Genomic DNA, 143,241 nt, shown 5'->3' on the forward strand with positions numbered 1-143,241 from the left:
CTTTCTCTAGTTGCGGAGAGTGGGGGCTACTCTTCATTGCAGTGTGTGGGCTTCTCATTGCTGTGGCTTGTATTTGTGCAGGCTTCAGTAGTTGTGGCACGTGGGCTCAGTAGTTGCGGCTCACCGGCGCTAGAGCTCAGGCTCAGGAGTTGTGGCGCACGGACTCAGTTTCTTTGTGGCATGTGGGATCTTCCCGGACCAGGGCTCGAACCCGTGTCCCCTGTATTGGCAGGCCGATTCTTAACCAGTGTGCCACCAGAGAAGCCCTCTAGCTCTTTTTGACAGTGACTTTTAAAGGTCTTTATAGATACAATATATTTTATCTGTCAAACATTTGGAACTACATTTATAAATTCAACATATTTGATTCCCTTCTTAAGTATCTCAGTTATCTGACAAACCTTCCAAGTATTTAAATATATCTCATAAATCTAACAATTTAAACCTGCAATATGTGGAATCTCAAGTTGTCTTAAATGTCCCAATACTATTTATAAATTTAGTAAGATTTCAACTTAAAATCACTAGTTTAACTTAATTCAATTTTACCTTTTAGAGTCATAAAGTTCCCCTGTTAGACACTAGTATGCCAAGTTCTCTTAAACTATCAAGTATGTAACAATGATGTGCTAGTGCTACAGAAAAATACTAATGCAAAATTCTCATTTACTTCATCACGTCTGTACTTCTGAAACTCCCTGGGATTATTCATTCATTGGAAACAAAGTGCCAATGTCTGCCAAGCACCACTGGAGGCACTGGTAACAGCAGCGACTGAGATGGAGAGAAATCCTTGCCATCACTAAACATTCTAATGGGGGAAGGGGGTTGCACATACAATACATACATAATACCTATTTATCAGCTAGAGTTAGGTTATAGAGAAAAAAGAAAAGCAGGGTAGGGAGGAAAAAAATTGGTGGGAGGAGGGGGGCAGGGAAGCCTTGGTGAGTAGATGACACAGAGCAGAGACCAGAAGGAACCAAGGAAGCAAGTGGACATTGGAGGCAATAGCAAGTGCAAAGGTCCTGAGGTGGATGTGCTTGGCCCTTTTCATCAAGAACTAGGTGGCAAGGGCTTCCCTGGTGGCGCAGTGGTTGAGAGTCCGCCTGCTGATGCAGGGGACACGGGTTCGTGCCCTGGTCCGGGAAGATCCCACATGCCGCGGAGCGGCTGGGCCTGTGAGCCATGGCTGCTGAGCCTGCGCATCCAGAGCCTGTGCTCCGCAACGGGAGAGGCCACAGTAGTGAGAGGCCCGTGTACCGCAAAAAAAAAAAAAAAAAAAAAAAGAACTAGGAGGCCCATGTGTCTGGAATTGAGTATATGAGGGAAGAGTGGTAGAAAGGGAAGTCAGAGAAATGGCTGCATGGAGGTAAGACATATGGGGCCCTACAGGGCTTGGGTTTTTTCTCTAAATATTCTGTGAGGTTTTATCTGGAGACCTTCTCCAGAAAGTCATTCTAATGACTCTTGTTAAATTGAAGATGCCCTTACCCGGGACCCAGTAGTTCCATTTCTAGGTATCCACCCTAGAGAAACTGTCTCAGAATGGAATACTCTGTGGCAGAAAACAAATTAATTCATTCAGCAAGTTTTCCTGAGCACCTACTCTGTTGCAGGCAGTGAAAAAAAAAGAGACAACAATTCCACTCTCAGGGAGTTTACATCCTAGAAGAGGAAACATCTGTCTAGATAAAGCTCAGAAACATAACGCTAAGTGAGAAAAACAAATTGCAAAGTTATACACAGCATGATACGATTTATGGAATATTTTAAACCCCCCCAAACAATAGTACATCATGTTAACAGAGAATCTATGCCTTAACCAAGTTTAAAAGCTTATAAAACATCCAGGCCCTGGGCTCAGACCACCTAGTCTATAGTCTAGATCCAGACTCGACCCCCTCCTCATGGAGAGACCTTGGGAACCACAGCTTGACCTCTCCGTGCCTCAGTTTCCTCTTCTGTAAAGTGAAGGTGGAAAAGGGAAGAGGAGAGAACAGGATGGAGTGCTTTGGCTGTATCCATAAAATTTTCTTTCTTTTTTTTTAAAAAGAAGGCAAAAAAAATTTTTTTATACAAGGTCATTTTATTTTATTTTATTTATTTATTTTTAATAAATTTATGTATTTGTTTGTTTTTCTTTGGGGCTGTGTTGGGTCTTCGTTGCTGTGCGTGGCTTTCTGTAGTTGCAGCGAGCAGGGGCTGCTCTTCATTGCGGTGCGTGGGCTTCTCATTGCAGTGGCTTCTCTTGTTGCAGAACATGGGCTCTAGGCGTGAAGGCTTCAGTAGTTGTGGCACACGGGCTTAGTAGCTCCGCAGCATGTGGGATCTTCCCGGACCAGGGATTGAACCCGTGTCCCCTGCATTGGCAGGCAGATTCTTAACCACTGTGCCACCAGGGAAGCCCAAGGCAAAATTTTAACATCTGTCTTGGTGGCGAGTACATGAATGTGGATATTATTTTCAGTCTATTTGAAATGTTTTACACTTTAAAATTTAGAAATTGGGACTTCCCTGGCGGCCCAGTGGTTAAGACTCCACGCTTCCACTGCAGGGGGTGCGGGTTTGATCCCTGGTCAGGGAACAAAGATCCTGCAAGCTGCTCAGTGCGGCCAAAAATAAAAAAGTATCATCATTAGAAATTAAAAGATCACAAAAAAACACAAACAATTCTGCACGCATTTCCTCCACATGCACGCTTGCCTCCCTCCAGACCACCTGAGGCACAGTAACCAGAGTGATCGAAACATAAACTGGGTCATGTGGCTTTTACCCAGCCTCCTCCAGGGGCTCCCCACTCTTGTCCTGCATGCTCTGGTCCCTGCAGGCCTCATCTCTCTCCAACCCCAACACCCGCTCACCCCAGCTCCATCTGTCCGTCACTCATCTCTCCAGGACAAATGGAGCACCTATGCTGGGCCAGCACAACAGGCAATGGGGAGAAATGATGACCAGGACAGACAGAGTTCCTGTTCTTAACAAGCTGTCATTCTAGGAGGGGAAACAAACAATAAACAAGGCAATAAACCCAGATAACCATGGGTAAGTACAATAAAGAAATAAACAGAATGAGAGGGAAGACAGTCATGGGAGAGAAGGAGGGGGTTAGGAGGTGCCTGCCAGGTAAAGCCAACAGAGATTCAGGGTTCAGATCTCAGGTTAAATGCCTCCTCCGCAGCAAAGCCCTTCCTGACCTCCCAGGTGAGGTGGTACCCTAGGGCTGACATCCAAACAACCAGTCAGTGCTTTTTCTAACACATAATAATTACAGCTAAGTAAACATATGATTGGCTGCCTGGTGTCCCTTTCCCTCCCTACAAGCTCCTTAGGGACTGAAGCTTGCCCTGTTCATACATCCAGTGCCCATAACAGCGGCTGTAGGCTTTCAATCAATATTGTCAGACAGAAACCAAGAGTCAGGCTAAATGGTTTCCAGCTTCCAAATCCCGCAAATCTAATCAGAGCAATTCCCGAGAACAAATCCTTATACTGTAGATATGTTTAGGATGTATGCTTTTTCACTACATAATGAGCGTTAGTTTTAATATTGAAAATGCTAATGAGAATGTTAGAAAAACTCTACCGGTGATGGAAGACTGCGGTGCCTGAGGGCAAACAATTATTTCAGTGATAGTATCACTATTAGCTAAAATTCATAAGGAAATCCACTAGAAAAAACAAATGAATTTTTAAAACTTCAGTGTAAACAAAGCAAACAGCATCAAGTAGGTTCAACATTCTGGGCCAATGGAGGCTACTAGTGGGTGGAAAGCTGGGATATCTGGCAGTCCTGGTCCTGAGATGCCACCAGATTTCCAACCCCCCATCCTGCAATGTCGCATGAGAAGTGAGCTGTACTTTAATGGTCAAAGTCAAGGTGTCATCTTAACCAAGACTTGCTGCCTGTCCCATTTGATAAATTTGACTGAAAGCTTCTGGCTTTAGGTAAAGGATTTTTTTTCAATTTTATTTCCTTTTGACATCTTTCCTCTTTTCTCTAATTGCCCTCTTGTGATAAGAGTCTGAGAGCTTAGCCTATATGTGAATTCAATTTCCTGGGATTTCACAGATTTCTCAGGAGAGGAGTGGAAGATTTGCTTGGACTCCTCTTGCCCTTTTACAAGAGCCTGTGGTTTCCCCAACACTCCTTGGTCCCCCCATGTGGCTGCTGTGTGGCCCTAGGGGAGTGGCTGGAGCTTTTAAGATCTAAGCTCTGTCTGGGCCCAAGTCCAACAAATCACAGAAGGCTCAGACTAGAAAAAAAGAAAAAAATGTCCTGATGGTGCAGTTCTGCCTTAAAGGTCATCTCCTTCTGATTCTCCTGGTATTCCAAGCACATCAATGAATGCGGGGTCCTGGGAGCACCAACAAGCCTCCTCTAGAGGAGAACCAGGAAAGAGGAAAGAATTATACACCATTTTCTGCATTTACTGAAAATGTTTAGTTTCTAAACTGGGTATGTGGTGGTTGGGACATGTGTGTGTGAGTGACAGCTGACTCTAAGGAAAATATGAATATTACCACATGGGAACAATCCCAAGGGAAAAACCACAAAGAGACATTTCAAAGAACGTTTATATTTCAAGAAAATTTGTATTTTCTCCTCCAGAGAAATAAAGGACCTGTGAATAGTGACTCTAAAAATACACAGGATGGCTCTGTTAGTTTAAAGGGGAAAGGATGAGATATAGCCAACTTCAAGTATTTTTTCCCAAATCATATAAAAGGGGAGAAGAGGGCTTCCTTGGTGGCGCAGTGGTTAAGAATCCGCCTGCCAACGCAGGGGACACGGGTTCGAGCCCTCGTCCGGGAAGATCCCACATGCCGCGGAGCAACTAAGCCCGTGTGCCACAACTACCAAGCCTGCGCTCTAGAGCCCACGAGCCACAACTACTGAGCCCACGAGCCACAACTACTGAGCCCACGTGCCTAGAGCCCGTGCTCCGCAACAAGAGAAGCCACCGCAATGAGAAGTGCGTGCACCGCAACGAAGACCCAAGACAGCCAATAAATAAATAAATTAAAAAAAAAAAAAAGGGGGGAGAAGAAAAACACTGAGTTAGTTTTGAACCTGGAGACTTAAATAATTACCATCATTAAAACAAACTGCTTCAGAATCTGAGTCACTTGAGGTTCTTGCCCAACTGGCAATAACTTGAAAAGAATGAGGAAGCACATGTTTTCTACCCAGCTCATAGAACACAATTGTACATTGTGCCCACTGCCTTGAACTTGTTAGCCTGGCTGCATAACTGGAAGAAGCAATTGGCAGACATCAATTCCATGCCACTTATATACAAGGGAAGAAAATAGGAATCAAGGGGCAGGTCCCATGTCCTCAAGGAGCTAAATAAACACTCAGGTTGGAAAGATGAAGCACAGAATTTACACATGAAAAATGAATAGAACAGCAATACTGTCTTCCCCAATAAATTTCCATAATGGGCTGGGTTTCCTGAGGGAAAGAAAATTGAAAAATAAGGATAAAAAGATAAAACAATTACTTGCAGTATATATTCTGGAGCACATATTTATTTGAAAGACCAATCAACTGCCTAGAAGAGAAGTCTTCTCCCTGTAATATATACATGTTTTAACTGATGATGGAAGGAAAACATTCATGGGGCTTTAATCAGTTCTCTGATGAAAGCAACCCAGTTCCTCACAGCTGACCCAAGCTGTTCTGGAAACATGGATCCCTACTGTTTTTTGTTTTTTCTTTTGGCAGCTTGCAAGATCTTAGTTCCCTGACCAGGGATTGAACCTGGGCCCTCGGCAGTGAAATCACAGAATCCTAACCATTAAAGTCAGATTTCATCCCGAAATTATGATGCAATACGGTATGTGCAATAAAACAGAATTTTATATGAACTGTTTTGGCAACATGGTGGGTTGGCTCCATCACTTACAGCCCAAATGACACTGGACAAATTAGTCATTCTCAAGCCTGTTTCTTCATCTGTAAAAAGAGGATAATGTGAGTATCCACCTCGGGTCTAGTGCATAGTAGAGGATAGTAAATATAGTCACCATTCGTTATTTTTATTAGTTGTTATTATTATGTTAATTAGGCAATGGGAGGAAAGATTAGTTCAACAGGTAGAAAACCAGCCCAAAAGAATACTCAAAGCACTTGTGAATATGCAGTATCTATTTTTCTGGAATGAAACTGAGTCACATTTTACAGAGGGGCAGTTCCTCCTCTGCAAAATGAGAGTAATTCCCATTTTGTAGCATTATGAGAATTTCCTGATAATAAACGTCAAGTTCCAGGGTGCAGGAGCCCACCCAATGGGAGCTAGTGTTCCGCATGGGGACATTCTGAGCAATAGGGAAAAGTGGGCAAGGGCAGGTCCCAGACGTCGGCTCCGGCCTTCCGCCATCCAGGACCGCTGGACATCAGTCCCTGTCCGTGTCCGCCGTCGGGTCCTGCGTTTGGGCGGAATGTCCACAGGCTCCGGCTTCTCCCTGCACCGGGCAGGATGCTCCTACCCTGCCAGGCCTGCCCGGCGTGCGGCCCCACCTCCGTGCAGCGGTTCCCCACGGGCCGCACAGAGAGCGCCTCCCCGACAAATCTCACAAAGACGAAAACCAACGAACGTCCCTTCTTGGAGCGACCAGCCTTCTCGGAAGGCGATGCGGTCCGGTCTCGTCTTCCACTCACTACCCAGACCGGACAGCAGATCTCCCATAGCAACTGCCGTCAATAGCAACTAGCGCCCCCGCCAGGCCAGTGCCCTCTGCGCAGGCGCAGAAAGGGGCGGACAGAAGGCTTCCGCTCGCGCCCAGAGTCCCTCGCAAGCAAGGGGCGGTGCCTGCGTGATGGCGTCATGGGGTGAGGTCTCGGGCGGCGGGAAGAGGCGGCGGGAGAATGGAGGCGCCGGAGAGCGGCGGTGGCAGTGGCGAGTGCGGGGCCCAGGACCCTGACCCGGCCCCCAGCAAGGCCCCCTGCAGCGCCGGCCAGTACGAGCTGCCGTGGTGAGGATCCAGGCCGTCAACGATGGGTTCTCTGGACATGTGGGTGGGCGAGTGGTGGGCCGTGTGTCCCGGGGTAACCAGGGGCGGGAGCTCATTTCGGGGTCACCTGAGCGGAGCAGGAGGCCTCGGGGTGGTGTCCAGTAGATTGCTATTTGAAGAAGGCAAGGGATGTGGGTCTCTAAGCCCACCTGGGGTGGAGAGTGACCAGTCTGAACTCTGGAAGCGGGGTCTTGGTCAGAACAATGCTAATTGTGATAATAGCCGCCCGCTGCGACCACCCACTGTGCACCAGGCGCTGTGCCAGCCGCGACTCTGATGGTCGCTTGGCCGGAAGTGTCGGACGCAGATTCGGAATCGGGACGGTGTGAAGGCACCCGCCTGTTTTCCGTGGCTTGCTCACTTTAAATAGCAGCATCCTGGGGCTTCCCTGGTGGCGCAGTGGTTGAGAGTCCGCCTGCCGATACAGGGGAAACGGGTTCGTGCCCCGGTCTGGGAAGATCCCACATGCCGCGGAGCGGCTGGGCCCGTGAGCCATGGCCGCTGGGCCTGTGCGTCCGGAGCCTGTGCTCCGCAACGGGAGAGGCCACAACAGTGAGAGGCCCACATACCACAAAAAAAAAAAAAAAAAAAAAAAAAAAATAGCAGCATCCTGGGCAGCTGGGAGGAAAGGTGACTTGGGAAGTCACCTGCCAACTGGCGCAGGTGTAGGGCAGGCTCTCCACTCGGTTTCCACTCCCTGTGCGCACCTCTCGGAACTCTCCACTGGGCGTGGGAATGGTTTCCTCCCTGTCCGCTGCGTATTCCCATCCCTCCAGCCCACCCCTCTTCTTGGCGAGAGCAGATACCTAAATGAAGGGCCGTATAGCTTACTGGAATATCTACGCTGCGCTATCCAGTCCCCCCACCACTAGCCACATGAGTCTGATGCTAGTCCAAATTGAGATGGGCTCGTAAGTGTACAATACACACCGTATTTCAAGGACTTAGTTTTTAAAAAACTCATTAGTAATTTTTTTATTGATTACATGTTGAAAATGATAATATTTTGAATATATTAGGTTCTCTAAATTATATTAGTAAAATAACTTCACCCATTTTCTTTTTACCTTTTTAAATGTGACTACGAGAAAGTTTAAGATTAAATATGTGGTCTGCGTTATAATTTTCACACATGACCCTATTTTAGGTGCTTAAGATACTTCAGTGTGCAAAACAAATTGTGTTGTTACAGAGCTTACATTTGATAGAGAAAGACAAAGTAAAAAATAAACAAGTAGACATATAATATATTTGATGGTGACAGCTTCTGTGGAGTAAGTCGCTATGGTGGTCAGGGAAGGCCTCTGATGAGATGATATTTGAGTAAAGACCTGAATTCAGGGAAGAAGCCATGTGGCCATGGAGGCAGAGAGAGCTTTCAGTCAGGGAGCAGCTATGAAGGTCCTGAGGGAGGAGTATGTTTGCCTTGTTCAAAGTCTAGCTGAGAGGGACTTCCCTGGTGGCACAGTGGTTAAGAATCTGCCTGCCAATACGGGGGACACGGGTTCGAGCCCTGGTCCAGGAAGAACCCACATGCCGCGGAGCAACTAATTCCGTGCGCCACGACTACTGAGCTTGTGCCCTAGGGCTTGCGAGCCACAACTACTGAGGCCACGTGCCACAACTACTGAAGTCCTGGTGCCTAGAGCCCGTGCTCTGCAACAAGAGAAGCCACCGCAATGAGAAGCCCATGGACCACAACGAAGAGTAGCCCCCGCTCACCGCAACTCTCGAGAAAGCCCGTGCAACGAAGACCCAATGCAGCCAAAAATAAATGAATAAAATAAGTTTATTAAAACAGAACAAAATCTAGCTGAGATTTCAGCTCCAAACATTCCCAGGTGGCGATTCCTCCCTCCTCTGGGCTTCCACAGCCCGTGGTTTTCATAAGCAGTTTAGCATTGTAGTGGGATTTGCCAAGCTGTATCTCCCCTCTAGTGGGAAAGCCCTTGAGAGCAAGAACTATGTTTTGCTCACATCTGCACCTTCTACCTTCTTCCCGTTGAGTGTGCTAACTCCTTACACACCGCTTGGCACCTGGAGGGGGCTGAGTATGAAGAATAAATGAGGAGGAACAAGCATGCTCCATCTGCGGACCTTGGAAGAGAGCTGTCTCTTTGTTTTCTGCAGTATGTGGCAAAAAAGCTTTGCATGCATCTCCTTCTGGTGCAAAACCAGTACCTGGAGGGAGTACAAGCTAAGAGTAAATCAGGGAGTATAATAAAGGCAGAGGAAGTCCTGATGGTCAAATCATTGCAAATCTACTTCCACTACTATTCTCAGAGCCAGAGAAAGTCACTTTCTCTCATAGCATAGCTTGCTTAGTAGAAGAAGTATTGGTCTGAAAAGGCCACCAGGCTGTCAGTCCACACAGCCTAACAGGATCACAGGATAGGCCTGTGGTTTCTGTCTAGTCAGCCATCTGGGCACCTGGCACAAGTCTGCAGACACTAGCAGGTAAAGGATGAGAAGGGGCCCAGTTGCATCCATGTCTGTCAGAGCAAATGATGTCAGTGCCGCGTGCGCTGGACCTCTGTTGTAATGGGCAGACTGTGTGGCCACACAGTGTCACATTTCTCCAGATGGCCTGCTCTGGCCCTTCTCCAGCACCAGCAGGTGTTTCTCTGTTGTGGCGGGTTTGAAGTCTTTTGTGCACAATTCTCATGCGCTTGACTTTTCACATGGCACTCGGGCATCTCTTTAAATTTAAAACCTGCAACCATTTGATGTATTTTTATTGAATGTATATCATCTTCTGACAAAGCTCCTAGAATTGCCCTTTAGTGCTTTCTTTTGGGTAGCGTGAAAATAGCCGTGTCAACATCTTTATGCATTTTCTTAAAAACAGGGTTGAAAAATATAGACCAGTAAAGCTGAATGAAATTGTCGGGAATGAAGACACAGTGAGCAGGCTGGAGGTGAGTTTTTAAAAGAGGATCTTACATCTCATTATTGTGACTTTGATAAGCTCGAGGCATTTGGAGGAAGACAGCCAACGTAGCGAGCTGGGGGCTGGCCACAAATCCAGAAGAATTAAGGGAATGGGAGACATTCAGTTTGGAGAGGAATCTAGAAGACAGGGTGGGTAACTTCAGATGTTTGAAGGACTGGCTCATTGGAGAGGGCTTATCAGACTTGTCTTGTATTCTTCAAGAGCAGAGGTCGCAAACTTTGTCTGTAAAAGCCGATGAATAGATATTTTAGGCTTTGCAAACCACATAAAGTCTGTCAAATATTCTCTGTATTTTTTTTTTGGCCGTGCCGCGTGTGCAGCTCGTGGGATCTTAGTTCCCCGACCAGGGATTGAACCTGCGCCCCCTGCAGTGGAAGCGCAGTCTTAACCACTGGACCCCCAGGGGAAGTCCCTTTGTTTATTTTATTTATTTATTTATTTTGCGGTACGCGGGCCTCTCACTGTTGTGGCCTCTCCTGTTGCGGAGCACAGGCTCCGGACGCGCAGGCTCAGCGGCCATGGCTCACGGGCCATCCGCTCCGTGGCATGTGGGATCTTCCTGGACCGGGGCACGAACCCATGTCCCCTGCATCGGCAGACGGACTCTCAGCCACTGCGCCACCAAGGAAGCCCCTGTTTATTCTTTAAACAACCCTTTAAAAATGTGAAAACCATTCTTAGCTAGGGAGCTTATAAAAACGGGTCTCAGGGTGGACTACCCCCGCTCCCCCCACCTTCCTCTCCGTCATAATTGCTAAGCCTTGCCTAAAGCGACTAAGTGACAAGGCAGCAGACTTCAGGATGACACGAACCGGGAGCAAGCAGAAACATTCAGCAGTAGAGGAAGCTTTGAATTCCCAGCCCTAGAGGTCTTTAGGTAGAATCTAGAAGCCCAGCTATTTGAGACATGACAGAGGCGGTCTCTGCAGTAATTGGGGCTTAGACTTCAATAGCTACCAAGGAATTTATTTATTTTACAGACTTATTCATTTGGCAAATATTTGAATATCTTCTCTGGGCTAGTTACGGTGTGGTTTTAGGAACCGTTGATACAATGGTGAACAGACTAGACCTGAGCCCAGCTCTGCGTGGGATTTACAGTCGAACCGGGGCAGCATTAAAGTCGGCAGGCCATGTGATAAGCACTCTGCCAGGGGACGTACAGGGGCTGTGGGGGCATGTGGGTTAGTTCAGGGAAGAGTTAACCTGCTTACAGAGTCCTAATTCCCAAATGGAAGAAGTGACACCAAAGCTAAGTGAGTGGAAGTCAGCCAGACTTGGGGGGTCGGGGGTGGAGAGAGGGGAGGCAGCAGGAACAGCATGTGCAAAGGCCCGGAGGTGAGAGAGCACGGCTTATTCTATGGTGGGGGTGGGGGGTGGGGAATGCCATCTGAGTGGAATACAGAGTAGTGCTTTCCCGACGTGGATGGCATATGAATCGCCTGGGGATGCTGTCAAAATGCAGGTTCTGATCTGGTAGTTCTGGAGTGGGGTCAGAGAGTCTGCATTTCTGACGAGCTCCCAGGAGATGCCGACGCTGCTGGTCTGTGGAGCCCACCAAGTAACGAGGCTGTAGAGCACGTGTACTGGGGGGTGGGAGGGGTGAGCTGGTGAGGTGGGCAGGGCCTCGTGAGCCAGGTTTAAGGGTTTGGGTCATCCAAGAGTTCCAGTCAGGTAAAAGTGTTTTCAGAGATGTGTATTTTAGAAAATTGGTTATGTTACCGTATGGGAAATGGATTGGAGTGGGGCAGGATTAGAGGCAAGGAGACCAGCCAATGGCGTGTTGAAAGCAATGCAGGCAAGAGGTAATGGGCTAAGAAGAATCTAAAAAAGAGTAGATATATGTATATATATAACTGATTCACTTTGCTGTACACCTGAAACTAACACAACATTGTAAATCAACTATACTCCAATAAAAATGTAAAAAAAAAATAATAATTTTTTAAAAAGAGATCATGGGCTAAGAAAGTGGCAGTGGGCTGAAGAGAAGGAAGTGGTCACCAGATAAAGGAAAAAGAGGGGCCCAGCCTTTGTCACTGAGGGGCTGCATGGGGTGAGGTAGAAGGCCAGTCAAGGATGACGGTGACGTCCAGGTTCCTGGTGTGGGCGGGAGGGTTGATGCCGTTGACAGTCCATGGAAGGGGAAACATGGGGGGACCTCAGGTTTATAGGGGCAAGTGTTGAATTCAGTTTTGAATGTGTTGACCTGAGTGTTCCACGGGGCATCCACATGGAACAGTTTGTAGCCATGTTTGCTACACGGGCCTGTGTGGTTGGGGAGACCTGGCTCCTCAAGTTTGCGGATGAACCAGTTTCAACGAGCATTTCTTCCTTCAGGTCTTTGCAAGAGAAGGGAATGTGCCCAATATCATCATTGCTGTGAGTACTGGGTCCTGGCCCTGTCGCACATCTTGGAGTCTGGTTTTTGCCCCCTCTTAAGCACTTTCTCATGTACAGAGCTTCCTCCTCAGAGAAGCCCATGACCACCAGAGCCCATACCATTCCCACCTCCCACTGGTCACGCCTACGGGTTGGTTGCTGTATTGATTTGGTGTGTGCTGTGGGTTGGGGTCGGGTTGGGAGGGCTCTAGGGGGGCGCTGAGCGCAAACAGTGGTGAGCAGTAAATCGGGAGTTCTCGTTACGTTCATTCTGTCGGCTTGAAGCACTTACTGGAGATCTCATTCCTAGGGCCCCCCAGGAACCGGCAAAACTACCAGCATCCTGTGTTTGGCACGAGCCCTGCTGGGCCCGGCCTTCAAGGATGCCGTTTTGGAGCTCAATGCCTCAAATGACAGGTACACCTGGGAGTTAGGCCTGAAGGGTGGCGAGTGTTTTACATTTTGAGCTGTCATAGAAACAACCTTTTTTCAGGTCTCTGTAGCACTTATAGAGCTTGTTTTGCTGGCTTTCTGTTTTCCTTTAATCTTTCCAATGAAAGAGAATGGGGATTGCTGGCTTACTGATGTGGCATCATAAGCACTTGACTAATTGGTTTGGTTTTTTTTTTTTTAATGGAGATTTTAAAAATTACTTTTAATTGTGCTGAAATACACATCGCATAAAACTTACTATCTTGGGACTTCCCTGGTGGCGCAGTGGCTAAGAATCCGCCTGCCAATGCAGGGGACACGGGTTCAAGCCCTGGTCCGGGAAGATCCCACATGCCGCTGAGCAACTAAGCCTGTGCGCCACAACTACTGAGTCTGCGCTCTAGAGCCCGCGAGCCACAACTACTGAGCCCACGTGCCACAACTACTGAAACCCGCGCTCCTAGAGCCCGTGCTCTGCAACAAGAGAAGCCACCACAATGAGTAGCCCGTGCACCGCAATGAGAAGCCTGCCTGCCGCAACGAAGAGTAGCCCCCGTTCGTTGCAACTAGAGAAAGCCCATGCACAGTGATGAAGACCCAACACAGCCAAAAATAAATAAATAAAATAAACAAATTTATTTTTTAAAAAATTTACCATCTTAGCTATCTTTAAGTGTACAGTTCAGTGGCGTTGGGTACATTCACATTATTGTGCAACAGATCTCCAGAACTGTTTTCTTCTTCCCAAACAGAAACTCTACACCCATTAAACAACAACTCCCCATTCCCCTCCCCCGGCCCTTGGCACCCACCGTGTGACTTTCTGTCTCTATGAATTGACTATTCTAGGAACTGCACACAAGTAGAATCATACAGCATTTGTGCTTTTGTGACTGGCTTATTTCACGCATATTTCAGGTTCCTCCGTGTTGTAGCACATGTCAGAATGTCCCTCCTTTTTCAGGCTGAGTGGTATATACCACCATGTTCTGTTTATCCATTCAGCTGACGATGGATACTTGCGTTGCTTTTATCTTTTGAATGTTATGAACTGTGAATAATACTGCCATGAGCAGGGGTGCACAAATATCTCTTTGAGACCCCGCTTTCAATTCTTTCAGATATAGACTCAGAAATGGAATCACTGGATTATTTGGTAACTCTATGTTTCAATTTTTGAGGGACCGCTGTACTGTTTTCCATAGTGGCTGCACCATTTTACATTCCCATCGACAGCACACAAGGGCTCCCTTTTCTTCACATCCTCACCAACACTTGTTATTTTCTGTTGTTGTTAGTAACCATCCTAATGGAGGTAGGCTGCTGGTTTACTTTTTTTTTTTTAATTTATTTTTGGCTGTGTTGGATCTTCATCGCTACACGCCGGCTTTCTCTAGTCACATCAAGCGGAGGCTACTCTTCGTTGAGGTGCGTGGGCTTCTCACTGCCATGGCTTCTCTTGTTGCAGAGCATGGGCTCTAGAGCGCAGGCTCAGTAGTTGTGGCGCACGGGCTTAGTTGCTCCGCGGCACGTGGGATCTTCCCAGACCAGGGATCGAACCTGTGTCCCCTGCATTGGCAGGCGGATCCTTAACCACTGCGCCACGAGGGAAGTCCCTACTACTTTTATTTTTTTTTAAACATTAAATTTACCATCTTAACCTTTTTGTTTTTATTTATTTATTTATTTATTTATTTATTTATTTATTTATTTATTTATTTATTTTCGGCTGCACAGCATGGCTTGTGGGATTTTACTTCCCCGACCAGGGATTGAACCCCCGCCCATGGCAGTGAGAGAGCCGAGTCCTAACCACTGGACTGCCAGGGAACTACCCCAGTTTACTTTTTAGACATGGGATAGTAGAGGATTATAAAATGAGGACCTGTTGAATAAAATGTCTGCAAAGTCTGCCTTTGGTTATTTCCTGAGGATGTGGTTCTCTACTCTGCAACGTTTTCCTGGTTTTGATTATGTATACAGACCTGAAACGGGCTCTGTCGTGTGAATGCAACTAACAGCTCATTGGCTGCCATGAACACTCCTGCAGTCGAGCTGTTTTGTAAATGCCGATTCCAGATAGCAGATACCAACAGAAAACTTTGGTGGCTCTTAACTTTGTTGAAGAGAGAATGGCCCATAATCGCAAATACTTTCAATTTTAGATTTATTAGAGGGATCCATACAATGGCTTTTTTTGGTTCCTTTATCATCTGTTTCCTTCCAGGAACCTTATTATACACACCTGCCTTCAGCTTTTGATCACTTACAAACTGTACCCTGTAAATGTGGGTGTTCGAATATCAAAGATGAACGAATACTGTCACATGTTTTTTTTTTTAATACAGTTATTTATTTATTTATTTATTGGCTGTGTTGGGTCTTCGTTGCTGCTCTCGGGCTTTCTCTAGTTGCGGCGAGCGGGGGCTACTCTTCATTGTGGCACTTGGGCTTCTCATTGCAGTGGCTTCTCTTATGGAGCACGGGCTCTAGGCTCATGGGCTTCAGCAGTTGTGGCACGCAGGCTCAGTAGTTGTGTCTTGAGGGCTTAGTTGCTCCACGACATGTGGGATCTTCCCAGACCAGAGCTCGAACCCGTGTCCCCTGCATTGGCAGGCAGATTCTTAACCATTGCGCCACCAGGGAAGTCCTGTCACATGTTCTTTTAGCAAAACAGGATGGCCCAAGTTCTTGTCACAAGACATTGGGGAGCTAAGTCCTTCCTGTTGAGTGACTAACTGGGTGAAAATATGTTTAGTTTTTGTCCTTAGAAATATGTTCACACCTTGATTCTTAAGTTTGAGAAAATTCATGGAGGATTTTGGCATCTGAAGACTCGTAGTCTGAAATTTTGTTTATGTGATCTATTTCACCATCATCATCATCAGAGTCTAGAATCCTGCTGTCTCTCTGCATCATTTTCTGACTTGTCTTATGATGATGAAACATCTTCCACCGTCATTTCTTTTCTCTGTGACATTATGGGTAGAAAATGAAAAATTTTGAATTTTTGGCTGTGATCAGTGAAAGCTTTCAGATGGTGTATCTGAACTACTTTTGTATCTTCCAGAAAGATAATGTAGTGCCTCACGAAACAATAAAAAGCCGAAGGATGAGGCAGTAGTAACGGTTTTTCCGAATATTGCATCGATCTTCTAAGCATTTCCATCATTCTTTCATTTTATTATTTTAGTCTTTTTTAGCATAGTTGGGAATAATTGATGAGTAATGATGAAATAAGTACTAGGATGATGAAGTAGCAAACATTTTAAGATATAAGAAGCGTAAGATTACTGAGACCCCCAAAATGTATCTTAGATTATAAAGAGTCCAATGGACCCGTATGATAATTGCAAGATAAAATGAGTTTCATTCTGTTTTTAAAAAGTAAGTAAATTTTTTCCTTTGTTCTTCTGAAGACCTCCAAGAAGGAATAAAAGTAATGAATGACAATCCTTGTAAATAGTTAGATTGCCCAAAAAGAAACTTAAAAACTAAAGTTGGGTCCATGATGGTGTCCTGAGGGTTAAAAGTCCCCATGAAGGTGAGTGAATTGGTCTCAGAAGGTGACAGTCATACTGTGGCTCATTGTTGCAGGGGCATTGACGTTGTGAGGAACAAAATCAAAATGTTTGCCCAGCAGAAAGTCACCCTTCCCAAAGGGCGACACAAGATCATCATCCTGGATGAAGCAGACAGGTAGAGTGCTTTGCCAAGAATTTTTTACCTTGACCTCTAAGTCTTTTATCTGGATGTATTAAATCAGGAGGAAAAGCTCTCACCTTCGCACTTCTGTGACAGATTTGCTTATCACATCTTCAAAAGAGATTTAATAGAGGCCTGAGCCTTAAACCTGATCTTAATTAAGTAATTTACAAACATTTGTCTAAGACAGTTAATGTGTTTGTTCCAGCATCACTTACATGCATAATTTAAATGTTTTTTTTAAATTGTGGTGAAATATATCTAACAGAAAATTTACCATTTCAACCATTTTAAAGTGTACCATTCAGCGGCATTTAGTACATTCACACGTTGTGCAATCATTATCAGTATAAATGAAAAAATGTTAAGTGCCATTTAGAAAAATAACAGTAATTCATGTTCTTTGAAGAAATTTTTAAAGATATTGGTAATTTCTTGCTTTATTTTATCTCCTGTTTTTCTACACTGCGCATTTTTACATAGTTGAGATGATAATAATTATAATTTTTGTATCCTGGTTTTGCCTTTTAACGTGAAAAGCAGAGTTCCATGTTATTATAATCTTGTGAACATAGGTTTTGTTTTTTTTGTTTTTTTGTTTTTTTGTGGTACGCGGGCCTCTCACTGTTGTGGCCTCTCCCGTTGCGGAGCACAGGCTCCGGACGCGCAGGCTCAGCAGCCATGGCTCACGGGCCCAGCTGCTCCGCAGCATGTGGGATCTTCCCGGACCGGGGCACGAACCCGTGTCCCCTGCATCGGCAGGCGGACTCTCAACCACTGCGCTACCAGGGAAGCCCTGAACATAGGTTTTAATTGCTGTATTCTGTTCCATTCTGTTCCATAGTGGGGATACACCTTAACCATTTTACTGTAACATTATTTACAGCAGTAATAGCCGCTAACATTTATCCAGCACGTATCTGTAAGCATTTGCATTATGCTAGGTGCTCTGCTACACACTTTACATGTTATTGTTTTATTTAATTGTCATAACAACCCTGTGAGGTGGGCAGTAGCATTATCTCCTTATAGGCGATGACATTGAGGCTCAGATAATTTGCCTAAAGGTCCCACAGGAGTGGATGAAGGAGCTTTGAGGTGAGCCCAGGCAGCCTGCCTGCAGGGCCTCTGCTCTGTCCGTGTGCAGCCTGTCTGCGTGAGACCCACACGGGGTCCCGGAGAGAGACTGAGCATGCCCAATCAGGAGTGTAGGCTTCCTAGGGTCTGTAGGAGGGGATTTGTGTCCCGTGGACCTTGGGTCCCAGCTGCAAACCACCCCTTGTGTTTTTCTTCTCAGCATGACTGATGGAGCCCAGCAAGCCTTGAGGAGAACCATGGAAATCTACTCCAAAACGACCCGCTTCGCTCTTGCTTGTAATGCTTCGGATAAAATCATAGGTGAGGGTCAGCTCTGCATGGCTCAGGGTCCACGTGCCGTTCACGTTGGCTCTTTAGCAGCAGAAGAGAAGGGGCTTTTTGATCGCCTGCCGTGGGCTGAGCACTGTATAATCCTCTTTCTCATTTAACCTTATATAATTCTACAAGGAGGTATTATTAGCTCCACCTTAGAGATGAAAAAAACACGGAGCTCAGAGAGGTTGAATAGTTTGCCCAAAGTCTCACAGCAAGCCGAAGAGCTGGGATTGGAACCGCAGGTCTGTCTGACTCTTGCATCACAGGCACGTGTGATGTTTTGGTATCCTGTGCGCAGTGTCATGGTCATGGCCCCTGTGCAGATGTGCTCTTGGTGCTTTCTATGTGTCCGGAGCACTTGGCATACAGTGTGTCTGCACGCTTGGTTTTGTTGTTACCAGGAGTTGCCTCCCCTGTGAAACCTCACACACTCATCTTCCTGACCTGGCCTTGGTCCTTCCAGCCCCCTCCCTCCCTCCCTCCTTCCCTCCCAGCAGTCTGTCTTCTTCCTCACTGCTTTGAGCCCTCCTGCCTCAGTGTCTCAACTTCCTGCTGGTTTCACATCCTTCCCTTTCTGATACAGACTGTGAGCACGGTCCAGCTTTTTTTCACTCTCTCTCTGACCATTTCTCACAGCTTTCTTGTCCCTCTGTCCTTGCCTCACATCCACCCCGCTAACCCCCAGCCTGTGTAAGCTCAGCCATCTGGCTCCTCCACCCGGACAAGTATGGTACTAACCATGATGCCCCCACAAAGTCATTGTCTCCAGCCCCAGTGGGCTCATGGCCCTTGACCTTCCCCAGGTCATGAATCTATTCCACAAACATCTACTCTGTTCCTAGTAGGTGTCAGGCACCGGGCTAGTGCAGAGCAGACAGAGTTTAACAAGAAACGTTCTCTACCTTCAAGACGCCCATGATGCAGTGGAGGAAACTGTGCTAAAAGGTCTTGATTTATGGCCGTGTATGTTGCTTGCCTCCTTACCAGTGGTAGGACAGGTCTGGGAGGGCAGGAGCCGTGTTATATTTAAAGAACTGCCCCCACTCCCCAGTGCATTTTTTTTTAATTTAAATTTTTATTATAAATTTTACTGTAAAAGTGAAATGAACAATATCCTAGAAGTCAAAATTCTATCTACAGGTAATGGCAAGAGTAGGGAAACTACAGAGTCCAGATCAGCAGCTTAACTGGAAACAACATGAACTTTGTAAGCAAACAGATTTCAAATCAAATTCCTGCTCCCCTAACTAAAAACTGAGTGGTATCAAACAAGGTAGCTGTGCTATCTTTTTTTTTTTTTTCCGGTACGCGGGCCTCTCACTGTTGTGGCCTCTCCCGTTGCGGAGCACAGGCTCCGGATGTGCAGGCTCAGCGGCCATGGCTCACGGGCCCAGCTGCTCCGCGGCATGTGGGATCTTCCCGGACCGGGGCACGAACCCGTGTCCCCTGCATCGGCAGGCGGACTCTAAACCACTGTGCCACCAGGGAAGCCCTATCTTTTTTTTAAAAAAACATCTTTATTGGAGTATATAATTGCTTTACAATGCTGTGTTACTGTCTGCTGTATGTATAACAAGGTGAATCAGCTATATGTATACATATATCCCCATATCCCCTCCCTCTTGCATCTCCCTCCCACCCTCCCTATCTCACCTCTCTAGGTGGTCACAAAGCACAGAGCTGATCTCCCTGTGCTATGCAGCTGCTTCCCACTAGCTATGTGTTTTACATTTGGTAGTGTATACATGTCAATGCTACTCTCTCACTTTGTCCCAGCTTACCCTTCCCCTTCCCCGTGTCCTCAAGTCCATTCTCTACGTCTGCGTCTTTATTCCTGTCCTGCCCCTAGGTTCATCAGAACCATTTCTTTTTTTTTAGATTCCATATATATGTGTTAGCATATGGTATTTGTTTTTCTCTTTCTGACTTACTTCACTCTATGACAGACCCTAGGTCCATCCATCTCACGGCAAATAACTCAATTTCGTTTCTTTTTATGGCTGAGTAATATTCCATTGTATATATGTGCCACATCTTTATCCATTCGTCTGTCAATGGACACTTAGGTTGCTTCCATGTCCTGGCTATTGTAAATAGTGCTGCAATGAACATTGTGGTACATGACTCTTTTTGAATTATGGTTTTCTCAGGGTATATGCCCAGTAGTGGGATTTCTGGGTCATATGGTAGTTCTATTTTTAGTTTTTTTAGGAACCTCCATACTGTTCTCCGTAGTGGCTGTATCAATTTACATTCCCACCAACAGTGCAAGAGGATTTCCTTTTCTCCACACCCTCTCCAGCGTTTATTGTTTGTAGATTTTTTGATGATAGCCATTCTGACAGGTGTGAGGTGATACCTCATTGTAGTTTTGATTTGCATTTCTTCAATGATTAGTGATGTAGAGCATCCTTTCATGTGTTTGTTGGCAGTCTGTATATCTTCTTTGGAGAAATGTCTGTTTAGGTCTTCTGCCCCTTTTTGGATTGGGTTGTTTGTCTTTTTGATATTGAGCTGCTTGAGCTGCTTGTATATTTTGGAGATTAATCTTTTGTCCATTGGCTTCATTTGCAAATATTTTCTCCCATTCTGAGGGTTGTCTTTTTGTCTTGTTTATGGTTTCCTTTGCTGTGCAAAAGCTTTTAAGTTTCATTAGGTCTCATTTGTTTATTTTTGTTTTTATTTCCATTTCTCTAGAAGATGGGTCAAAAAGGATCTTGCTGTGATTTATGCCACAGATTGTTCTGCCTATGTTTTCCTCTAAGAGTTTTATAGTGTCTGGCCTTACGTTTAGGTCTTTAATCCATTTTGAGTTTATTTTTTTGTGTATGGTGTTAGGGAGTGTTCTAATTTCATTCTTTTACATGTAGCTGTCCAGTTTCCCGGTGCCACTTACTGAAGAGGCTGTCTTTTCTCCATTGTATATTCTTGCCTCATTTATCAAAGATAAGGTGACCATATGTGCATGGGTTTATCTCTGGGCTTTCTATCCTGTTCCATTGATCTATATTTCTGTTTTTGTGCCAGTACCGTACTGTCTTGATTACTGTAGCTTTGTAGAATAGTCTGAAGTCCGGGAGCCTGATTCCTCCAGCTCCATTTTTCTTTCTCAAGATTGCTTTGGCTATTTGGGGTCTTTTGTGTTTCCATACAAATTGTGAAATTTTTTGTTCTAGTTCTGTGAAAAATGCCATTGGTAGTTTGATAGGGATTGCATTGAATCTGTAGATTGCTTTGGGTAGTATAGTCATTTTCACAATGTTGATTCTTCCAATCCAAGAACATGGTATATCTCTCCATCTGTTTGTATTATCATTAATTTCTTTCATCAGTGTCTTATAGTTTTCTGCATACAGGTCTTTTGTCTCCTTAGGTAGGTTAATTCCTAGGTATTTTATTCTTTTTGTTGCAGTGGTAAATGGGAGTGTTTCCTTAATTTCTCTTTCTGATTTTTCATCATTAGTGTGTAGGAATGCAAGAGATTTCTGTTCATTAATTTTGTATCCTGCTACTCTATCAAATTCATTGATTAGCTCTAGTAGTTTTCTGGTAGCATCTTTAGGATTCTGTATGCATAGTATTATGTCATCTGCAAACAGTGACAGTTTTACTTCTTCTTTTCCAATTTGGATTCCTTTTATTTATTTTTCTTCTCTGTCTGCTGTGGCTAAAACTTCCAAAACTATGTAGAATGATAGTGGTGAGAGGGGCAACCTTGTCTTGTTCCTGATCTTAGAGGAAATGCTTTCAGTTTTTCACCATTGAGAATGATGTTGTCTGTGGGTTTGTCATATATGGCCTTTATTATGTTGAGGTAGGTTCCCTCTATGCCTACTTTCTGGAGAGTTTTGATCATAAATCGGTGTTGAGTTTTGTCAAAAGCTTTTTCTTCATCTATTGAGATTATCATATGGTTTTTCTCTTTCAATTTGTTAATATGGTGTATCACATTGATTGATTTGCGTATATTGAAGAATCCTTGCATTCCTGGGATAAACCCCACTTGATCATGGTGTATGATCCTTTTAATGTGCTGTTGGATTCTGTTTGCTCGTATTTTGTTGAGGATTTTTGCATCTATGGTCATCAGTGATATTGGCCCGTAGTTTTCTTTTTTTGTGACATCTTTGTCTGGTTTTGGTATCTGGGTGATGGTGGTCTCGTAGAATGAGCTTGGGAGTGTTCCTCCCTCTGCTGTATTTTGGAAAAGTTTGAGAAGGATGGGTGTTAGCTCTTCTCTAAATGTTTGATAGAATTCGCCTGTGAAGCCATCCCCCCAGTGCATTTTGCATAGGGCTATGCGTGGATGAGTCTGTTTAGTGATTTGAAACTGCAGTTATTGGTGGAGAAAGGTCTGGCCCTCCCTTTTCATGAAATTAATTTTTCTGGTATATATAGGTAGCATTCTGATTATTTTTTAGTTTCTAAAGGGATATAAGAATCATGTAAACCAAATCTCTAAAGAAATGTATTACTTAGCTTTAGAGGAAATGGTTCATGATAAAATCACTGCAGAGCTGATTTTTGAAACTGTCAGTAACAACCTCACCTTAGCTCCTGGAGTTATACCAGTTAAGGGAGAGCTCTGCTTTTTTGGAGGAAGGCTATGGCTGCTTTATTCTGACATGTATCTGAATTCGTAGCTTTTGGTACTTCTCCAAAGAGAAAAATCTATGAAAGGAAACTTCTAGTGTAGTTTGCATATTAATTGCTTTTAGATAAGAATTCCATTGTGGGTTTTTTGTTTTGTTTTGTTTGTTTTTTACTTTTTGGCCCACCACCGCGTGGCCGCGTGGCACGTGGGATCCTAGTTCCCTGACCAGGGATCGAACCCATGCCCCCCACATTGGAAGTGCAGAGTCCTAACCACTGGACCACCAGGGAGGTCTCAAGAACTCCCGTTTCAAATTGGTCTTTCTTTTGTCTGTGCTGTTAAGCCAAATATGTAAATAAAGTTCTGTCATGGATCTTCCTGATTTCAGATACATTGAAATGAACTCTTAGGAAAGCTGTTCTTTGAAACGTCTCATCCATTGGACAGATGTTGAGCGCGGTATTTTATGTGCACAGCATCTCCTCTGCCCAAGGCACAGTGGAGGCTACAGACCTGTATGAGGCTCTGTCCCTGCCCATCAGGGGCTCACACAAGGCGGGGGGTGCGTCCCAAAGCCAGCAAGCCCTGAGCCATCTCAGGTCCTCCCTTTTCTGCTCACCACCGCAGCCAGCCCCTCACCAGAATCAGATCCAAGGTCATCCCACCTCCCCAGTGTCTTGAGCCCCTACCCCTCCTTCCCTTACTCTAGGTCTGGCCTCAGTCTCTCCCCTTCACTGGTGCAGTGTCCCTGCAGCTTCTCTGCACCTGAGTCACCAGCTGGCTGCCGGGGTCTTCTCAGCACAGGTCTGACCCTGCCACTCCCCCACTGAACCCTTCAGTGGTCCCTCATTGCCCACACAGCCACGCCCGCCCCCATCCTAGCACACAGGAGCCCATTACCCACAGCCTCATCTCCTTCTACCCTGTATGATGCAGCTGCACAGTGCCTCACGGTTCCCCAAAGCCCCTGTGCCCTTTCCTCACTCTGGCCTTTGAATGTGCTGCTCCTTTTGCCTTTCCGGCCTGGAAAGCTCGTCCCTAAAGGCCCAGCTCAGAACTCACCTCCACGGAGCTGATCGCTCTCTGGCTGGGCTCCTGGAGCCGTTCCTACAAACCTCTTCCGTGGCCCTGTCCCAGGGTGTGGGAACGTCCCTGTTGATGCTCACTCCTCTATCCCGGCAAACCTAAGCTCCTTGGAGCCAGGGCCTGGTCGTGGTATTCGTCCACTGCATCCCCGGGGGAGGCAACTGGTTTCTTTAATGCAAATAAACTAACAGGAACATGTTCCTTGAAAGTGTATGTGAGAGCAAAGGAGGGGCGGTCACTTCAGTCTGGGGTGGTCTGGGCCGGCTCCACGAGGAGGAGGGTGGGAGAAGAGCTTTTTCAGTGACGGTTGTGATTTAAGTGGGAAGAAGCTGGGAAAGGACGTCCTTGGTGGGAAGAGCTGCCAGGAGAGCACAGGTCGATTTTTCCATGGGAGGCACGCGGGCTTAGGAGAGGAGAGACGGGTGAGGTTTGCGGAAGATTTTATGTAGGAGGGTCAGAGGTGGTCTGTACTGTGACCTTGGTGGGCAGTTGAAGGGTTTGCCTGGGCAGGCAGAGGTGACGGATCAACACATTTTGAGGAAGGCCAGTGGGGCAGCAGAGCAGGATGGATCAGAGAGAGACCCACTCGGGGCGTGGAGATCAAGGAGATGCTGTTGTCATAGTCTGAACTGAAGGTCAGGGAGAGCATCCAGAATTCGGCATTCATCCATCTGCTGGTTCTCATGTGCGTCAGAATCTCCGGTGGAAGCTTAAAGAAGCCACGCAGGTGCCCTGTTCTCACCCCAGACTGGCTGGGTCGTGACCTGCCCAGAAGGGCCCAGACGTACCTCGTACACGGTGGTTCAGGAGTCCACCTGGGCGTGCACTGACTCTCCTGTGGGCTGTGGCACGTGGCTGTCTCTATCCTGGAGGATCTTTTCCCCTTCTGGAGGCCCTGGCCAGCCAAGGTCAGCCTGGGCAGTCCTAGCTGAGGCCACTATTGGTTGATATTTTGAAATTGAGCCCTGTTTGCCAAGTCCCTCTTGAGCACTGCTGGGCAGGGGTTGTGGTGCCAGCATGGCCGGGCCACATGGCTCGTGCGGCTGCTTCCAAGTAACTGAAGGACCGACGGGGTCATGCCGTGCTTTGCTGGGAAGCCTGACTCTCCTCCTGTCTCGTCCAGAGCCCATTCAGTCCCGGTGCGCAGTCCTCCGCTACACCAAGCTGACCGACGCCCAGATTCTTGCCAGGCTGCTGAGCGTCATCGAGAAGGAGAAGGTGCTGTACACGGATGATGGTCTGGAAGCCATCCTCTTCACCGCGCAGGGTGACATGAGGCAGGTGCGTGCGCCACCGCTTGGGTGCCGGCCTCCCGGGCTTGCTGCACCCCTCGTTTGTGGGGAGAGGGGGGTGACCGCTGCCTGGGGATGAGCGTAGCCAGACTGGGGAACGTTGACCCGATACACTGGTGGGGCCTCGGGCCAGTGGGGAGCAGGCCTGCAGGTAGGGGCGTAAGCTCGGATCCCAAGAGGGGAGATGGGGCGGGCAGAGACTGAAAATCACCCTGGCCTTGTTTCTGTTCCTCGGCAGGCATTGAACAACTTGCAGTCCACTTTCTTGGGATTCGGCTTCATCAACAGTGAGAATGTGTTCAAGGTAAAAGCTGGCGTGGGCATCACAGTCGACAGAGCATTGTGTACCTGCCGGGGCCAGCAGAGGAGGGTGGGTGGGCGGTGTTGGGAGGAGGGGCACAGACTCGCCCCCGCGGAGAGCAGGAGGAGCTTGGCTGTGGCATGGTGTGGGTGGCGGACGTGCTCCGCGGCTGCAGCAGGCCCGGGGCTTCCACGTGTGTCCTGTTTGGTCCTCACACATCCCTGCACGCAGATGTTCTCATCATCTTGGGGCTGAGGAAACAGGCCCGAGATCACACTGAGGCTGGGGGCCGTGTCCAGGGCAAGCCTGTTCCTATTCCAGGTGGGAGATTGGCCCCAAAGACCTCCCAGTTCTTAAGTGGGTTCAGAGAGTCCACTGGGCAGGTCATCTTCCCAGTGATGTAAGACAGGTGACTCGTGGCTTTGAAGTTGCCCCTTGAGCGTACATTCCTTATTGGCTCTTTTGAATTCATCTTGTGTGAGAAATCTGTAATGATGATGTCAGAGGCTTTTCCTCACCGCACTAGGTCGACACCGAACTCTATTTGGTGACGACTCTGGTGGTGAGAGAGGAATTCCCAAACCTGGTTCTGTTTGCTGGAGAATTCAATGTAAACAGCAAGTGAAGACGGTGGCTACCTAGGTTGCCCAGACGTGGGTCTGCCAGGGCTCCTCCTTGGATGGTCCCCATCAGCCCGAGACCGGCCTCTCTTTTCTGTTTGGTCAGGTCTGTGACGAGCCCCACCCCTTGCTGGTGAAGGAGATGATCCAGCACTGTGTGAGCGCCAGTATCGATGAGGCCTACAAGGTGGGTCTCCTCCCCCTTTCCTGACTCGGGGGAACCTCTCGCTTCTTGAGCCGGGCAGAGAGGGCGCTCCCTGTGCTGGGGACTTCGCTCCACCTCATTCTTAACTGATGCTAGGAGTTGGGCACCCTCTACAGGTGAGAAAACTGGCTCAGAGGCTAAACTTGTTGCTCTAATCACACTCTAAATCATTACTTTTATTACTAAAAGTAATAGACCTGGAATTCAAAGCCATGCCTTTCTACTCGAATTATATTCTCTGCAAGAGGAATTTGTCCTCCTAGGACATGAGGAAAGAACAGCCCAATTCCTTGCTTTGTAGAGAAAAGCCATCTTTCTCTTTGTGGAGGGGAGCTGTCCCCCTCTATCTTCCTGAAGAACCTGGGAATGGGCATCCTGGGACCCAGAGCCTGGTCCTATGAGCAGATTTCAGTGGGCATCGTTGGGGTGTAGGTGACCCTCAAGTCCACATGGGGGGCACTGGTGTGATCTGAGGCCATCGCCCTGATTGCAGCCGGTTTCCCTCCCCGTGCTGCCACCAAACTAAGCTACAAGCTGAGTGGGTTTAGGGCAGAGCTCGACCTCTCGTGAAACGGGTGTGCAAGGCAGGGAGACCCAGGCACGTGGCCTGAAGGACGCCGTCAGATTTATGGACACGGGGCTTCCCGACCCCCTGCGTTTGCCCCAGGGAGTCAAGGACTCCAGACCCTGCAGTTGGGGTGGGGTGAGCGTTGGAACTGGAGCCTGGCATTGAGAAGGCAGGAGGCTGAGACCACTGCGGTCATCTCTGCCCTGGTCAGGATTTGTTCAGGCCTAATCGTGCTGGGGGTGTTCATTAATAAGAGTGTATTAATAAGAGTGGCAGCTCAGAGAGCATAGCAGACACTCTGGGGTGCTTACTGGGATGACTAAAAAGGCTTTTTAAGAGCCTTGGATAAAGACGTTACAGGGTATGGTGGTAGCCCGTCTTGCAGTATGGTTTAAAACATTTGCGATACTATCTCTCTGCCTGCTGGGAAGATCGATCACCCCACATGACCTAAAGGGTGTGGCCCACCAGCAGGGCCGCTGCGTTGGGCCGATTCTCAGAAGCACTTGTGCTGTCTCAGATGGCCTGTCTGCTCCCAGCTCTGTGACGGGCCTGAGACTGGTGTGGGTTTGACCTCACTTCCCCCAGTATCCTTGCTGTTCACAGAGTTACACGGCCTCTGTGTGTTTTCTTTTGTCTAGATCCTTGCTCACCTGTGGCATCTTGGCTATTCCCCGGAAGACATCATTGGCAACATTTTTCGAGTGTGTAAAACCTTCCAAATGGCAGAATACTTGAAACTGGAGTTTATTAAGGTTAGTGAGAGTAGAGCGATGCTTCTCTCGTCAAGAATGGGGGCCACGGGGCTTCCCTGGTGGCGCAGTGGTTGAGAATCTGCCTGCTAATGCAGGGGACACGGGTTCGAGCCCTGGTCTGGGAAGATCCCACATGCCACACAGCAATTAGGCCTGTGAGCCACAACTACTGAGCCTGTGCGTCTGGAGCCTGTGCTCCACAACAAGAGAGGCCGCGATAGTGAGAGGCCCGCGCACCGCGATGAAGAGTGGCCCCTGCTCGCCACAACTAGAGAAAGCCCTCGCACAGAAACGAAGACCCAACACAGCCAAAGATAAATAAATAAATTAAAGTACCCTTAATTTAAAAAAAAAAAAAAAAAAAAAAAAAAAAAAAAAAGAATGGGGGCCACGCTGAGGTTTTGTTTTACTCACAGGCCAGGTGCCTGGAAGATGCTCAGTCAATGACCGGTCATCCTGGGGGCTGGGGGTCTGTTTAAGTCAGTCCTTCCAGGCACTGACCTAGTGTTCCTTGGAATGACTCTCTTTATGAGAGAGGTATTTATTTGTTGTTTAAGTGAGATTAACTGAGGTGTAATTTAAATAGAGTAAAATTCAGCCTCTTGGGTGCATTCTGTTGACAAAAGCATTCAGTCTCGTAAACACCACTACAATCAAGATATGAACAGCTCTGTAATCCCCGCAAATGTATGGGCCGCTTTGTAGTCAGCTCGTCCCCCTAGCACCTGGAAACCACTGATGTATTTTCTATTTGGGGGACAGAATTTTCCAGAAGGTCATAATCAAGTGGAATCAAGCAGAACGTAACCTTTTATGTCTGGCTTTTCTCACTTCACTTAATGCATTTTGGATTTGTTCACGCTGTTGCCTATGTCGGTGGGTCCTTTTCATTGCTGAGTCGTGTTCCCTTGTGTGGACATCCCACTGTTGTTCACCAGTTGAAGGACATTTGAGTTTCCAGATTTTGATGACAATGAATAGAACCACTATAAACATTTGTGTGTGTGAACTGGTGTGAACATGAACCCCAGTTTTCATTTCTCTTGGGTAACTTCCCAGGAGTGAGATTCATTGGTTGAATGGTAATTGAAGGGTTAACTTTATAGGAAACTTCCAAACTTTTCCAAAGTGGCTATAGAATTTTGCCTTTGTATCAGCAATATGTGAGCATTCCAGACGATCCCCCTTCTGGTCAGCACTTGGAATGCTCAGTTGGTCTTTTTTAAGCCATTCTAATAGGTGTATAGTGGTATCTCATTATGGCTTTAATTTGCATTTCCCAATAACTAATGAGGTTGAGTACTTTTTCATGTGCTCATTTGACATCCATGATCTTCTTTAAGGAAGTGTCTAAGTCTACCCATTTATTTATTTATTTATTTTTTGCGGTACGCGGGCCTCTCACTGTTGTGGCCTCTCCCGTTGCGGAGCACAGGCTCCGGACGCGCAAGCTCAGCGGCCATGGCTCATGGGCCCAGCCGCTCCGTGGCATGTGGGATCCTCCCGGACCGGGGCACGAACCCGTGTCCCCTGCATCGGCAGGCGGACTCTCAACCACTGCGCCACTAGGGAAGCCCTACCCATTTTTAAATTGGGTTGTTTGTGTTCTTATTACTGCGTTTTGAGAGTTCTTTATATATTCTGGTTGCAAGTCCTCTGTCAGATATGTGTGTTACAAATGTTTTCTCCCAGTCTGGATTTTTTTTTTTTCTTTTTCATTTTCTTAGCAGTACCTGTCAAAGAAATATCAGCATCCTTTTAGGAAATAAATTGAAGTTCTCAGAGTTCATTTTCCAGCTGGAGTTTGAGTTCACTGCATCAATTTTGAGCAAACCGTTCATTTAGATGTTCAGATTTTAAAAACTAAACTTCTTCCCTCACTATTAACCAGATTTAAATTTGATTTTTTTTTTCAGGAAATTGGATACACTCATATGAAAATAGCGGAAGGTGTGAACTCCCTTCTGCAGATGGCAGGGCTCCTGGCCAGGCTGTGTCAGAAGACAATGGCCCCGGTGGCCAGTTAGAGCAGAGAACTCATTCGCTGGGTTATGAGTCCTCGTCACTGAGAGGCAGGAGTCACAGCCTTCTGATTTGGAAAAAGTGCTACCTTGGCCGGCCTGGAGTGCATCTTCCTGGCCATCACCTTGCTTCCAGTACGTCTCCCCTGCTCCTGGAGTGTTTACCCTCAGCCTCAGACTCGTGGTGGGGTGACAGCATGGAAAGGCCCCAGACACCCTCCAGGGCCCAGTACCTGATCTGTGCACGTGTTGGCATTTTAGTAATAAAACTGTACAGCTTTGTCAGCAGAAAGGTGGCAGTGCAGGGCCACAGGGAAAGCTGGCTTCCTGTCTCTGTGTATACGCCCCTAGCATCCTACAGGTAGAAAGGTGATTTCGATAATAGACTGGACAGGCTAATCTCCATTTTTCTAGAAGCCTAGAGGACAGTCCCACAGGGTGAGGCAGGGTTTGGTGTAATTTATCAGCTTCTCAGAACAGCCTGGGGCCCTGAGCCCTTCAGAAAGGACTTGGCAAGAATCACAGAGGAGGATGGTGCAGACAGGCATAGGGGACCCTCCCACCAGGTCGCCTTTTCTGTGCAAACGGGTGTACTCATTTGCTTTAGAATTTCCCAGTGAATTTTGCATTAATTTGTAGAATTGCTTTTTCTTTCTTGGCAAGGTGTTATTTTTTTCCATGTTTAAAAATTATGAAAAATATCAATTGTACATAAAACAGAGAATGATACAGTGAACTTCCACATACTCATCATCCATCTTAGCAATTTTACCAACACGTGGCCAGTCTTGTTTCCTCTGTACCCTACCCCAGCACCAGCATCCTACCCCACTCCCAGATTGTTCTGAAGCAAATCCCAGGCAGGGTTAGACACGTGTCCAGACCACGTGGTTGAATGGATACAGGAAAGGCTCCAAGGTCACTGGTTCTTTGCGGTTAGGGTTTTGATTAAGAGGGGGAAAAAAATTAAGGTCCTCAGAAACTGCAGGGTGAAGTTTTACAAAAATACTTTGGCATACCTTCTCAATTTTTTTTTTTTTTTTGGCACACGGCTTGCGGGATCTTAGATCCCCAACCAGGGATCTAACCCAGGCCCCTGCAGTGAACGCGCCGAGTCCTAACCACTGGACCACCAGGGGAATTCCCTACCTTCTCAATCTTATTTTTTGTCTGGAGCCTTGGGATCCTTATGAGGCGAAGGGATGCTTGTACCCATTGTGCAAAGTGAGACCCCAGCTTCCCACACTCAGCGACGGCGGGGCAGGACCCCCTCCCGCTGGAGCCTCACTGCAGCCCCACCACACGTGTGCTCAGGCCTAAGCTGTCCTCTCCACGTCGTGAGGCCAGGACTGCAGGGTGTGAAGGGACAAGTGGCCAACAGCTGTGTTCTAGATGTTTTTTCTTCTAATTTCCTAACTTGCAGCATTAACTTTGTCTCATAGAATCGGTGCAGCATCTGGAAAGAGGGTTGGACTCAGGGACCAAGTTCTTGTCCCCAGCCTTCTCTCTCTCTAGGCCTCAGGGTCCCTTTCTGAAACAAGAAGCCTGACTTTCATTGCCTTAGAAGGTTCTACGTGAAGCAGGGAAAGCAAACAGGAGAATCACTGCCCTTAAACTGGAACGGTTTATTGAGATGTTTCGGTTGGAGGAGGCATTTTGTTTCCCTGACTCTGGCTTCTCTGACTCAGAAGGTCCCTTGGACCCTGTCCTTCCCATGAGACGGTCCTGTTTCTGCCCAATCAGCTGAGGCTCCAGGCCACTGTACTCCGCCTGCCCCTTCCCCAGAACCGTGACGTGCTCTGTCCACAGCAGACGCTCCTGCTGAAGGGTCATGAAGGTGGCCGTGGCCTCATCTCTGATTCAGTCAACGGAGGCCCAAAGAAAGGAGCGCCAGGGCTCCCCCTAACTCTGCCGAAGTTAAGTACATGTAATGCTTACAGGAGACAAGATAGATACAACCTCTACTCTGAAACGCAGAATATTAAATACAACTCCACCTATATAAATTAACTGTACAAGCTTATCCATCACACACAAAAATCCCAGCAACCAACATTAGTAAGCAATTTGGGATCAAAATCCAAAGCAAAAAAGGACACGAACACCCATGTAGTATGATGTTTTAAATGTGGTTAAGGGGATGAGACTGCCCTGAGTCCTGGGCATCTGACCACAGCGGGAGCTGCCCTCGGCCCCAGGCTCCTGCCTTGCCCGTGGGAGCCGGTCAGAGGGCGGCTCCATGCGTAACTGTCCTTTCCCGGGCTGGGTACCCCGTGGCCAGCTGGCTGGTCCTCAGGGTGCATTGGTGCCCCTCCCAGGAGTAGCTGTAGGGGGTCTAGAAGTTGAGCAGCTCTGGGGAGGCAGTATATGGTTCCCTGGCTCCTTCAATGAAAAGGAAAAATATTTGTTAAAAAGGTTTGCCTGGCCTGACGCTTTGTCCCCTCAGCCCCGGAGCAGCCGGCACAGGTCGAGGAGGATGCACAGTGATGGTCGGTGTCCAGTGAGCAGAGAACCCGCCGTCAAGCAGCCTTAAGCATGTTTCTTATTCCAGGAGCGTCTGCTTTTTGTTTGAAATCCTGACTGCTCGGTTCTGGCCGAGGCCCGAGTTACTCTGACATGCCTTGGGTGCAGGAACACCCTCTGCACAGTAGCTGGCGGCTTTCCGCTGCACGTGTCCTGGGACCAGTACCATTAAGCTGCGTCCTCTCCCCTCGAACCCAGAAAGGACCTGACAGGGGTACTGGGCCCTAACTCCACTCCGCCTTCCCCCTTGCCTGGCGGCCCTTCCACCTGCTAGAATATAGGGATTGGGCCTCTGCAGTCTTGTCGAGCTGCTGTGGGCCCCAGCCTGTGGAGTTCAGTCCGTTCTGTGTGTGGGGTCCCGGGTGTAAATTCCAGCCAGCCGTAGCCGACCCAGACTCGAACCTCCAGTATCGTTTGTCAGCGTACAACATACTCTTAGTTTCTTTCGTCTGAAGAACCTGCACAGCCTCTCCACTCCTGCCTCTCCCTGAATCCAGGTGCAGATCTCTAACTGCCCATTTCATACATCCTCCTGCACGGCATCTCCAACTAAACGGGCCCAGAAATAAACCGGCCTTGCCCACAAAACCCGCCCTGCCTGTAGCCTCCCTGATCTCAGTTGCTGGCAGCGACGCCCTCTCATTGCTCAGGCAAACCCCTGCAGGCCTCCTCAAGTCCTCGCTCTACCGGGCAGCCGACACGCCACGCATCAGTGAGCCCCATCGCTCCGCAAACACTCGCTGGATTCCTGCCTGAGCGCACCGGTCTCCCTGCCTCCACCGCGTCCCTTGTATTCATGTCTCTACGCGGGCGGCCCGCGATCCTTTAGAAACAAGTCACTCTTCTGTTCCAGACCTTCCCCTGCCCCATCTCAGGAAAACCCAGGTGCTGGCCCTGCACGCCTCCCGCCGCAGCCCTCCACCTCTGCCGACGCTCCCCCATCATTCTGCCCACACATCGTCAGACGCAGATTCCTGCTGGGGGTCTTTGCCAGTCCCTCTGCCTGGGTGTCCTTCCCGTCCCCCGAGGGGCGAGGAGGGGAGCTCAGAAAGGTTGCGCTGCCTCCCGGCTTGAGTCACGGCACCGCCTCTCCCCGCCCCACGTTGCTCCCCGCCCCTTCCCACCCCTGCAGTCCTAACGTGCTGCATTTCTCTCCTCTTCTCTTCCAGCTGGTTATCTGTTTTCTCTCTCCCACCAGAACGGAAGTTCTAAGCGGACAGGGATTGTGTGTCTTCTGTTCATCGCGGTGTCCCCAGCCCCCAAGGCAGGACTTGCCCTTGGCAGGGGCCCTCTCAGTACTGGGCGAATGAATGAACCCTGGGCTCTGCCCGTTGGGCTTCAACTGCTGCCACTGATCCTGCTGCTGGTTCTCAAACGGCCCAGGCCGGCCGCCCACTGAGAGGACTGCCCGTGTCCCCCAGATCGGGACTTTGGGCAGCCTTCCGGGGCCCTCGGGTTGACCTGCTCCCCGTGAGGCAGGGCCTGGGCTCCAACATCTGAGCGCCTGGGGGACCGTTCCCTCCTCTACTCACTCTAAGTGGGACCTCGGGCAGGTGGCTTGTCCGCTCCGAGCCTTGGGGGCGCCAAGAGATGGTGTGTGTGAGCGCTTGGCACCATTTCCTCCCGATCCCGCCCCGTCCCTGAGTCCAACTGGTCCTGCTTTCCGTGCAATGCCTTGTGTGTGTTGTCTAAGACACAGGTCCCAGTAGCTCCAGGTTGCAAGCGAGGAAATGGGTCGAGGGAGGTTAAGTCTCTCGCCCAAGGTTGCAGAGGCCCACCCAGAGCCCACCTTCTCATCCCATGACTCACCAGCCTGCCCTGCCTGACACCCCCTGGGCCTGAGACCTGGTGTCCGCCGTGGATCTGTCACCTCCCCACACCAGCCACAGGAGTGGGGGGTGGGCAGGGACTGCTCAGGAGGCCCAGCACCCAGGGCGGCGTCCCAGCGCCCCGAGGAGCCACCCCGTTTCAGCATCCATGGGTGCTGCCCCACGGTCCCTGCTGTGGCTCCTCCAGCCCCAGCTCTCTGCTTCTCCCTTGGAGTGCAGCCCCTTAGGCCTGTGCGGCCCCCCACCCTGGACCGTACCTTCCTCCAGGGCTTCTCTAGGCTTTGGTGGCTGCCACTTCCCCGTTCACATAATCGGGTTCCCCGCCGTCCTCGTCTGGGCTTCCTACCGGGGAGGGAGGTGCTTCCCTCCGGACCGGCTCTGCGACCCGCGGGCAGATGGTCAGAGGGTTCACACGCACATGCCCAGCCCTGTTCCCACCACCACACAGCCCGCAGGAAAGGCTACACTGGATGGTGTGTCTGTCCCGTCCTCTCTGGGATTTGCCAGAGGTGTGTCCTGCCCAGGAGTAGGGTGAGTGCCATGCCGTCCGTGCAGCTGGATGGGCAGCCGGCCAGGAGGACCCAACCTCAGGAGGCCATGGTGCTGCTGAGGGGGGATCCTGGCACAGTTCGAGCTTCTGCAGCCGCTGATGTGCCAGAAGCTTCTCTGTGGAATCAGCTGGACTGGCCGTAGGGGAGCCCACCCGGCCTTGCCCTCCCAGGCCAGGTCCCCTAAGCTCCCCTCTCTCCCCCTCCCCTCGACCGTCTGTCCCAGGCCTGGCCCCTCTGAGTCCGCTGAAGGTGACCATTTGGGAGCACCGGGGCCCCGGCCGCATACCCACGACCCTCCTGGACTCCCGCCACTGCTGGATGTACGCTGAGTTCTGATAATCCTCAGACCCGTCGTCCCCTGCAGGGAGAACACCGGGAGAGGGGCTGGCAGAGGGTCAGCCACCATGGCCAGTCCTTAGGCCAGAGAGGTGCCACGTCCACCCCTCCAGAGGGGCAGCCTGCGTCCTCGTGCTGGGCAGCCCCCTCGAGGGAGGGAGGGAGAGCCCAGGACTGATGGAGACTCCTCCCGGGACACAGGGTCTGATAATGGTGAACCGTGCCGCGGGGGGCTTCAGAGCTCAGCAGGGCAGGCGGGCCTGGCCTAGGAGGCCCGCCTTCCTGCCCTGCTCCAGGGAGGGCAGCCTCACCCGATTCGGTTTTCTTTGGCTCACAGATGAGCACGTTCTCATAGGAATTGGTGTCATCATCATCTGCCAGGGAGAGAGGAGAGGGCACAGGATGCTGGTGGGCCCTGCCCGACAGGCCTGGCCCTTCCTCTCTCCCTCCGTCTCATCAAGCCCCCCGCCCTCTGGGTTCCCCGGGGCCTCGAGCATTCTCCTGGACAAGCTTCTTAAGGGGCGCTGGCCTGGCTCCAGCAGCCTCCACCCTGGGCTCCTTCTCTGTCTTCCCCTGAATGCCCTGGGGAGGGGAGATTCGGGGGTGGGGCTTCAATCAGGCCCACGAGGGACAGTCAGAGAAGGGAGGCCCATCTCTATGGGGCAAAGAGGGGCAGGGAGAGGCGCTGGGGGCCCAGAAGACAGGAAACTGCCTAACCCTTCAGGCAGTGGGGTGGGCTGAGGATCCTTTGTCCGGGGGCCTAGGCTGATTGTGGCATATCAGAGCCTGGTACCCCGGCATTCCCCCCCACCCCCCAACGGGGAAGCTGAGCTCTAAACACCACCCCACCCTGCGTCCATCTGTGTCGAAGAGGCTCTGAGAAGTGAGGGCCTCTCCCCAATTTAGAAACGCAGCGGGGAGAAAAGGACACCCCCTCTCATCCCAGCCCGGCCCCGGCAGGAGCCCAGCCCTGTGCACCTCTCAGCAGGCACTGCCCACCCTCAGTTCTCAGTTTCTGTAGAGGAAAGGTGTTAGGAGCACCTTTGCTCTTAACAAAGGGCGCCAGCATCCTCGGAGCCTGCAGGGCTCAGCGTTTGTCAACAAGGCTGACCGGTCCAGGGCCTTCCTGCAAGGTCCCGTGTGCCCAGCCTTGAGAGGGACCTGGATGACAAGGGGACCAGCCTGCCTCCTGCTCCTGCCCTCAGCTCCCCTTCTGGCCCCCCTACCCCTTCTTCCCGCCCATCCCTTCCCTCCTCTGCACCTTGGCTCCTGCGCACAGGGCCAGCCTCCCCCAGGTCCCCCCACCCAGCCTCCTCCAGCCACCTAAACCTCCACCTCTGGCCCCGCCCCAGGGGTGTGACTTCTGAAGCTGCGCTCCCAGGCCACCTCCTCCCTCTCGCCTTCATCGACCTTTGCCTCACCTTCCGGGGGCTTCTGGAACTGCCCATAATCGAAATAGTCCATGGGGAAGGGGTGTCTGGCAAGAAAACATAGACACAGCACCAACTGCTGGGCAGGCCCACGGTCGGGCCAGGAGCTTCATGAGCGGGCAGCGAGGCCAGGGCTACTCCGGCCGTCACTGCCCCTGGAGCCCGCGGGGGCCCTGCCAGGGTCTCCCCCGATCCTCCCACCCTGCTTCCCTGCACCCCTGAGCCGCCCTGGCTCCAGCCACCTCACCGTGTGGCCTTATGCAAGTTACCTCCTGCCCTGGGCCTCAGTTTGCCCAACTGTGAGATGAGGAGACGTCCTGGGGGCCCTTCCTATCTGAGGGTCGGTGGAACTCGTCTTTGACTGGGTGGTGCAGGATGAGGCCCCCCGATGGCCTCCCACAGCCCCAAACAGAGCAGGGCTCCTTCCTGTCCCTGTCCTCAGCACCCCCAAACCTACGGTCATCTGAGGGAAACAGTGCTACGGAGAGCCTGCCTGGGCCAGCGGGTTCCAGGGCAGGAGGGCCTTCTCACGTAAGGAGGCTGCGGGCAGGGCGGGCAGTGGGGCGAGGGGTGGCCAGGGCCCGGAGAAGCCCGCTCACATGTCGGCTGCATCTGATCTGCGTCTACTTCCTGCAGGAGGAGGCGAGAATCAGGCCTGAGCGCGGGCTGTATGCCCCACTGCGGCCCCCTCCTCCGCGGAGCCCACCTACCTTTGCTGAAGTTCTGGTACCTGGAGGATGAAGAATCTGGAAGAAAGGCCAGGCCTGTTGGCTCAATGCTGGTTCCCCAGCCCCCGCCCCCTCTCAGCTGTGACCACCGGAAGAAACCTAGGTGTTTCCAATCTTCACACCCTCACACCTGCTCTCCGTGCCCTCTCGCCGCTGGGCCAGCCCCGTCAGGCCTCCCAGCCCAGCTCACAGCGTCTCTCCTCTGGGAAGGCCTCCTGCTCAGTACCTGTCCCACCAGGTACTCACCTGTCTCGGTCCCACCTCGCCCCTGCCCCCAACCCTGTGTCCCAGGGCACTCACCCTCGAGGCTGGGGGAGAACTGCAGCAGCTTGTCCTTCCTGCACAGGAGTGGGGCAGGGGCTGAGGAGGGGCTGGGAGAAGGCCCCGGGTTTCCTGGGGGTCTGGAGGCCACAGTCCCACAGCCCCCTGGTAGGGCCCTCAGAATCAGAACTGGGGCTCTGAGGTCTGAGGAAGGAGCAAGGTCTTGGCCTGGGCTCAGCCAGGTAGAGACCCCGGGGCCCACCTCATCGCCTCCCGTGGGGCTGGGATAGGGGCTCCTTCCTACCTTGCTGATGCCGCGTTGGAGGCCGTGTCCACCAGGGGCCCTGGCCAGGCCTCCCTGACCACTGCAAAGGTTGACGGGGTGTTGGCTGGGCCCCCAGGCCAGCTGCCCAGCACAGCCCATCACCCCACTAGATCAGGCCTGGCCACAGCCTTAGAACAATGGGGACGAAAGGGACTTTGATGTGGACACTCCCAATCCCGAGCCCAGCCCTGGACCCTTCTGTCTGGGGACTCACAGGTATAGGTCCGGGCCACTGCAAAGTTCTGCTGATTCTCTTGCCTGGAAACACATGAAACTGTGCTGAGCCAGGGCCTGGCCTCCCACAGCCCCAGGGACAGAGGGGCAGGACAGACGGACAGGGAGGGACAGACCAGGGCGAGAGAGAGGAGGGGCTGCCAGCCCCCCCAGGACTCAGATCCAGGGCTTCCTGATGCACCCCTTCTCTAGAGTGCTTCCCTGCCTGCCCACCGTGTGCCCACACTTCTCACATGGCCCTGGGCTGGAGCCAGCTGCCAGCCAGACATATGCCTCCACAGAGCCTCCCCAGGACCCCCGGAGATGCCCAGGAGAGTCTGTGGGCAGGGCTGAGGCAGCTGCTCAGGGACCTGGCAGTGACCAGCCAGGAGCAACAAAGAGGCTGCTCCCAACACCTACCATCCCAGGAGGGTTTAACATTCCTAAGAGAGCGAGGTCCTCTTGAGTTGTTCACACACGCCATTTACTCCCCAGTAACTGATGAGGCAACTTCAAGGCTTAGCAGACACAGCCAGGTATCTAACCGTCACCTTCTTTCTTTGAAACAGAACCTGATTTTTATTTAGACAGCCACATGCCCATCCAAAGGACTGTATTTCCCAATAAATGGGACTACATCAAACTAGAAACCTTCTGCTCAACAAAGGAAATCATCGACAAAACAAAAAGACAACCTACCGATTGGGAGAAGGTATTTGCAAATGATATATCCAATACAGGGTTAATATCCCTTAAAATATAATATAATATAATATATAATTAACTCAACTCAACAACAAAAAAAACAACCTGATTAAAAAATGGGCAGAGGAACTGAATAGACACTTTTCCAAAGAAGACATACAGATGGCCAACACACACATGAAAAGCTGTTCAACGTCACTAATTACGAGGGAAATAAATGCAAATCAAAACCATGATGAAGTAACACCTCACACCTGTTAGAATGACTATTCTCAAAAAGACAAGAAGTAACAAGGGTTGGCGAGGATGTGGAGAAAAGGAAACCCTTGGGCACTGTTGAGGGGAATGTAAATTGGTGCAGCCACTATAAACACAGTATCGAGATTCCTCAAATAACTAAGAATAGAGCTACCATATGAGCCAGCAATCCCACTTCTGGGTATTTATCTAAAGAATACAAAATAACTAATTTGAAAAGATATATGCACCCGTATGTTCATTGCAGCACTATTTACAATAGCCAAGACATGGAAACCACCTAAGTGCCCATCAACAGATGAATGGATAAAGAGGATGTGGTATATATACACACTGGAATACTATTCAGCCATAAAAAAGATGAAACCTTGCAATTTGTGACAACATGGATGGACCTTGAGGGAATTATGCTAAGTAAAATAAGTCAAACAGAGAAAGAAAAATTCTGTATGATTTCATTCATATGTGGAATATAAAAAACAAACAAACAAAAAAACCCAAAATAAATGAACAAACCAAATAAAAACAAACACATAGATACAGAGAACAGAATAGTGGTACCTGTGGTTACCAGGGGTGGGGGAGAGCAAAATGGGCAAAGGGGATCAACTGCATGATGATAGATGGAAACTATATTTTTGTTGGTGAGCTCGATGTAGGGTATACAGAAGTAGAAATATAATGTCGTACACATGAAACTTATATAATGTTATAAACTAGTGTTACCCCAATTTTTAAAAAAAGGCTATATTTCCCAGCCTCCCTTGCATTTATGTGTGACCATATAATTCTGGTTAATGAAATGCAAAGCCAAGGTTGTTGGGCTTTCAGGAAAACTCCTTTAAGGAGGCACTGCTAACTGGGATGCCCCATTTCTGTCCTTCTCCTTCATTCTTACTACTGCCTGGAAGGCAGAGATGAGGGCTGGAGCTCTAGCTGCCAATTTGGACCATGAAATGCCCTTGGGAATGAAAGCCACTCCTAAGGATAGTGGATCAGATTAGCTAATCATTAAACCATTTTGGGTTCCTCCCCTGGACCAGAATGGTGACATGCTCCAGCCTTCCAGCCTTGGGGGCTGGGGGTCAGAGTGATCTGATTTAGGAATGATGCCCTAAATCCACAGAAGAGAGTCAGGTATGGCTTCCCAGAGGAAATGATGCAGGAGCTGGGCCTGGCACACACAGGCTGATAGGACTGAACCCAAGTGAGGTGGGGAGAGCCCAGGTCTCCCCTCCCACCTCCTCCCACTTAGGCCTAGTTTTCCCACCTCCCTCGTGAGGAGGTTCAACTTGTGCCTCTGACTATCTTCAGTTCTAAGATTAATCAGGGGCCTGGAGTGGGCAGGGACTAAGGGAGGAGGGGAGAGGGAAGATACTGAGGAACTTGCCCTGGGGCAGGGGTGTGGGTGGGCACTAGGGGAGCCCAGCCCAGCCCTGGTGGAGGTTATGGGCTGGCGAGCCAGAGGACCAAGTGGCCCCAAAAGCCTGGGAAGGTCCAGCCCTGGCCCCAGGAGTAGGCATGGATGGGAAAATTCTATTTTCAAATCTCACTGTGGTTTTTCAGTTGCAAAAGGAAATGAGAGAGGGTGTGTGTGTGAGTTTGTATGTGAGTGCCTGCCCAGGCGTGCAAGCAAGTGCCATGAGTGTGAGAAGTGCACGCATGAGCGAGTGCTGGGGGAGCCTGTGGGTGCGAGTGGGCGTGCAGGCCCGTGCACGTGTGTGCACGCAGGTCTCAGAGCCCTCTACCAGGCACTGTAAGGACACCGCTGGCTGCTGCTCTCCTGCCTCGAGTTGTTCTTGGGTCGCCCCCCGATCCGCAGCGCCCAGCACTGCTGACCCTCCCAGGGCTCACAGAACGGCCAGCCTGTCCCCAAGGTGCCTGGAACTCCCTCCTGCCCAGGTCCTGCAACTCTGCCTGGGGTCAGTGGCCCCGTTTCATCTCACCCCCACTGCCCTGCTTCCAGCTCTCCCGTGGCTCCCTTTGGCCCTTAGGACAAAGGCCAAGGCCTCTCTCCACAGTCAAGACTCTTCTTCCTCCGCATTCAGCTGATCTCTCTCAAGACACACTCACAGCAACCACCTCATCCCCAAGACAGTGTCCACCCCGGCCCGACATCGGCAAATGCCCACACCATTCCCTCTCTCTCTGGATGTCCCCTTTCGCCTTCTTTCTCTCTTAAAATCCCTCCCGCCTCCTCCAGGAGGCCTTCCCTGGTCCCCCAAGTTTCACACCCATATCCTCCCCAGAGGTCCTTTAGTGTTTTCCAGGGGAGACTCAGACACAGCGCCCGGTCTCTGTCCCCTCCACTGCCCCGGGAGGGTGGGATTCCTCTGTCGACCTCCAGCACCGGCACAGTGCGCTCCCCAGGGCTGGGGTCACCATGGGGATTTCTGGAGATGCTCCTGGGCTAGCTGGAGTGTGGCATCCCTTCCTCCCCTCCTGTGGCATCCCCAGCCCTCCCCATCCAGGGCCGGGTCTGGACAGCCCCTGGGCACCCCCTCACCTCCCCTAACTGCTTAGAACCCACTAGAGCCCGGCATGGAGGAGGTAAGAGTGAAGGGTTAGGGGTGGGGTGTGGCGGTGCCCGAGGGGATGCCCACATGGACACCCACGCCCAGGGCACACAGCGTCACTGGGCTGGGGACACTGAGACACTCACAGGCTCCTCTGCTCATAGATTTTCTCGGACCTCTTTGCACCTGCAAGAACAGGACCAGATTAGCAAGCGTCCTGGGGCCGGGTGGGAACTGAGATCTGAGGCCCAACCATCTTGTCTCCCCTGTGCCCCGTGCAGGCCTCAGACCGGACGTGCGGGCTAAGCCACCAATCACAGGGGGCCACCTGACACTGGCGGGGGTTGCTCACCATTTATTTAGGAACGCGGAGCATGGAGAAGGCGGACGCAGGCAGCCCAGCCCCCCTCCCCACGCTTGTCCAGTGCAGTCCATCGGCCCCAGACACATGCCCTTGACACAGCAGAACCGAAGCCCCCAGTGAGCCAGACCCATTGTCTTCAGAGGAGAAACCCAGGCCCCCGGGGTTCACTTCTGCCTCCTGAGGCTTATCTGACTGCCCTTTCCGACTGCAGCCAGGTCTGGGCCTGAGTGGCTCGCTGGGTACACCGCCTGCCCCTGCCTCGCACCCGTGACCCCAGCCTTTACCTGGGCGGGAGCAGCGCACACACAGGCCGGCCGCCGCCCACAGCAGCAGCAGCAGTAGGGCCGCCCCCGGCCACAGCAGCTCCGTGTCCGCGCTCATGTCCACTCCTGGCCACTCTTCCTGCAGGGCTGCAACGTGGGGGCACTGTGAGCCGGGGTGGAGGCTGCAGGGCCTCCCCCTCCAGGAACCCCAGGTTTCTGGCCCCCACTGTCCCCTGCCAACCCCACAGCTGAGCCCAGCATCACCTCCCCTCCCTGCTCTGGGACCAGGGGGCGACAGAACCAGCCCTGTTCCCCCATCTGACCCCCGACCCGCACCCCGGGCTCCCAGGGCCATCATCAACTCTTGTTAAGTGCTGGAAGGTTCTGGAGACCCGCCAGACAGCACCACATGTATTTGCACACTCCCACACACGTCTTCGCTTAGTCCTCCCAACTGCCCTTTGAGGGAGAGGCTCGAGCCATTTCACAAACAGAAAAACGGAAGCCAGAGATCCCACAGTTGCTAAGGGGAAAAACAGGATTTGAACTCCAGCCTCCAGACCCTAACGCTGGCTCCGCCCACTGCATCCTGTTGCCTCCTGCCAACTCAGCTTTATTCCCCCACCTCAGAGTCCATGGCCCCTTCTGCCTGGGAGCCCCTGGCAGCCCCCATCGACCCTTGGGTGGTTCTCCGCTCCTACCCATGGCCTCTGGGGAAGCTGAGGGTGGGATTTCCATTCCTAAAACACCCATCTGCCCAGATTCCTCCTGCCCTGGGTGCCGGAAGGAGGGAGGTCAGGAAGGCTTCCTGGAGGAGGTGGGCCTGAGACCAGGAGGGGAAGAAGGGCGCCTGGGCAGATGGACCTTGGTGGCTGGTCGTGGGATGTGCTGGGAGGTGGGGCTAAAAGGCTGCTTCTTGGTCAGTGGCCGGTCCCAGCCTCGGGGCCCCGCTGTGGCTGCCAGGCCTCAGCAAAGCCACAGGCACCCACAAAGGAGGGCCTGGTGAGTACAGCCCTCTTGAAGGGCTCTCCAAGGAGAATCGTTACGACTATAAAGAGACTCAGCCCCCCCCTTGCAAATGCCAGTGACAGAGCTGAGGGCAGCCGGGGGTCCTGAGGGGGCGGTGCCCCGTGGTGGGCACGTGGAGCCCACGCTACTGAGTGTCCCCTCGGTGAACACCTGTTCCTCCTGCCTCGGCCACCTGGGAGGAGGCTTCTCCCTGCTTCCCAGCTGGGGAGGGCAAGGCTTGGGGAGACCTGAGCTTTGTGCTGCCCGCCTCCTGCTCCGGGCTCCCCAGAGGGCTGCACTGTACCCAGCCGTCCCCCTCACCACTCTGAGCTTCCTGAATCCCTGTGGCAAAGATGACAAGGAATCTCCGTGCAGGGCCGAGCCCCGGTCAGGGGCCCGTCATGAAGAAGTCACCTCTCCTTCCCCCAAACTCCAAGTGAGTCAGCGGAAACATGACCATTCCCAAACCTCATGACCCGGCGGCCTCCACATGAGGAGAGAGGATGGCCTGGTCACCCCAGGAGGCTGTCCGAGGGGATCTACGAGCCTGGGCACTGCCCTCCCAGGCCGCATAACCTCCTCCCTCCCCCCCACCTCCTTCTGCCCCGGGGCTGCCTCCCTGCCGGGCCTCCAGCCAAGGCCCAAGTCCATCTCAGGCTGGTGAGGTTGGGAGCACCTGGCCTTGGATCGGGGAAGCCTGCCTGTGCCTCAGGGTCTCTTGGCCTCAGTTTTCTCATCTATAAGACTGGGATCAACCCAGGCCCTTCCTCAAAGAGTCGTTGGGAGGACAAACACGTCCAGCCTGGATCACAGTTGGGGCTTCCGGAAGAGAAACTTGCTGAGGATCTTATTTCCAGCTGGCTGGTTTAGACAGGTCCCTTGAGCTCCCACCCTTGACATCTTTGTCCTTTGGTCAAAACAGAGACTCTTTCTGCCCCAGAGGAAGTTCAGGCACAGACACATGGGAGGGTTCCCCCCTGGGACAAGGGTCCAGCACTGGTCACCGCCGGGGTCTGCTTAAGACCCCAGGAGCAAGTCCACACTCTCAGCTTGGCATTCAAGGCCCTGGGACCTGGGCTGCTGACCTCTGCTGCCCTCCCTCCCAGAGGACCCCAACCATCAGAAAGCCCTCTTGCTTCCTGGCCCTGCTGTTTTGGAATGAGCAGCATGCTCGGATGCCCCCAGCCCTGGTCCATCTCCACCTGCCTGGCACTGGGTGAGGGAAGGGAGGGGAGCATGAGAACACAAATTCTGCCCCAGCTGCTGAACCCCAGTGTCACCGGCCTTCGGTCACCCCTCTGTTAAATGAGAGAAAGAATGACACTCAACACTCAGGTTTGTCATCTGAGGCCCAGCACTGAGAGGACACCTGTAAGGTGCTAGTGCCGGCCGGTGGGGCACGGTTGGCTGTGACCACCGTGACTTGCCATCATCACGGTCCCTGTGGGATGGGAAGAGACAGCCGCCTCCTGTCAGGGCCAGAGCTGGCTGGCTGGCCTGCACTGAGCAGTGTGGGTCAACCCTACCTGAAGCCCCCCCTGTCGGGTCCCCCAGACATGCAGGCCTGAGCCCCCGCTCTACTGCACCATGCAGGGCGTCGTGGTGGGACCCTGGGAGGGGCTGGGATCTGAAGGAGAGCAGCGCTGTTGTCCCAGCCCTTCGGTTGTCACAGACGCAGGTAGCATCACCTTGGAGATGCCAGCTCCTTTCTTCCAAGGGAGGAGAGGGAGGCCCAGAGAGGTGAGTATTCTCCCCAAGGTCACACAGCAGACCAGTCACAGAACCAAGATCTATACCCAGGGCAGGCTGACTCCAAGGCCTACACTCCTTTACGTAAATCCTTTCTTATATTACATTTTTAAGAATCACACAATATTTTTTAAAAGAGAGGCTCATTTGGGGAAAACTCTGTGGCTGCCCCCCAGACTGAATCCATCTGTCCTCTCTCCTTGCTTTCCCAACCAGGCTTGAGAACAAGTGGGGCACAGGAGGGCGGAGGGAGAGGAGCTGGGCCCCTGGTGGAGGCAGGCCCGGCAGCCCCAGGAGGGCCCCAAGGGGCCAGGCAGGGCTGAGTCGGGTGGGGAGGGGAGGGGAGGCCGCCACAGCCCGTGGCCTGCAGGCCAAAATAGCAGAAAGGGAAGTGGGCAGTTTTCATATGAACAAGTTTTGCAACAAGCTGACGGCGGAAAAGCTCTCAGGGCTGGGCTGAGCAAGCCTCTGCACCCAGCCTCTCACCCTGAAAGGCCCTTGGCAACCCTCCTGCTCAGCCTCCCAGCCCTCATGTAGTACATGGGGAAACTGAGGCCCACCAGGGCTGAAGGTCAGGCTGCGGGGGTAGGGGTGGACCCAGAGGTCCCCGTCCGACTCCTGGAAAGACTTATCCGCTGGGCTCTGCTCCGTTTTCCCAAATAACCTTGGCCTTCAGATGAGGCTGACCGAGAGGTCTCTAATGGAGGCTCTTAATGCACAGGCGGCTGGGGTAGGGACCCGGGCAGCCCTTGTTCCGGGCACGGGTGGGGGATGGTGAAGGTCAGGGCCACCCGTAGGCAGAGCAGGGCACCAAGAGCACCCCAGGTCATTTGTAGAGACGTGGATGCATCTAGAGACTGTCATACAGAGCGAAGTAAGTCAGAAAGAGAAAAACAAATATCGTATATTAACGCATATATGCAGAACCTAGAAAAATGGTACAGATGAACCGGTTTGCAGGGCAGAAATAGAGACACAGATGTAGAGAACAAACGTATGGACACCAAGGGGGGAAAGCGGTGGGGGTGGTGATGGTGGGATGAATTGGGAGATTGGGATTGACCTGTATACACTGATGTGGATAAAATGGATAACTAATAAGAACCTGCTGTATAAAAAAATAAATAAAATAAAATTTTTAAAAAACAAAGAGCACCCAAGGGCCTACAGTTTCTCAGCCCCCCAGCAGAGAGCTGGTGGCCAGCCTGGGGGCTGGGCGGGGTGGCCGGGACAGCTTCTTCCTCCAGGCCAGGGGCAGGACCTGGCTCTGCTTGTCTGTAGCATCTCTCCCATCCTCCCACAGCCCTGGGGCAGGGTTGTTACAGCCCCGTTCTACAGATGAAGAAACCAAGGCTCACAGGTCTGGGCCTGGGGAGCTGCTGTCCTCGACTCTCACCGGACTCTGAAAGTGATGGAACCCGCCCTGGGGGGCTTCCCAGGGCTGTGCAGGCTGGGCTGGGGAAGGCGGGGCGGGAGAGGGGCCAAAGCCCCAGAATCAGCTGCCCCTCTAGTGCCACAGGGTCTGGGGCTAGGGCTTCCTAGCTGGGGGCACCAGGACAGGGCTGGGGCCAAGGGAGGGAGTGCCGGGCATCCCGGCTTCTTCCCAGCCCACCCGGCGGGCAGCCAAGCACTCCTGCTGGGCCAGCAGGGCCACTCCCAACCCCATGGGGTGTCGGGGGGACAGCCTCAGGACCCCTGCCTTGGGGGCCAGGCTCCAGACACCCCTGGAAAAGGCTTACCTGAGAGCGGGGGGCTCCTCACTGCGGCCACCTCATCCTGAGCCCACACACCTGCCTGATCTGATGCCAATGCCACAGACACTGGCAGGCAGGATGCAAGGCGGCGGGCTTCCTGTCAGCCAGTGAATCATCCCTCATACATCCGCTGCTCTGCCGGACAGGCTCTGCTCTTAACAGACAGAGGCAGAGAGACAAACAGAGACAGAGACAGAGAGACAGAGAGACACACACAAACAGGCACAGAGAGAACAGAAAGACATGGACACACAAACACACACAAAATTCACACTAAATACACACACACAAACACATGTCTCACAAAGAGGAAGAGACACACACTGCGGGACAGGGACAAAGGGAACGAAACGGGGGAGCGCACACAGACGCACACGGGCAGCGAGAGAGTAGGAAGACACGGAGAGACACACTGAAAACATACACACACACAGATATACGTGCAGGGAGAGAATGAGAAACACAGATACACACACACACAACATGGGACGTGGGTGGATGGGCACAGAGAGACATATCAGGGCAGACATCACAAACGAACGGGCAGAGACAAAGACAGATGGACAGAGGAGTGGACAGTCCCTGGCAGCAGAGGAAGGAACCAAGCTGAAGGACAGAAGGAAGGACAACCATGACTCCTCTGCCAGGCCTGGGAGCCTCCGCACACCCATTTTCCAGATGAGGCTCACAGAGGCGTGGAGCCAGCCTTGGGCAGGGCGGCTAGAGCTCAGCCCCCACTCTCTCCACCTGCTGCCCTGGTGCCTGGGCCCTTCCCTCAGAGGTGAGGATGGCGCTACAGACAGGTGCCCCGCACGCACGCAGCAAGTGTTCCCCAGTGCCTCCCATTACTGGTCATTAAATAACTTGCCCAAGGCCGCTGAACTCTTAGTGGCGCCCCATCCGCTAGAGACCAGGAAGCCCACAGGGGTCACCCCAACCCCCATCTGTCTGGCATCTCAGAGCCTGGGCTCCCCAGCTCTGGGCCCCTCTCTGCTGGGACAAGGTTCTTCTTTCAGCCCCAGTCCAGGGTCCACAGGCTTCCCAGACCCGGCCAGGCGACAGTGGAAGTGCCGCCAGGAGGCCCAGCGGCAACCAAAAGAGAAATGCAAGGGCTGGGCGCCCGCTGCTGCCCCCCCGCGGGGGAGAAGGGTGGCGCAGGGACTGGAGCTTATGGGAGAGCCCGTGGGCCCTGAGCATCAGCAGTAATCCTCATCCCCGCAAGTGGTGGCACCCGGACTAAAGCCAACATCACCTGACTCCCAAGCCTGAGAATCACTGCTGCCTCCCTCATCCCACGTGGGGCAGTGGTACGTTTAAGTCCCACGGCAACTCTTGGAGGGTGACCTTACTTTTCTTATACAGGTGAGCTGACTGAGGCTCAGAGGCTAAGCTGGATTTGAACCCAGACTCCAAAGCCTCCAAAGCCTGTCGTCTTTTCACCACCCTTGAGCGCAGGTCCTCTCTGGGACCGCCTGCCTGGCTCCTCCTCACCCACTGGGACAAGCCTGTGTTGGTTTCCATCCATACCTGGACTATGTACCTGCCCAGGGTTTCCTGCCCGCAGAGACGGACAGAAGCTCCAACATGTCCAGTGGGAATGGCGCTCTGTTCTACATGCTGGCTTTTGTTGCAGCCTTAGCGATGGCAGATGCTGGAGAAGTGACCGCCAACCACCAGCAAAGTCTCAGGGCCCATCTACAGTGGCACCTAGTAGCCCTCTTGCACCCTCTCTGAGCCCATTTTCCATCTATAAAAACGGGGGCCTGTCAACCTAAAGACCCTTTTTGGACTTGAGTGGAAGGAGGATCCTGCCCCCTTTTGGGCAATTCTCAAATTCCTCCAAGTTCTATTTCATTTATAGACCAGTTTTTTTTCAAAAAAAAAACCAAACCAAAAACCCAAATTAGATATTTCGTGTCCGGTTGTGTAAATGCTAGTGCACTTGGGTTTTGTTTTGTGCTCGTGGCATGTGGAATCCTAGTTCCCTGACCAGGGATCAAATCTGCACACCCTGCGCCTTGGAAGTGTGGAGTCTTAACCACTGGACCACAAGGGAAGTCCCGGTTTTTTTTTATTGTTTATTTTTTTGTTTTCAATTCAATGGTTGCTGGTATATTACATTTTAAAAAGTTGTAACAAAATATATAACACAAAAGTTACCACTCTAGCCACTTTTGTGTGCAATTCAGTGGCATTAATTATTCACGTTGTACAACCATCACCAGTCTATTTTCAAAGTTTTCATCACTCCAAACAGGGCTAATTGGCTTTTCAGCTCACAGTTGAGTGTCAGTTGTGTACACGTTACAGAAGCAAGATATCTAGGTAGTAATGCAGCAGTTCTAAGAACTCAACAACTCCAAGGCTGAGAATCTTCTGGTGTCATACATCCCTTAAAGGCTAGTGGGAAGTGAGGGATTTTCTTCAGAAAAATGCACCTTGAGAAGCGTACACAACATTCTAGAAGCCCCTGGAGCCTGTCTATAAAGCTGTCTGCCACCTTCAACTCTCAAGGTACAGACAAGCATCATTCCTGTCCCTCATCTCCAGCCATTTATGCCATTTATCTTTGGTCATGACCTCACTACCCAACGGAACCTAGAATATCCTCCCAATTCTTCTGCCTCCCCCCGACCTATGTGACTTTTTTGTCATCTATGTGTATTTCTAAAGTGTCTTTTATGTATAAAATTATCATGCTGCGTGGCTGTTATTTCTCTTGGGTACATATCTGGGAGGTGAACCGCTGGGCTAGAGTGTGGGAACATTCAATTTTCAGGTTAATGCTAATTTCAAATTAATTCCCACAGTGGCTGTACTCAGTCTCATTTGTAACATGTTGAGAGACCCACAAACTTGCCAGCAACTGGTTTGTCAGGCTTCTTGCTGTTTGGAGGGGGTAAAATAGTATTTTCTTTGTAGTCTTGATTTACAACTCCTTGATTGCTAATGAGGCTGACCATTTTGGGGCCATATTTCCTCTCCTGTGAAATGCCTGTTCATGTGTTGCTTAGTTTTCTATTGGGTTGCTTTTCTCTTACAGATCTGCAGGAAATCATCATATACCCTTCATGTATTTTTAGTCTGTAATACCTCCATTTTATTTATACTTTGATACATTACTTTAAAAAAATCTAGTGAGCCTATTTTTTTTTTTTTTTTTTGTGGTACGCGGGCCTCTCACTGTTGTGGCCTCTCCTGTTGCGGAGCACAGGCTCCGGACGCGCAGGCTCAGCAGCCATGGCTCACGGGCCCAGCCGCTCCGCGGCATATGGGATCCTCCCAGACCGGGGCACGAACCCGTATCCCCTGCATCGGCAGGCGGACTCTCAACCACTGCGCCACCAGGGAGGCCCTAGTGAGCCTATTTTTAATTTCAAGAGTATAATGCATGTGAGAGACTTCTACCAGTTCCGAGGAGTCTTGGTGCTATTTACAGAACCTCTGGGCTACCTGGAAAGCTTCTCTGATCTCCCTCCCTCCCAATCCCGTTTGGAAAGATAAGCTTCTAGGCCAGTAATTTTATTACCATTTACCTTGTCTCCCACAGTGAACGAAAGAACAGGTACAGGAAACAGATTTTTTCTAAGTGCCTGAACTGAAAACCAAAGAGCCTGCCACTGCAAAGGAGTGCGTTTCTGTTTGTATATTTAATATTTTACAGTTAGAGTGTGGTTACAGATGGGGGAAGAGATTAGTAGCAGGCTATAATTAAGTACATAGCTTTCATTATTTTGGCTCTTTTTCATGACAAAAAACTGCAAAAGGAAAACTCTCAGATACTAGATGTTTATAAGCCTGTGAATCTCTCCCAAGCGAGAAAGTAACTCAAACATCTCAATGTTGTTAGACTGGCCAAGAAAATGCAAAAGACAGAGCAAAGCTCCTCACCAACAAGGGCAGATGTGGCCAGGCCCAGGCCAGCTGTTCCTGGAAAGAAGCACAAGGGGCCCAGCCTGCCGTCCACACAGCCTCCCTTCAGGGGGACCTTTTAGGATGGTTCACTACCCTACATGCCAGGCAAACTGTCTGGGGAGGGTGGGGAGAACCAGGAGATGGCCATCTGTGACACGCGCCACAGACTTCGGTATGGATGATCCTTCAGAAAGTTCAGGACGTGACCCATCTCCCTCCCCAATTTCCCTACAAAAACAGTGGGGAGAAATCCCACTGTGCAGACATCAAGCAGCAGCTGAACTGCAAACAGGCCACTGACCCCATCCTCCACGGGACCAAGTAGCCCCACAGACAGCACTGGGCCCCCTCAGGACCTACTGAGGTTGCCATTCCGAAGAGTGAAACTTGTCACGGTACTAGTGACCCCGCATGACCTCAACAGCCATTTGGAATTTGAGAAGAGGACTGAGAGGAAGCAAAAGTGTATCTGAAGCATAACTCGTGAAGAGAGATTATAATAAGGTTGTTTAAAAAATCAGGCACAAGAATCTCTAGAGGCTGCATTGCACCATCTCATGACATAGCAAAGAAACGCTGTTTCTAACGCATCTCAAGCCAGAGTGGCTTTAACAAACTCAAGTGAATCAGCTTTTTTTTTTTTTTTTTGCGGTACTGCGGGCCTCTCACTGTTGTGGCCTCTCCCGTTGCGGAGCACAGGCTCTGGATGTGCAGGCTCGGCGGCCATGGCTCACGGGCCCAGCCGCTCCGCGGCATGTGGGATCTTCCTGGACCGGGGCAAGAACCCGTGTCCCCTGCCTCGGCAGGCGGACTCTCAACCACTGCGCCACCAGGGAATCCCCCTGTGAATAAGTGTTTCTTCTTCTAGACTTGATCTCTACCAAGTAACTTTCTTCACTGAGAAAACCAGGCTACTTCTAAGCAATCACGAATTGAAAGGGGATGCTAGGTAACAATTTCAACACCTTCCTTCCTCACCCGAACATACACCCCTCCTGACTACTTCCCCCTTTCTGCCTCGAGCTCACTAAGACCTCCTTGAAGAAACAAGACATTTGAGTCATGATGGGAAACCCAGGCTTCTGGAAGCCTGCTGTGGAAACTTGTCCTCTCCCGGGACCTGGAGAAACAATCTGGCTTCGGACAAAATGGACTCCGAGGAAAGAACATTCTTAGAAACCTGAACCCCTTATTAAAAGGGCCTCACTTGGCACTCCACTAAAATGTTTCTCTGAAACCAGTTCAAGAATAGCAGAGAGAAACTAGATGTCAACTATCTGTCTAAACCTATCTCTGGAACACTCACATAGGTGGTACAAACTTTTATGAAAATGACCCTATTTATTTAGGTGCTTATTTGGAGAAAGACATACCTTCCCATCTCAATTCAGTTACTTATGGGTGAGACACAGGTACTAAAACACTTTCTGTGATGTCTTAATATTACAAAAGTATTACAGACCAAGGGAAGAGGTGCTTGTGAGAAGCAACCACTGCATAGTAACAGCAACATCTGGGGGAGGCAGAAAGGCAGCTGCAGTCTCATTTCAATCATAAGAAACCTCTGAATTACTGGGAGACCTAGATGACCCTTCCAAGGGTCTGAACATTCCACAAGCCCTTAAAGATGGAATCCAAAGAACCTTTGGAAAAAAGGCTCATAAAAGTTGGATTTCAAGCCTCTGGCCACCAGCCCCAGGAAATCCCTCCAGGAGACCAAGTTCCAACTCCTTAACTTTGGGCAGAGGGTTTCCAGTCTCAGGAATGCTCCCACTCTTTTAAGGAGACACCAGTTGGCATCAAGTCCTCTCCTCCAAGCCCTCTCGGCTGAGGAGCAGCTGCAGTAAACAGTCCCTCACGCACTTGGCCGGAACAGCACCCATCCTCCCCGCCTTGTTTGTCCAGATTGAGCTGCAGTCAGGCTCTGACCGCAAGGCACCCTCCCCACCAGCCTGGCCTCTCCCACACGTAGTTCAAAGCCCTGCTCCTTGCCCACCGGGTCATAAAATCACTCAACTACACAGCAGCGCCTCCTCAAACACACGATCTGCTTGCCACGAAGTAGCACCCATCATGCACATGAGGAGCACCTAGGATTTCTTCTCAAACAAGCAGTTATTATTTTTTTGGTTTGTTTTTTTTGCGGTACGCGGGCCTCTCACTGTTGTGGCCTCTCCCGTTGCGGAGCACAGGCTCCAGACGCGCAGGCTCAGCAGCCAAGGCTCACGGGCCTAGCCGCTCTGCAGCATGTGGGATCTTCCCAGACCGGGGCACGAACCCGTGTCCCCTGCATCGGCAGGCGGACTCTCAACCACTGCGCCACCAGGGAAGCCCACAAGCAGTTATTTTTAAAAGTTCCTTTACCCAACCAAAAACTATGACCACATCATGTAACATTTGTTAGAAAAATTAGTTTGGGGACTTCCCTGGTGGCGCAGTGGCTAAGAATCCACCTGCCAATGCAGCGGACACAGGTTCAAGCCCTGGTCTGGGAAGATCCCACATGCTGCAGAGCAGCTAAGCCCGTGTGCCACAACTACTGAGCCTGCGCTCTAGAGCCTGCGAGCCACAACTACTGAGCCCACATGCCACAACTACTGAAGCCCGTGCGCCTAGAGCCTGTGCTCCGCAACGAGAAGCCACCACAATGAAAACCCCACGCACCGCAACGAGTAGCCCCTGCTCGCCCCAACTAGAGAAAGCCCGTGTGCAGCAATGAAGATCCAACGCAGCCAAAAATAAATTTAAAAAAATCCCCCCACCCAAAAAAGAAAAATTAGTTTGGGGGGAAAAAAACAAAACAGGAAAAAAGTTGGCATCCCATCTCTGATCACCAGCTTTTAAAATAATTTCACAAATCTTGTAACTTCCGAAAGCAAGACGCTTTGCTCACTCTGCATAACATTCCACTAAATTTGGACACTACTTTCCAAATTTAAAATTGTTAACTTCACAAGCAGCTAAAAAACAACTCTATAAAATAAAGACAAGCATTAAATATTACGTAAGGTTTTCTTTTATTTAAAAGATCATTCACAAAATACCATATCCATAGATTTACTTTCTGTCATATAGCTGAATGTGTTAAGTGTTTGGAATTCCATTCTTACATTTAAAAGTCAACTGGATTGCCCAGAAGTTTAGATGAATTTGTTTTGTTCTTAATCTTTTCCACACTGAAGATGTAAGTAGGTCATCTGAAAGCATCAGGTTTGATTACAACCACATAATGCATGTCTTTCTTAAGGTAAGTATTGGTGTTACACAAATGGTTCTTATTTCAGAAGCAAACATGACAGGTGTAAGGAAGGAAAGGAGGGAGAGTTCTGTAAATTGCTGAGACCTGGTGACAAAGACAAAGTAAGAGAAGCCGAGGATGGCAGCTAGTGAGGAGCTCCTTTCTAAGCACACTGCGTAGGCCAGCCTGCCCTCGGCCCTCCAGTCATGCTGGTGAGGGTCTCTCTTTGCCGGGGCTCTAGCTGACCCCGAACTGCTCCCAATTGGATGAAGTGGGACTCGGGTGCTAAAGAATTTGTTCACACAGAGGTGTTCAAGCTCAAAAGCTGCTGCCTAGGCTGGGTGAGCGCTAACACTGTATGTGGGAGTGAACGTCCTAAAGCTGAGAACTAGTGACCTCAAGCCACCTACCAGTTATCTGACAGCTCTGCCTAGTCAAATTCTCAATTCATCAAGTGAAAGAGAGTAAAATGCCAGATTCTAGGCCCATTCTTTCACTCTAAAATTAAGGGATGGTGGGAAGGGCAGTATCTCATTATTACTTATATCAGGGAACAGATAAACACAGGGCGTGATGCAGAACACACGACAACAGGGGTTTGAGAGGAAGCAGCATCCGCACTAGGAAGTGAGCCCAGCACCGTGCTACCACCTGCCGTGCCCAAAGCACCTCTGCAGCCAGCAGAAAGGAAACTAGACAGCAGTTTGTCACATCCAGCCACAGAGGAGCCTCTAAAACGGCCGGTGAAAGAAGGGAACCGGTTTGGACACGGTGTTGAAAGAGCAATAAAGCATGTGAACACAGCAGTGTATTCAATTTATCTCCTATGTGCACACCCCACCAGCAGTTCACATTATCCTTTTAGGTTTTGCTGTTTGAAATGTGAGCCTATTCTCCCATCTGGGGAGGGAGTAATGGAGTCAGGACTATCTATAAATAGTTACAGGAAGGAATTTGCAAAGATCAACAGATATTTTATCCTTGTTTTGAAAGCAAGGTGTCCCAAATTCTGTATGTTGATAACAGCTGAATAAAAACAAGATGCTATCCAATTTGTGACGTTTGTTTTTCTTGGAAGCCACAGCAATACAGAACTCAACATGCAGGTTGCTGAGAAAAATCAAAGGAAACACCCAGTGTGGCTAAAGGAAAAACAGAAAAGCAGAGGAGAGAAATGAAGCAGCACTTCAATATAAAGAACTCCCGCATGGCAGCTGCCTTTGTCCCTCTAGAGAAACTCATGTGCTGGAAGGAAACAAGGAGCGAGAAGGAAAAAGGACAGAAGGAAAATAGGAAAGGAGTGGCAGGAAGGAAAAAAAAAAAAAAGCACAAAACAGGCACTAGGTAGATACAGCAAAGCCAAGAATGTACTAAAAACCACTTGTTAACTGCTGACATGCACTCACAAGCTCTGTGTTTCCATTGTAACAAAGGAGGACAAAGGTCAGGCGCAGGAATGGTAACTGCAGGACTGCCGGCCTGGGGGGCAGCCAGGCTGTGGTCTCGCTCGAACCCCCCCCACATCCCATTCCCTCCCAACCGCAAGCTCATTCTTGCTCCTTGTGAACGACTTCCTCTCTGGGCCTGGCTCCCCCGAAGATAGCAGAGTTGGGGTTGGCTACTTGATTGAGGGGCGTTGCAACTGTTCGAGGTTTAAGCTGGAGCCGTGGTCTCTGTGCTCTTTCCTCTGGGGGAGGGAAACACAACATGGCTTACAAATGTGTCACGAAAAGACACCCTCCAGAGCTCCATTTACACGTTCACGTTATTGTCATACCTTCTGTTGGTTCTCTGAAATCCATATTGGACCCTCGAAGGGGAGGGCCATCTCTGAAACGACTTCCCATTGGGGGGCCTGTTCGCCGGTCACCTGGGCGACTCCCTCCCCTGCCTCCTAAGAAGTCATCCCTGAAGCCTGAAGGAGGAAGATGACATTGAATTATCTTTTAAACTACTGTCTCAAAGCCGATAACATAGCTTGTGCGAATTAAGTTTAATTTTAAATTCTTTAGTTTGTCCAGCATCAAAAGTGCATACAAAATGAGTCCAAACGTGAATCTGTTGGGTAATTTCAATGCTAACAGACTTCTAAAATAAAAAAAGAATCTTAGGAGAGAAAAATAAAACGAGCTGTAAATTCTTAGCTTGCAGGAAAAGTCCATAATATTCTAATATGGCTTAAAACAAAAATGCTCAAAGCACATTTTATTGTTTTCTAATACAATCTATAGTTATTAAAAAAGACAAACCTGAAATTTAGAAGTTACAATTTAGAACACAAAATCAAAAGAAAAAAGCTAGATATGAAGACAAAATAAAAATACAAAGTCACCTCTGGGTGACATTCCCCATTTTTCTGTTTCTGCTGTGATTCGGGTGTGGATCATTCTAAAAGCAAAGCACCTGTGTGTAAACAAAGCTGTGATCAGGCCCACTCCCTTCCCAGAGAGGGCGCCAGAGAGCAGGAACCGCAGACCCAACCCACACCTCCTCTGGCTGCAAAGGTTCCCCCCCCCCACCATTCATTTGTGCACCGCTAAAATAATTACCAACAGAAGTAAAACTGCATCTCATTTAGAATTAAAAGTAAGTTGCAATTTGGACTTCCCTGGTGGCGCAGTGGTTAAGAATCCTCCTGCCAATGCAGGAGACACGGGTTCGAGCCCTGGTCCGGGAAGATCCCACATGCCACAGAGCACCTAAGCCCGTGCACCACAACTACTGAGCCTGCGCTCTAGAGCCCACGAGCCACAACTACTGAAGCCCGCGCGCCCAGAGCCCGTGCTCTGCAACAAGAGAAGCCACCGCAACGAGAAGCCCACGCACCGCAACGAAGAGAAGCCCCCGCTCACCACAACTAGAGAAAACCCACGCGCAGCAACAAAGACCCAACACAGCCAAAAATAAGTAAATTTATATTAAAAAAAAGTAAGTTGCAATTCTCATCAGTGTGAAGAATGTTTTCTCAATGGACTTTAAGAACCTTAAGCAGTTTTGTATTTAACTGAAAGCCATGGGGGGAGGTTAAGATAATTAACCTTTTAACAGTATAACCTATTTAAGTTAACTTTCAGTAAAAATTTAAGAAATAAGACTGTAATTAAACAAATGAGCTTGCCCCCTCTGTTTAAGCACCTGAAGGTGACTGTTTTTACTCACTCCAAGGATAGTGCCATTGCTCAAAGCTTTGTAAGAACTTATCCTTGAAGAAGGATCCTGAGCTTGAGAAATATTCTTCTACTAAATAGTTGATTCCCATTATTCATAGATTTCACGTTTGCAAATTTGTCTACTCACTAAAATTTATTTGTAACCCCGAAATCAATACCTGGGGCCTTTTGCTGTCATTCAGACATGCACAGAGCAGTGAAACATCTGTCACCTGACACATACATTCCCAGCTGAGGTTGAATGAGCCAACACTCTGCCTTGTCTCAGCTCAAACGGTAAACAAGCGTCCTTTTCACAATCTATTTAGTGCCAGGCTTTCTGCTCTTTTGTGTTTTGTTAGTGATTTTGCTGTTAAAATAAAACAGCACCCAAACATCATGCTGAAGTGCTGTCTAGTACTCCTAAGTGCAAGGCTGGGATGTGCCTTGTTAGAGAAGCCTCACGCAGGCATGAGTTACAGTGCTGTTGGCCGTGAGTTCATTGTTAATCAATCAACTATATATATTAAACAAGGCGTCTTTAAACACAAACACATAAAGCAAGGTTATGTATTGAATGGCTGACAAAAATATGACCAGAGGCTCACAGGAGCCTATGTATTTCCTCTATGAGCGATGGCTCCGTGTCCGCCAATTTGGTGTTTGCAGTGGTTTTAAAGAACCTAACTACTGTGAATATGGAGAATCAACTATCTGCAATGGTGGGTTTTTTTTGTTCTTTAAGGGCAGCAAGGAATTTTTAAATTGATCAAGTTATCTGAAACTCAGTTCAGAGACTAAATCGAACAATTTCAATTTTAACAAAACAAGTAATGAAAACAATTCTAAGAAGGTTTAGACCAACAGGAGCACTGCTTTGGGGGAAAACCCATTTTGGAAGCATATAATCAAGTATAAGTTTCTTTACAAAATCTTTTCTATCAACCAGAGAGGATACACCATTCATTAAACAAGCTTAATTAGTATTCAAACATTTAACCTGACATTTCCCCAAAACTAAACTGTATGTACCTTTCCACGTTGATTATGAAAGTAAAGTTACTTCCCTTTTAATGAGATTAATTTTTGCTACTAGTGTTTAGCATAAAACAAATCAGCTCACACCCACACTGACAAGGAACATAAACACAACTGCTACTTTGTCCAGGTTCATGAGACAAAGTATAGTGAGGGAAAAAAAACCCCCCAAACCCAGTGTACATTAACATTAAGTGACCACCTCATTTCAAAACTCTTATGATATGAGCGATGGGAAGATTATGAGGGGGGAAAAAAAGCAAGGTTTGACACTAACAATTATCTTTTCGTCAAGTTTGATGACAGATTTCTAGGAGGCACACTATTCATGAAAATCTTCTGAGCTTTCTTTACGAAGTTTAGTTTAACACACTGCCTAGGGACTTCCCTGGTGGTCCAGTGGTTAAGACTCCGCGCTTCCACTGCAGGGGGTGCAGGTTCGATCCCTAGTGGGAAACTAAGATCCTGCATGCTGCATGGCACGGCCAAAAAAAAAAAGATAAAAAATAAATAAAAACACACTGCCTATTTCTGGTTGACAGGGACTTTCTTATTTTTCTTCTTTGTATTTTTTTTGTACTCCTTGAAAAAAAAATTTTTTTTACAATGAGAGTATGTCATCTAAAAAAAGGCATTATTCTAAAGAGTAAAAAAGGTCTACCTATACAAATAATGTATATAGGCCATACCCCACCATGTGTGCACTGCTGGTTTTAGATTACCACCAAAACACTGTAGTTTACACTGGTTGGTGGCAAGGTAGTTTCTCTGGCTATGTTCACTGTATGTTTTGCTTCAGAGTCAAAAAGCCCAAGCTAAGCCAGTAGTAGAAAGACATCAGTTCCTTTGGTAACCTCCAAAGCTGTGAGCTCACTGTACTATTTCTACAGTACTAGGAAATGCAAAACTGGCAGATTGGAGACCACCACTCATCAAGTCACTAACTACTACACCTGAGGTGGCTTTGAGGTGACATCTGTTGCATTTTTCAATCAGAGACTAGCTTATACATAAAATTACAGGTTTACTGGATTATACTGTACTTTTATGAATAAGCTCATTTCTGATTGGCTATAGGACTTATAGGAATTAAATTATTCAACAGATATAAGCAGTAATCTGTTTAGCTAACGCAGTACTGGAATGAACTTTTAAAAAGTTTCGACTCACAAGACCAGTTCCTCCCATACTTACCAGTTACTTTCTACTGATTTTTGTTTTGATTGGGGGGGTGATGGGGAGGCGGGCACTAATGATCTCATCTTATGTGGTGGCAAATGCAGAGATAATCAAGTTTATAGGAAAGAAAACAGACTTGTGTTTCATTCTCTACCTTATGGTTACAATGGGCATTTTTACCGTATGAATTACCTTCATAATTTAAAAAAAAACAAGACATAAAGAAATGTTTAGGAGATCAACCCTTCAAAGCCTGGCATGCAAACTGACCTCTTGAGTTGACACAAGGAGGCACCCACTGGTACGCTTTGATGAGTTAAGAAAAGCAATGATAAAGTGGATTATGTCCACTTAAGGGATAGGGGCTCCATGCCCTTTAAGAAACAAAGAGGAAAAAAAAAAAAAAAAAAAAAAGAAACAAAGAGGTCATCAGGACTACCTATTAGCATCTAAGAGGGAGCCACCAGGAACCATTAGTATGAGGCTTTCTGTAAGCTTCTAGAACCTTCAGACTTCTAGAAATAATAGTACTTCTATTCATGCCATACACACAAGCACCATCAAGGGGCTCCCCTGGGCTAAACCCTGGGAAAGACTCAGCATGAGACACAGGCACATATAAGAACAGTAGACTAAGAAAAGGTAACAAAATAAGGCGGATCAGTCCAACTTGCCCACGATGTGGAAGCTTTCAAGTCCTACCCCAAACATTGAGGTTCTAACAGAGGCTTATTGCATGCCTGGGTACCTTTTAGGAAAGTTTCATTTGTGAAAGGAACTAAAGTAGTCCGGCCAGGCGGGCTACTCACAAGAAATGTACAACAGCAGCAAGGCCACTGAAAAGGGTAAGTGGTGATACTTTAAATACTGATACCGGAATTGAAGTCATCCCGGGAATCCCATCCACCTCTAGATTCTTGAGAGCCACCCATTCCTGAGGATACACAAAAAAGATAAAGTTGAGGTCGTATCATTACCTTGCTGCACAAACATGGAAAAATTCATTGGGAAGACGTACAACTCATGTGATGGGAAGTTCAATGAAATTATGAGTTTTTGCTGCCAACAGGAAGGAAAAAAACCCAGGCTTGCAGAAGCATCATCCATTCTTTCTAAGATTTTACACATTTTTAAAAGCTCATATCAGACCTACGAGATAAGAGTTCTTCTGGTAACCTTCAAGAGCTGTAATCAGTGGGCATACAGCAAGTTTTATGTTCAGTTGTAGAAGAACCAATCACCTCTGTCATCTGGTCCACCTTTCCTGAATCCAAAGCCGCCTTTATCTTGTTTTCTGCCTTCTGCAATGTCCACACGAAGTGACCGGTCACCCAAGAGCTAATAAGTGGAAAACACTGTTAAGTACTGGCAAGAAAAAAAACTCAACTACTAACACCACAGAGAAAACCTGAATATACTTACTGCACCATCGTATGTCAAGGCTTCCTTAAGGGAATCCACTTCATCAAATTCTACATAGCAGAATCCTGTAAGAGAAAACAAACCCCGATTTCCTCAAGGAATTCCGGGTTAAAGATAAGGTGGGATCCCTGTCTGTACCATTTCCCTACATCATAACTACCACTTCTGTTGCATCTAGATGGCAGCAGACTTGCAGAACCTGAAAGAGCATATTTTACTTTCTAATAAATAGAACTTGACTGGTATTCCTCCCTCTTAATTATATTTTTTCCCCTCTTAATTATATTCTATCAGAAAGTGCTAATCAAATAGGTACTGAAATAGTAGCTGTGTTTTTATAAAGCTTTATGTTTTAACCGTAATATTAAAACCTTCCTTGGGTCACTGAAGAGCTGTTAGTTCTGACTTCTGAATGACTTTAGTATAACCTAACAAGGGCTTTAAGACACAGCCTTCAAATTCAATACCAAACATGCTTTGATGGAACAGGCTGAGGGTGCCATTACTTCCTACTCAGGTAGTTGGTATAAAATTTGTTTTACAAAGCTAAAAAACATACCCTCGGCCACAAGCGTATCCTCCTCAGGATGCTAATTAATTAAAGACAGTTGGCCTCGGTGTAGCATGCTTTATTGACAACTTGAGTCTCTAACGCTAGATTCTGACACAGGCCTGTAAGCAGAGGACACTCCAGGCAGAAGAAACCACACCCTCTCTCTCACCTCCAACCTCTGAATAAGCTTTTCCTTCTACCTGCAATACTCTTGTCCATGCTGTCTCGGTTAAATCTGGGTTAAGCACTCCCTCTGCCCCGTATGCTCACACCGCATCCTGTATTACCACCCTCCCACCCCCATCCTGTATGATGATTACACTTCACCTTCAGAGCCCACTAGACTGCAAGTGCTTCTAAAGCCTGGGTCCAAACTTTTCCTGTTCACCATTTGCTTACACAAAGAATGTACTGCTTGGCTGTAGAGTTCCCCGTCCTCCACCCCCAACCATACTCCACCTCCACAACCATGCCTTTTCCCCTAAGTGGATTCAATGCTTAGAAGAACTGAGAAAACCACTTGTAAGTTCAAAGAGGCAACAAGAGCCTAGTCACTCCAGAGCTCCCACTCATCTCACACTCCAGAGCTGCCGAAATGAAAGATGCCCTTCTATGAGACCATCTCTGCTGCTAATGACTCAGCCCAAAGCCTGGCTTCACCCACACATTTTTACCTTAAATTTGAATTCCTAATGCTTCCTAGCAGCGGGACTTACTGCTCCAAGCTTAAATGATACATTCTTTTTCACTGTTTGATCACTTACTATAACAAGACTCCAGGTTCTTAAGTCAGAAAGCTTTCAGAACGACAGAACTACGGAACCGCTCTGCTGAGCAGCACCCCTGCTTCTTCTACAGCCCCACAGCCTCTGTGTGCCTTTCATGGATGTACTTCTGGGTAAATAAAGCAAACCAAATGCCCTTGTATCTGGCATCACGCACTTAAATACAGGGCACATTTCCCTTCAGGAAGCCTTGGAAGTTGGACGATAATGCCCATCTGGTTCCTCATGCTCACTCCTCTGCTCAAGAACCCGAAAGACTAACCTACAGACACAACTTTATCTGAAATTTGAGCCAATCATTTCCCTAAACACATGCTCTGAAGTCACAAATGTACAGTGACAACGAGTACTGGGTTACCTTTTAGACTTCATAATAAACTAGATTACAGTAAAACTACCCCCTAAAAATGCATGAGTCGGCCAAGGTGATATGCACCTGAAGAGTCCTGAGTTTTATCTGTTCATTTCTTTCCTGGTAACTCCCTTTCTGGCAGAGACAGGATTGCTATAGAGGTCAGGAAAACGCCAGATTTACTTGGGCATATGCCACATATTTCTACAAACTAGATTATGTATAAAACATTCCCCTCCCCAAATAGAACTGAAGGCCTATGCGTTAAAGCGCTAATAAATGTTTATTTCAACTACTTGGACTGGGCAAACGTTCGGAACACTTTCATCGAAACACTTTCATAATTAGAGCCCTCTGGTTTAGACCCTCCTCCCCTTACAGTAATGCACAGTAAAAATCCCCCAAACTCACCTTTAAATTTGTCTGTGTCTTTGTCTCTGACTAGCCGTACACTCCTTATGCTGAGATCCTTAAAGATAGCGTCTATGTCGCCCTGCACCGTATTAAAAGGTAGATTTCCTACATATGCTGTGTAGGGGGGCTCTGTGGGCAGCTCCTTCTGGCTACGGGAACCATGGCCACCAGCACTGCCACGGGACCTAGGAGGGGAAACAGACAGGATTCAACTCTGCCCATGTGTTCTTGCCCCAGAGGGCCAAGGAAAATGTCTCCCACTCAGCCACACCACCCAGGCAAAATAATCCTATATAATGTATACAGTAACATCTCCTTGAAATAATAGTATTCCAAAATATTTATGAAAAACATGCCTATTTCTGGATGACAGAAATGTCCACAGAAACACAGAATCTCTGTGAACGTATATTTCCCTGGAGAATCGAATCCCAACATAATATCCTCCTACAAACAAGTGGTTCTCTCCTACTCACTAAGAATAGGAGAGGGGCCTCCCTGGTGGCGCAGTGGTTGAGAGTCCGCCTGCCGATGCAGGGGATACGGGTTCGTGCCCCGGTCTGGGAGGATCCCATATGCCGCGGAGCGGCTGGGCCCATGAGCCATGGCCGCTGGGCCTGCGCGTCCGGAGCCTGTGCTCCGCAACGGGAGAGGCCACAACAGTGAGAGGCCCGCATACCGAAAAAAAAAAAAAAAAAAAAAAAAAAAAAGAATAGGAGAAAAGGACCTAAGCCAATGCCCTCCTTCACACCCGATAATACTAACACACACAGAAATGGAGTGTCCACTTATTACCCTGAAGCTGAAGTTTAACTCATTCACAATACAACTGTTTCTTGCTGATTATAGATAATATGTTCTAATAATTTTAGATTTTGTGCAGCAAGTACTATGTATTGTACATACTACTCTCCACTCCCCCATGCACTACCTCACTGGGTCCTCATATACAAGGTGCATATTACTAATTCATTTAAACGTCAATGCCATTTCCTCAGCTAAGTCAAGAGGTGTTTAGCTTGTCCACGGTTACAGAGCTTAAAAGTGGCAGGACCCTGACTCCACTATGTGATGGCTAATCTGCATAGGCACCGAGCTCTACCACATACTTACTCCACCATATAATCTTGAGGAGTAACTCAATTTCCCTAAGTCTTATTTGGAAAACTGGGTTAATACTAAGAGAGACCTTGAATTATTGAGAAATAACATTTGGTGCGTCATATACTGCTTGACACATAGTACACATGTGTAGAGTAACAATGACCATAATAACTGCCATCTAAGACCTGAAGTTTACCATGTTTTATAGATAATTTAAAAACAAATGGGATCAGCTTCCCTGGTGGCGCAGTGGTTGGGAATCCGCCTGCCAATTCAGGGGACATGGGTTCGAGCCCTGGTCTGGGAAGATCCCACATGCCACGGAACAACTAAGTCTGTGCGCCACAACCGCTGAGCCTGCGCTCTAGAGCCTGTGAGTCACAACTATTGAGCCCACGTGCCGCAACTACTGAGCCCACACGCCTAGAGCCCGTGCTCCGCAACAAGAGAAGCCAGCCACTGCAATGACAAGCCCGAGCACCGCAGCAAAGAGTAGCCCCCACTTGCCGCAACTAGAGAAGGCCCACGCGCAGTAACGAAGACCCAACTCAGCCAAAAAAAAAAAAAAAAAAACCACACACACACACAAAAAACAAACAAACAAATAAATAAATGGGGCCACGGGACTTCCCCCTGGTGGCTGAGTGGTTAAGACTCCGCGCTCCCAACGCAGGGGGCCCAGGTTTGATCCCTGGTCAGGGAACTAGATCCCACATAATGCAACTAAGAGCCTGCATGACGCAACTGAGGATCCCGTGTGCCTCAACTAAGACCCGCTGCAGCCAAATAAATAAATATTTTTTAAAACAAACAAAAAAACAAATGGGGCCATTATACATTTGTCAAAACCCATAAAACAGAATGGACAACACCAAGAGTGAACACTAATGTTAACTATGGACACTGGGTGATAATGACATTGTCAATGTAGATTCATTGATTGGAACAAATGTACTACTCTGGTGCAGATGTTGACAGCAGGGGAAGCTGTGCCCCTGTGCATTTGTGAGGGCAGGGGGCATATAGGAACTCTATACTTTCTGATCAATTCTGCTCTGAACCTACATTGCTCTAATAGATAGTCTACTAAATTAATGAATGGGAAGGGGAGCTCTTCTTTACATCAATAAGGCTGTCAGCTAAAAAATGTAGGAGGAATCATGTAATTAGAAAACCACTACTCTGCAACCACCAATGTAGTAGTGACTGATTCAGGCAAGGCTCAAAGGATGCCAAAACACTGATAAAATGAATCTGCCAGTCACTACTGCAACCAGGTAACTGAACTTAGTATCACTAATAATGGGAGAAATTTAAATGTGCCTTCTATTTTGGCACAGATTCTTCAAATATGTAAAAGTCATGAAAGACAAAAAAAGCAGGGGAACTAACGAAATGATAACCAATGCTACATGTGATCTTTGGATCCTGGAACACACAGACATAAAAGAAAAAGCAGATGGAGAAATCTGAATCTGGTGAGTATAAATATTATTGTTAGCATTAAATTTCTTAGGAGTGATTAATTGGTAATGAAGTTAGTAGGATGCCTCTGTTCTCTGGAGAGACAAAGTACTTAGGAGTGAAGTGTCAGGACAGCCATTTATTTTCAAAGGGTTCAGCATAAACCCATGTGTGCATGCACGAATATATAAAGATAAAGCAAGTGTGAAAACTTGTTACATCCACCAGTGTCCATCGTATTGCATTCTTTCAACTTTACTGAAGACTTGAAAAATTTCAAAATAAAATGTTTGCAGAACACAGGAGGAAAAAAATTTAAAAGGGGGAGGTGTTTTTCTTTAAGAGACATTTAAAGCAAAAGAGTCTCCTCACATCGTCAAAAATCTGCTTAAAGTCAACCTTCCTTTCTTTTGGCAGAATATATATTAATACCAGGTCTTCAAAAGTAACTTGATTTTTAAAATTCATATATTGCTAGAAATATCATGAAAGAGATTCCACATCTTGCCTGACACAAATTCCAGATATCTCAAATATTTGATAATAAATACCAATCCTTACGACAACGCTTTTTTTTTTTTTAGCAGAAGAACCAGGCTATGAAGTAATTCTTAGATGACTAAAAATTTTAAGTTTAATTAACTCAGAACTGCTGCTTCCCAATAGAAAAATCCTGCATTCTGTCCCAATACCAGAAAAATAGGCTTACAAGTGAATGTGACTTATTTTGCATTTCAATAACCATAAAACTGGGACTTCCCTAGTGGCGCAGTGATTAAGAATCCTCCTGCCAGTGCAGGGGACTAGGGTTCGAGCCCTGGCCAGGGAAGATCCCACATGCCGCGGAGCAACTAAGCCATGCGCCACAACTACTGAGCCTGCGTGCCACAACTACTGAAGCCCGTACGCCTAGAGCCTGTGCTCTGCAACAGGAGAAACCACTGCGGGCTTCCCTGGTGGCGCGGTGGTTGAGAGTCCGCCTGCCGATGCAGGGGATGCGGGTTCGTGCCCCGGTCCGGGAAGATCCCACATGCCTCGGAGCGGCTGGGCCCGTGAGCCATGGCCGCTGAGCCTGCGCGTCCGGAGCCTGTGCTCCGCAATGGGAGAGGCCACGACAGTGAGAGGCCCGCGTACAGCAAAAAAAAAAAAAAAAAAAAAAAAAAAAAAAAAAAAGAGAAACCACTGCAACGAAGAGTAGCCCCCGCTCGCCACAACTAGAGAAAGCCCGCGCACAGCAACAAAGACGCAATGCAGCCAAAAAAACAAACAAACAAAAAAAAAAACAAAAAAAACCCCCAAAAACCACCAACAACAAAAAAAACCCCCATAAAACCTAAAATATTTTCAGTAAGATACTCTTTGGGACTGGGTACTGAACATATAAAATACAGTATAAACACTTGGAAAACTGTCAAAACAGGGGACCAACTATAATTAAAAACACTTTAAATTCATCTACTCAACATTTATTAAACATCTAGTGGAAAACAACCCCTTGTCCTGGAGTAGCTTACACCTGAGTAGCACATATAAAACATAAATAACTGTAAATGCATACATGCATGTTTGTGTTTACATAGATATGTAAAAAAGCAAAGGGCTACAATGATTTTTTAAAAATTCAACATGAAGGTGAGGATGAAGAAATGATAAATTTGGCAGGTGTCTATTTGATGAATCAAGAAAATGGAGGTAGGAAACCTTGCTAAAAGGGCACATGAGAACTTCTGTGGGGTGCTGGACAGAGGACTGAAAAGACAGGGTCAACCGACCTCTGACTGAGTACAGAAAGCCATGTAAGCAAGCCTTGATAAGGACCGCTGCCCAGGTGAATGCTACTGAGGGGGGGCACTAGCAAGAATGCAGTAGGATCAGAAGCCAGCTCTGGCTTTGCAAAGATAGAAGAATCCTGCTTCAGGCAAGCAGTACTTTAAGAGCTGGAGATGTGGAAAGAACTAACCCAAGCCCATCAACTTGCTCATTTCACCCTAGCCTCACAAAACTGCCAGTGGCTTAACACTCCAGATTTTTTCAAGACTCACAGATGCAGTCCTAAATACTGCCCTACCTGATGTGGTCAGTTCTACAGAACTTGAGTGGTTTTTAGCTTTTCGTTGAGTAGTTCACTGAAGACATTACAATGCAGTGGGACTGGGGCCAGCCGGGTAGATTTCAATTTATTCACTCTATGAAGAGTCTACAGTGTGCCAGCAACTTGAGAGACAAGGGTGAAGAAGACAAACCCCAGAGAATGCATATGGACGTAATAAAATGATACATTCTGTCATCAATCAAAAAAAAATGTCAAATGTCAGAAGTTCTTTGAGCTAAAATTCTTATGAGATACTTCTGACACTAAGTTAAGTTTAGAGGGGACTATTACCTAAATAAGCTATGTTACATGAAAGCACTTTCTAAAACAGGTTAAAAACACAGAAGACTCACCTGGCACCTTACTTAGCTTGGTGTAGGACCTCTTCCAAATCACCTCTGTACCTCGGTTTTCTCATCTGTTACTTTATAAATATTTCAAATTTCTATGTTATAAAGGAGTTTGAAATTGACCATAAAAACACTTCACAGAGACTGATTGCTTTATAAAAGTTTAACAACAATTCTAAAGTGTTATGGGTAAATTAAACACGCTACAGAATACACTGCTCATACAGAAGGAGGCTGACTAACAAGCCATGGATGTAAAGCAGGCAACAGATGAGGCAAAGCTGCAAGCCTGGGCACACACCCCCACCTCCCCACCACCTTGCAATTCAGAATAGAGACCTGAAGGGCTGTACTGCAAACTCCCAGGCCATATCGCTCCCACTGAGCAATGGGCTTGCCCGCTCATTACTGTTGCACATAAGGACAGTCTATTGATTAAAAATAAAATACGAAAGTTTTTTTTTTTTTTTTCCTTTTGTGGTACGCGGGCCTCTCACTGTTGTGGCCTCTCCCGTTGCAGAGCACAGGCTCCGGACGCGCAGGCTCAGCGACCATGGCTCATGGGCCTAGCCGCTCCGCGGCATGTGGGATCTTCCCTGACCGGGGCACGAACCTGTGTCCCCTGCATCGGCAGGCGGACTCTCAACCACTGCGCCACCAGGGAAGCCCCAAATACAAAAGTTTTAAACTAATAATTACATCCTCAGTCATTTAGAAAATTCAACTTTCAACTCCAGGTGTGACCAAAATCACACCTGGAGTTACAGACAAATCACGTTTCTTCACTCAAATCAACAAAGTATCTGAATGTCTATTAAATACAGAGCACCATATTGAGGGCACAAACCTAAGACTTGTTCCTACCCTCAAGGAGCTGATAATTCAGCTAAAGGGGTCCAGGCATCTAGAAAGGAGAAATCACATCCCAAGTAAAAGACTGCAGAAAATTCAGGAGACAGCAACGAGCACTGTCTCTGCAGGGTGGAGCAAAAGGCACTTGGACTCTATTTTCCAGGCAGCAGACAAAACACTGAACTCTTAAGATGATAATGTGTGAATAAGCGAAGATATATAGGAGTGAGAGGAGACTGGAGGAAGGGCAACTATAAGAAAAAAGAAGAGAAGAGATTATTAGGGCTGGGATTAGAGTCAGTAAGTGGATGAAACAAAATTAAGTGCTCAAGACTTGCTTCTGAAGTGTAAAAGATAAAAAATGAAGGCCACATGCTATTATTTCTGGACAAGAATTTTACGAAGATTTCTAGGTGCATTAGACACTATACAGAATTTAAGTACTGTCGCTGTCATTCTTAAAACTTTAAGACCAGTACCAAGATACCATGACTATAGAGTATTAATCTCTCTTTGGTATTTGGAATATTAGGTGCTCTCCCTCTATTACTTCTAGATGATAACTGAGTTAGTTTCATTGGGGCTGATCAACAACTTTGGTCTTTCATGTGCCACCCAGAAACGCTTATTAGCATGTATCACGTGGCTTGAGACACTATCCTAGATCCTACATAAAATTACAATAAGACTGCCTTTATGAGAATAAAATGCAAGTAAGCAACAAAGACAAAATCCTCTGAGCATGCAGAAAGAAAGATCAAAATGTGTAACCTACTTGGTTTCTAGACAATAATCAAAAAAGGTTAGGCTCTCAAAAGCCAAGCCCTTATTTCATAAACACCCTTTTACACTACCTATTAACATCTTACATTAGTAAGATACACTGGTTACAATCACAGAACCAATATCAATACATTACTAACTAATTCATTACTAACTAGTTCAGTTTATTCAGATTTTCTTAGCTTTCACCTAATGTCCTTTTCCTGTCCTAGGATCCTATTCAAGATGCCACATTACATTTTAGTTTTAACTTAGGTTTTAAAAAACTAGCCCAATGGAACTTGGATTAAAGACCCTTCAGTTCCAAGTAGATCTTCCTCTAAGTGTATGTATTTTCCAAGGCCTTTAATTAGCACTCAAAATTAAATCCCTTTATCTTGACAACTGTCATTACTACAGGATGTGCATGAAAGCCTCTGAAAGTTTCTGGTAAACACTGGGGGTGGGGAGGGAGCAGTGTCTATGGTGAATTCTTCAATGAGCCCTATTTCAAGGAGCTCTTTTCTGCTGTGAAGGGGAACTTAATCATTCAATCACATCTGTAAGATATAAAAAGCAATGCAGAGAAATGCAAAGTTGTTCTGAGGCAGGAACTCTTGTCTTGTTCACTGCTTGATCTCCAGAACTATTACAGTATCTGAGACTTAGGGTGGAAGGAATGAAGCCACAGGCCTACCAACTACTTTAGGGTTGCCAGTAACTTCTTCACCAATGTGGGTACGCTTATTTGGAAAAAAATTTAGATTATAAGAGAGGGTTACATGTATTCAGAAGACATCCCCAATTATGTACTTAAGTATTTTTCAAAAAATTTTCAGGCTGTGTACAACAACAAGAAATACATTTTACATCACAACTTAATACATGCATACATTCCTGCATGTTAACTACACAAATTAATTTTAAAAAGCTTTGCCAACAGTACTAACTCATAGTATAATGCACACTATTCTCTATTCTATTTCACCTTAAAAGATGCTTACCAGGACCCACACTAAGTTGATTTCATAATCTCCCAACAGGACACAACAGGCAGTTTGAAAGCCTTGTTTTAGATGAATAGTGAACATGAAAGGGACTTCTGGTTTACACAGTCTTTTAGGGAACTTTTCTTACTGGGAAAAGGTATTTATCATAATGAACTAAAATTTTGGACTCCCACACATGAAAGGAAAGAAATGGGCTTAGTAATTTAATAACTTCATATGGGTGAAAAAGGTTACTCAATCCAAAAGTTCCAGATTTGGGGCTTCCCTGGTGGCGCATTGGTTAAGAATCTGCCTGCCAATGCAGGGGACACGGGTTTGAGCCCTGGTCCTGGAAGATCCCACATGCCACAGAGCAACTAAGCCCACGTGCCACAACTACTGAGCCTGCGCTCTAGAGCCCGCGTGCCATAACTACTGAAGCCCGCGCGCCTAGAGCCCATGCTCCACAAGAGAAGCCACCGCAATGGGAAGGCTGCGCACCACAACAAAGAGTAGCCCCCACTTGCTGCAACTAGAGAAAGCCTGCTGCAGTAACACAGACCCAATGCAGCCAAAAAAAGTACCAGATTTTTCAGAGAAAATGAAATCTTAAATCTCAAGCTATTTATTGGTCCTCAGAAATACTGTCACAAAAGAAATCTGTCTTAAAGGTATGGTGTAAACTATTTCTATGGATTAGTTTTGAACTTCATAGGTTCTTTTCTTCCAAAATAGAAGACTTACTATTTGAGATTTGACATTCCACATACTACCAGCTCCATTTCATTTCACATGAAACCACATTTTCAGGCAATGTTGAATTTGATATGATCCACAAGTAACTTACAACTATACAATTTATTTTAAAACGTAAATTATTTTAGGTAACTACAAACTGCCATAGAGAGACCACGATTTAAAACATAGAATTCAAAAGCATTCAGTCAGAGCTAACAGTTCTCTTCATTTAATATTTGAAAAGTCATAAGAACCCAAGTAACCTGTACTAAAACACATATATGCATTAAAATAAAATAATACTTAATAATTGTTTAACGATATCAAATTTTAACTTGCTGCTACTTCACATGATAGTTATCAGAATTAAGTATATTAAAAGTACCTGCAAAAAAGCTACACATCCTTTCAAACAGCCTTTAAAAACAAACAGTCAAGAGACAAAAAGAGGAGGACCCTATCAATTAAGAGATTTAGTAGACACAACAACCAAATAAACCTTGTCTGGCTCTGATTTAAGTGAACCAGTTGTACATCAAAATGTATGAGATAATTACGAGAACTCAAAATACTTACTGGGCTATTTAAGTTTTCAGATGTGATGATATTGTGGTCATATTTTTTTTTTAAGTTTTTACCTTTGAAACTCATACTGAAGTACTTCCAGATGAAATGACAGTGACATCTAAGACTTGTTTTAAAATAATCCAGAAGTGTGTGGGAGGAGAGTAAAGCAAGGAGGTACAGATGAAATAGGAGTGGTCACTTTAAAAAAACAGTGGGTGGGCTTCCCTGGTGGCGCAGTGGTTGAGAATCTGCCTGCTAATGCGGGGGACGCGGGTTCGGGCCCTGGTCTGGGAGGATCCCACATGCCGCGGAGCGACTGGGCCCGTGGGCCGCAACTGCTGAGCCTGCACGTCTGGAGCCTGTGCTCCTGCAACAAGAGAGGCCGCAATAGTGAGAGGCCTGCGCACCGCGATGAAGAGTGGCCCCCACTTGCCGCAGCTGGAGAAAGCCCTTGCACAGAAACGAAGACCCAACACAGCAAAAATAAATAAATTAATTAATAAACTCCTACCAACAACATCTTCCTTAAAAAAACAAAACAAAACAAAAAAAACAGTGGGTTCCCTCAAGGAGCTTAAGGTCTAGATGGCTGCTAGAGGTATGATGAAAAAAATTAAAAAGCACATAGCTGAAACCATACATCAAACACTTGGAATGACAGTTTGTTAATTATAACATGTTAGAATTAAAAGACATCAGAGAAGTTCTAGTCAAAAAAACGAGCATACGTAAACAGGAAAAAGGAACATATTCTCTGTAAGGAGCAATTCATGAGTAAAAGCTTGACTACAAAAAAAAAAAGGGGGTATGTCAAATATTCTATAATAACTACATGGGAAAAGAATCTGCAAAAATGGATATATGCGTATGGATAATTGAATCACTTTGCTTTACATCTGAAACTAACACAACATTGTAAATCAACCATACTCCAATATAAAACTTAAATTAAAACAAAACAAAACAAAACAAAAACAGTGGGTAATAGGTACATGGGGCAGGTCGTTACACTAGACTCTGCTGTAAAATATTCATTTCCCTCCCCACAATGGGGAAGATAGATGAAACAGAAAAAAGCAAAAATGTTTATAAAATTAAAACTGTGAAATAAATGGAGCCTTGCTTAATGGGTAGAGTTTCTGTTTGGAATGATGAAAAAGTTCTGGAAATAGTGATTACTGAATTGTAATCATTGTGAACTTTAGTACCACTGAATTGTACACTTAGAAATGGTTAAAATGGTAAATTTTGGCTGTGCCACGTGGCATGCAGGATCATCTGAGTTCCCTGACCAGGGACAGAATCTGTGCCCCTGCAGTGGAAGCCCAGGGTCTTAACCACTAGACCGCCAGGGAAGTCCTATAAAATGGTAAATTTTATGTTATGCATATTTTACCACAATAAGAAAAAAAACTGAGTAATGGCTACATGGGGGTCTATATTAGTCTTGACTGCTTATGCATAAAAATATTCAGATTAATCTTTAAGTATGGGATTTCCCTGGTGGCGCAGTTGTTAAGAATCCGCCTGCCAATGCAGGAGACACGGGTTGGAGCCCTGGTACAGGAAGATCTCACATGCTGCGGAGCAACTAAGCCCGTGCGCCACAACTACTGAGCCTGCGCTCTAGAGCCCACGAGCCGCAACTACCGAAGCCCGCGCGTCTAGAGCCCGTGCTCCGCATCAAGAGAAGCCACTGCAATGAGAAGCCCGCGCACCGCAACGAAGAGTCGCCCCCGCTCACCGCAACTAGTGAAAACCTGTGCGCAGCAACGAAGACCCAACGCAAACAAAAATAAAAATATAAAAAATAATAAATACATTTATTTTAAAAATCTTTAAGTATTAGGAAAAATGAGCAACTGGTAAATTCCAGCTCAATCTAGACCATACTGAGGTTCCTCAATTAACAGAAAATCAGTTAAAGTAACAATTCTTTGCACTTTCAGACGGCCTCTAAAAGAGCACCAAAATGTACTTCCTTTGGTTCTGGCTCTGTCTCCCCAGAGCCAAACCTTTCTGGCTGTAATATCCCTGTTAAGTCAAAGAGAGCAAACATGTACACCAATCATGCCATTGATTCGCATGAATCAGGCCGGGGCACCAAACTGCACTATTACTCATGCATTTGCAGTATTAAAAAAAAGGGGGGAGGGGGGTGGATTCCCTGGTGGTCCAGTGGTTAGCAGTCCACGCTTTCACTCAGGTTCTATCCCTGGTGGAGGAACTAAGATCCTACAAGCCTGGTGGCGCAGCCACCAAAAAAAAGCCACCTTCTGCAAAGAATGTTTTTGATAAAGTGGTAAAAATGATTAATTTTATTAAATACTGACCCACAGGTGGCTCCGTTGCGCAATGGATAGCGCATTGGACTTCTAAATACTGACCCACTTTTAAAATATTCCCTGTCACGAAATGGGAATGAAGCACTTCTGCTGCTTACAGAAGTACATGATTATCTCCAGGAAAGGCACTCCTGCAAGTGAGTTACAAGCTGAACTAGCTATTCTTTTCAGGGGAACACCATTTTTACCTGAAAGAACTGACAAACTATGGTTCAGACTCGGATGCTACATAGACATTTTCTTGTAAATGAAGTGAGTCTGTCACTTCAAGGAAAACAACAGTACTATCTGCTGCGAATGACAAAACGCAAGCTTTCAAGCAAAACCCAGAATTTTAGAAAACTTTTTTCTATCGATATAAGCTTGACAGTCTCCCAATACCTGAAATTTTTCTGATGAAACTGATGGGGACATTAATGAACATGATTTTTGACACTGTATAGTGAAATGCTTCAACATTTGGAAGAGCTACATAACTCAGTGAACTGGTATTTTCCAAATGACCAAAGTATCATGTTACAAAAAAAAAAAAATGTACAGCTGGGCTTCCCTGGTGGCGCAGTGGTTAAGAATCTGCCTGCCAATGCAAGGGACACAGGTTTGAGCCCTGGCCGGGGAAGATCCCACATGCCGCGGAGCAACTAAGCCCGTGCACCACAACTACTGAGCCTGCGCTCTAGAGCCCGCGACCCACAACTACTGAAGCCCGCACGCCTAGAGCCCGCGCACCACAACGAAGAGTAGCCCCTGCTCACCGCAACTAGAGAAAGCTTGTGCACAGCAACAAAGACCCAATACAGTCAAAAAAAAAAAAAAAAGCACAGTAAAAGATCCACTCAAAATATAAGATAGATCTATGGATTTTAATGTAAGAGTACGAAAAGTTTATTGTTACAACTAACCTTTATGGAAATTACCACCTGACAAGTTTTGGTACAGTCACAAATAAGAGTATCTACAATTATCTGAACAGGCTATTAAAATAGTCCTCCCACTTCCAACTACTTACCTATGTAAGGCTGGATTTTCTTCATATATGTCAACCAAACAACCTACCTCAAGAGTGAATACAAAAGCAGCTATGAGAAACGAGCTGTCTTCTACTCAGCCAGATATTCAAAAGGCTCCAGGGAATTCCCTGGAGGTCCAGTTGTTAGGACTCCTTGCTTTCACTGCCAAGGGCCCAGGTTCAATTCCTAGTCAGGGGAACTAAGATCCCAGAAGCCGCGCGGTGCGGCCAAAAAAAAAAAAAGGGGGTGGGGGTGGGGTGGCTCCAAAAATGCAACCGATTATTTCAATTAGAGAACAGTGTGCAGAGCGAGGGAGATCACCAGCTACATCTATCCTATATTGGAGTGCAATGAAGGTACTATGTTTTCAGTAGAGAATCAACATACTGAAGCACATCCAGAGGGTCCTATCAAGAAAAACATTAAAAAAACCATCATATGGTTGGCAAACTTAAAAAAAAGAGGATGTTCAATTATTTAAAAAGACAACTTAGACATTACAGCTGCTAAGTGCAATCAAAATCAAGTGGTTGCTTACTTCGTGCCCTGAGTGTGCAGGTCTAACCAGCTGCACAAATGATGAAAAGGCAGAGACACATGGCATGGTCTTCTGCCCAACACTCTTCCGTTTCTAGCGGAAGCTGGAAACTGGAAGGTGGATTTGATCTAGGACTGACTCCCCCCATGCCCCCCCACATCCCCAGCCAAACATTCTGCTTTGTATGTTCCAAGTTTCTGGGAAGACTTCTTGAATTTGTGTAAAGTCTTTCCAGAACACTAAGGTTAATTTCAAACAGAAATATAAAATTTGGAAGTATGCGAAAAAAAAATTTTTTTTTGGAAATCTCAGAAGCATTTAAATATTCCAAGCATGAATTCTGCTACAAACCAATAATGTACAAGAATGAAGTACTTGGGACTTCCCTGGTGGCGCAGTGGTTAAGAAGCCTCCTGCCAATGCAGGAGACTCGCGTTTGAGCCCTGGTCCGGGAAGATCCCACAAGCCACGGAGGAACTGAGCCCATGCGCCTGCACTCTAGAGCCCACGAGCCACAACTACTGAGCTGGAGTGCCACAACTACTGAAGCCCATGCACCTAGAGCCCATGCCCCGCAACAAGCTACCGCAATGAGAAGCCCACGCACTGCAATGAAAGAGAAAGCCTGTGTGCAGCAACTAAGACCCAAAGCAGCCAATAAATAAATGAATAAAAAGAATGAATTACTTGGTACTAATTTACCATACTTATGGTATTACATTATAAATGCTTTATGCCTATAAAATGAAGAGCTTTCCCTTTATTGGCTTTAGAAATATAGACAGGAAAATAAAAACTCACTCCATCTAACCCTCAACAGAAATTTTCCCACTCTAACTCCAAAGGAATTATTTTAAGAATTAAAAAATTATAAATTGGACTTCCCTCGTGGTGCAGTGGTTAAGAATCTGCCTGCCAATGCAGGGGACACAGGTTTGAGCCCTGGTCTGGGAAGATCCCACATGCCGCGGAGCAACTAAGCCCATGTGCCACAACTACTGAGCCTGTGCTCTAGAGCCTGCAAGCCACAACTACTGAGCCCGTGTGCCACAACTACTGAACCTGCACACCTAGAGACTGTGCTCCACAACAAGAGAAGCCCACGCACTGCAACAAAGAGTAGCCCCCACTCGCCGCAACCAGAGAAAGCCCGTACGCAGCAATGAAGACCCAACACAGCCAAAAATAAATAAATTAATTAAAAAATTATAAGTCAACAGCTATCATATATTAAGCACTTTTAATGTACCAGATACTGTGCTGCACAGTTTAACATCTCATTTAATACTCCCCAACAGCCCTATAGAGGAGTTTCTTCTATCTTATATGCAGGGAAAGTGAGGCTCAGAGAGGTAAAGAAACTTGTCCAGATCATACTGCTAATACACAGCCAAGAGGACACTTAAGCTCTGGTCTGCCTGATTCTAAAGCCAGGGCTGCTGCCTGAACATCTGACATCTCAAAGATCTCTTGGTAAAACCAAGTATTTGTGGTAACAACACTTCTCAAAGAGGACAGTGACTTGGACTCAAGCACTGGGAGACTGAGTGGAGAGAAGGATGACAATAAACCCAAACAACTTGCCATTTGACAGGTAAACAGGATTTTAGAATATGCCTTTCAACACCTTTACAGATCCTGTTATAAGTGAAACTAGCTAGCTTTTATACACTTTCTTCCCCATTTTAAGGCTTAAAATATACTTAGAAGTTTAGACAGAGATGCCAAGCTTAAATCCTATAAGACTCAAAGATTAGAATTCTAAATCCTCTAACTGGAACCTAGTAAAGAATATTTAACTTTGTAGCTTAATCAATTTTTAGCAGGTACCATTTCAGCAATATCAATTCTTGCTAATTCCAAGTTCCAATCTAATTCTCAGGATTGATGCTACTTTTAGGTTAAGCACTCAGAAGGCCTTTTGCAGTTAAAAATGTAAAATCAGTGTTACTCTCCACTTTACTGTCAATAGCAAATGAAAAACTGGAACCCCACAAAGATAATTTAGTAAAGTGCAAAACCAAATACATTCAAGATATGGTACAATCAACTCCTGATAATTTGGAATTCTGCTTTGACTTGCTTTCTGAGCAACAGTGCAGTCCCTGGTTCTCTCCTCTGCTGCAGGGGACCATGCCTCTGTAGGCTGGGGAAATAAAGCAGTTGTTCAATATTGCTTCCTGACAACCGTACTGGTTATTACACACAACTACAAAATAAACTTACGGGGAATGTATAATTATTAAAACCCAAGTTCTTGGTTTTTGTTTTTTTTTAATGAGAAGACCCTTCTTTTAAAAAAATTAATTAATTAATTTGTTTTTATTTATTTTTTGGCTGCGTTGGGTCTTCGCTGCTGCACACGGGCTTTCTCTAGTTGCGGCGATCAGGGGCTACCTTCCTTGCAGTGCGCAGGTTTCTCACTACGGTGGCTTCTCTTGTTGTGGAGCACAGGCTCTAGGCGCGTGGGCTTCAGTAGTTATGGCTCGCAGGCTCTAGAGCGCAGGCTAAGTAGTTGTGGCCCACGGGCTTAGTTGCTCCGCAGCATGTGGGATCTTCCTGGGCCAGGGCTCGAACCCGTGTCCCCTGCATTGGCAGGCGGATTCTTAACCACTGCAGGGAAGCCCCTTGACTCTATATTTCAAACCCGCCATTCCTTTTACCTGTGACCCAAGTTGCTTAGAGTTGAGACATCTTATCTAGCTAAGGTGTTTTAGACTAGAGAGAAGTTGCCTTACAAAAGTACCAAACAGGGACTTCCCTGGTGGCACAGTGGTTAAGAATCCGCCTGCCAATGCAGGGGACATGGGTTCGAGCCCTGGGCTGGGAAGATCCCACATGCCACAGAGCAACTAAGCCCATGCGCCACAACTACAGAGCCTGCACTCTAGAGCCCTAGAGCTACTGGGCCTATGTGCCACAACTACTGAAGCCCACGTGCCTAGAGCCCGTGCACCGCAACGAAGAGCAGCCCCCGCTCGCCGCAACCACAGAAAGACCGCTCGCAGCAACGAAGACCCAACGCAGCCAAAAATAAATAAATTAAATAAAATAAATTAAAAAAAAAAAAGTACCAAACAAAGCAATACAAGACCAGCTTTCCATAGATGGTAATCGTCTATAATGCTTAAGCTTCTATCTGAACATAAACAGCACTGAGACATGTACTGATGTGAACATAATTCAAAACTCAAAATTATCATTGAAGAATATCTGGTCAACTATCCTATAACCTTGCTAAATTTCAAAGATTCCAATAACTGTCGACCTGATGAAGTTAAAATAACATTAACTATCTGAAATAGGAAAGCTTTGGCACAGATCGCACCACTACATGTCTAGTCCTCTGTGAAGTTTCCTGACTCACCTGTGACACCGCCTAAAAGAACACACATATTCACCAACAGGTTTTAAAAACTACTGTTAGGCAATCTGGGCAGTATTTCCTTTGTACTTTTACATGAAGATGAAGTGGAAAATTCTGAGAAGGTAAGATGCAGAAGGTGCTTAATAGTAAAGGGATTTTTTATTAGGAAGCTTAGGAGATGTATCATGCCAGCTACTATTCTCTTATACAAGTTTTTGGAGTACATCTGGGTAAATGGTTAGCAGTGTCCTCGTCTTTTGATATTCTGATAAATAAATGGCATCTTAAAAGAGAATTTTACTTTTGATCAACTTCTATTGTTCAAGGCACTCCAACTGTCAAAATTTGATATCCAACAAAAGTCTAACTTGAACACCTCTAGTCACCAGAACAGCTGGTAAATTTGTCAAAAGGCAGAATTAAAAAATAATCATAAAAAAAAATCCCCAGGCTCTATATAATATGACTAACACTGTAGTTCCAAACCAAATAAAATTCCTTGGAGCTGCCTTAATCTGAACTACTCTGTTTAAGAGTTTTCCTGGGTACTTTCAAATGCTTTTGGAAACTAGGAAAAAAAAATCTTAGTTATTAAATTTCGAGATGACTGAAGCACAAATTTGATGTCTAGAAACCTACCCCCAAAGCAGTAACTTTACATGTAATCCAACATCTATTTCTTTTTTATTAGTAAATATAGTATTCTTTGAAGTAACAGGTGGCTCCACCTCCCCCAACTTCCATGTCCCCAACTTTCATGAATGATACTGGGTACACTCCCGCACCCAAACAAGCTTTTATTTGAGCCATTCCCAAACCAAGGTATTAAAAGATCATTCTTCACCAAACAAAGATACTTTTAGGAGTGAAACCCAGGAGACTGGACACCTCAGTAGGTACTATTGTGGTGTTATCCTGGGAAAGTAATCCTTTCTGTAAATCACACAAAGGCCAAGTGTGCCCTTGACAAACAACAAGATGTTTATAGCCTATCTTCTAAATTCTGTATGAGGTAACTTGTGTCTAAAAAGAAATAATCTAGGGCGGGTTCCTGGAATTGAACACCATAAGCTTTTTCTTCACTAGTCAGGGATCTTTCTTTTAAACAAGGTGCCTCAATTACATATAGTCTGTGTATGACCAGAATCAGAACGAAGCTAAATGCGATTCCTTCTCCAGGTCTGGAGAAACCAGGGAGAATAACATTTTCTGCCAGTAGGCAAGTAGCACTTGTCAACAAGGCACTCTGATCTCAGAAAGGACAAATACAATGCTATGATGTGTATGTTCTGGTTGGTCTCCCCCGACTCCGGGGTGAACTGAACTATGCCAGGGCTCCAGCTGCCAAATCCCAGCCTCACACTCGTAAAGGGATGGGAATCGCCCCTCTCTCGGCCTTCCGATCATACCAAGCCCGCTGATCTCCTGGCGAAAGGGGCCAGGGGGCCTGCAGCGCAGGCTGACAACAGGAAGCCGCGGCCGGGACCGGGACTGGAGCGGGGCAGGCCGCGGCCCCCACCCCCGCGCTGCAGCACAGCCCCGCGCTGGCCCCGCCGTACTGGGGGATGGGGCTGGAAGCGGGAGCTCGTCCTGCCGGGCACTCAGCGCCGCTGCGGCCTGGCCCTGCGACCGAGGCAGAGGAAAGACACGTCGTAGGCGGCGGGGGAGGGGGGGGGTGGTGGCACAGAGAGGGATCTGTCCCGCGAGCAGAACCCGGGGAGCCTAACCGCCGCCGCACCCTCCCCGAGCGCGCCATTTCCAGACCCCACTCCTCCCGGTGCCTCTACGAGGCCTCAGTCGGCCCAGCCGGGCCCCTACCGCTCGCCGCCCCTGCTGTGCGCGCGGGAAGGCCGCGGCCCAGGGGCCCCTGACTCCGCCCGCCTCCCGCGCCCGGCCGGGGCCCGCGCACGCCCGCCTCACCCTCTGCCGCCGCCGAAGCTGCTGTAGGCCCGATCGTCGTAGGTATCGAAGTCCGCCATTTGCCGTCTCCGCTCCGAGAGGAACCAGGGTGAGCGAGGAAGGACCCCGCAATATAACTCCCCCCGCCCCGCCGCCGGGGCTGTCCGCCGCGCCGCCTGATCGCAAATCGCACGCACGCACGCTCGCGTGCGCGCACGTATGCCGCGCCGCGCCGCGCCGCGCCCGGCCTGGGCTGGTTGGCCTCTGGCGGCCCGGCGCGTTTTGCGGGCCACGTGGTGTGGCGGCGCGTTGGCTCGGTTCCTGCCCTCGCGCTCCGGCCCATTGTGTGCTAGCTCTGAGGTTTCATCCGCGTCCGCCTCCTGCCCCTGCCCCGCCCCACCCTTGGACGTGAGCCTTGCCCTACCTGCCGAACCTCCGTTAGCTCCCTCCGCGCGCTGCGAAGGCCCCGCCCCGGGCTGGCCTTGGAATCTAAACCGGGCCTGCGGTGTTTTCTGTCGCCTAGCTTCCGAACTCCAGACCTGGCAGGGACCCCAGAGGTCTCCTCCGCTTGGTCGGGGTGGGGGGTCCTACTCCGACACCTACACGGCCAGGGCATCGCTTGCTAACACCAAAGAAAGGGCTACCTCCCCCAGGACGGAGACCCCGCAGAGCTAAGCATTTGTTGAGAATGCACAGGGGGCGAAGGGCCTGGAAGGGTGAGATTGCGGTCAGCATCTGAGCGTGCGAGGCAATGGGGATGCCCTTTTGAATCCTGCCTTCAAGGATCTACTTGCCGCATGGGTATTGGTGGTGGGGAAGGGGTGTTGAGATTGGAGTATAGCTTGTCGTTGAACCTGCGAGCGAGTTGGTGCATCTTGCTTTTGGAAGAAAATTCTATCCTGACGTGAAGTCCATCTAGCAATAGCAAAGAATGGATATGCAATGAGAATTCATTACACTGGTAATTTCTCCAGTTTGTGATTGAGATTGTGGTAATATTGGATGCTCCAAACCCTTCCGTGTCTAGCAAGAATTTAGAAGAACCTCAAAATTTTTGCAACGTATGCCCAGTACTGTTATATTTAAGCATTTCTGCTACTTTATCCCAGTGCTGGCATTGACAGGGCAGCTATTCACTCAGTTTTTGCTTTTCTGTCTCTATCTTTGTTAAGTATTTATAATAAAACCACTTTACTATCCAATAGACCCAAAGTAATCTGGACCCTGCCTCTTACTAGTTGTGTGACCTCAAGCAAGTTACTTAACCTCTTTAATGTCTCAATTTTATGATCATTTTATCATAAGAGGAGGATATCACCCACCTCCTCAGATTGTAAAGATTAAATGAGAAGCAAAGTCTCCCAGTCCAAAGACACCCCAAGGTGAGATTCTGGAGGATAGGAACCCGTGTTGAGAGAGGTCTGTCATCTCCCACAGGGCCCTGCGTGAGGGAGAAGAGAGTGATTTATCATGAATGAAGTAAAAGGAGGGAAGACTAATAGGAAGGCGTATGTCTGGGGCTTTCCCAGCACCAGGCCCATCCATGGGCCATCCCCTCCCACCAGGCTTAATGGCCTTTTCTCTACTTGGGCAACACCCGGGGCCAGTCTCAGGCCACACTCTTAAGCCTTACTATCCATAGGCCCTTTCCCCTTCTGTTGATCTCTAGCACACAACCTGTGTCCCACACAGGATCCAGAGGATTGAGACCAACCCTAGAAAGTTCCATAAATATGCTGACTGCCTCCATGGCAAAGCTAGATGCCCAACCTCTCCTGAGATTGTCCTCATGAGCCTTGATCCTAATTTGTTCCCTAACTCCTTCCCAAGAGTGGATATCCCAGCCTTTACCAGTTCCCTTTAATCCTGGGAGTTGGGGGTGTAACCTGCTAGAGGACCCATCTCAGATGCCACTTTCCTTGAGATACCTATAGTGTAGTGAAGCTTGTGGGTTGCATTTCAAACTGCCTGTGTTTAAAGCCTGGCCAACCCACTTAACTACTAGCTGTGTGACCTCAAACAAATTGTTTAATCTGTCAATTCTTTGCCTATAAAAGAATGATAGTCCTTGTGATAACAGTTTTCAGTATTCAGCTGTTTTTAAGTTTCGAAACGATGTTTTGTTGGTGAAATGCTGTTAACCTATCTAAAATAACCTCAAATATGAATCACTTTTATGTTGAGATTAAGATCAATGACTTAGTCAATTTATGTGAAAAGACATACTGATACTCTACAAATCTGCGCAGATCTGGCCCTGCGTGAATCTCAGTAAGCATCTGTATTGAGCTACTGCAAAGCTTCTGTTACAAGCACGTGTTACTCTAGGTCAAAGGCTTTCCAAACAAGTGAATGTGAATATGAGAAAAATTAAAAATGAAATCTCTATCTATACATGATGAAAATAAAGAAGAAAAAGTACTGAATATGCTTTCTTTGTAACCAAAACTATAGCTTACTAGCACTAAAACTGTGCAGACTTCGGGAAGTAACTCAAAAAACTGTTTAAAAAGATCTCAAATATATCAAATAAGCAGTGAAACTATTTGGAGAAGAAGGATGCTTCAACTCTGCCCCCTTGGTCCATTTTTCACAAAGCAGTCATAGTGTTTTTTCTAAACCCTAAATCAGGGCATGTCATTTTCTCTGCTCCAACCCTCCCATCTTCCTGGGTAGGAGCCAGTGCCCTTACTATGGCCTAAAGGCCCTATTCTGTCCCCTCCCAGCCCCTCCTCCCTGTCTCTCCCGTCACTTGTCCGCCCAGCCACCCTGTTTTCTTTCCTCTTCCTCTAGCACCCTGATGACTTCACCACTTCAAGCCTTTGCTTTGCCTGTCCCCCTGATACCCACATGGCACGCACCTTTGCTTCCTTTGGGCTTCTGCTTAAAGGAGGCTTCCTAACTGCTCTGTTCGAAATAGCAACAGCCTCCAGTTTTCTCTTTCCTGCCCTGGTGGTTCTTTCTTCCAGCACTTGTCGCACCTGACTTCTTATCTATTTATTGTTTTCGTATTTAAAGTCCATCTTCCCTGAGAGCAGGGTATTTGTTTTGCTGGCTGATGAAGTCTTGGCACCTAAAGCAGGGACTGTCTCATAGAGGAAGTTCAATAAATACTGGTTGCTTCTATGAAAACTGGGAATCAGATGAAAATATTTGGAGTTTGATTAAAACCCTTTCTTCATCACCCCATTTCCTCCCATCCCTCAACTTGGGTAGCATTGCAAAGAGCTTCCGCAGCCACTGGTGCTCTGTGGACAAAAAGACCCTGTGGTTCAACAATGGCACCATTCATGTGCTTCATTAGTAATATTTTTAATAGTTTTCTTGAGATATAATTCACATACCATGCCATTCACCCATTTAAAGTGTATAATTCAGTGGTTTGTAGGATAATCACAGAATTGTGCAACCATCAACACTATCAATTCAGAACATTTTCAATACCCAGAAGAAACGCTGCTCCCCTTAGCCTAACTCCCCAACCCCCATATGCTCTCCCAGAGTCGGAGACCAACTAATCTACTGTCCATAGAGTTGTGCATTCTGGACATTCCATGTAAATGGAATCATACAATATGTGATCCTTTGTGACTGGCTTCTTTCATTTAGCATAATATTTTCAAGGTCCATGCTGTATCATGTAGTACATCCATGCAGTACTTCATTCTTTTTTATTGTGAAATAAAATTCCATTGTGTGGGTATGCCGTATTTTATTTATCCATTCATCAGCTGATGGACATTTGCATTGTTTCCATTTGGGGTCAGTATGAATAATGCTGCTATGAATATTGTGTACAAGTTTTTGTGTGTCTTCCCTTCTCTTGGGTATATGCCTGGAAGTGAAAATGGTGGATCATATGGTTAACTCTACGTTTAACTACTTGAGGAACTTGTGGACTGTTTTCCAAAGTGGCTGCACCATTTCACATTCTTACCAGCAGTATATAAGGGTTCCGATGTCTCCCCTTCCTCCCCAACACTTATCTTTTTGATTATGACCATCTTGTGGTTATGAAGTGGTATCTCGTTGTTGTTTTGATTTGCATTTTCCTGATGGCTATGAACATCTTTTCATGTGCTTATTGGTCATTTATATATCTTATTTGGAGAAATGTGTAATCAGAGCCATTGTTTTTAAATTGAATTATTGGTCTTGTTATTATTGAGCTGTGAGAGTTTATCTATTCTAGATACAAGACCGTTATCAGATATGATTTGCAAAAATGTTCTCCAGTTTTGTGGGGTGTTTTTTTTTTTTTCACTTTCATTATGGTGGTGTTTGAAACATTAAAATTTTAATGATGTCCAATTTATCTATTTTTTTTTCAGTTGTTTATGCTTTAAATGTCATATCTAAGAACCTATTGCCTAAGCCAAGGAGTTTTCATTGGGCAGAATCTAGGCTGCTTCCAGGGTGGCTGATCCAGCCTGTTCTCCCCAGAGCTCCTGTTCAAACCCAGACCCAACTTCTTGTGGCCTGGGCCAAAAGTCAGAAACTGGGGGAGCCATAGACCAAATGTGATCCTCCTATGGAAGACCCCCTCCCCCAAGTTCAGCCTTTCAAAGAATTGGAACATAATTCACATAAATGCCTTGATTTCTTGTTCACTTTCAAAAACTGGGAAGATCTGGTGACACTGGGCCTTCATTTCTCCATGGTACCAAGCACTGGAGCTGAGTATGGACCCCCACCAGGCCAGCTGGGCCCCCAAGACCTCCTGGCCTGCACACTCTCACCACTCGCCATTAACTTAACAGTCAGTCCCTTCATCTCTAAGGAATAGATATGATTATTGTTTGTATTTTACCATTTTATGAAATGTTATCAGACTGTACAATTCCTTTTGCACATGATTCCATTCCAAATTGTTTCTTACTTGTATTTGTGTGGACATTTGTGAAACTAGTTCATTCTTTTTAGCACCTCTATGGTATTCCATTAGGTGCCTAAACCTCAATTTATTTATTTTCCTATTAGGACCAATTGGTGGTTGGATATTAAATGACCCATTTAAAAAATGGTTATAGGTTTATTAGGGGTTTCTATTTCTTCTTGAATACATTTTGGTAAGTTATATTTTTAAGATAAGTTATCTATTCCATCTAAAATTTCAAATTTAATGTCATAAAGTGGTTCTCAGTACAGTCTGCTGTATCTATAATATGGCCCTTTTTCTTTCCAATAGTTTTTCTCCTCCCTCTCTCTCTCTTTCTTTTGTCAGGGGATTTATTAGACTTTAAAAGAACCAGTTTTGGGTTTATGGGCTCTCTATCTTGTTTCTTTGTTCTCAATTTTATTGTTTCCTTCTTTTTTCTTTGGGGTTTTTCTATTTTGTTTTTTTCCCTCTAACTTCTTGAGTTGGATGCCCAGCTCACTGACTTTTGGTCTTTATTTCTAACATATACATTTAAGGTTAAAAAATTTCCCCTAAGTATCAGTATGTATTTTTTTTTTTTGCGGTATGTGGGCCTCTCACTGTTGTGGCCTCTCCCGTTGCGGAGCACAGGCTCCGGACGTGCAGGCTCAGCGGCCATGGCTCACGGGCCCAGCCACTCCGCGGCATGTAGGATCCTCCCAGACCGGGGCATGAACCCGCGTCCCCTGCATTGGCAGGCGGACCCTCAACCACTGCGTCACCAGGGAAGCCCTAGTATGTATTTTTATAGCCACATCCTACCAGTTTTGTTACATGGTATTTTCATTTCTTTGATCGGTAAAATACTCAGAAGTGTATTTTAAAATTTCAAATGTGCGTGGACTTGCGTATGTTTTCTCTTATTGCTTCCTCATTTTATTGTCATCAGAGAAGGTGGTATGTATGGTATTAAATTTTTGGCATTTATTAAGGCTTCTTTCTTTTTTAAAAAAAAAATCATTAATTTCTTGCCTGCGTTGGGTCTTCATTGCTGTGTGCGGGCTTTCTCTAGTTGCGGCAAGTGGGCGCTACTCTTCATTGCGGTGTGTGGGCTTCTCATTGTGGTGGCTTCTCTTGTTGCGGAGCACGGGCTCTAGGTGCGCGGGCTTCAGTAGTTGCGGCACATGGGCTCAGCAGTTGTGGCTCGCGGGCTCTAGGGCACAGGCTCAGTAGTTGTGGCACACGGGCTTAGTTGCTCCGCGGCATATGGGATCTTCCCGGATCAGGGCTCTAACCCATGTCTCCTGCATTGGCAGGAGGATACTTAACCACTGCGCCACCAGGAAAGTCCCTAAGGCTTATTTCTGACTTACCATGTGGTCAGTTTTTGAAAATGTTCCATGTGTAGTCTCTAATTGTTGAATATGGAGTTTTGTGAAGGTAGGTTAACTCTTCTGTGTCCTCACTAATTTTTGTCTGCTTGAGCTAGCTCTCAACTAGTGAGAGACATATATTAAAATCTCCACACTGTGGCTGTGGATTTGTCAATTTATCCTCTGTAATTTTGGCACTGTATATTTGGAGACTCCGTTGCTATTGCATACGAGTTTAAATAATCTTATCTTCTTGTTCTGCTAATCCTTTTAACATTATGTAGTGAGCCTTCTCTTTATTCCTGATTTTTTTGGGGGGTGGGGAGGGCTCAAAGTCTATTTAAATATGTCTATACTAATGTGTAGGACACACAGAAGCACACCAGCTTTCTTTGCCTAGCACATTTTCCTTCATCCCTTTATATTTAGCCTTTCTGAATCTTTATATTTTTAGGTGGGCCTCTCATATAAATAGTATATGGTTAAACAGTATGAATAGCATGTAATCAGGTAATGTCTACCTTTTAATTGGCGAGTTAGTGCATTTTCATTTATGGTTAGTCCTGCTATATTTGGATTATTTATGTCATCCTATTTTGTGCTTTCTATATACTGTGCTTTTTCTTTGCCTTTCTTTGGTTCTATCTTCTATCAAATTGGTCAAAATTTTTTATTCCTTCCCAACTTATAATAATTTTATTTCAGATATTTGGGAAATTGTCATTCAGTTTCCAGCACACATATTTGATTTCACAAAGTCTAAAATCAATCCAAAACAAAACAAGGACCCTAGAACTCTTTAATCACTCTCTAGCCATCTGTAGTAAGTTGAATAGTAGTCCCCCAAAACAAGTCTTAATCCTCTGAACCAAGTGAATGTGATCTTGTTAGGAAAAAGGGTGTTTGCAGATGTAGTTAAGTTAAGGATCTAGAGCTGAGATCATCCTGGGTTTAGGGCGAGCCCCAAATCCAATGACAGGGATTCTTAGAAGAGAAAGGCAGAGGGAGATGTGAGATAGAAACACAGAGGAGGGACTTCCCTGGTGGTCCAGTGGTAAAGAATCCGCCTTCCAGGGCTTCCCTGGTGGCGCAGTGGTTAAGAATCCGCCTGCCAATGCAGGGGACATTCGAGCTGTGGTCCGGGAAGATCCCACATGCTGCGGAGCAACTAAGACCGTGCGCCACAAATACTGAGCCCATGCGCCACAGCTACTGAAACCTGCGCACCTAGAGCCTGTGCTCTGCAACAAGAGAAGCCACTGCAATGAGAGGCCTGCACACCGCAACAAAGAGTAGTCCCTGCTCGCTGCAACTAGAGAAAGCCCATGCAGCAATGAAGACCCAGTGCAGCCAAAAATTTAAAAAATAATAATAATAGTAATAAATAATTGATTAAAAAAAAAAAGAATCCGCCTTCCAACACAGATTCTATCCCTGGTTGGGGAACTGAGATCCCACATGCCGCAGGTCAACTAAGCCCATGTGGCACAACTACTAAGCCCACGTGCTCTGGAGCCCACACGCCCTGGAGCCCCCGTACCACAACTAGAGAGAGAAAATCCGCACGCCACAACTAGAGAGAGAAAATCCGCACGCCACAACTAGAGAGAACCCTGGTGCGCCGCAACGAAGAGCCCATGTTGCAATGAAAGATCCCACATGCTGCAACTAAGACCCAATGCAGCCAAAAAAATTAAAAAAAAAAAAATAAATAAATATTTTAAAAAAAAAGAGAGAAACAGAGGGGGAGGCCATGTAAAGATGGAGGCAGAGACTGGAGTGATGCAGCTACAAGCCAAGGAACGCCAAGGAACGCCAACAGCTACCAGAAGCCCGGAGAGAGGCGTGGAGTGGATTCTCCCTCAGAACCTCCAGAAGGAACCAACCCTGCTGACACCTTGATTTCTGGCCTCCAGAACTGCAAGAGAATATATTTCTGTTGTTTCAGGCCACCCAGTTTGTGGCACCTAGGTTAGGGCACACCTAAGAAAACAAATACAGGGGCTTCCCTGGTGGTGCAGTGGTTGAGAATCTGCCTGCCAATACAGGGGAGAGGGGTTCGATCCCTGGTCCGGGAAGATCCCATATGCCGCGGAGCAACTAAGCCCGTGTGCCACAACTACAGAGCCTGCGCTCTAGAGCCCATGAGCCACAACTACTGAGCCTGTGTGCCACAACTACTGAAGCCCATGCACCTACAGCCCATTCTCTGCAACGAGAAGCCACTGCAACGAAGAATAGCCCCCGCTCACTGCAACAAGAGAAAGCCCGTGCACAGCAACAAAGACCCAACTCAGCCAAAAATAAATAAATAAAATAAATAAATTTATACAAAAAACAAAAAAACAAATACAACATCTCACAAGTTATCAATTTCCAGTATTTTATTTTCAACACCAAAATTAGTCTTCTTTAAAGTCCATGCTTGTTTAGATTCGTCCACATGTGTACTAATAATGTCTTTGTTCTCATCACTTCTTGCAACTGACCACTTCGTTCTGAATTCTAGTTCTTTCTTCCTGGAGTACATCCTTTATAATACTCTCAGAAAGGATTTATGAGAGAGAAATTCTCTGAGGCGTTTCTGAAAAAAATTTTATTTTACTTTCAATATTAAATGATGACTAAGCTGGGTATCGATCCTACGGTTGAGAATTATTTTCCTGTAGAATCTGATGATGATGTTCCATTGCCCTGTTTGTCTTCTGGTGTTGCTATTGTTTTGCTGTCAATCTCACTGTCAGATTATCAGCGTTTTCCCCTCTGGTAGCTTTAAACAGTTTTTCTTTTGGCCTTGGTTCTGCCTTTTCACTATGATGGTTCTAAATGTGGACTTATTGGGAATTCCCTGGTGGTCCAGTGGTTAGGACTTGGTGCTTTCACTGCTGTGGCCTGGGTTCAATCCCTGGTTGGGGAATTAAGTTCCCGAAAGCTGCAAGGTGTGGCTAAATAAATAAAATACTTATTAAAAAAATAAATGTGGACTTATTGTTTCTGAGCAGGGGTAGAGTTTCTGCTTGTTGAATCTTTAAAATTGTGTCTTTGATCAACTCAGGAAAATTAGTCATCATTCTCTCTTTAAATATTGTCTTTCCCACGTTCTTTCTTTCTCCTTATAGAACCTATTATACCCGTGTTGAATTTGTTATTCTCTTTTCTATGTCCCCTAACTTTTCTTTTATATTTTCCACCATTTTGGCTTTCTGTGCATTCTGGGCACATTTAATCTGTTCCTCAGATATGTCTCCCAGGTCAGTAATTTTCATTTCAGGTATATTTAACCTGTTACATAACTCATTTCCCTTATAAAAATTTGTTTCATTGAGTGCATTTTTCATCTTTATTTTTTAAATTTATTTATTTTATTATTTATTTATTTTTGGCAGTGTTGGGTTTTTGTTGCTGCGCACGGGCTTTCTCTAGTTGCGGCGAGCGGGGGCTACTCTTCGTTGTGATGCACAGGCTTCTCATTGCGGTGGCTTCTCTCATTGGGGAGCACGGGCTCTAGGTGTGTGGGCTTCAGTAGTTGTGGCACGTGGGCTCAGTACTTGTGGCTTGCGGGCTCTAGAGCACAGGCTCAGTAGTTGTGGCGCACGGGCTTAGTTGCTCCGCGGCATGTGGGATCTTCCCGGACCAGGGCTCGAACCCGTGTCACCTGCATTGGCAGGTGGATTCTTAACCACTGCGCCACCAGGGAAGTCCCCATTTTTCATCTTTAAAAGTTCTGTTTGATTCTTCTTAAAACCTGCCTCCTCTGTTTCCGCCCCCATAATGTCTTATTCTTTATAGAGTTCTGATTCCTAATATTTTCATACATCCGAAAAAGTACACAAATCGTAGGTATGTACCTCACTAAATTTTCAAAACTGAACAAACACATGTAACTAGCACTTGGGTCAGGACACAGAACATTCAGTACCCCCAGAAGCCTCTCTCATGCCCACTCCATCCCCCCAAAGGCAACCACTCATCTTTTTTTTTTTTTTTTTTGCGGAATGCAGGCCTCTCACTGTTGTGGCCTCTCCCGTTGCACAGCACAGGCTCCGGATGCGCAGGCCTAGCGGCCACGGCTCACAGGCCCAGCCACTCCGCGGCATGTGGGATCTTCCCGGACCGGGGCACGAACCCGTGTCCCCTGCATCGGCAGGCGGACTCTCAACCACTGCACCACCAGGGAAGGCCAACCACTCATCTTTAACAGACTTATTTTGTGTTCTCTGTGAGACTGTTGTTGTGTATTTTTGTATTCTGGAGACTCTGGGCCTGTTATCTTCTATTTGTTGTGTCTTCTGACTTTCAGTCCTCATGGATTGTTCCCCCAGGGATTTTGACATTTCTTGCTATGAGCTCACCCTTAGGGTGGTGGGTTCTTTTATTTTTTTCCTCCAGTAGAGCCTGTTGCAGCCTGGGTCTTGGGAGCATGGCTTCAAAGCTTTCCCCTTTTTGCTTATCTCCCAGAAGTATCACCAGACTCTGTTCAGTATTTATGTCATTGCTTAGAGTTGGGAGTTTCTGGACCATTCCTGTCCAGTAAATTGACATCCCAAACCATGCAATGCTGAGTTGGGATTTTTGGATTCTCAGGCTGAAACAGACAGGCTTGCTTGTCATCTCCTTGTAGATGGGCACTTTTTCTCAAGTTCGCCCTTTTGCTGAGAGTGTGGCTTTTCAAGGGTCCAGCTTTATACAGAGATCTCAGGACTTGCCCTGACCTTAAGTGTGCTCCCAAGGCTGTCTTCTGTCCCCACATGTGCTTAAGCACAAGCCCCTGCTGCTCACCCCATCCTCACCCCAGAAGCAGGGTGAGCTCATTAGCTGTCGTCTGTAGGGGTCAGTCCCCTCTTGTTTCTGGCATTTGGGATTTCTCTTTCTTTCCTGGGACCTCAGCTGAGCATTTGAAATAATTTTTGTTCTATACACCTTGAGGAGGTTTTGAGCATTTGAAAGGCAGCTCGTGTGGCTGTGGAACTGATTTTTAAATTTTATTTAATTTTAACCAGTTGACATTGAGATTTAAATAGCCAAATGTGGCTGGTGGCTCCCGTATTGGACAGTGCAGCCTTAGAAAGGAAGCAGGAGCTCACCACCTCCCCAGGCTCAGGTCAGACTAATCCCAGGGCGTGGACAACCTGCATTCCAGCCTTGGTCCGGGTCTCTGAGGACCTTGATGGAGCTCACATGGGAAGCATGTGGGTTGGCCTGGATTCCATTCTGTGAATTTGGACCCATATGCGCTTGATGAAAGAGCCAGTCAGTCTGGAGGACAGGCCCTAGGGGGTACCTCAGGGTTCTGTATTAGGCCCCATCTATTTATCTATTTGGGGGGTGACACAAAGTTGAGAAGGAACAGGGACACCTTAGGTGACAGGACCCTGGATGACTTCTTTTGCCCCTTAAAAGCCTCAGCTTTCCTTCTCCATCCCCTCCCCACTCCATTCCATCCTCAGCCCTTTCTTGACCCCAGACTCTCCCTGGAGAGCTCTTCCTCCAGGGGCTCCAGCTCCCCTGGGTGCCTCCGTTACAGCCTCACACATCTTGGGATTCCCCAAACTCATCCCGCTTTCCCAAGCCTGAAGGCCTTTGCCCACGCTAGCCATTCCCCCTTCCTCGCAGGCCCTCTCTATCACCCCCCACCCGCTTTCCTGATGGGCTCAATTTCTTTAAAAGCCAAAATCTCAAATGTCACCTCCCCTAGAAAACCCGACGTCTATATTCCCCAAACACTCTAATATACGTATTCTATGTGTATATGTACACACATGTATAACATTTGTTTTTAAGAGTAAGCTTTATAGGGCTTCCCTGGTAGCGCAGTGGTTGAGAGTCTGCCTGCTAATGCAGGGGACACGGGTTCGTGCCCCGGTCCCGGAGGATCCCACATGCCGCGGAGCGCCGTGAGCCATGGCCGCTGAGCCTGCGCGTCTGGAGCCTGTGCCCCGCAACGGGAGAGGCCACAACAGTGAGAGGCCCGCGTACCGCAAAAAAAAAAAAAAAAAAAAGAGTAAGCTTTATACGCATGACACACAATATTCAAAATTCATCCAGGGGTTTAAGGTGAGAAGTCTGTCTCCCCAGCACTCTGGGCTTCAGGGCCGCCCAATTCCCCTTCCCAAAGACAATTGCTGTGCCTCAAGGCTGTGAACACCCTTCCTCAAGGGCTATGTGGATTTCACAGGGAGTGCCTGAAGGGCAGGATAATCTTGTTCTCTGCAGGCTCTCTGGGAAATACAGAAGGGTTTGATGCTTGGGTAAACCACGGCCATCTGAGGACAGCGAAAGTAAGAGGGAATATAAAGGAGCTGTAATGAGGGGTCTGGGCTACTCATGGACCCCTGCCACAAGAATGAATGACAGTGCAACGGCAAAATGCACCCACCAGCTTCTCCAGGGCACCAAGGGTGGGAGCTGGATTTGTTCCTGGGCAGTGCCTGATCCATAAACAGCACTATTAGGTATAACAAAACCTTGGAACACACCCAGAAGCCCAGCAACAGTAGAACAGATGAATAAATAGTCATGTCATTCAATGGAGTAGCTCACAAATGTGAGAATGAATCAGCTACAACTACACACGGTGTGGATGAATTTCACGGACATAATGTTGAATGAAAGAAGCCAGACACAAAAGAGAACATACTGAGTCTATTTATATAATAAAAGTCCAAAAGCAGGCAAAACTAAACTCCAGCGTTAGAAGTCAGGATAGCGGTTACTTTGGGGGCAGCACATGCTGGCATTGGGAGGCTGGAATCTGCCTCTTCATCTGGGTGCTGGTCTCTTGGGTGTGTGAAAATTCATTGAGCTTTTCCCTTACGTTCACTTTTATATATGTATATTATACTTAAAAAAAGAAGTTACAGAAAAGGAATGAGAAATGTTTCCATGTACTGGAATGAAGTGATTGCTGAGAATCTGAGATGGAAAAAAAACACAGAGGAGTACACGCCCAATAAAAAGAAGTGTGTGCTGGGAAGAGCATTAACCTCCATCTGCTCGGGAAGCCACAGTACAATTGTGTGTGCCTTCTGAATTTCCTACCATGTGAATGTATTTCTTATTCAAGAAAATAAATGAGTTTCAGATTAAGTTTTAACAAACATTATGGAGCCCCTGCCATAAGCCAGGCATTGGCTGGGCCACGCTTCCTGCAGTCCTTGTAAGGGCAAGTGGGCACTGCTGTCCCCTCACCTGAGCCTGAGAGGGCCAGCACTTGCCTGCAGGTACCCACAGCGTGAGTGATGGTGGCCGTGGGGCCTGGAATGGACCACCCCGCTCCTGTGATAGAGAATTTCAGAAGCATCTGGATCTCAGGTTACCCAGCTCTGTGGTTTTCACATGTGTTCTTTGGTGCCTTAGGGTTCTGGAGAAGGGCCACAGTGCAGCCACCCCAGCTTTAAGCACCGTGATTCTATTCTGTATACTCAGTTCTGTGAAGCTATTGTTTGAAAAATAGCTCCATCGCTAAAAGTGGTTTGAAAGCCCCTTTTCTAACCAAGCCCTTGCCCAGGGTTCTCAACAGCATCTTGGGTACACAGCTCTTTTTATGGGACTGTCCCACAAGTTGCAAGGCTCTCAGTGTCCACTGTCTATCAACAACATTTGCAGTCATTGTGATGACCAAAAGCACCCCTTAAAGTATCCAGCAGGTGAGGGGTCTGGCACTCTAACCAAAGCAGCAGATTCCTCACCAATGTACTTGATGGTCCACCAATGCCTGCTGGGATGCCCCTGGTGATGAGGAGCTCACCACCTCACAAGGCAGCCCATGCCACATTCAACAGCTCTGATGTCTGTACACAGGTCCCTTTTTCCCTGTAATGTCCACCAGTTCCAGACATCAGTCTAAACATGGAGACTTGGGACTTCCCTGGCAGTCCAGTGGTTAAGACTCTGTGCTTCCACGGAAGGGGGCATGGGTTTGGTCCCTGGTTGGGGAACTAAGGTCCCACAGGCTGTGCGCCACTGCCACAAAAACAACAACAACAGCAGAAAACCATGGAGACTAGATCAAACTCCTTTCCCCTATTTACACCGCATCACCCATGAGATGTTCCTGTCAAAATGTTTAACTGAGCCCAGTCAAGCCTTTATATTTAACCTCCCTCCCCATTTACAGGAAATAAAGGGGATAGAGGAACAAGTTAAATGACACCTCAAGGAAACATGACAAGTCCAGAAGGTGGGATTTATACAAGACTATTGGTCTGGGACAAAAAAATGTCAGGGATAAAAGGATTGGTGGGGGCACAAGAACAAAGAGACACAACAGGCAAAGTTGCCGTAAAGCCTCAATTGAATCCTGATGTGACCAACAAAACAACAATGACAACACAGCTGAGAAATGCTTAGCTGAGAAAACTGGGGAAACTGACTATGGACTAGATATTAGATAATACTGGGAATTATTGTTAATTTTCTTGAGTCTGATAATGGTTTTGTGGTTTTGAAGAAAATGTGTTTTTAGGAGATGCATGCTTAAGTATTTGATATATTCAGGAAGTGAAATGTAATGATATTTGCAAATTGATTTCAAATAGTTCAGCAAAACCAACCAACCAACTAGCTAACCCTATACATACATCAACAAATGTTAACAATTACTGAATATAGGTAGTGGGCATAAGGGACTCATTAACTTATTATTTCTTAGTATTTGAAATTTATCATAATGAAAAGCTTGCAAAAAAAAAAAAAAAAAAAAGCCTTTCCTCCAAGACAGCTCTCATTCATTGAGACAGTGTTTTATACTCAATGTACTCATTTTTGTGTATATGGTCCAGTGCAATCATTCTTTCGTAAACTAAGTAGGACCAAAAGCCCAATTATAGGCAGAGAGGTTTGGGAAAGCAGGATGTGTATGGGAATTGTGAGACCGATAAGCTGTGCTTCTCCAGGGGAGAAGGACTGGGGTGAGGCTGGAGGGTTGGCCTGGGTGGAGTGGGGAAGGGTCTCGAATGCCAGATTAAAGAGGCTGATTTCCTCTGCAGGAGGTTGGACAAACTGCTGAATGACAGCGTCAACTTTGAGTTTTAGCTGGGAGCAGTGAGGATGATTACCAACGGAGAAAAGCCTTAATCTCAAGTGCCCTGAGGGGCAAGGCAGACTGGTTAGGGGTCTGTGATCATCAGGGAGCAGCTGCCACTTGGGGATAGCTAATAGCCCCTCCAAGGGGACAGCATGCATTTGGGCCCCATAAATTACTCAAGAGCAGCCAGAATTCTTTCCTTGTATGTGAAATCTTCTAGTTTATAGTGTTAGCTCATGTAAAAGCAGAAGCAAAGCAAACCACAGTTGGAGGCAGACAAAGCAAGTCTGAGGCCCTGATCAGGCTTAGGGGCCACCAACCCCGGACTAGAGGCTGCAGGTGAGTTAGGAGGTATGATAATCCAGAGGGCCATGCTGGTGACTGACCTCAGGCGATGGTGCAGAGGGAAGGTGGCAGGCAGAAGCCTGATTGCAGACATACCCAGAAGTGGATTCCATCCAGGAGACTTGGTCTAAACAGATTCGGAAAGAGGAGGGTGGAGTCCAGGGTGACTCCCAGGTGCCTGCATGGGTTGGATGGGTAAGGATGACACTCTCGATTTGGGATCACAGAAGGAGGGCAGGATGCTAGGGGAAAGGGGAGTCTGTGTCTGTGCACTTGGCCTTTGAAGGGCCTTTGGGTCTTCCTGCAATGGGCTGGTGACCTGGAGAGATGAGCGGGAGGCGCTGGTGTGGGCAGCCCTGCTGAAGGAGGAGTCCTCTGCAGAGAGACAGAGTCAGGAAAGGGCTGGGGACAGATTGGAAGAGTGGGGAGGGGATGGAGAAGGAAAGCTGAGGCTTTAAGGGGCAAAAGAGGGGATCCAGGGTCCTGACTGTCACCTAAGGTGTCCTGATCCTTCTCAACTCTGTGTCACACCCCAAACAGATAAATAGGTAGGGCCTAATCCAGACCCCTGAGGCACCCCCTAGGGCCTGTCCTCCAGGCTGATTGGCCCATTCATCAAGCACATGGTGAAAATCCACAGAATGGAATCCAGGCCAACTCACATGCTTCCCTCGTGACCTCCATCACAGTCCTCAGAGACCTGGACCAAGGCTGGAATACAGGTTGTCCACCTTGAGAGTAGTCTGACCTGAGCCTGCCACGCCCGTGGGGTGCTGGTAAGCTCCTCCTTCCTGTTTGAGGGGAAGGGAAAATGATCTTTATCGAGCAGTTACTATCTAGTTTAATCACATGTCGGACCTGCACGACGGGCATTATGCTGAACACAAGTATCAGTCTGTAATCAGTCATGCATTCATGTATTCAGCATATCTTTACCCGGTATCTCCTGTGGGCCATGAAACTGCATTAGGCACAGAAGTCTAAGACACCAGGAACTGAATCAGAACACTAAGGAAGTGAGTTGTGTTGTTTTTCAAATTATACAGGAATGATCCCCACCGCCACCCCATTTCTGGTCCCAGCCCCACCCAGATTTTGGCAGACTCTTTAGGAGGTGGTATCAGAATTTTGGCAGGCGAAGAAGAACTATGAAACATGTTCTGAAAAATCTCCCCATATGTTTCTGATTTGTCAGCTAGGATAACCAGAAAACTCTACTAGTAAAATTGTTTGAAATGTTTGATTAAATTAAAATGATTTTAGATGTGCAGCTGAGTTCCCATGGAAGAAAGAGAAAACTCAGGAGTCCAGAAACAGAGAGGGGACTAAACAGCATAGATGACAGTCAATGAGTTGATAATGTGTCTTTCCTTAGGTGTCAGTGAGGGTCAATAACCAGGAGTGACAGGAGATGAGACCCTGCACTAGGGTTACAAGAAAAAAAATACAGAACAATACAGGATGCCTATATACATATATATATATGTATATAGGCATCCTGTATTATGTGTGTGTGTGTATATATATATATAAAATATAAAATATATATGTATAAACAAGCATATATATATATATTTTTCTTTTTTTTTGGCTAAGTATGGCACTTGGACCCACCTACAATGGAAATTGTACCCATTATTACAGTTAAAAATGTCAAAACCCGACACAATTTTTCACATATGAGACTAAAAATTACAATTAGGACAATCAGAGCCCCTAGATCTTGAGATTATACAACAATAGCATGGAAGAGAACACAAAGTTCAATGTTAGAAATCCAAACTCTAAGAAAACAAACAATAAAACCCCCAGAATCTGACAAAGAAACAAAGTTTCTAAAAACAGAAAATGTAGTCACTGAAACAAACAGCACAATAAAGCCCTCAAGGGGTGGATTTAACAGCAGATTGAACACAGTAGAAGGGAGGATTAATGAACTGGAAAAGAGAGTTGAAGAAGCACAGAGAACTGAAATGGTGAAAAAGAAGTTAGGAGACACAGATAATAGAATCAGAATATTCAACGTACGTCTAATAGAGATTCCAGAAAGAGTATGAAAAGAATGAAGTAGAGATATTTGAAGATATAATGACTAAGAATTTTCCAGAATTGTTGAGACACGATTCTCAAGAATGAAGAAACACTATGAATACTAAATATAATTTAAAATAGGTCCAAATAGATTCCCATGGTAATAAAAAGCAGATAAAGGTAAAAAAAAAAGATTTTATTTCTCACAGATCCTTTCTGAAAGAATTCCTAATGGATGTACTTCAGGAAGAAGAAATTTCTACTTAGAGCATTATAAGAAGCAGTGAAGAATGAGGAGGGGAAGTGACAGAGGGAAGTGACCTTGGCAAATCCTCTCCTCAGAAAAAGCAATGATAAAACTGGCAAAATTATCCGGTACAACTATTTCAGTACTCTGGAAGGTAACTAAAGGCATACAGCAAATTGAAAGGCATTTATTCAAGAAAAATTGAACCAGTAATAACAGTGGGTCTGTGGCATTTTATCTCCAGGCTGCTTCCATTTCCCTTCCCCCACCCCCAATGCCAAGACATGGTAGCCATGAAAACTGGCAGCCTCACTTCTGCTGCTGGAGGAGCTGACCTGATTTGGAGCTCTGCAAAAAAGCTCATGGTGAGGGGTGATGTTGAAAATAATATCAATTGATGGCAAACAATTGGGAAAGGCCACTGTCACAGTTGCCTAAGGCTACAATGCTGCCTGGGGCAAGCAAGAGAGCAGTCAAAAGTTTGAAAAGGAGATGTAGGGCACAAAATAGCCACAGGGGGCTTTGAGAAGCTCTGACATATTCCTGGGGATCTAGAGGTGTGCACACACATGTGCGTGCAGTTGAGGACCCCCACTCCAGATCCCTGGCTGAACATCAGGCCTTGTGCAAGCAGAAAGTAAAAACCAAGGCAGACTTGTAAGCTTCCTGAACTTTGTGTGCCCCAGTCCACACACAGACCCACTTGGCAAAGGGTGGAAGGCACGGGCTCAAGGTGTTTAAGAAAAACTTCTGACCAACCACTGGCTGCCACTAAGCTATGCCGACCTAAGGGTGATACCTAGGAAGTCAAGCTTAAAAGTAAAAACAAGATGAAAAAAAGAACAACAACAACAAAACACCACACCAGAATAAAACTGCACAGAGACTTTGGTGGCTGCACACTGTGGGGAAGACAAACTATAAAGAAGTAGTCCAGACAAGTCACTAAGTCAACCAACCAGCCAAGCAGCAAACAACAACAGCAATGATAGAATCAACAACAACGGTCCCTGGGAGATCAGGATCCAGAGTTACAATATATTCTCTAAAATGTTCAGTTTTCAGTAAAAAATTATGAGGCAGATCTCATTTAATCCTCCCAACAGAGCTATTTCTAACTCACATTTGTGGAAAATGAGGCTCAGAGTGATAAAGTAGCTTGCTCCAAATCACACAGCTAGGACACGGCTGCACTGACACACAAATTTTGGTCTGACTGACATGCAAAGGAACAGGAAAGTATAGCCCAAACACAGGGGGAAAAGAAGTAATAAACTGTCTGAAGGGGCCCAGACACTGGACTTAGTAGACAAAGACTTTAAATCAGCTATTATAAATATGTTCAAAGAACTAAAGAATACATGTTTATTGAATTAAAGGAAAGTATGACAATTATGCATCAAATAAAGAACATAAATAAAGAAATGGAAATGGCTTAAAAAGAACCAAATAGGAATTCTGGAGTTGAAAAGTACAGTAACTGAAATAAAAAACTCACTAGAGAGACTCAACAACAGGTTTGAGTTGACAGGAGAAGGCATTAGCAAATTTGAAGATACATAGGTCCATACAGATGATCCAGTCTGAAGACTAGACAGAAAATAGAATAAAGAAAAATTGTTGAGTGGAATGCTGTCAAGTATATCAACATACATGTAACGGGAGTCCCAGAAGCAGGGCCAGCTATGTAATTTGTGGGTCCCAGTGCAAAATGAAAATGTGAGGACTTTTTCTTTATTCCATGAAAATGTGTTGACTTTTCATGGTGTTTTTTAATTTGCTATTTAATGTTGTGCACTTACAGGCTTGGAGATACTTGTGGGACTTGTAAATGTTATACGGAAACCTGCTGACACCCTGATTTTGGCCCAGTGACACTGAATTTCAGATTTCCAAAACAGTGAGAGAAAATATTTTTGTTGTTTTAAGCCACCAAGTTTGTGGCAATTTGTTATCGCAGCCATAGGAAACTAATACAAACACTAAATATCTGTAGGGACTTCCCTGGTGGTCCAGTGGTTAAGACGCTGCACTCCCAATGCAGGGGGCCCGGGTTCGATCCCTGGTCAGGGAACTAGATCCCACATGCCGCAACTAAAAGATCCCGCATGCCGCAACTAAGACCCAGCGCACCCAAATAAATAAATTAATAAATTAATTAATATTTAAAAAATAAGAACTGTAGGATGTGGCTATAGGAGTTCAATGTACAACCATAAATACCTGTATTTAAAAATAAATTATATATAAAATAAGAAAGAGCAAATAATCTCAGAAATGTAGAAAAAGAAAAATGGAGCAAGTGCAAAGAAATTAGAAGGAAGGAACCTAAACAAGAGCAAAAATTAAGGAACCATCAAACAACTAAATAATAAAGAAGATCTATAAAAAGAAACCTGTGGGAAAATTATCAAGAAAAAAAAGAGGCACAGATTAACATTTTCAGAAATGATAAAGAGGACAGAGAGATTTAAACTATCTTTTTCTAACAATAATTTAAAATCTTAAGTCGAATGGTGAGTTTTCTAGAAAAATGCAAATTATCAAAACTGACTCAAGATGACATAGAAAATCATCAAAGTGTAAAACAAAAATGTTGCATACCATACAGTTTTACAAGAATCAAGTCATTAGCCACTGCAGTCGCTGACCTACAGTGCACCCTGAAAGGAATTCAAGACCAAGAACAGGATGAGGCAGTTTGTGCTTTAGGAAAACAGGCAAAACAGGTCCTTAGATAGTTAGCTATATTTCGGGAAAAATTTTTATGAACCCAGATGCTTGCACCTTCCCATACTTAGAAAAGCACTAGAATCATTAACTGGGATATCTGTTCCTTGTGTCTAGCACTAACTTCCTACTGAGATGTATGCCTGATTGCATGTGTTCCTTAGCCAAAATCATATATATACTGGCTTCTCCCACCACATCTTCAGAGCAGTTTCTCAGAGCTATCTGAGAGGCTGTCTCCTGGGCTATAGTCCTCAGCAAAACACTGAATAAAATTCAACTCACAGCTCTTAACGTTGTGTGCTTTTCTTTCAGTCAATGAAAGAAATTGAATGGTATGTTAAATCTTTTAAAAATGACAACATTCACAGCAGCTTTATAGGTGACTTCTGCCAAACATTCAAGGAATTTCACAAAAGTGTAATACATAGTCTTCTAGAGAATAGAAAAAGAAAAAAGAAGAGTGCCCAAATATTATATGAGGCTTGTATAAGCTCAATGCCAAAACAAAACAAGGATAACAGGGGAATGGAAAGCTAGAGGACCATCTTCCTCTGAATTACAGGTGTAAGTATCATAAAAAAATCTTAGCCAATAAAATCCAACAGTATATACAAAAATGAACACATTATAGCAAAATTGGGTCTGTTCCAAGAATGCAAGGTTTTTAACATTTAAAAAAATTAAGGTAGGGACTTCTCTGGCAGTCCAGTGGTTAAGACTCTGCGCTTCCACTGCAGGGGGCATGGGTTCGATCTCTGGTCAGGGAACTGAGATCCTGCATGCCGCGTGGTGTGGCCAAAATAAAATAAAATAAAATAATCTTAAAAAAATTAATGTAAGTTATCACATTGTCAGTTTTACAAAGAAAAACCATAAGCACCCCAATAGATGAATAGGAAATATTCCATACTTTTCAAAATCTATTAATGTTACAACCTCTTAGCAAATAATGAAAGCAGGGAACTTCTTTAACTGGATACAGAGTATTTACCAAAATCCTATAATAAAAATAATTTTCAAAAGAGAAATATTGAAAGTATCCTTTTAAAATTAGGAACAAGAAAAGCTTGCCCAATATCCACTTCTGTTCAACAATGTATAGGTGGTACTAGCCAGTACATCGAAACCAGAAAAATAATCTAAGGGTACTGGGCTTCAAATAGGTCATGTTGGTTCACAATTAAAAAAAAAAAAAACTATATATGTGATCATCTATCATTGAGGGTTTTCCTATTTATGGAAGAATTAACAATATTTGCAAAACTAATTTGTTATTGGCGTGTTTGAGCTTCTTAAAGTAGAATTTTAAACCTTTTCATGAATGGTTTTGGGCCAAGCTCAGAAGGAAACAGAGCCCATTTTACATACATGTGATTGCTTTGCTGTATTAACTCAGCAGCTTACAAGAAGGAATCCACTCTAAAAGAAGGAAAGTATATAATTTTAAAAGCCATATTAATCTGTATAAAACAGCTGGTTCTGCTATAAACTCTGATAAAAAGACTTAGTAATTTGATTTCATACTTAAATAGTATTTTTGTGGTGGGAATTATCGTTAAAGTGATATATGATTCCAACAAATACAACACAGTTTTATTGTATTACAAAGTACTGTATTGATTTGCCAAAATTTTGTAATTTGGAGAAGTAATTACCTTGTTTATATTTGTATTTCTAAAAGTCTTTATGATTTAGAAGGCTGTATTATAGGCTGATTATGTTAACTGAAATCTATTACCTACATTTTGCACCACTCTAAGCTTAAACAGAACAGTTGTTCACATCTTTTAGCATTTTACATTTGCCTAATTTATAAAATTGCCGTGTGTCAAAAATCACACTTCTGTAATTGCTAGAGCATGATATATCAGCTTATTTGAATGTAATCACATTTTGAAGTAATTGTGAACACAGAACATTCTTTTTAAAAGGAGACAGGCATTATTTGACTTATCAACTAACTGCAGCATAATTCCTAGGTGCTTAACACTTTTAATAATGTGGTGCCACCGCTGCGAAAAAACAACTGACTTAACCACTAGATGCACTGCAGTGGTTCTTATTTATGGGAAATCCTTATTTCTGATTCTGTATGTATGTGTGTGTGTGTGTATACATACATATATATATATATATATATATATATATATATATATATATATATATATATATATATATATATATATATATTTTTTTTTTTGCTGCACCATGTGGCATGTGGAATCTTAGTTCCCCAATCAGGGATCGAACCCGCCCCCCTGCAGTGGAAGTGCGGAGTCTTAACCACTGGACTGCCAGGCAAGTCCCTATTTCTGATTCTGAAGGCCAGGGGCTATCTGAAAAACAATACAGTAAGTGAATTTTGTTTCCTATTTCAGGGCATGTAATTGACAACCACTAAATAGTATTTCTGATATTGGCAATTGTTGCATACAGAGTAGTTTGCTAATAGGCAATTAGCTTTGCCTTTATTTATTTATATTTTAATAGTTTTTTTAAATTAAAAGTTATTTTTATTTTTAAAAAAATTTATAAATTTATTTATTTTTGGCTGCATTGGGTCTTAGTTGCTGTGTGCGGGCTTTCTCTAGTTGTGGTGAGTGGGGGCTTCTCTTCATTGCGGTGCACGGGCTCTAAGCACGCGAGCTTCAGTAGTTATGGCTCACAGGCTCTAGAGCGCAGGCTCGGTAGTTGTGGTGCATGGGCTTAGTTGCTCTGCAACATGTGGGATCTTCCCGGACCAGGGATCGAACCTGTGTCTCCTGCACTGGCAGGCAGATTCTTATCCACTGCGCCACCAGGGAAGCCCACTTTGCCTTTATTTTATAATGCTTAATGTAAGTGATCAACTTAAAGTTTCTTATAAAAGAGAAAGTTAATATATGCATGTAAACTACAGAAACAGATACTAACTTATTTGAAAAATAGAGTTTTTTCTACTTAGAATATTGGTTACAAAACCCGTGTGATCATCTCAATAGATGCAGAAGAAGCATCTGACAAAATTCAACACCCTGTCATGATAACACTCAACAAACTAAGAACAGAAGGAAACTTCCTCAGCCTGATAAAGGGCATAAACCCACAGCTTAACATCATACATAATGGTGAAAAATTGAAAGCTTTCTAAGATCAGGAACAAGACAAGGGTGTCTGCTCTTGCCACGTCTGTTCAACATTGTACTGGAGGTTCTAGTCAGGGCAATTAGTGAAGAAAGGCAGATAAAGGCATTCAGACTGGAAGGGAAAAATAAAAACTATCTTTATTTGCAGATGACATGATCTTGTATATAGAAAATCCTGAGAAATCCACAAAAAATTAGTAGAGCTAATAAAAGAGTTCAGCAAGGAAACAAGATTAATATACAAAAATCAATTGTATTTGCATTCACTAGCAATGAAGAACCCCCCCAAAAATGAACAATTTCATTAAAAGAACAAAGTGCTTAGGAATAAATGTAACAAAAGAAGTGCACAATTTATACAATGAAAACTTCAAAACGTCATTGAAAGAAATTTAAGACCCAAATAAATGGAAAGACATGTTCATGGATTAGAAGAGTTAATATTGCTAAGATATCAATACTCCAATACTCCTCAATTGATCTACAGATTCAAAGCAATCTCTATCAAAAACCCTAGCTAGGGGACTTCTCCGGTGGTGCAGTGCTTAAGAATCCACCTGCCAATGCAGGGGACACATGTTCAAGCCCTGGTCCGGGAAGATCCCACGTGCCACGGAGCAACTAAGCCCTCGAGCCACAACTACTGAGCCTGTGCTCTAGAGCCCAGGAGCCACAACTACTGAACCCAAGTGCCACAACTACTGAAGCCCGCGTGCCTAGAGCCTGTGCTCCACAACAAGAGAAGCCACTGCAATGAGAAGCCCACGCACTGCGACCAAGAGTAGCCCCCGCTCGCCGCAACTAAAGAAAGCCCATGCACAGCAACGAAGACCCAAAGCAGCCAAAAAAACACAAACAGAAAAAGCCAAAAAAACCCAACAAAAACCCCAAAACTAAAAACACCCCCCCACACAAAACAAACAAAAAAACCAAAACAAAAAAACCCTAGCTGGGTTTTTTTTTTTGCCCCAGAAACGGACAAGCTGTTCCTAAAATTCATATGGAAATTTAATGGACCCCAAATAGCCAAAACAATCTTGAAAAAGAAGAACAAAGTTGGAGGGCTCACATTTCCTGATTCCAAAGGTTACTACAAAGTAACAGAGATCAAGACTGTTGATACTGGCAATAAAGATAAACATATTAATCAATAGAATAGAATGGAACGTTCAGAAATAAACCCATACAAATATGGTCAATCGATTTTTGACAAGAGTGCCAAGATCATTCAATGGAGGAAGAATAGTCTCTTCAACAAATGGTAGTGGGACAACTCACTATCTACATGCAAAAGAATGAAGTTGGACCCCTACCTCATGTCATATACAAAAATTAACTCAAATCATAGGTCTAAATGTAAGATCTGAAACTATAAAACTCTTGGCACTTTGAAAAACAGTTTGGCAGTTCTTCAAAAAGTTAAACATAGAGTTGTCATATCTGCCAGCAATCCACTCTTAGGTATATGCTGAAGAGAACTGAAAATGCATGTTCATACAAAAACTGGTAACAGATGTCCATAGCAGTATTATAATAGTCAAAAGGTGGCAACAATCCACATGTCCATCAGCTCATGAATGGATAAACAAAATGCAGTACATGAATACAATGGAACATTATTCAGCCCTAAAGAGGAATGGATGAATCATGCTACAAGATGGATGAACCTTGAAAACATTATTCTAAATGGAAGAAGCCAAACACAAAAGGCCACATACTGTATCATTCTGGAATGTCCAGAATAGGAAAATCCATAGAAACGGAAAGTAGATTTGTGGTTTTCAGAGGCTGTGGAGGGGGGGAAAGGGGAGTGGCTACTAGTGTGGATGGTATTTCTTTTAGGGGAGATGAAATGTTCTGTGATTTGATCGTGCTGATGGTTGTAAATATAACTTTGTAAATACATTAAAAACCGCTTGAGGGACTTCCCTGGTGGCACAGTGGTTAAGAATCCGCCTGCCAATGCAGGGGACATGGGTTCAAGCCCTGGTCCGGGAAGATCCCACATGCCGCGGAGCAACTAAGCCTGCGAGCCACAACTACTGAGTCCACGTGCCACAACTACTGAAGCCTGTGCGCCTAGAGCCCGTGCTCTGCAACAAGAGAAACCACCGCAATGAGAATCCCGCGCACCACAAGCAAGAGTAGCCCCCACTTGCCGCAACTAGAGAAAACCCGCATGCAGCAAAGACCCAATGCAGCCAAAAATAAATAAATAAACAAACAAACAAAACAAATAAAAATACCGATGGGGGCTTCCCTGGTGGCGCAGTGGTTGAGAGTCCACCTGCTGATGCAGGGGACACGGGTTCGTGTCCCGGTCTGGGAAGATCCCACATGCCGCAGAGCAGCTGGGCCTGTGAGCCATGGCCGCTGAGCCTGTGCGTCCGGAGCCTGTGCTCCACAATGGGAGAGGCCACAACAGTGAGAGGCTCGCATACCGCAAAAAAAAAAAAAAAAAAAAAAAAAAAGATGGAATTAAAAAAAACATGATTCACTTAAAAAAATGCTTGATTATCTGTAGAAGGATGAATTTTATGTGAATTATATCTTAATGAAAAATACATGTATAAAATATTGTTTAGCTTAAGGTTTATTAGTCCATTTGTAAAAGCAGCTCAAATATATGAAGTATTTGATTTTTTTTGGAAACAGAAGATTGATTTTACAACCAAAACAACTTTTAAAAAAAATTTTTGGCCACACCTTGCGGCATGTGGGATCTTAGTTCCCCGACCAGGTATGGAACCCATGCCCGCTGCAGTGGAAGCACGGAGTCTTAACCACTGGACCGCCAGGGAAGTCCCCAAAACATTTTAACTAGACAAAATGTGGGTAACTATTTATATTTGGAAACAAGTTGGTTTGTAGAATATGTGTAAGGTAGATTTGTTCCTTAAAAAGTGTTATGTTCAAATGATTATACATTTCATAAAAACAGATAAATAGGTTGAACAACCTGACAAGCCTACAGCCCCTACTTCCTCGGGGAATTTGCTGGGTATGGGGTGATGGGATTGAGGCTACAAAGCAGAGAGAGTTGGCACAGTCTCATGGTGCTTAGATTCTAGGACACTACTAGAGTTAAATATAAAAGTGAAGCCAAACTAACCAAGGCTACACTGCAACTCCTTCTGAATTCAATTCCTTTTTTTCCCTTTTTTTGGCCTCACCGCATGGCTTGCAGGACCTTTGTTCCCCGACCAGGGACTGAACCCAGCCTCCCTGCAGTGGAAGCGCAGAGTCCTAACTGCTGGACCACCAGGGAATTCCCAAATTTTTTATGTTAGATATTTTATTTTTAAGTTCTAGAATTTCAATTTGCTTCTTTTTCATAGTTTCCATTTCTCCACTAAGATTTCCTAATTCATCATGAAAAAATTTTCCTTTACTTTCACTGGCATAATTATAATAGCTACTTTAAAATAAAATTCCATAGTGCTAATGTCAACATTTGGATTATTTTGGGATTGGCCTTGGATGATTGATTTTCTTTTCTGTTGAGATTGGTCTCATTTTCCTATTGGTTTTGTATTGAAGATTTTGGATTTTATCCTGAACCTTGTGAATATTATGTTGAAGAGATTCTAGATTCTTATTTATTTACTTTTGGCTGTGTTGGGTCTTTGTTGCTGGGTGTGGGCTTTCTCTAGTTGAGGCGAGAGGGGGCTACTCTTCATTGCAGTGCACGGGCTTCTAATTGTGGTGGCTTCTCTTGTTGCGGAGCACGGGCTCTAGGCGTGCGGGCTTCCGTAGTTGTGGCTTGCAGGCTCCAGAGCGCAGGCTCAGTAATTGTGGCTCATGGGCTTAGTTGCTCCGTGGCATGTGGGATCTTCCCAGACCAGGGCTCGAACCTGTGTCCCCTGCATTGGCAGGTGGATTCTTAAGCACTGCGCCACCAGGGAAGCCCCTCTAGATTCTTTTATATAACTCTGTGTTGATTTTTTAAAGGCAATTACTTGGGTGGACTCAAATTCAAGCTCTGTCTTTTGGGCAGCAGCTTAAATTTTCATTTGGTTCTTTTGGCTGCCTTGAATCTGCCCTTGCACACGTGGTGTAGGGATCAGCCAGAGACTTTGGCAACTTATACCAGCATCCGGGACTCCCCTGGCTCTCTTCTTTCCAGGAATCCCCTTTAGTTCCATCAGCTGTACTTGTCCCAAATACTGCCCTCTGGTTCTTCAAGCCAGAAAGATTACTTTTAGTTTGGACAGAGCGCTTACTATATGACCCTGACTTTGTCTTGACCTCAGGCTAAAAGCTGTAAAAATGGAACTCATACTGTGCTAGTCCCTTCTTCCAATTTTCAACTCCCCTTCAGAATCTGCCTCTCTTCACACTCCAGTGCCTCCATGCTATTTACAAGTATTTATCTAGTGTTTACAGTTATTATCTGTGGGAGGGTTGGGTTTGTTAGGGGTTTACTTGGTCATGCTGGAAGTGAAACCAAAATTTCCAACTTTGATGAAAAGCATTAACCCATAGATTAATAAAAACTTCATAAAGCCCAAACTGGATAAACAGAAAGGAAACCACACCTAAGCAAACCAGAGTCAAGCTGCTGAAAACCAAAAGTAAAGAGAAAATCTCAGAAAGAGACAAAGAAAAAAGACATAACATACAAGGGAACAGTTAGAAAAATGGCTTACATCTAATTAGAAACACTGGAAACCAGAAGGCAATAGAAAGGCATATGTAAAGGCTGAATATGCAACTTGTCAGCTTAGAATTCTATACTCTGAAAATAGCTCTCAAAAATGAAGGTAAAATAAATACCTTTTGTTTGTTTGTTTGTTTTTTCAGTACGCGGGCCTCTCACTGTTGTGGCCTCTCCCTTGCGGAGCACAGGCTCTGGACGTGCAGGCTCAGCAGCCATGGCTCATGGGCCCAGCCACTCTGCGTGCGGCATGTGGGATCTTCCTGGACCGGGACACGAACCTGTGTCCCCTGCATTGGCAGCCGAACTCTCAACCACTGTGCCACCAGGGAAGCCCAATACCTGTTTTTTGATAAACAAAGTAGAGAGAATTTGTCTCTAGCAGACAGGCACTATGAAAATTGCAATAGGATGTTTGTCCATCAGAGGGGAAATGATGCCAGATGGAAACTCAGATCTAAAGGGAGGAATGAGAAGCACCACAGATTGTAAATACAAAGATAAAAATAAAGACTATTTTTTTCTTTTCTTAATTTACTCAAGAAAGTTGGTGGTTAAAGCAAAACAGCAACAACAAAAATAACAATGCATTGTGAGGTTTATAGCATAGTAGAAGCAAAACATGTCACAATAAACACACAAAGGATGGGAAGAGATAAATGGAATTACATGGTTGAGAGGTCTCTATGTTATATGTGAAGTGATAAACATTAATTCAAGGTAAACTGAGTTAAGTGGAGGGTTAGTTTTATAATTTATAGAGCAATCAGTAAGACGTACTACAAAGAGGTATAACTAAAAAGCCAAAGAAGGGACTTCCCTGGTGGTGCAGTGGTTAAGAATCCGCTTGCCAATGCAGAGGACATGGGTTCAATTCCTGGCCCAGGAAGATCCCACATGCCGCAGAGCAACTAAGCCCGTGAGCCACAGCTACTGAGGCCTCACACCACAACTACTGAAACCTGAGTGCCTAGAGCCCACACTCCGCAACAAGAGAAGCCACCGCAGTGAGAAGCCTGCACACCGCAACAAAGAGTAGCCCCCACTCACTGCAACTAGAGAAAGCCCACACTCAGCAACAAAGACCTAATGCAGCCAAAAAATAAATAAAACTTAAAAAAAAAAAAGCCAAAGAAGGAGATAAACTGGAATTCTAAAAAACAAAGAACTCAATTCAAAAGAAGCGAGAAAGAGAAAAATATAGGAACAAAGAACAGATGGACAACTAGAAAATAAAAGCAATAATTACCAACGATATTAAATGTAAATGGACAAAACATTATTAAGGCAAAGTATGAAAGACTGAATAACAAAACACTACCAAATCATATGCTGTTTTCAAGAGATGCAGCTTGAATATAAATACATAGATAGGTTCTAAACAAAAGGATGCAAAAAGATATACCATGGAACCACTAACCATAAGAAAGGTGAAATGGCTACATTAATATCAGAGATACAGAAGGACATTTCATGATGATAAATGGGTCAATTTTTCAAGAAGACACAGAAATCCTAAATGTGTAGGTACCTATTAATACAGCTTCCAAAAACAAGAAGCAGAGAAAGGATTGTTTTTTCAATAAATGCTGTTACCTAAACTTACTGTGTTAATCATTTTACAATGTATACACATATCAAATCATTATGTTGTACACCTGAAACTAATATAATATTATGTGCCAATTATATCTCAATTTTAAAAGAATTTTTAAATTTAAAAAACCCTAATGGTGCTAGAACAATTAGCTATATATAAATATCAATATATGGCTCACAAAATGAACCTGATCACTAAGTTCACATTCTTTTTTAAAAAAATTAATCAATCAATTAATTAATTAATTTTTGGCTGCGTTGGGTCTTTGTTGCTGCATGCAGGCTTTCTCTGTTGCGGCGAGCAGGGGCTACTCTTCGTTGTGGTGTATGGACTTCTCATTGTGGTGGCTTCTGTTGTTGTGGAGCACGGGATCTAGGCGCGCAGGCTTCAGTAGTTGTGGCGCGCAGGTTCAGTAGTTGTGGCTCGCGAGCCCTAGAGCACAGGCTCAGTAATTGTGGCACACGGGCTTAGTTGCTCCGCGGCATGTGGGATCTTCCCGGACCAGGGCTCGAATGTCCCCTGCACTGGCAGGCAGATTCTTAACCACTGTGCCACCAGGGAAGTCCCACTAAGTTCACATTCTAATAAAAAATTAAGTCAAAGTGGATCACAGGGGCTTCCCTGGTGGCGCAGTGGTTGAGAGTCTGCCTGCCGATGCAGGGGACACGGGTTCATGCCCCGGTCTGGGAAGATCCCATATGCCGTGGAGCGGCTGGGTCCATGAGCCATGGCCGCTGAGCCTGCGCGTCCGGAGCCTGTGCTCCGCAACGGGAGAGGCCACAACAGTGAGAGGCCCGCATACCGCAAAAAAAAAAAAAAAAAAAGGATCACAGGCCTAAACGTAAAAGCTTGAAACTATAAATGTTCTAGAAGAAAACAGAAAGAAAAGTTTTGACCTTAGGATAAGCAAGTATTTCTTAGGAGACAAAAAGCACAAACTGTAAAAGAAAAAACTGATATATGGAACTTCATCAAAATTAAGAGCTTCTGGTCTTCAAATGATACAGCTCAGAAAATGAAAAACAAGTCACAAACTGGGAAAAAGTATTTGTAAAACCCATCTGAAAAAGGACTTGAATGTAGAATATTTAAGAACCCTTAAAACTCAATAATATGAAGAGCAAAACCGATAAGAAATGGCAAAAGCTGGGAATTCCCTGGCGGTCCTGTGGTTAGGATTCCACACTTCCACTGCAGGGGGCATGGGTTCAATCCCTGGTCGGGGAACTAAGATGCCTCATGCCGCGTGGCCTGGCCAAAACAAAACAAACAAAAGAAAGAACTGGCAAAAGCTTTGAACAGATACTTGACCAGATAAAGTACATGGATGGCAAATAAGCAAATGAGAAGATGCTCAAAATAACTGGTCACTAGAGAAATGCATGTTAAGCTCACAATGAGATGCCAGTGGCTACAATTAAAACGACTGATGGTATCTATTTCTGGCAAGGATGCAGAGAAACCAGAACTCTCATTGTTGGTAGAAATGAACAATGGTGCGGCCACTGTGACAGTTTCTTATAAAGCTAAAGATATACTTACCACGTGACTCAGCAATTCCACTCCTGGGAATTTATTCAATGGAAATGAAGACATATGTCCTCACAATGACTGTATATAAATGTATAATATCCGAAACTCAGAAATAACCAAAATGTCCATTAACAGAAGAATATATAAACAAATTACAGCATATTCCTGCAATGGAATACAAAATGAGCAATAAAAAGAATAAAGTTCAACTATACTCAACAATATGGACACACCTGGAAGGAATTAGGTTGAACAAAAGAAGTCAGACATAATAGAGTACATGCTGTATGATTCCATTTATTTGAAGTTTAAGAACTGGAAAACATGTCCTACATGATAGAAATCGTAACAGTGGTTGCCCATGGGGTGGGGGGTGGGGATTGATGGGAAAAGCCCCAAGGGAACTTTCTGGGGATATGAAAATGCTCTATTTCTTGATTGGGGTGGTGGCTACATGGGTGTAAACTTTATTAAAATTCTTCAAATTGAGCACTTAAGATTTGTGCATCTCATTTGTGTGTAGATTTTATCTAAAAATTATCTTGGCAGTTCTTTTCCCTACTTTATGTTTTAGGTTTATTAGGTCTCTTCTGTTTTTCGGTGCTAATTAATGGAATTCTGGGGAGTAGGTTTGAAAATGCTGCTAGTAAAGAAAATCTAAGAGAAGTATATGTTGCCTTGTCCTACAGCTGCAGAGATGCAGACCATCACTGAGCATCATAAAGCTATTTATGATAGAGCATTCACCAAAGTATCAGTTCTGTACTCCTATCTGATGTGAGAGTTTGCAAATGTATAATCTTCTTCTAGAAATGGTATTTGTTCAAATGAGTCTTTTTTATTTTTATTTTTTTAAATTTATTTATTTATTATTTTTGCCTGTGTTGGGTCTTCACTGTTGTGCACGGGCTTTCTCTAGTTACAGTGAGTGGGGGCTACTCTTTGTTGTGGTGCGTGGGCTTCTCACTGCGGTGGCTCTTCTTGTTGTGGAGGAGCACAGGCTCTAGGCACGTGGGCTTCAGTAGTTGTGGCATGTGGGCTCAGTAGTTGTGGTGCATGGGCTTGGTTGCCCCACAGCATATGGGATCTTCCCGGACCAGGGTTTGAACTCATGTCCCCCTGCATTGGCAGGCGGATTCTTAACCACTGTGCCACCACGGAAGCCCCAAATGAGTCTTTTAAGACACTCAGACTTCACGGTCTTTCACTATATTATGTGAACTGTAACCAATAATCCCTGAAAGTCTACATTCTGGTTACCTTTTTAAAAAAATTAATTAATTAATTTTTAGTTGCATTGGGTCTTCGTTGCTGCACGCCAGCTTTCTCTAGTTGCGGCAAGCGGGGGCTACTCTTCATTGCAGTGCACAGGCTTCTCATTACGGTGGCTTTTCTTGTTGTGAAGCACGGGTTCTAGGCGCGGGGGCTTCAGTAGTTGTGGCACGTGGGCTCAGTAGTTGTGCTTGTGGGCTCTAGAACGCAGGCTCAGTAGCTGTGGTGCACGGGCTTAGCTGCTCCATTGAATGTGGGATCTTCCTGGACCAGGGCTCAAACCCGTGTCCCCTGCATTGTCACGTGGATTCTTAACCATTGCACCACCAGGGAAGTCCTCTGGTTATCTCATTTAATAATTTGTTGCACTTATAGTAGTGTTTAATTTGATGTATATGCTTTCCAAAAGATATACATAATTAATCTTCTTTTTATTAAGTCAAGAAAGGATCATTGGCAATTTTTTCCTTTCCCTACCTGCAAAAATTTAATAAAACTCCAAACCTATTGGATTTCTTATTCAAACAGAGGGTTGCAGAGTCTGAGTCTTATTTAAATTTATTGGGCTAACCAGAAATAAACCAACCCACCTGCGGTCAATTAATCTTCAACAAAGGAGCCAAGAATATACTATGCAAAAAAGACAGTCACTTCAGCAAGTGGTGTTGGGAAAGCTGGACAGCCTCATGTAAATCAGTGAAGTTAGAACACTCCTTTACGCCGTACACAAAAATAAATTCAAAATGGCTTAACGACTTGAATATAAGACATGACATCATAAAAATCCTAGAAGAGAACATAGGCAAAACATTCTCTGACATAAATTGTACCAATGTTTTTTTAGGTCAGTCTCCCAAAGCAACAGAGATAAAAGCAAAAATAAACAAATGGGACCTAATCAAACTTGCAAGCTCTTGTACAGCAAAGGAAACCATAAATAAAACAAAAAGACAACCTACAGACTGGGAGAAAATATTTGCAAATGATGTGACCGACAAGGGCTTAATTTCCAAAATATACAACAGCTCATACAACTCAACAACAACAAAAAACAACCCACCCAATCAAAAAATGGGCAGAAGACTTAAATAGACATTTCTCCAAAGAAGACACACAGATGGCCAACAGGCACATGAAAAGATGCTCAACATCGCTAACTGTTAGAGAAATGCAAATCAAAAGTACAATGAGGTACCACCTCACACTGGTCAGAATGGCCATCATTTTAAAAATTTACAAATAACAAATGCTGGAGAGGTGTGGAAAAAAGGGAACCCTCCTATATTGTTGGTGGGAATGTAAATTGATGCAGCCACTATGGAAAACAGTATGGATGTTCCTCAAAAAACTAAAAATGGAGTTGCCATATGATCCAGCAATCCCATTCCTGGCATATATATGGACAAAACTATACTTCAAAAAGATACCTGCATCTCTATATACATAGCAGCACTATTCACAATAGCCAAGACATGGAAACAACCTAAATGTCCATTGACAGATGAATGGATAAAGAAGATGTGGTACATATATACAATGGAAAACTACTCAGCCATAAAAAAGAATGAAAAATGCCATTTGCAGCAACATGGATGAATCTAGAGATTATCATACTAAGTGAAGTAAGACAGAGAAAGACAAATACCATATGATATCACTTATATGTGGAACCTAAAATACGACACAAATGAACATATCTGTGAAACAGGAACAGACTCACAGACATAGAAAACAGTCTTGTGGTTGCCAAGGGGGAGGGGGGTAGGTGAGGGATGGAGTGGGAGCTTGGGATTAGCAGATGCAAACTATTATATATAGAACGGATTAAACAACAAGGTCCTACTGTATAGCACAGGGAACTATATTCAATACCCTCTGATAAACCACAATGGAAAAGAAATGAAAAAGAATGTATATACATGTATAACTGACTCACTTTGCTCTACAGTAGAAATTAACACAACGTTGTAAATCAACTCTACTTCAGTGAAATAAATTAAAAAAAATAAATTTATCGGGCTAAGAGGTGGAAGCAGAAAGGCGTTGATCGACTCGTTTGATGGAGTGGTAAAGAGGTTAACATAGACAAAGAGCAGATGTTGAATGATTTAATTACTGAAGGAATAATTTAGTTGCTCCTCCTGAGAGTAAGATGGCAGCTGGGAGTCCTAGATCTTACAAGCTCAATTATTCATTATTCTGTTCATTTATCCAGCAAATATTTCAACCCCACTCCAGTACCAAGTACTATATCAATCAGGGACTAGTCAGGATAATGGAAACCAAACCTATAATTTACCAAGACCTAGGAGCTCTACATTGTATCCCCATGTAGCTGGTGTTCAGAACCCTGAGGAAACGGAGCCCTTGGGTGGTACCCAGACTACTGAGGAGGCTGTGTCATGTGGCTGGTACTCAGACCTGTGAAGAGAAAGCTATGGGCAGCCTGGGCTATGCCTGCTGCAAGTAGTTGGGGGCAGAAGTCAAGTGTTTGTTGTTGCTTGAGAAATACAGACAATCCCTGGAAAGCTGGAAGGAGTCCTTTTTCCTCTTTGTCCATCTTCCAAGGTCCCTTTAGTGATTCCCGTTGTCAGAAGTTAGAAGGAAGCCAGCTGGCAAGAGAAGTAGACCTTAAAAGGTGGGACCATGAAATTGATTTGGTTACGCCCCTGACCTTGAACTCAGTGCTGAGCACCTTGCCAATGTAAATGGGATTCTGATGTCCCCTGGCATAAAGAGACATCTCAGATAAACTGATTACCACTCGTGGTTGCTTGAGAAGTGCCCAGTGCCATGTGAAAACAAACAGCTAAGGAAAACTGTAAGAATGGTGAGGTGGGCTGGCTATTTCTGACTGCACTGCAGAGTTACAGGAAGAAAGGGACTAGCTTAGGGCTTTTAATTCTCAGCTTAAGTCATGGTCAAAGAACCAGAGAGGCTTTATGGTGGCTTTATTAGGTATCTATTGCTGTGTAACAAATTCATCTAGAAGTTGGTGTCTTAAAATATTAATAAACACTTATCAGTTTCTGATGGTCTGGAATTCAGGAGTGACTTATCTGGACAGTTCTGGCTCAGGGTCTCTCATAAGGTTGCAGTCAAGATATTGACTGGGACCACAGTCAGCTGAAGGCTTTACTAGGGCTGGTGAGTCCACTTCAAAGGTACTACTTCACATGGCTGTAAAGGTGGTACTTCTATAATATCTATTTTTCCTTTCAGTTCTAGGAATTTTTGCTCTATGTATTTCAAAACAATGTTTTTAGATGCATACACATTTCAGATAGTTATGTTTTCTTGGCTAGTTGATTCTTTTATTATCATGTAATTCTCTCTTTATCCCTAATCATCTTCCCAGTTCTGAAGTCTACTTTGATTGATATTAATCTAATCTATTTCATCTAATCTAAATACAGCCAGTCCACCTTTAAAAAAAATTAGTGTTTGTGTGGTGTATCGTTTCGTCCTTTTACTTTATCTATATAATTACATGTCAATTTGGTTTCTTGTAAGCAGCATATAAATTATTTTTTGAATCCAATTTGACAATCTTTTTTTTTTGTAGAACACTTTATATTCAATATATTATAGAATTCTTTGACTATTACATGGTTTGCAAATATTTTCTGTATGTTGCAAATATTTCTTCTGGCTTGCCATCTGCTTTGGTATGATTTTTAAAAAATTATTTTAAAAATGTACACAGAGTAAAATTAACTTCTTTTTCCACTTACAGTTCTAGGTGTTTTAACACATGTATAGATTCATATAACCACCACCACAATCATTGTATTTTACAGAGGAAGTGTTTTAATTTTGATGAAGTCTAATTTATCAACCTTTTTTTTTTTGATTGTGGTTTTGGTGTCACATCTAAGAAATCTTTGTTTAACCCAAGTCATGCAGATTTTCTTCTTTGTTTTCGTATAAACATTTTATACTTTCACATTTTACATTTAGATCTATGATCCATTTTAAAAATATATTTATTTATTTATTTATTTATTTGGCTGTGCTGGGTCTCAGTTGCAGCACATGGGATCTTCATTGCTGCATGTGGGATCTTCATTGCGGCAATGTGGGATCTTTAGTTGCGGCATGTGAACTCTTAGTTGTGGCATGTGGGATCTAGTTCCCTGACCAGGGATCGAACCCCGGGCCCCCGGCATTGGGAGTGCAGAGTCTTAGCCACTGGACCACCAGGCAAGTCCATCTATGATCCATTTTGAGTTAATTTTTCTATAGAGTTTGAGGTTTAGGTTGGGATCTTTATTTATTTAGGATATATGGATGTCTAACTTTTCCAACACCATTTGTTAGAAAGACTATCCTTTCTTCATTGAATTGCCTTTGCATCTTTGTCAAAAGCAACTGGACTTCCCTGGTGGTGCAGTGGTTAAGAATCCGCCTTCCAGTGCAAGGGATACGGGTTCGATCCCTGGTCCGGGAAGATCCCACATGCCGTGGAGCAACTAAGCCCGTGTGCCACAACTACTGAAGCCCACGTGCCTAGAGCCTGTGGTCTGCAACAAGAGAAGCCACCGCAATGAGAAGCCTGCCTACCACAATGAAGAGTAGCCCCCGCTCGCCGCAACTAGAGAAAGCCCACGTGCAGCAACAAAGACCCAACACAGCCAAAAATAAAGAAATTAATTAATTTAAAAAAAGCAATTGGCTATATACACGTGGGTCTATTTCTGGACTCTCTTCTGTTCCATTGGTGCACATGTCTATCCCTTCACCAAACCTGTCATGATTACTATAGTTCCTACAGGTCATGAAATTGGGTAGTGTGTGTCTTTCAACTTTTTCATTTTTCAAAAGGACTTTAACTTTTCTAGTCCTTTTGCTATTACATATAAATTTTAGACTCAACTTGTCTATTTCTACAAAAAATGTTCTTGGGATTTTTATTGGAATTGTGTGAAATCAACATCAATTTGGGGAGAATTAACATCTTAACTGTATTGAGTAATCCAGTTCATGAGCACTATGTCTATTTATTTAGGTCTTCTTTGAGTTCTTTCTTCAGCATTTTACAGTTTTCAGCATACAGATCTTACACATATTTTGTTAGATCTGTAACTTTTAGATTTTGTTAGATCTATTTCCTTTCGGGAGGGACTATTGTGAATGGTGTTTTAAAAATATTTTGGAATTCCCTGGCAGTCCAGTGGTTAGGACTTCATGCTTCCATTGCAGAGGGCACGGGTTCGATCCCTGGCTGGGAAACTAAGATTCCGCAAGCCACGTGGCATGGCCCAAAATAAATAAATAAATAAAAATTTTGGTTTCCAATTGTGCATTGGTAGTACGTAGACTGATTTTTCAGGCTGACTTTGACCTTTTTATTTTCTGACTTCGCTGAATTTAGTTCTTAGGAGGGTGTTTGTTTGTTTGTTTTGGTAGATTTGTTTGTATTGTCTACCTAGACAATCATGTCTTCTGAAATAGGAACAGTTTTATTTCTTCCTTCCCAAACTGTACACATCTTACTTCTTGTCTGTTTCCTTCTGTTCCTGCAGTGACCAGGACTTCATTTCAATGGTGAATAGGAGTGGTGAGGCTACACCTCCTTACCTTTTTTTTCCTGATCTTAGGAAGACAGCGTGCATTATTTAACCATTAAGTATAGTGTGAGCTGTGGGTTTTTTTTTTTTTTTTTTTTGTAGCTGCCTTCACTTGGCTTAAGGAAGTTACCTTCTAATTTTAGTTTGCTGAGATTTTTTTTTTTTTTTTTTTTGCGGTACGCGGGCCTCTCACCGACGTGGCCTCTCCCGCTGCGGAGCACAGGCTCCAGACACGCAGGCTCAGAGGCCATGGCTCACGGGCCCAGTTGCTCCGTGGCATGTGGGATCCTCCCGGACCGGGACACAAACCTGTGTCCCCTGCATCGGCAGGCGGACTCCCAACCACTGCGCCACCAGGGAAGCCCGAGATTTTCTTTTTTTTAAACCAGGAATGGATGTTGAATTTTTGTCAGACACTATCAACATCATGTGATATGATCTGGTCATATGATGGATTTTGTTGACTGATGGATTAAAAATTGAGGTAATTCACATACCTTAAAATTCACCATTTTAAATTGTACAATTCAGTGGTTTTTAACATGCTCACAGAGTTGTGCAACCATCACCACTGTCTAATTCCAGAACATTTTCTTCATCTCCCAAATAAACTCCATACCCATTAGCAATCACTCCCTATGCACCCTTCTTCCCCCAACTAATCTACTTTCTGTCTCTATGAATTGGCTTATTCTGGACATTTCATGTACACAGAATTATCAACATGTGACTTTTTCTGTCTGGCTTCTTTCTCTTAGCATAATGTTTTCAAGGTTCATCCATGTTGTAGCATGTATCAGTATTTCATTCATTTTCATGGCTGAATAATATTCCATTGTATGTATAGACCAGATTTTGTTTATCCATTCAGCAGGTGGTGGACATTTGGGTTATTCCCACTTTTTGGCTGTTATGAATAATGTTGCTATGCACCTTCATGTACAAGTTTCTGTGTGTATGTTTCCATTTCTCCTGTTTATATACCTGAGAGTGGCATTGCTGGGTCAGAACTCTGTTTAACATTTTGAGGAACTGCCAGACTGTTCTGCACAGCAGCTGCACCATTTTATATTCCCATTAGCAGAGAATGAAGTTTCCAATTTCTCCACGTCCTCACCACCATTTTTCTTTCTTTTTAAAAATTATGGGGCTTCCCTGGTGGTGCAGTGGTTGAGAGTCCGCCTGCTGATGCAGGGGACACGGGTTCGTGCCCCGGTCTGGGAAGATCCCACATGCCGCGGAGCGGCTGGGCCCGTGAGCCATGGCCGCTGAGCCTGCGCGTCCGGAGCCTGTGCTCCGCAACGGGAGAGGCCACAACAGTGAGAGGCCCGCGTACCACAAAAAAAAAAAAAAAAAAAAAAATTATGGGGACTTCCCTGGTGGCACAGTGGTTGAGAATCCGCCTGTCAATGCAGGAGACACGAGTTCAATCCTTGGTCCAGGAAGAGCCCACATGCTGCGGAGCAACTAAGCCTGTGCGCCACAACTACTGAGCCTGTGCTCTAGAGCCCGCATGCCCATAGCCTGTGCTCCACAACGAGAAGCCACCGTAATGAGAAGCCCTGCACACTGCAACAAAGAGTAGCCCCCACTCTCTGCGACTAGAGAAAGCCTACGCACAGCAACAAAGACCCAATGCAGCCAAAAATAAATAAATAAATAAAATAAATTTAAAAAAATTACTGCCATCCTTGTGGGTGTTAAGTGGTATCTCACTGTGGTTTTCCATGGATTTACTTTTGAAATACTGAAACACTATTACATTCCTGGGATAAACCCTACTTGGTCATAGTGTATTATTCTTTTCAGATATTTCTAGAATGATAATGGTGTGTAATTTTCCTCTTCTTGTACTATTTCTGATTTCGGTATTAGGAAGAGAATGACACATCTGTGTACAAAGGATACTTGCGTCTTGTTAGGTGGAGGCATGAAGCTGTTAGAGTTGTATGGAAATCAAATATGGTAGAAAGATGTGTATGGGTGATGAGTAGCCAAAGGGGTGGGTTGTGCTGCTTGCTTGTGGTACCTCAGCCTCAAGCCCACTCCACTTTCTGTTCTGTGATACAGCTGCTGGACCACTGAAAACTACACTTCCCAGACCCCCTTGCAACTGGATTCCTGTTGAGGTGGGCCTGCTAATAGGGACCAGCTGAGGGAGACTGGAATGTGAACGAGGAGGAAGGACTTTCTACTGCCCTCCAGTGCAGCAGGAGCAAATGTTTAGCTCTAGCACTATTTCTGCATCTACCTTCTTAGAAGTTCCAGCACCAACTGGAATCCAACCTTTCCCCCCCAATAAAATAAAAAATCCAAGCACTGGTCTCCTGGGGCTCCGCCCTCCACGTCTCTAGCCAGTGTCCAAGAAGACCCCAGTGATATCTCCTGGACCGTTACTTCTGGCCTTGTGTAGACACTTCCCACGTTGAATCAGGGTTGGTCTGTGTGACCAGTGAAGTACGGTGAAAGTGACCCTGTGTGGCTTCTGAGAGCAGGTCCTAACAGGCAGTGGAGCCTCTGCTTTCGTCTCTTGGGACGCTCACCCTAGGGGATACTCACCCTTAGAGGATGGTGTAGGGACATTCAAGGAGCCCTATGGCGAGGCCCCTGACAGGGACTGAGGCTTCTCATCAACAGCCAGCATCAATTTGCAGCCATGGGTGTGAGCCACATACAGAGGGCCCCTGGAAGTGGACCCTCTGGTCCCACTCAAGCCCTCAAATGTCTGTAGCCCCAGGCGGTATCTGACCACAAACTTAGAAGAGACCCCAGACCCAAAACACCAACACAACCCTAGGAGAGAACCCAGACCAAAACCACCCACCCAAGCTGCTCCCATATCCTTGACAGAGCGGTTGTGATCCATGAGTGATCAGTTATTTCAAGCCACCAAATTTAAGGGGTGAAGTGTTACCCGACACCAGATAACTAAACTAACCTCCTCTTTCCTTAAATGCCCCAGCCAAGGGGTAGCAGCTGCTTCCTGCAGTTCATCAGAAATGGTTCTCTCAGTATCCACTTTTCGCCCTTCCACTGTGTTTTCGCCACCTGTATAAACAATTCCCTGGGTTAAATGACCTATATTTGAAATAACTAGGGTGGTCAGAATGGCCATCATCAAGAAATCTAGAAACAATAAATGCTGGAGAGGGTGTGGAGAAAAGGGAACACTCTTGCACTGCTGGTGGGAATGTGAATTGGTACAGCCACTATGGAGAACAGTATGGAGGTTCCTTAAAAAACTAAAAATAGAACTACCACATGACCCAGCAATCCCACTACTAGGCATATACCCTGAGAAAACCATAATTCAAAAAGAGACATGTACCAAAATGTTCATTGCAGCTCTATTCACAATAGCCCGGAGATGGAAACAACCTAAGTGTCCATCATCGGATGAATGGATAAAGAAGATGTGGCACATATATACAATGGAATATTACTCAGCCATAAAAAGAAATGAAACTGAGCTATTTGTAATGAGGTGGATAGACCTAGAGTCTGTCATACAGAGTGAAGTAAGTCAGAAAGAGAAAGACAAATACCGTATGCTAACACATATATATGGAATTTAAGAAAAAAAATGTCATGAAGAACCTAGGGGTAAAACAGGAATAAAGACACAGACCTACTTGAGAATGGACTTGAGGATATGGGGAGGGGGAAGGGTAAGCTGTGACAAAGCGAAAGAGAGGCATGGACATATATACAGTACCAAACGTAGGGTAGATAGATAGTGGGAAGCAGCAGCATGGCACAGGGAGATCAGCTCGGTGCTTTGTGACCGCCTGGAGGGGTGGGATGGGGAGGGAGGGAGACAGGGAGGCGCAAGAGGGAAGGGATGTGGGAACAGATGTGTATGTATGACTGATTCACTTTGTTATAAAGCAGAAACTAAAAAAAAAAAAAAAAAAAAAACTATATGGGAACACATGTATATGTGTAACTGATTCACTTTGTTATAAAGCAGTAACTAACACACCATTGTAGAGCAATTATACTCCAATAAAGATGTTAAAAAAAGAAAAAAAAAGAAATAACTAGGGTGGTTTCTGTTTTCCTGATTGGACCCTTTACGTCTTAGAAAAAAAACAAGCATGCAATGAGAGGAATCCATTCCCTAGTCTCTCTCACTCTTCCCCAATCCTCCCCCCACCCCCAAACCCAGCTTTGGAAAGTCCTCACACTTGTCCCAGCTGGGCCACCACCTCCATTCCCACCCTCTATGCCCTCCGTCCACACTTCCATTCCCACACCTCCATTCCTGTCTTCCCACAAGGCTTCTAATCCAAAAAGTTCCTCTCTCCTCCTGTTTCCTCAGGGCCCCCAGACACATGTCACAAAGCGGGATCTGGTGGGGAGTACAGAATTTATTTTATTATTCTGAGTCTGGGTTTTGTTCCTTAGACATCGTGATTCCTGGATGGAGGTGACTGTGTCCCACCTCCCTGAGTCATAGTCCCATGGGCCTGTTTCAATTGCTTTCCAGGTTCAAAGTGCACTGAGAAGGCTTCACAGTCTTAATACTTCCTAGATGCTCAACTGAGGCAAAGTGACAAAATGGCCCCCCCACCCCCGCCCGCCAAAAAAATAAAACCCCAAGCCCCCAGCAGCTGCTGCTGCTGCAGCCATATGAAAAAATAATACAAACTCTTCTTAAAAAATAGATTACACAGAAAGAACCCAGAGGACAGAGGGGCATGGGGAGGGGCAGGGGCTGCTCTGGCCACTGGCAGGGAGCCTCCGGGAGAGGCCCGGGATGGGTGCTGAGATGAACTTCAGGGGGCTGGGATGCTGGTGGACACTGCCTCGTCCACTCTGCCCAGCCTCCTTCTGCTGCTCCTCCCAGCAGCTCTGGCCCTGGGACCACGGCTCCCCTCTCCCGCCAGGGACCCTCCCTTCACCCTGAGGCCTGGTACCTGCTTCTCACTAAAGTGGCTTCAATAAAGAAACAAAAAGACCCAAAGCGAGGGAGGGCCGTTGCCCAGCCACGGGGATTTCCACCCCCCAGGAGACGACCTCTCTCTGCTTTGGGGGTTTGGATAATTATCAATACCTGACGCTACCTAGACACCCCCTGTGGGGTGATGGGCCCCAGACTCCCTGTTTGGCTCCTGGGAATACACGTGATGAGCCACGGTCTGAGGCTGTCTGTCCTCTGGCCCAGCCTCGGAGGAGCTGCAGACGGGCAGAGTGTGCACAGGACAGCCGGGGCAGCGGGTGTCGGATAGGGTACCGGGTATGGGATGGGGTACAGCTCACACGGGTCCTCCAGCTCATGCAAGGAGAAGCGTGAGGGGGTGGCCCCACTAAGACAGAGGTAAGGCAGGGTGAGGTGATGGTGTCTGTGCAGCCAGGCCAGCTCTGGGGCCGGGGGCAGAGAAAGGGCAGGGGCCACGGCCCACAGGGTAGAAGGCAAGTTAGGGCCTGGCGCTGGGGAGGGGTCTGGGTGTCCGCTGCCCCGCTGAGGGTGCCACACCTGGCCACCGCATACAGAGGAATCTGGTGCAGGGTGGATTCTCCCAAGTCGGGGACAGGGGCAGCTGGGCAGGCCGGTCTCAGTCGGGGACCTCGGGGTGGGCGGGCAGTCCACTCTCGCCGTGCCGGTAGGTCTCCCAGAAGCCCCTGTCTAGCTGCTCCAGCTGTGGGCCCAGTGGCAGGTGGCCGGCCAAGTGCATGCGGAGGGTCTCCAGCCACTGCTCCAGCTTCACGAAAGAGGGCCTGGGGAGACAGGCGGGGGGATGGTGGGTCCGGGCTCTGCTGGGGACCACCCCACCCTAAGCCCCCACCCCACTCACCTCTTCTCCGGGTCCAGATCGCAGCAGCGCACAGTAATGGGGAAGAAGCTTGGGGGGCAGTTTGGGGGGCAGTAGCGGTCCAGGAAGCCTCGCACATTGAGGCCAAAATCCATGGTGCGCGGCAGGTAGTCTGGGTCAGCGTTCACCCGCCCGATGATCTGTCCAGCACGAAGCCCAGCAGTTACCCGGGGCCCCTGGGACTGGGCATCACCCAGGTGGGTTCGAGGGCAGGTCACACCCAGGTCTGGCACCCCCTGGACCACCACACCCCCGGGAATGCAGGTTGCTGTGGGCAGCCCCGTTCCCAGAGCCTCCCTGGCCTGGGGCCCCTGCAGACTTCAGCCTGCAGCCTGGGAGTGTGCGCCCACCCCGGACCTACCTCGCACAGGACGATTCCAAAGGAAAACACATCCACCTTCTCATCGTAGCTGCGGCCTGGATGAAGAGACCACTGTTAGCAGGGGCACGGGGCCAGGGATGCCAGCTGGTGAGGGTGCTGGGCCAGGGACCCGCCCACTGGGGGGATGCCCTGGCCAGCAGGTCAGGACAGGAGGCAGATGCTAGAAACCTCTGTAGGATCAGGCCTTAGGCTCTGACACTATCTGAGCCCACCCAGTCTAAGCCAACCTGTTGGCAGGGGAGGGCGGTGGGTGAAGCTGAAAGCCCTGGGCAAGGGGTTCCAGGCCCAGCTCAGTCACTAACCAGCTATGTGACTCCGGGCAGGTCATGGACCTTGTGGTGACCCCGAAAGATAACTGTGTCAGACCCCTGGAACCTGTGAATATTATTGGAAAAAGGGTCTCTGAAGTTACGATTAAGTTAAAGATCCTGAGATGAGACAGTCCTGGATTATCCGGGCAGACCCTAAATGCCATCACAACTGTCCTTATAAAAGAGACTGAAAAGGAAAAGACACAGAGGAGGAGGCAGTCACATGAAGACAGAGGTCCGGGAACGCCAGGATCAGAACCTGTAAGCAGCAATGAATGGATTCTCCCTTAAAATCCCTGGAGGGAGCACAGCTCTACTGGATTTCAGACTTCTGGCTTCCAGAACTACAAGAGAATAAGTGTCTGTTGTTAAGCCACCCGGTTTGTGGCAATTTGTTACAGCAGCCTCAGGGACTGATACATACTCTCTGAGCCTCAGTTGCCTCAGCTGTAAAATGGAAACAATACCCTCTCTAACGACATTAAAAATAATCAGGACAGCCACTCTCATTTACTGAATTCTGACTAGCTTACAAACCTTATCTAATTCTCACATTACTCCTTAAAGACAGGGGCTATTAACCCCAATTTACAGGTTAAGTTATTGGGGGGTGGGTTATGTTAACTTTGGTCAGAGCTGGTGTTGAGATGACCCTGGCTCTGCGGCCCTGACCCTGTGTTTGCATGTCCCCTGCCTGTGGAGAGGCTTTATAAGCCCCAGTCTGGGCACACGTGGGACCACTGTGTAACAGGCCTGAAAAAAAAAGAAATGGAGTGGGAGAAAGGGGATCTGTGGGAGGCTGAATAATGGCCCCGGAGGTGTCCCCGTCCTAATTCCTGGACCCTGTGAACACGCTGCCTTATACGGGACTTTGCAGGTGTGACTCAGTTAGGGATCTCGAGATGAGATTATCTTGGATCTTTCAGCTGAGCCCTATGGGATCACCAAGGTCTTTATGAGGGAGGGCAGAGGGTCAGGGTCAGGGAAGGAGATGTGACAATGGACACAGATGTCAGAGAGAAGAGGCTACGTTGCCGGCCTTGCTGAAGGAGGGACCAGGAGCCAGGGAATGAGGCAGCCTCTAGAAACTGGAAAAGGAAAGGAAACAGATCCTCTCCCCTTGAGCCTCCAGAAGGAATGCAGCCCTGCTGACACCAGACTTCAGCTCAGTGAGCCTGATACTGGACTCCTGACCTCCAGAACTACAGGATAATTTGTGGGGTTTTTAAAATAAATTTATTTACTTATTTATTTTATTTTTGGCTGCACTGGGTCTTCATTGCTGCGCGCAGGCCTTCTCTAGTTGCGGCGAGCGGAGGCTACTCTTCGTTGCAGTGCGCGGGCTTCTCATTTGCGGTGGCTTCTCTTGCTGTGGAGCACGGGCTCTAGGCACGTGGGGTTCAGTAGCTGTGGCTTGCAGGCTCCAGAGCACAGGCTCAGTAGTTGTGGCGCACGGGCTTGGTCGCTCCGCGCGGCATGTGGGATCTTCCCGGACCAGGGCTCGAACCCGTGTCCCCTGCATCGGCAGGCGGATTCCCAACCACTGCATCACCAGGGAAGCCCTAATTTGTGTTTTTTAAGCCAAGTGTGTGATGACTGGTTGCAGCAGCACAAGGAAACCAACGACAGGACTCAAAGAGGGGCAGGGCAGGACCTCCACCTCCTGCAGCTCCGCCTGGGACCGCGGGGCCCTAGGGTATGTGCCAGGCAGGGCTGCCGACTCACCGTGGATCATCTCGGGCGCCATCCAGTAGGGGTTGCCCACCACCGTGTAACGCTTTTTCCGGTCTGGCTTCTTGAGGCTCCGCAGGTCCTCGGGCTGCGTCTTCTCATCCACCATAAGCCGCGCCAGCCCGAAGTCGGCCACCACCACGTTCTTGTTCTGGGTGACCCGGAAGCAGAGCCACACTGAGACACACCCCTGGCACCACCTGCCCACTCCCTCCTCGGCCTTCTGGGGACAGCCTGTGGTCCCTTAGTCACTGCCCCTTAGACGCCGGGCTCCCTGGGCCCACTTGTCCCCCATTGAAGTACATCCCCCCCCAAAGCTTCTTTCAGGAAGCCTGCCCTGACCACCCCAGTCCACACACCCGGGCCCTCCTCTGGGCCCGCAGCCCCTGGTGCAGCCCGGTGTAGGCTGCAGCCACCCTGTGGGCCGCTCTCCGTGAAGGCCATGCTCACAGCAGAGGCCCTGCCCCGGCACGTCTAGCGGTTTGGTGGGCGGGGCCCCCGCTGTCCCCTCCCGCCCAAGCCGCTCACCTCACGAACCAGGCAGTTGTGGGAGTTCAGGTCCCGGTGGATGATGTTCATGGAGTGGAGGTAGGCCTGAGGGTGGGGGGCACGGGGGTCAGGGGGCAGCCGTGCTGAGGGCCCCCAGCCCCGCCCTGGTCGCCCCGAGGGTCCCACCTTCCCCCCTCCCACTGGATCTCCTCTGTCCTCTCTCAAAGCTTCCTGTGGCTTCCATTTCTAAACTCCTTGTGAAGTTTAGGTGAGCGCTGGAGAACGTGTTTTGTTTTTTGTTTTTTGCTGCACCATGTGGCCTGCGGGATCTTACTTCCCCGACCAGGGATGGAACCCGCGCCCCCTGCAGTGGAAGCGCAGAGTCTTAGCCACTGGACCACCAGGGAAGCCCCGAGATGCTTTTATAAGTGGGGCCGGATCACCCAGCCCACATGCCCCCCGGCAATCAGAGCCTACTCACCATCCCTGAAGCGATGTCCTTGGCAAAGCTCACCCTCTGACTCCACGGGTACTGGCTGTCCTGGAGGTGGGAAGAATGACCAGGATGAGCCATCAGGGCCACAGTTGCAGGACATTGGGTGAGAGAGAGACAGGAAGGGGTGAGTGTCCTGCAGGGTCTGATGACGCACCCCCAACTCTCTTCTACACCCACAACTGTCCCTTCTTTTTTTTTTTTTTGCCATGTGGCTTGTGGGATCTTAGCTCCCCAACCAGGGACTGAACCTGCGGCCCCAGCAGTGAGAGTGCTGAGTCCTAACCACTGGACTGCCAGGGAAGTCCCTCACAACTGTCCCCTCTAAGGGCTGTGGGTGAATAATTCAAAACAATTTTCTAACAGAACTGGTTCCAAACAGTGATGGGGTGGGAGATACTCTTCTATAGTTCCTGACCCACTTCCTCTGAGAACAAAAACTTTCTCTTGTACAAAATCCCATTTTTTCGAGTTTTTAAAAAACCTGAACCTGCTTTCATGGACCAGCAGAGACGGGCCTGGCGAGGTCGCCTGCAGAGAGCTGCGGTGAGTCAGTCTGGAGAGCAGGGCTCTGGGCTCAAATCATTTGGGGAAACACCCCATTCTCTCCCCCCATCTCCTTGGAGACCTCAAGTGGGAGAGCAAGGACATCAGAGCGTATTAAAGATTCAGGTGCAGCCAGGAAGGCTGCGCTGGTGCAGCCCAGCATTTCTAAGTTGCACTGGACCACAGAATCCCTCTGAGAAGTGACACCTGTCCGGAGCCCGCAGGGACCACACTCTGGTGACAGCAGGTAATCCAACCTGAGGGACTGAGGACTCAGCGGCGAGGGAAGGGAACAGGGTCTCCGGGTCTGAGGGTGATGCTGGGGTGGGTGAGCGTTGGATCCCAGGGCACCGTCAGCATCCCGGGAGAGCTGGAAGCTCCCCCTCCGAACGCTTCTTTTTTAGAGGAGGATTGGTAATTTCATCCAAGCTTTTACAGCAAGTTCTGAATTTTATACATCATGGCAAACAGTAAGTGACTTGGTTTTGCTTAGAAGCAAAACAAAGACCCTCTGGGAGAGGTAACCTATGGCAGGTGCGCGGGGTTAACCTGACAGCCTGTGCGTCCCCTCAGCGAAGCTGCCACCCTTCTCTGGGCCCCATCTTTCCCCCCACCTTAGATGGAGTCAGTTGCTCCCTTATTTGATGCAGAATCAGGGTCTGGAGGGCCTTTGACACCAGAGGCCGATCCCCAGTGAAGAGCCTGGGAGGAGACTGGGACCCACAGAGGAGCCGCTGGGCCCAGGGTCCTAGGGCAGGAGCGGCTGGGACGGGTCTCAGGCAGGGGCTCTGCCCGGCACTCACCATGCCCTTGATGAGGCTCCGGAGCGTGCCACCCTTGATGTACTCGGTGATGAAATTGAGCCTCTTGTCCTTGTAGAGCACCCCGATGAACTTGAGCACGTTGGGGTGCTCCAGGCATCGCATGACCTTCACCTGGTGGGGTGTAAACAGGCTGGGCACACGTCTCCTTCTCCCCGTTTCCCACCAGAGGCCACCATGGATAGTTCCAAAGATGGAGGAGCCTTCAAGCCCCCGGGGTCACACCTGCCGGCTGCCGTGCTCTTTGCTTGGGCTGCTCCCACCCCCAGGGACGTCCTTGCCCCTCTCGCCCTCCTGGCAGATAGCTTCTCTTCTTCCAGCGTGGGCTTGAGCGTCACATCCTCCCGCAGCCCTCTGCCACCCACCCCCTCTCAATGGCGAAGGGTGGGGCAGGTCCTAGGAGTCTGGTGCAGAGGGTGCAGCAGGCCCCTCACCCACCTCCTTGAGGAACGTCCGCTGGGTCTCCTCATCGAAGCGGATCAGCTCCTTCATCACCATCACCTCGCCTGTCTCCCGGTGTGTCACCTGCGTGGGGACGCCCAAGGGTTGAGACTCAGCACAGGCACATGCTGTGCTCTAGGCCCGCCCTGCAGGAGGCCCATCCCCACCCCAGGCAGATGGGCAGACGGCTTCAAGCTCTTCGCAGACTTTTCATGGGATGCTCCCAGCCCCCGAGGGGGTGGGACTTAAGTCCTTTACAGGTGAGGAAACTGAGGCTCAAGAAGGTTTCCTACCAGGGCCTACGGTCACCCAGGTGGCAGGAAGGGGGATGGCCAGGGCTTGGGTCCAGGACCGCCTGACCCAGAGGCCAGCCCTCTTTCTTCTCCTCTGCTGGGCTGCCTCCTGGAAGTCAAATGGTAGCTCTACCAGAGATTCTGACCAGGGACAGGGGCTGGGGCCTGTCTGCACACGTGGGCAACCTGGCTGGTGCCTTTTGTATAACTCTGAACCTTCCAGTCTGGTCATAGCCAGGTGACATCAGAGCCAGGGAAGGGCTCGTGTCTTGCTGGGGGAGAGTGTGAAGCGGGTGAGCAGCCCAGAGGCCAGGAGGGGGCTGGCATTGGGCTCAGTAAGGGGGCCTGGGGAAGGGAGCCTTCAGGGTCAGTCTGGGCTGCCCTCCCATCCCCCGCCCTGAGGAGCCACTTTCCCACAACCTCCTCCACGCGGTCTGTCTATAGTAAGTCCCCTCCCCCTAACTAGCTCAGGGAGGCCCAGGTAGAAGAGAGCTCTGGCCAGCGAGTCTGGAAGCCAGATACCCTTCCAGTGGGGCTTCCTGGGGACGCTGGTGGGAGGAGGGTGGAAGACCAATGGGTCACACACAGACTGCCCCCCTGCTCCCACCCACGACCCCATCCCTGCCTGGCGTGCCCTGTACCTTGATGGCCTGGCCGAAGCAGCCCTTGCCCAACACCTCCCCGTGGATGAGGTCCGAAGGCCGGAAGATGCGGTGCGGCCGGCAGACCACACGGAGGGACCCGGAGCGACCCAGGTCCTCGCGCTGGGAGGCCGGGGAGCCCAGCGAGCCGGCGCCCGGGGACGTGTCGATGCTGCAGCTCCTCCTGGGGGGACACACCCAGCGCCCGCTGCCACCAGGTGGGCACCTGGACGAGGCCCCCTTGGGGGGAGGCCAGGTCTTGGCCCTGCCCCCTTCCCCCTGCCTTCCATGCCCCATCGATGCCACTCTACGTACAGTCACCCATACAGCCAGAAAGGGCGGCACAGGACAGCTCTCCTGGGGGAGTCATGAGGCTCTTGCCCCATCCTGATGCCAGCACCCAGTGCCCTGTCTGGCTTGGACTTCCTGTTAAGGGAGGAATGTTTGCCCTTGGCCTTCTCTGCCTGGTGACCCTGGATCAGACGCTCTGCCTCCCAGCATTTGAGTCCCAGGCCTTGGAGTGCAGAGGCAGACTACTTGCCCAGGATGCCCACAGGTGGTCTTGCAGGGCAGCCTGAGCTCCAGACAAATGCAGGGGAGGAGGAAACACATGCCTTCAATATCACTGTTTCTTAGCATAAAGGCTGTCATCCCAGGTGTCCCCCTCAAAGCCTTGACCAGGAGTCCTGAGCAGACCCCCGCAGTGAGTGGCACGAGGACCAGGCTGCTTCTGGGCTTCTTCCTGGTGCCCCCCCACCTCCCTTTAAGAGGGTACAGGGCACTTGGCCCCTCTGGCCTGGACCACCACAACAGGCCCCCAGCTGTCACTGGTCCTGGGCACCTCCCTGCAAAGGGGACCAGAGTGGTCTCTGTGAAACACATCACTGTGCTGCAACACCCTTCGGTGGCGCCCCGGATTGGGCAAAGCCCAAAGACCCCGGTCACGAGTTTCTGCCTCAGAGCCCACCACTCCCCAATACATCCGATGCCCCAGCATCCTGAGCTGCTGGCCAGCTGCTCCTCGAAGCCAGGGCGCTGGTCCACCCTGGAAGTGCTCTGTCATCCCCAGCTGGGGGCACTGCTTTCCCCGTTTGCTCCTTCTCATTCTCCTTCCTCTTTCTAGCCCCCTGCACCCCTTGCCGGCCTCCTTTTTGCAGGGCTGACTCCCCCATCAGACCGTGAGCTACCGGAGGGTAGGGACCAGGTCCCATGCCCCCTGAGGCCCAGCGTCAGTGAAAGTACCAAGATACAGTACATCAAGGTGCAGGGCTGACTTACAGGACAGGCTTCTGCCGGCCGGAGCTGCCCGCCTCCCCGCTGGGAGTGTGAACCGGGGAGACCAGGGGGCTGGACTCAGGCCCCGGCCCGTGCCCCAGTGTGTCATGGGGGTCATGCTCAAGAGTCAGCTGGAGCAGGCGGCTGGTTTCCTGGATCAGCAGATCAATCTGGGGAGAGCAGGAGTGTGGACAGGTGAGTCTCAGGGGTGGTGCTCTCAGGGGAGCACCACCTCCAACCACAGACTCAGGACCTGTACCTCGTCCAAGGGCACATTCCGGATGGGCGTGCCATTGATTTCCAGGATCCGGTCTCCAACGTGGATGGAATTCTTCACATCCGGGCTCATGCAGCCCGGGTCCACTCTGTGGGCACAGAGTGGTGGTCAGACCCCTGCTCACCCCGCTAGGAAACCAAGGCCAAGGGGATCAGATCGGGAGCGTGGGGGCAAACCGTTCTACCTCGTGTGATCAGCAGGTGGCAACTGGCGGGAACACCGAATTCTGGTTTGGTGGGAAGAGATCTATACTAATTACAATGCTTGCTGTGGGTGTGGAACTGGAGAAAAGTGGCATGCCCTCCAGGCATTTGCCCCCCTACACTAGATGCTCGGGGCCTCCTGTTCAACAGAGCGTTGTCTCTGCCATGGAGGACAGACCTCTCCTTCTACCTGGCTGGTACGTGTGGGGCAGAGAAGTGTCAAAGAGTCCTAAGAGGGTCTGGACCCACTGCTTCCTACCTGACCCCCAAACTTGCCCTGCAAGATGAAGCTAAGGCTTCCACTCCTCTGGGATCGGCGGGAAGGAGCGAGCAGCCTGGGCTGAGCCACAGCTGCAGGGTGGAGATGGGCCTGGTGCCCTGGATTACTTGGCCATAAACTAACTCACAGAATGGCCAACTTGCCAAATTTACTTCCTTCTTTTAACTCCTTGGTGTTAACTATCTGATTGTCATTTTGTCTTTGTAAAAGCTTTTCAAAGAATGGTCACTTTGTCTGTGCCCTGAGATGGGGAAGGGCTGGGGGAGGGTGGGCAGGACAGAAAGGAGACTGAGAGCTTTAAGAAAAACAGATTGCTAGCAATTTTTCAATTATGAGAGTATATTCTCACATGGGGGAGAAGTGCTTCCTTACACAGGAAAGTCAGTTAATAAATACAGCAGGATGAACACAGAAAATCACCACTTTGTAGCCATCACAGAATTATCTGTGGATGCTAGAGTTAGTAAAAGGCTGTTGGGAACAGGATATTTACAGACTCATATCTCACAGATGACTCAAACTGGTTACATTGCAAAGGGGAAAAAAAATCCTTTACAGCAGAGAGAGTGGACTGCACTTTAACCAAATAATCGAAGTTGACATCCCCAATAAAGGGAGCACTTCACTGACATCCTGTGTCTACCAGTAAGATGCACAGAGAAGGACTCAAAATCAGGTATCTGGTTAAAATGCATGACTTAAACCTAAGGAAGAGGAAGCCTCTGTCAAACCCAAATGGAGGGGCACGCTTCCTTAACTGACTTGCACTCTTCACAAATGTCAAGGTCATAAAGGACAATGAAAAGCTGAGGAACTGGCACAGATTAAAAGAGACTGAAGAGACATGAGGATTCAATGCAATGTGTGATCCTGGATTGGATCTTGGATCAAGGGGGAAACTGCCATAAAGGACAGTATTGAGACAACTGGCAAAATTTGAATGTGGATTGTATACTGAATAAAAGTATCAATGTTAAACTTCCTAAATTTCATAACTACACTATAAGATACAATGGATAATTATGTAAGGGAATGCCCTTGTTTTTAGGAGAAGGTCTGAAGTATGTGGGGGGAGGATGGTCAACCTCCACTCAAATGATTTAGTAAAAAGTAGTAATATGTACGTGTGTACATACAAATAAGTATATATATGTATATACACACAAATATATAGACACAGGGAGAGACACACATACCTCAAGTGTGGCAGAAAGTTAAAACTGGTGAACTTTGGTAAAAGGTGTACAGGTATTCAATATACTTATTATTTTAGTAATTTTTCTGTAAATTTGAAATTTTCAGGATTAAAAAAGTTAAAAAATAGTGAATATATTTTCATGGATAAAGACTTCTTATGGATATAGCCTTAAAAATATATTCCTTAGGGAACTGCCTGGTGGTCCAGTGGTTAGGACTTGGTGCTTTCACTGCTGTGGCCCAGGTCGATCCCTGGTGGGGGAACTAAGATCCCACAAGCTGCACGGTGTGGCCAAAGGGGTGAAAAGAAGCAGGAAAGAATGCTCACCCAGTGAGGGAGGCAGGGAGGAGGTGCCATGGACCCTCTACTCCTAAAATTCTGCCCAGTTGTCAGGGGCCAGCTGGTCTGGGAGTTTCCCCATCTCCCTCACCAATCTGTCTGCTCACTTGTGTATGGAAGGCAGCTGCTGGCCTGGCTGATGCTCAAGATGGGGGTGGAGATACAGAGTCAAGCCCAGCCTCCTCCTCCTCCCCCAGTACCACCTTCACTTCTCACCAGTGCTTAGGCATGGGGCCTGGTACCTGGCAGGTATGTGAGAAACGTTCACTGAATCCAAAGAAAGCTGGCACGTGGCTCCCACACCCAGACATGGGGAATGTTTAAAACTATTTCTCAAGGGTCCATGAAGGCCCAGGAGAAATCTTAGAAGGCTCCAAGGTATCTGACTCCCTCGTTGTTCAGACAGAGACCCCAAAGCCCCGAGAGGACAAGGGAACTGCTCAACGTCTCACAGCATGTTATCAACTGCGTCAGCCCCTTAACCTTCATTTCTTCTTACATCTTGGACCTTTTCTACAACCTTTAGAATTTTCTTTAGGGATGATCTGCTAGTATCAAATCCCATTTTGTCTGCCTTAACATGTCTTTATTTCACCTTCATACCTGAAGGACATTTTCATCAAGTATAGAATTCTAGGTTGATGGTTCTTTTTTGCTGAGTGCATTGAATATATCATTTCACTATTTCTGGCTTTCATTGTTTCTGTTGAGAAATCAGCTGTCAGCCTGTTCTGGTTTTGAAGGAAATTTTTGTTTTTTAAATAAATTTATTTTTGGCTGCGTTGGGTCTTCGTTGCTGCTGCACGCAGGCTTTCCCTCTATTGCGGCGAGTCGGGGCTACTCTTCGTTGCAGTGCACAGGCTTCTCATTGCAGTGGCTTCTCTTGTTGCGGAGCATGGGCTCTAGATGCAAGGGCTTCAGGAGCTCTGACACACGGGCTCAGTAGTTGTGGCTCGCGGGCTCTAGAACACAGGCTCAGTAGTTGTGGCACACAGGTTTAGCTGCTCCTCGGCATGTGGGATCTTCCCAGACCAGGGCTCAAACCCATGTCCCCTACGTTGGCAGGCGGATTCTTAACCACTGAGCCACCAGGGAAGTCCTCCCAATGGCTACTTTTAAAGTCTTTTCTTTTGCCTTTGGTGTAGTAGTTTCACCAGGTCGGGGAATCTATGGGTCAATTTCTTTTTAGTTTTCCTGTTTGGGATTTACTGGGTTTCAGTCTGTGGATTGGTATCTTTTATCAGCTCTGGGAAGTTCTCAGCCATCATATCTTCAAATACTGCCTCTCTCCCCTTCTCTCTTCTCCTGTGATTCTAGATGGATGATTAGAGCTGCTCACTCTGTCCTCCGTACGTCTTAACCTCTCTTTCCCTATTTTCACCTTGTTGTGTTTCTGCTTCTCCCTTCAGCTGTTTAAAACCCTCCTCTACTGCTAAACCCATCTTTCACTTCTAGGGGTTCTATGTGGTTCTTTTCCAAATTCATTTGCTCTTTACTCACTTTTTCCAAGGATCTCTTATTTATTAAAACATATGGAGCATAATTATTTTGTATTGTTTCTGATAATCCTACTATCTGCAGGTTTTGTAGGTCTGCTTCGGCCACCTGTTGTTTCTGCTGGTTCTTGCTCACAGTGCCTTGTTCTCTATGATTTTTGACCAAACGGCTCACCTTCCTTGGGATGCTTATCTCGAGAAATTCTGTGAAGCCTGGAGGTGGGTTCCTCCAGAAAGGATCTGCATCTGATTCTGTCAGGGCCTAAGGATATTACCCCTAGTGGAGAAGTACTTTAAACTTTTACAATTCTGCCTGGAGGTTTTCTGAACCACCCAGGCATGTGCACTTGGTTGGCAAACCCAAGTGTATGAATTCTCAGGGGAGATTCCATCTCCCCTTCCATTTAGGTTCAAATCAGTTTATTTTCTAGTTCTGGGAGTTGGTTGCCAGGGGCGGCGGGGGGTGGGTGGGCGGGGGCTGGTGGAAGGTATGGTTTATTTCTTGTTCTTCCTCACCCTGAGAGCCCTTTGGGGGTTGCAGCTTTATGGGGTGGGGAGGTGTTCTCTTATCAGACTCACTTTCCTTGAGCAAGTCAGGGCTTTGAGAGGCTCAGCCATGAGAAGACTCGAAAACTGAAGCTTAATTCACCCAATTCAGATTTGCCCTTAAGTCATGGCTGCCTTCCATGCTCTGATGACACCCCTGGGCTCCTTCCTTCACTTATTCCTGACCTGGTTACTTCTCTTTCTTGTTGGGTCATGCAGGGATTAAAGAAAACATTTAAAATATTTTATCTAACATTTTTTATGTTTTTTTGGAGGAATGATTGGACCAGGCATCTGGTATACAGGTTGTCAGAGCTGGGTTCCAACTGGCCCCATGTGCTCACCCAGTCTCAGGGCTCCCCTGCCCCAGAGTCGGCCACCCACCTAGAGCATCCGTGCCCACAGCTGCACCAGCTGCAGCCTCAGCAGGCCAGCCACTCACCCCTGGACGCGGACGGTGTGGGAGTGCTCTGTGCTGCAGCCTGGCGGGCCATGAGGGGGGTCGATGGAGACCGAGAGGCCACGTTTGCCATGAGCTGAGGCTGGGATGGATACGAGGGTGACTGTGTGGGGCAGGTGGGAGCTGGGGGAATCAGGCAGGATCTGCTCAATGACGGGGGTCACCACAGTCTGGTAGTAGCAGTGTCCGCTGCAAGAGCCACAGGCGGTGGGGACCCAAAGAGCGGGAAGAAAAGTGTGTCAGGACAGTCACCAGCATCACCCCAACCCCGATCCCTCAGCCCCAGGCTCTCTTCTCCTCCCACCCTCCCCTCACTGCTCCCCAAGGGAAGAGGAGGACCTTGGCTGCCTGATGGGCTGGGAGCAGGAACTGGGCATGCTCAGCCCAGCCTTGCCCCTCCGGGGCTCATTCTGGGTTGTCTATGCTCCGTCAGCTGGCCAAGATGAGGCCTGGGGATAAATCCAGTTCAGCAGGAAGTCATTAAGAGTCCATTTGGGATCCTCAAAAGTCATGCTGCCCTCAAATCCAGCTTTATCAGTGTTGCCATAATAAAGAATTTGTCTGGTCTTTGTCCCTGGCTCCTGGGAAAGAGGCTCTAAATCCTTGGAACAGGAGTATCTTCCTTTTTCTTGAGCCCTTCACACACTTGAGCTAATGTTAATGAGATGACTCAGGCGGCGGGGAGGGGGTTGCTGGTCACAAGACTGACCACAAGGTGAGAGGGCTGCGGCTCTAACCCAGCCTGACCTCGAGGAAACTGAGTTCAATCCGTGCCCAGTGATTCAATCAATTATGCTACATAATGAAACCCCAATAAAAACTCTGGTGATGCCAGGGAGGACGGGTCACACGTCTTGATTCCACAGGTGGAATGCACAGAAGCTGTGCATTCGAGACCCTCCCAGACCTCGCCCTTTGCATCTCTTCATCTGGCTGGTCCTGATTTGTAGCCTTTAGTAAAAAACTATAATTGTGAGTATAGTGCTCTCTTGAGCTCTGAGTTATTGAGCGAAGTATCAAAGCTGAGAGAGTTGTGGGAATCCCTGACTTTGCAGCCAATCAGTCAGAAATGCGAGCGGCCTGGGGACCCCCAAACTTGTGGCCGGTGACTGAAGTCAGGGCGAACTTGCTGGGGACAGGTCCTGAGCTCACAGGGTTGGTGCTAACTCTGAGGGTTGGTGCCAGAACTGCACAGCAGTGATGTCAGTAAGAAAGCTGATGTCTGTGGGACTTCCCTGGTGGTCCAGTGGTTGAGAATAAGCCTTCCAAGGCAGAGGATGTGGGTTTGCTCCCTGGTCGGGGAATTAAGATCCCACATGCCACAGGGCAACTAAGCCCGTGCACTGCAACTACTGAGCCCACGCGCCGCAACTAGAGAGCCCGTGCGCCACAACTAGAGAGAAGCCCGCGCGCCACAACAAAAGATCCTGCATGCCGCAACTAAGACCGGACGCAGCCAAAATATTAGATAAATATTTTTAAAAAAAAGAAGAAAAGAAAGCTCATGTCTGAGGCTTTCACCATCTGATTGCTGTGTCTTATATTTCCCAGTGGTTTCTACACTGTCACTATGACCGCCCCCCACATGGAAAGGGGAAGGGCCCTGGCGTGGGAGACGTGTGACACAGGTGGGCACGCCAGGTGCCGGGAGGGGCGGGGCACTCACCAGTACAGCTTGGAGTGCTCCACCAGAGTGTAGGTGTCCCCGTCACCGATGAAGGTCCCACATGCGAGGCAGATGAAGCATTCGGGGTGGTACTTCAGCTCCCCGGCCACCTGGAAGGGGAGTTGGGGGGTGGGGACAAGCCACCTCAGCAGCCCCTTCAGCCCCCATAGCTCCTCCCCTCAGCCTCCTCTCAGAAGGGCAGCCCCAAACCAACTTCGGGGCAGACAGAGTTGCCTCCATAATAGCGGGCTGAGGGATACAGACAAACAGGCTCAGGAGGCACAGAGGAATCAGAGAACTAGTGAAGAGAAGAACAAGAGAGATGATGGGAGAGAGATCTGGAGCAGGGAAACCTGTGAAAACACATACACACGCACGCACACACACACACACACACAGGTGAGGTGTGTGAGTGGGGGAGGGGTGCTTACCATGACCAGCCCCTTGGTGATGTGCTCTGAGCACCCGTGGCAAGACTCGCCATAGCGGGTCCAGTAGTCCTTCTTGCAGAAGAGCTGCCCATCCTTCTCATAGTACTGGTGTGAAAGGGAGGCACTGCATTCGCAACACCTGGGTGGAAGGGGAGCTGGGGCTCAGAGGGGCCCACCCGCCCCGCACACCTGGGCCCTTCCAGTCTACAGGCAGCACTAGAGAAAGGTGTGCCCTCTAGATGGGAGCAGCCTGTGCTGGGGCACAGGGCTTGGCAAGTGGAGCCGGGGATGGATTCAGCGCCCACCCCCACCCCCTCTGCCGTGGTCCCTCAGCCAGAAGCCCTGGTACTGTGTGCAGCCTGAACAACCACCCTCAGCAGTTCTGCACCCAGGGTGTCTGGCCCACTTGCTAGACCTGGGCTGAGAGGTGCTACTCATCTGAGCCCCCTGTCCCTTGTCGTGAAGGAAGATGGCCAGCGAGGGCAGGCAAGTTACTCTCAGTCACCCATCAGTCAGGCCCAGGGAGGGCTGGAACCTGGGAGCCCGGGATTCAGGTTGGGGAAGGGGGCGGGGCTGGAACAAACTGTGAGCCCCACTCTTCAGTCTAGTCTGCTTCCTCCCCCTCCCAGCAAAGTGGAGGCAGCTCTGGCCCCTGATGTAGATGGTAGTGACCTTTCGGCGCTGTGAAGACCTACTAAGTGCTGGCACCTTCCCATTTTCTTGCTTAATAAATTTATTAATCCTCACAGGCCACCATGAGGCAGGCATGGCTATCCTCATTTTAGAGATGAGGCAGATGAACTTCGGAGGGTCTACCCTGCCCAAGGTCACAGAGACGGGCACCATAGGCCCCAAGAAGATACTCCCAGTTCCACCAAGATACAAGGCAGGAGTTCAGCTCAGTATAGACCAGTCAGTCAGTTAAGAGAGAGGATCTCCCGGCTTCCTAGGCTTCAGCCAGCCCCACGGGTGCTGCCCGTCAGAAGAACGGGGTTCAGCATAGGTAGCAGGAAGGCCTGGCTGGTGGGGCCCCTGAAGGGCAGATGGGGAGAAATGATGTACAGGCTTCTTTCTAGGTGCCACCCCCCAGGCCAGGAGCTAGACCTACATGCCTGACATCTTTCCCTTCAAGCGTCCTGGTCGGGTGGGGACCAGCAGCTCAGCTAAGCCAGGGTAATAAGCAAATGCAAAAATGTGGGACCCCCAGTGACCGACACCCCTCTCAACCCCAGGCACGAGCCCCACTGGGTTCTGCAGAGCCTGACCCAGGGTTCTGGCATGCATAGGTATGTCTGGGCCAGAGTACACACTGCGCAGAGAATGGCTAGGGGACCCGTCCAGCTCTGTTGCTGTTTGGGTGCTCCGGGTGATGTACCAAGGTCGCATAGGGATAGGAGGGCCCAGGCTCAGAGCTCATGGCTCAGTGGGGGAACAAACCAGGTCACAGGGGGGCAGGAAAGACTGGGGCTGGGTCAGAGAGCACTGTGCCTCAGGCAGCCGGGAAAGCCTCCACTCAATGGCTGCTCCTGAACTAGGGAACTGGGGAGGGGGAGGGGGAGGAGGGAGGAGAAGGAGGGAGCGCATAGCAGCCAAGAGTGCTGCTGGACACTGTCCCTTTAAGAGGATCCAGCCAGTTCCCCATTGTCTGGTAGCCTGAGGGGAGGCGCTGGGGACCACAGCTTGGGGCTTTGGGCAGGGGGCGGGCTGGGGAACACAAAATGCCCGGGTTTTGGAAGCCAGGAAGGCAGGGTCTGATGAGGTCTCTTAAAGGGATGGCGAGTGGGGAGGGAAAGCCTCTGGAGGCAGCGCTGGGATGCGGGAGGCTGCAGCGGAAGCAGCGGCTGGACGGGAGCCATGACGTCATCTGTTGCCCCCGCAGCCCTTCCTGCCCCCACAATCGCTGCGACTGCAGTGGGTGGGCATCTTACCACGGGGCGGGCGGGGCGACAAGGCAAGGAAGGCACCAAGCCAGGAGGGAGGACACCCGGGGACGAGGAGGTCCCCGGCGCAGCCCCCAGGGGGCTCTAACCTAGCAGGAAGGTGCGCAGCAGGAGAGCAGGCTCCGCAAAGAGGCGGGGCGCAGCCAGCGCAGGGTGACCTTGGGGAGATACCCCACTCCCTGTGCGGATCGATGATTCACTTCGCCCTTCCGCTGACCAGACCCACCAGACACGAAGCGCGTCACAGGAGTGTCTCCGCGGGAGTCTCCCCCACAGCCCCAGGCTGCAGGAAGCAGCCCCCCTCCCCACCTCGGTGGGCGGGTCAGTCGGGGCTCTGGAGCGGCCGCCTTCCTCCAGGGGAGAGAATGCTCTTCTGCCTGCAAACTCCTAGTCCTTCTCACGCACAAACATTCATCACCGTAGCAGCCCTGGAAGACCCCACGTTGCTTCACTCAAGCTCTGTGAGCGCAGTCAGCTCCCTGATAACCACTTCCCTGAAGCCTGCTCAGATGCGCCCATGGCCCCCCACGCAGCCTGCACCGCCAGCCTCTGCCATTAACCTGCCGGCTCCCTGAGGTCCCAGGCCAGGCACCTACAAACGCTGGTCCCCGAAGAGAACAGAAGTGCTTCCTGCCAGACTGGCTCACTCTGTGCACTCAACCAGGAGCAGTTCCCACCCCCAGCGTCCTCAGAACTGCTCCAAGGTGCCCCGGCTCAGCCTCCATCTCAGATAGGGGATCTAGACCAGGCTCACATAGTAGTTTGGTGGCTGGCGCCTGGGGCCTCAGTGGACCTTTGCCGATGGAAGAAGGCACACAGAAGCCCCTGACCCTGTGCATCCCCGCACCCCTCAGGCCCGCATCTGGCCAGGAGCCAGAGGAGGCAGGTGGGGCAGGACATGCCTGGCTCTTGGGGTGCCCCCCAATGCCCCTGCCCCTACAAAGGGTGTCAAGAGAGTAATACCAGGTACAGTGTAACCCTCTCCCAGAGCAGGCAAAGGCAGAGCCAGGCTTGAGCAGGAGAGGAGGGCACTGTGGGGCTGGAGGGGGGCATGAACAGGCCAGGCTGGGAAGCAGTGGCAACCCCTACAGCGACAGGTCCTTCCCTCCCAGGGGTGCCCTCTACCCAGAGCCACATCCCTGGACACCAAGGGTGAAAACGAGCAGCTGGGGGACCAGCCTCAAGGGAGACCTGTACCAGAAGGGCCAGGAGCCTCAGCGGTGGCCTGCTTCCCCTCGACAGGCGGCCAACAGTGACCAAGGAGTTTCAGTTCTCCTGCTCCACTGCCCGGCCTCAGGTGGGTCTGTCCCACCATGGCCTCCAGCCCCAGCCCTCACACCAGGGGCCCTGCCCGAGGCCTGGGACAGGTGGGGAGGGGGCTTTCCACTTACTTAGCCCCTCGGAGGAAGCGGCATCTTCTCAGGTTCAAGGCCAGCATCCTTTGCTGCCACCTATCGCAGGGGGGCCCCAGAGGCCTACGGGGAGTGCAGGGGTGGGCCGGACGGGCTGTTTCCCCATCCTGCTCCAGGCACTCAGGATTGGAGGCTGCAGAGGGAGGGGCCAGCGTGGCCACACAGCAGGGGAGGAGGATAATGCAGTGATGTGGGTGCAAGAGGACTTGGTCTTAGCTCACAACAGGAAGCAGCTGAAGGGCCTACTGCCTGGGCTCTGGTGCAGGCGGGGAAGCTTGGCCGGTACTGTGTCCTCAGCCCTGCACACCCGAGAAAGGCACGCTCCGTGCCCCCCCGGCCTCTGCTGTGACAAAGGCACTGGAGACTCTCTGGGGACAGGGAGCAGCTGCTTCTTCTGGTGCTGCCCCCGAGGGAACAGAGCTTGACATCCATGGACAGTCCATCCTCTTTGCCTGAAAGTCCCCCAACGAGGGGGGCGTCCCAGCCCAGGCTCCGGCCCCCAGTGCCAGCTGTGCACTCAGCCCTCCTCATCCAGGGTCAGCCCAACCAGCCTCCAGGGAGATGTTACCTGAGTTACGGCAGCCCCAGGGCTCCTGCGCTGCAGGCTTCTGGGAAGGGACCTCCCAGAGGCAGCAGCTGGGCAAGGGGAAGCCTGGACCCCCCTGGGCCTGGCCATGACCTTCCAGGAGACTGGAACAGAGAAAGGGGCTGGCTCTGCGGTGACAATGACACCTAGTGCTAATGCCAGAGGCATTCTGTGGGCCCACAGCAACTCTCTCGCTGCAAGGCTCTCGGAGCCCAGGGGCTGGTGGCAGCCCCGCTTCACGGCACTGAGATGCTTCCAGGGGCCCAGCAAGCAGCGACTCCTCTCTGAGCTGCCTTCCTGACTGTCATGGGAGTGAGGACACCGTTGGCCTCAACCAGATTTGGGGGCTGTTGGGAGAACCACACGCCGCGGGGCCAGAAACACTGTGTAAGTCGTGGAATCACGTAGAAGCCACGGCTCTTACTGCCTGTGGGCCCTCCCTCACTGTGGGAGCCTTCCCTGTGTCCCCACCGTACCAGGGCCAAACCCACCGTGCCCCCTCCCTACCGCCCCCTCC

The 143,241-nt window shown here is 47.4% G+C and overlaps 4 protein-coding genes across 5 annotated transcripts in view; 1 reads left to right on the forward strand and 3 right to left on the reverse strand.

Annotated features, from left to right (window-relative positions):
• Positions 1-6,825: 6,825 nt before the first annotated feature.
• RFC2 (replication factor C subunit 2) lies at positions 6,826-30,087 on the forward strand (the record flags this gene model as incomplete). The annotated part of the gene is given in 12 exon segments (XM_079720157.1): positions 6,826-6,867; positions 6,869-6,981; positions 9,869-9,938; positions 12,314-12,355; positions 12,666-12,772; positions 16,385-16,486; positions 17,790-17,890; positions 24,709-24,866; positions 25,116-25,181; positions 25,905-25,985; positions 27,213-27,326; positions 29,243-30,087. Coding segments are annotated over 12 exon segments (1,107 nt in total). The 3' UTR covers positions 29,354-30,087.
• A 1,534-nt stretch (positions 30,088-31,621) lies between these two features.
• On the reverse strand, positions 31,622-41,767 carry LAT2 (linker for activation of T cells family member 2; the record flags this gene model as incomplete). The annotated part of the gene is made up of 12 exons (XM_079718387.1): positions 31,622-31,729; positions 33,957-34,077; positions 34,537-34,608; positions 34,898-34,960; positions 36,008-36,063; positions 36,616-36,646; positions 36,727-36,762; positions 37,045-37,082; positions 37,310-37,370; positions 37,545-37,588; positions 41,169-41,208; positions 41,671-41,767. 11 exons carry the CDS (start codon positions 41,765-41,767, stop codon positions 33,974-33,976), a joined length of 642 nt encoding a protein of 213 aa, XP_079574513.1. The 3' UTR covers positions 31,622-31,729; positions 33,957-33,973.
• Positions 41,768-54,817: 13,050 nt separating this feature from the next.
• On the reverse strand, positions 54,818-80,362 carry EIF4H (eukaryotic translation initiation factor 4H; the record flags this gene model as incomplete). 2 transcript variants are annotated; one of them, XM_079719188.1, is made up of 7 exons in its annotated part: positions 54,818-55,000; positions 55,091-55,228; positions 59,554-59,613; positions 59,921-60,017; positions 60,102-60,166; positions 62,203-62,390; positions 80,304-80,362. In XM_079719188.1, 7 exons carry the CDS (start codon positions 80,360-80,362, stop codon positions 54,861-54,863), a joined length of 747 nt encoding a protein of 248 aa, XP_079575314.1. In that variant the 3' UTR covers positions 54,818-54,860. The 2 variants fall into 2 exon arrangements, with proteins under 2 accessions (XP_079575314.1, XP_079575315.1); XM_079719189.1 differs by lacking the exon at positions 59,554-59,613.
• Positions 80,363-124,209: 43,847 nt separating this feature from the next.
• The window catches only part of LIMK1 (LIM domain kinase 1), a gene marked incomplete at its 3' end in the record, with an annotated part of 23,384 nt that continues 4,352 nt past the window's right edge, over positions 124,210-143,241 (reverse strand). The window contains exons 3-16 of the mRNA XM_079720058.1: positions 138,787-138,925; positions 138,356-138,465; positions 136,672-136,878; positions 132,150-132,255; positions 131,894-132,060; positions 130,616-130,799; positions 129,679-129,765; positions 129,223-129,354; positions 127,862-127,921; positions 127,420-127,485; positions 126,886-127,042; positions 124,829-124,884; positions 124,450-124,607; positions 124,210-124,372 (exon numbers count right to left, since the gene is read on the reverse strand). Coding sequence (XP_079576184.1) covers positions 124,210-124,372; positions 124,450-124,607; positions 124,829-124,884; positions 126,886-127,042; positions 127,420-127,485; positions 127,862-127,921; positions 129,223-129,354; positions 129,679-129,765; positions 130,616-130,799; positions 131,894-132,060; positions 132,150-132,255; positions 136,672-136,878; positions 138,356-138,465; positions 138,787-138,925 — 1,792 coding nt within the window. The remainder of the gene's footprint in view (positions 124,373-124,449; positions 124,608-124,828; positions 124,885-126,885; positions 127,043-127,419; positions 127,486-127,861; positions 127,922-129,222; positions 129,355-129,678; positions 129,766-130,615; positions 130,800-131,893; positions 132,061-132,149; positions 132,256-136,671; positions 136,879-138,355; positions 138,466-138,786; positions 138,926-143,241) is intronic.

The sequence above is a fragment of the Hyperoodon ampullatus genome, assembly GCF_949752795.1.
Source record: "Hyperoodon ampullatus genome assembly, chromosome: 14".
In the NCBI taxonomy this organism is placed as follows: domain Eukaryota; kingdom Metazoa; phylum Chordata; class Mammalia; order Artiodactyla; family Ziphiidae; genus Hyperoodon; species Hyperoodon ampullatus.